General features: G+C 43.5%; 15 protein-coding genes and 1 long non-coding RNA gene across 26 annotated transcripts; 7 read left to right on the forward strand and 9 right to left on the reverse strand.

The window, feature by feature from the left end:
- The first annotated feature begins 10618 nt into the window (after positions 1 to 10618).
- Positions 10619 to 22762, forward strand: LOC135792823 (uncharacterized). Its single transcript, XM_065303584.1, has 6 exons — positions 10619 to 11517; positions 16213 to 16354; positions 16473 to 16684; positions 16755 to 16888; positions 21405 to 21689; positions 21858 to 22762. Exons 1-6 carry the CDS (start codon positions 11118 to 11120, stop codon positions 22053 to 22055), a joined length of 1371 nt encoding a protein of 456 aa, XP_065159656.1. The 5' UTR covers positions 10619 to 11117; the 3' UTR covers positions 22056 to 22762.
- A 27600-nt stretch (positions 22763 to 50362) lies between these two features.
- On the reverse strand, positions 50363 to 58477 carry spz3 (Spaetzle domain-containing protein 3). The gene is made up of 5 exons (XM_065317461.1): positions 57707 to 58477; positions 51602 to 51726; positions 51287 to 51550; positions 51104 to 51229; positions 50363 to 51042 (listed from the first exon to the last, which is right to left on the reverse strand). The coding sequence occupies exons 1-5, from the start codon at positions 58088 to 58090 to the stop codon at positions 50883 to 50885; spliced, it is 1059 nt and encodes a 352-aa protein (XP_065173533.1). The 5' UTR covers positions 58091 to 58477; the 3' UTR covers positions 50363 to 50882.
- Positions 53406 to 61317, forward strand: LOC135803775 (uncharacterized). Of its 2 annotated transcripts, none has more exons than XM_065317471.1 (5): positions 53406 to 53674; positions 60173 to 60276; positions 60340 to 60470; positions 60572 to 60695; positions 60989 to 61317. In XM_065317471.1, the coding sequence occupies exons 1-5, from the start codon at positions 53626 to 53628 to the stop codon at positions 61307 to 61309; spliced, it is 729 nt and encodes a 242-aa protein (XP_065173543.1). In that variant the 5' UTR covers positions 53406 to 53625; the 3' UTR covers positions 61310 to 61317. The 2 variants fall into 2 exon arrangements, with proteins under 2 accessions (XP_065173543.1, XP_065173550.1); XM_065317478.1 differs by lacking the exon at positions 60572 to 60695 and adding an exon at positions 60808 to 60925.
- Positions 61318 to 61486: 169 nt separating this feature from the next.
- On the reverse strand, positions 61487 to 64094 carry LOC135803757 (sphingomyelin phosphodiesterase-like). The gene is made up of 7 exons (XM_065317449.1): positions 64047 to 64094; positions 63526 to 63982; positions 63269 to 63465; positions 62824 to 63201; positions 62398 to 62765; positions 62002 to 62344; positions 61487 to 61941 (listed from the first exon to the last, which is right to left on the reverse strand). The coding sequence occupies exons 2-7, from the start codon at positions 63689 to 63691 to the stop codon at positions 61591 to 61593; spliced, it is 1803 nt and encodes a 600-aa protein (XP_065173521.1). The 5' UTR covers positions 63692 to 63982; positions 64047 to 64094; the 3' UTR covers positions 61487 to 61590.
- Positions 64095 to 64662: 568 nt separating this feature from the next.
- On the forward strand, positions 64663 to 65686 carry LOC135803957 (uncharacterized). Its single transcript, XR_010550931.1, has 3 exons — positions 64663 to 64833; positions 64894 to 65212; positions 65273 to 65686. It is a non-coding gene; the product is annotated as an uncharacterized lncRNA (long non-coding RNA).
- Positions 65687 to 66703: 1017 nt separating this feature from the next.
- LOC135797170 (uncharacterized) lies at positions 66704 to 68191 on the forward strand. The gene is made up of 4 exons (XM_065309393.1): positions 66704 to 67256; positions 67307 to 67532; positions 67704 to 67841; positions 67903 to 68191. Exons 1-4 carry the CDS (start codon positions 67099 to 67101, stop codon positions 68077 to 68079), a joined length of 699 nt encoding a protein of 232 aa, XP_065165465.1. The 5' UTR covers positions 66704 to 67098; the 3' UTR covers positions 68080 to 68191.
- A 1292-nt stretch (positions 68192 to 69483) lies between these two features.
- Npl4 (nuclear protein localization 4) lies at positions 69484 to 80312 on the forward strand. Its single transcript, XM_065309309.1, has 6 exons — positions 69484 to 69767; positions 69900 to 70178; positions 70252 to 71071; positions 71197 to 71357; positions 78940 to 79358; positions 79462 to 80312. The coding sequence occupies exons 1-6, from the start codon at positions 69747 to 69749 to the stop codon at positions 79598 to 79600; spliced, it is 1839 nt and encodes a 612-aa protein (XP_065165381.1). The 5' UTR covers positions 69484 to 69746; the 3' UTR covers positions 79601 to 80312.
- LOC135797117 (uncharacterized) lies at positions 71538 to 78620 on the reverse strand. Of its 3 annotated transcripts, none has more exons than XM_065309319.1 (2): positions 77596 to 78620; positions 71538 to 76727 (listed from the first exon to the last, which is right to left on the reverse strand). In XM_065309319.1, the coding sequence occupies exon 2, from the start codon at positions 76661 to 76663 to the stop codon at positions 75005 to 75007; it is 1659 nt and encodes a 552-aa protein (XP_065165391.1). In that variant the 5' UTR covers positions 76664 to 76727; positions 77596 to 78620; the 3' UTR covers positions 71538 to 75004. The 3 variants fall into 3 exon arrangements, with proteins under 3 accessions (XP_065165391.1, XP_065165398.1, XP_065165407.1); XM_065309326.1 differs by lacking the exon at positions 77596 to 78620 and adding an exon at positions 76893 to 77248; XM_065309335.1 differs by lacking the exon at positions 77596 to 78620 and adding an exon at positions 76889 to 77248.
- A 1030-nt stretch (positions 80313 to 81342) lies between the features above and the next one.
- Amun (protein amun) lies at positions 81343 to 90090 on the reverse strand. The gene is made up of 5 exons (XM_065309380.1): positions 89961 to 90090; positions 85939 to 86249; positions 84950 to 85206; positions 84610 to 84864; positions 81343 to 84541 (listed from the first exon to the last, which is right to left on the reverse strand). Exons 2-5 carry the CDS (start codon positions 86085 to 86087, stop codon positions 84210 to 84212), a joined length of 993 nt encoding a protein of 330 aa, XP_065165452.1. The 5' UTR covers positions 86088 to 86249; positions 89961 to 90090; the 3' UTR covers positions 81343 to 84209.
- Positions 90091 to 90346: 256 nt separating this feature from the next.
- LOC135797097 (katanin-interacting protein-like) lies at positions 90347 to 94264 on the reverse strand. Its single transcript, XM_065309297.1, is given in 13 exon segments — positions 90347 to 90569; positions 90630 to 90763; positions 90823 to 91064; positions 91124 to 91504; positions 91656 to 91688; positions 91691 to 92012; positions 92091 to 92237; positions 92294 to 92431; positions 92485 to 92682; positions 92747 to 93363; positions 93428 to 93681; positions 93746 to 93865; positions 93923 to 94264. Coding segments are annotated over 13 exon segments (2790 nt in total). The 5' UTR covers positions 94009 to 94264; the 3' UTR covers positions 90347 to 90451.
- A 297-nt stretch (positions 94265 to 94561) lies between these two features.
- LOC135797143 (monocyte to macrophage differentiation factor 2) lies at positions 94562 to 99408 on the reverse strand. Of its 3 annotated transcripts, none has more exons than XM_065309366.1 (5): positions 99002 to 99408; positions 98470 to 98548; positions 97897 to 98142; positions 97573 to 97825; positions 94562 to 97498 (listed from the first exon to the last, which is right to left on the reverse strand). In XM_065309366.1, the coding sequence occupies exons 2-5, from the start codon at positions 98544 to 98546 to the stop codon at positions 97253 to 97255; spliced, it is 822 nt and encodes a 273-aa protein (XP_065165438.1). In that variant the 5' UTR covers positions 98547 to 98548; positions 99002 to 99408; the 3' UTR covers positions 94562 to 97252. The 3 variants fall into 3 exon arrangements, with proteins under 3 accessions (XP_065165438.1, XP_065165443.1, XP_065165430.1); XM_065309371.1 differs by lacking the exon at positions 99002 to 99408 and adding an exon at positions 98910 to 98996; XM_065309358.1 differs by lacking the exon at positions 99002 to 99408 and having other exon boundaries at positions 98470 to 98865.
- A 200-nt stretch (positions 99409 to 99608) lies between these two features.
- On the reverse strand, positions 99609 to 100533 carry LOC135797181 (uncharacterized). 2 transcript variants are annotated; one of them, XM_065309424.1, is made up of 3 exons: positions 100375 to 100533; positions 100026 to 100149; positions 99609 to 99960 (listed from the first exon to the last, which is right to left on the reverse strand). In XM_065309424.1, exons 2-3 carry the CDS (start codon positions 100125 to 100127, stop codon positions 99760 to 99762), a joined length of 303 nt encoding a protein of 100 aa, XP_065165496.1. In that variant the 5' UTR covers positions 100128 to 100149; positions 100375 to 100533; the 3' UTR covers positions 99609 to 99759. The 2 variants fall into 2 exon arrangements, with proteins under 2 accessions (XP_065165496.1, XP_065165487.1); XM_065309415.1 differs by having other exon boundaries at positions 100026 to 100198; positions 100375 to 100468.
- A 242-nt stretch (positions 100534 to 100775) lies between these two features.
- U2af50 (U2 small nuclear riboprotein auxiliary factor 50) lies at positions 100776 to 104310 on the forward strand. Its single transcript, XM_065309347.1, has 6 exons — positions 100776 to 100981; positions 101057 to 101162; positions 101237 to 101652; positions 102026 to 102186; positions 103506 to 103628; positions 103694 to 104310. Exons 1-6 carry the CDS (start codon positions 100963 to 100965, stop codon positions 104141 to 104143), a joined length of 1275 nt encoding a protein of 424 aa, XP_065165419.1. The 5' UTR covers positions 100776 to 100962; the 3' UTR covers positions 104144 to 104310.
- Positions 104311 to 104526: 216 nt separating this feature from the next.
- On the reverse strand, positions 104527 to 109215 carry Sec31 (secretory 31). Of its 3 annotated transcripts, none has more exons than XM_065309270.1 (10): positions 109105 to 109215; positions 107879 to 109051; positions 107635 to 107815; positions 107361 to 107578; positions 106899 to 107298; positions 105803 to 106842; positions 105664 to 105729; positions 105070 to 105477; positions 104937 to 105008; positions 104527 to 104878 (listed from the first exon to the last, which is right to left on the reverse strand). In XM_065309270.1, exons 2-10 carry the CDS (start codon positions 109040 to 109042, stop codon positions 104690 to 104692), a joined length of 3738 nt encoding a protein of 1245 aa, XP_065165342.1. In that variant the 5' UTR covers positions 109043 to 109051; positions 109105 to 109215; the 3' UTR covers positions 104527 to 104689. The 3 variants fall into 3 exon arrangements, with proteins under 3 accessions (XP_065165342.1, XP_065165352.1, XP_065165359.1); XM_065309280.1 differs by having other exon boundaries at positions 107879 to 109048; positions 109105 to 109187; XM_065309287.1 differs by lacking the exons at positions 105664 to 105729; positions 109105 to 109215 and having other exon boundaries at positions 107879 to 109042.
- LOC135797177 (uncharacterized) lies at positions 109169 to 117936 on the forward strand. Of its 3 annotated transcripts, XM_065309403.1 has the most exons (7): positions 113293 to 113419; positions 113804 to 114031; positions 115239 to 115283; positions 115396 to 115447; positions 116732 to 116767; positions 117515 to 117557; positions 117627 to 117936. In XM_065309403.1, exons 2-7 carry the CDS (start codon positions 113949 to 113951, stop codon positions 117746 to 117748), a joined length of 381 nt encoding a protein of 126 aa, XP_065165475.1. In that variant the 5' UTR covers positions 113293 to 113419; positions 113804 to 113948; the 3' UTR covers positions 117749 to 117936. The 3 variants fall into 3 exon arrangements, 2 of the variants coding, with proteins under 2 accessions (XP_065165475.1, XP_065165472.1); XR_010549480.1 differs by lacking the exons at positions 116732 to 116767; positions 117515 to 117557; positions 117627 to 117936 and adding exons at positions 109169 to 109304; positions 115560 to 115792 and having other exon boundaries at positions 113211 to 113419; XM_065309400.1 differs by having other exon boundaries at positions 117515 to 117936.
- Positions 109306 to 113393, reverse strand: tous (testes of unusual size). Its single transcript, XM_065309258.1, has 6 exons — positions 113137 to 113393; positions 112811 to 113084; positions 111679 to 112755; positions 111237 to 111623; positions 110581 to 111180; positions 109306 to 110518 (listed from the first exon to the last, which is right to left on the reverse strand). Exons 1-6 carry the CDS (start codon positions 113391 to 113393, stop codon positions 109352 to 109354), a joined length of 3762 nt encoding a protein of 1253 aa, XP_065165330.1. The 3' UTR covers positions 109306 to 109351.
- Positions 117937 to 125017: the final 7081 nt, after the last annotated feature.

Consider the following 125017-nt stretch of genomic DNA (forward strand, 5'->3'; position numbering starts at 1 on the left):
ACACTTATCGACGATGGAGTTGCACGAGCTTCTTTCGAGCGTGGAGTTTGGCGCATCGCGACGCCGCCACCTCCGCCGCCGATTGATTTTCGAAGGTGCCAGCGACGGAAAACGTGCGCCCGGTACGGAAAGTTCGGCGCATCGCTGGAACCGAAATGGAAAGCGATCCGAAAGTTTTGGTGGACGGTAATTTGTTCAATTCTTAATGCGTTGTCGGCGGCAATTACCACCAAACAGCATCACTTCGGAAGTGTCAAGAGTGATCAGCATCAAAACAACTTCTAATAGTTTTTATTACTCATTAACTATGTAACAGGCTGTCCAATAAAAAATAAACTCTTTCTCCGAGGCGTACGGCAAACTCTTAATAAAATTTTGCGCCCGACTTGAAGTGATGTTGTAGCAGTTGATATTTTTCGTGTTTGCTGCTGGAGGAATGTCGTGTTCAATTTGTTCCAACACGTCCCAGACAATAACAAAAATCAATGTCACCTAAGTGACACAATTCCCAAGTCTGCTGCACCTTGCTGCTTTAAAAACAACCGAAAACAATTAATATTTCAAGGCAGCGCACAATATTTGCCGCCGCCCGACGCCCGGCCGCACTTCGCACGCGGAGAAAATGAACTCGAAAGCAAAAGATTCGATTGCGGACGGGCCGGCTACAAATAAAGACGAGATAAGTGGTTCGCAAATTCCCCGCGGGGAATCAATAGAAACGATAGACGCGTAAAAAAGTGCGCCGGGTGCGCCGACGAGTGTCGGAACCGAAGTGGCCAACAAAGGAGGAGCGAGAAACGGGCGCAGCGCTGAAGAAAAAAAAAAAGAGCTGCGGCGGCAGCAAAGAGATGAGCGAATGAATGAGGAGCCGATAAACGGCCGAAACGGAGAGTGAAAATTGCGAGCGCCAATTATACGATTAACACTTACAAATCGCGTGAGAGCGGCGGCGGGCGAGCGCGGTGTGGATTAATTAATAACATCCGCCGCGCTTTCCAATTCGGACTTTTAATAATTAAGGAGATTACGGCAGGTTTTCACGTTTTTTGAACTAAAGATATTCGAGGCTCTCGGCGAGCAGTGGGCGGCGCCCCGAGTGAATTTTAAGCAATTTTAAAGAATGAAAAAGTGGCCTCCTGAATAATTAAAATCGCCTCGAGAAATTACAAATTACGAAACACCCTCGCCGACGGCCGCTCGTAAATCTTACAGTTGCGTGCGTAAGCAAACGGATACACTCCTCCGCAGATACATGGTATCACACGTGGTACCACTGCATCACGTAGGAACACCCAGTAATACAGGCAGTCATAAAAATTTTTCAAATTTTATTTTATCCCAAACTGAACGTAAATAATCTTAAATCAAATATTGCATCCGCTACAATTTCTAACTTTGTTTTCCAACAGGATTATCAGCTTGAATAAATAATTTTACAGAGGTTTGTAGTGTGCTTTTTGTAAACACCAAATATAACAATCTATACACTAGATGGATACACGCGTGGCGGCGGCTGGGGCGGCCAGGCGCGGGTGAAAGTGAATGAACTATGGGCGCGATGTACAAGGGGTGTCTTTGAGTTATGGTACCCCGAGGACCTGATGCAGTTACTTCTTCGTCTTCTTGCCAGCACACAAACACCCACCCGCACACACACACACACACACGACGCCGCCCCGCACGCCCGTCATACGCGCGCGGCGACGACTTACGAGCGCGGCGTTTCTTCATATTGCTTCGCCGTTCGAACAATTAGATAGAGCCGCCCGGCGCGCCAACACTGAATCACGAAGTTGCAAATGCAAGGTGCAACAACAGCAGCCGCAGCGCGCGCCGGCAAGAAGAGTGCAGGTCGGAATGAATTATTGCGCGTAGATGAATTATGCAGGGGCTTATTATATCGCGGTCGTTGTTTATGCGCGTAAATGTGCCGCTTGTGTTTGGAATTCTGAATGCTGCTAGCTTTACGAGTCTATTTTCCTCTCCGGCTGTGTTTCATCGAGGATAGTAAACGGTAAAATTCGATAATTACAGTTTTAATAATCATAAAAGCATGGCTCAACCACTTAGGTTGCAAGAATATTAAATTGTGAATGATTAGAAGGCAATTGAACAAATTTGAAATAGTTTTATTGTTCTTACCTTTCTTTGTTTTACAAGTTGAGTACGTTCGTTGAGTACGAAAATTTATATCACTAATCAACGTTACATAGTAGTATATTAAGCATCAAGTGACAAAACGGGGACTTTACTCACAAGATTCATTAAGCAATCGAGTGTTTAACAACGTTTAGCCGCATGATGCTTACGCTATTTTTTCTACTCCTACTCAAGTTCCACGCTGATGTTTTTGTATTTGAACATTTTTATTTTAAAGCAATTTACATGATCTTGTGCTGCACCGTAGAAAAATGCGCAGGCGCAAGCTCCACCTCGTGACTAAAGTCCGTGACTAAAGTCCTTTAATCACTGTTTTGGCTGTCCGTGTTTAAAATACCACGTTTTATGTCTCAAAACCGTGAAAAAACCACCGCTTTAAAGGAGAAACTTGAAAGAATAATTAAAAAAACAACAACGATGCACTAACCCTACTCGAGCGTAGTTATATTATATAAACAATATTTCCTTTGATGCGAAAGCGCGTGGAAGGATGAAAAACATGCAAAGCGTGCGGCAGCGCCCGCCGCCCCCGCGCGACACATTGCTGACGCTGATAAACGCAACGTGTAAGCGGTACGGGTAATTAACGCGCTGATTGTGCGCGCACCGCTGGAGACGGCGCAACAAAAGTGGGCGGAAAACGAACGGCATGCTCGCGACGTTCAGACAAAAGACGCTGGGGAATATTTTACACGGCGTGCAAACACAAATTGCAATTTTAATATTCGCGCGCGCGCGAGCTACCGTAATAAACTACGCGGAAATGTAGCGCGGAACAAAAGCGAAGGCGGGCGATGCACCGACATAATTGGACGACACGACGAAATATGCGTGATGCAGAAGGAAGCGGAAAAGGAAACATTTGATGCAATGAAGAACGGCCGGCGCAAGATTGAAGGATGAGAAAGAAAGTTGGCGACGTATAATGTCCGTGTGGGTGCACTGGTTAATTGTGTGCGCAGCATCCAGCAAACATGTGTTTTTAGGCTTTTGTCTTGTTGTACCATTGTACACATTGACACCGATACAGGCGCAATGCGCAGACCGCCCCTGGGAGAGTATTTCCACCCTCGCGGGTGTGTGTGTGTGTGTGTGTGGTGGGTGAGCGGGCGAGAGTAGTGCCGGGGGGCAGCGCGGCGGAGTCAGAAAGCCTGAAAGCTATTTGGTTTTATTGCCCATGGGAGTAATCGGGTTCTTCTTTGTTTCGCCCTTCAATTTTCCCCACACGTGTGTGTTTATATATTCATTCCGGCCGAAACCAGAATGCGCACTTTTTCGCAATCTTTCATTTCTCGATCCAATAACGAGTTCTTGCAATAGTGGCAAAGGTGCGCTTTGTTGAATTTGCGCGAATGCAACGGAATGGGTGCATCGTTTTTCAGCGCGAGTAAAAACCCCCCTCGAAAGCCTGTATATAATATACGCGGGTACGTGATGTGACGTGGTGTATTTTGGTGGCGTTTTCCGCATCGCGCTGTTTTCTCGGCAACCACTTCAATTCGTAGTTTGGTTCGTGTCGGCTGAAAGCAATGCAGGACAGCAAACTATCCGACATCCGTCTATTGTAGCGTCGTGCGGCATGCGCCCCCCAGGCCGCCGCAGCGCCCGCGCCGGCAGCCAGCCGTATTCTTGGCCGTTTAGTATTCAGCGACAATAAAACTTGATAGAGATTTTCATCTCTGAACCCGACCTCGCGCGCCCGGTGCACTCACACCCCCATTCGAAATTTCCATCCGACACAGTCGCACTTTCGCTCTCGCTTCTGCGCGGATAGTTCTTTGTTCGTCATTATGTATTTGGCATTCCCTTTGACACGCTCTACGCTACTCAGTCATACGTCGCAGCCAGTAGTTCGCAGTTCTATATACGTATATATATACTCTTATTTTCCCATATTCCCTTATCCCGTTATCCTCGTGCCGGTTGTCCTAGGACCGCCGTCGAGCGCGCCGGGCGAGATTAGCAATTTCGACGTTTTAACATTGCGACATTTCGCCCGTTTAAGTCCCGCTTACTGGCTGCGCCTCGCCACTTGATATTCATTTTGGAATCAACAACCGACATCGACGTCGGCCCGCCGCCCCGCTGGCGTGCGCCCGACATCGACAACATTGAGAGATCATCAAAATTCCGACCAACCGCAGGAATGAGCAAACATTTTGTCGTAAAACACTGCTATCGCAATATGATCTTTGACGTTCGGGAATTTCATTTTCACTTGGCGCACAAATTTGCAATTATATCTATTCAAATATTTCAGTTGCGGGGCACAGATATTTCATTTGAAGGCCTCTAATTAAAGATTTGCCGGCATCACGCGGCGGCCGCCTTGCGCTTTTGTAGTCGCCTTGGCGGCCACTTTTGTATTTTCACAAAGCTTCGGACGCGGACGATTTAATGCTTTCGGGCGAAATTTGTTGGAAAATTCGATACCGACTGCCGTAGCTTTCCAGAAGCGCGCAGTTATCCCGTGTTAATATAACGTCGAAATTATATTATAGGTAAAGGCATAGAGAAGCAATATATTTAAAAATCTGTCAAATAACTTTTCTTCCCAGAACGTCACGTCTCGTCTAACTGTACCATCTACTCGCCGGCGATGCTATTTCAGCTCGCACTGCAAAAGGTTTGCGCTAGTTGCGCTCCCGCCGCCGCTGGGTGTGAGTGTCGGAGGATGAAAAAGAACACGATGGGCACGGCAGAACGACGTGTATTCGTTACCGTTGCCATAGACCCGTGCGCATTCGTTCCGAAGACATGTCTAAGCGTGACAGATTTATTATTTTCAATTTTTAGTCGAAAATATTATGTTCCACTCCGCCTCCTTATATCTCCTCTCCAGCATCCCCTCGCCTCTTTGCGTGTGCAAAGTATTGAACATCTTTCCCACTCGGCCGACGCGCACGTTTCTTCAGCACGAAGTGTTTAGTACCTTTGTGATGTCGAAATTTAATATATTACAGCAATATTAGACAAAATTTTGCGCAAATTTTTGCTCCTACGCGCAATTATTTCGCGCCGGGCAGGATCTTCAATTTTCCAGCGATCGGTTTTCTTTGTTTTCGGCGCTTTGCGAGAAAAAATGCGTCGCTTTAAGAAACCCTAGTCTTTAAGTGTGCCGGCGGACGCTTCATGCTCGCATTACTGTGTCCACACACATAGCGCGCCCATCAACTTATACGAAGAACACGAGAATCGTCTTTAAACGTCCAAATGTCCACAAAGCCGCGCCGCCGCCACCATCCTCCTCCGCACACTCTCGCGGCGCGCACTTGAAACTTCTCTATTTCTACTTCGATTTCAACAATTCCGGACTGCTCTATTTCTATTCCCATTTCGCTGCCCAATTCCTATTCCTATTTCAATCCCCCCGGTTTAGCGTTACCCGCCGCGCCCTATCCTCCGCCGCGCTATATCTATCCATCTTTTATCAGCTTCCACTTCTGGCGTTGCGCCGCCGGTCGCGCGTCGTCAAACGAATCGCATCCTTCGATTCCTGGTCCTTATCCCTATCTGGCCGGCCACTTTTCGCTCCGGCGTCCGCCCGCGCCGATCCCGTGATACTCGACGCCGCACGGCATCCCCGCGCCCGCCACGGCTTTACGTAACGCGACGTAAGTCAATGTTACGCGACGCTCGACTTTCGGATTCGCCCGTCGAGCCGAGGTATCATCGACGTCCTTGACAATATATTGCTATCTTTCGTTTATCCTTTCGAGTATCGCTCGGACGATCGGAGAATTGCACTCGGCGGCGTGGTCCTTCGAGCATATGCCGGTGACATCGGCCGATAAAAATCGACTTTGTTATTAAGCCGCAGGATGCCCAGACCGGAAAACAATCAACTTATTAAGAACAATATTAACCATCCAAACAATAATTCGACTTTGAAACGTTCAGGTAAGCGCATTACTTCAGCATTGCTTATCTTGCAAAGCCTATCAAGTCCAGGTCGTGGAGTATTTCAGCTCGAAAACTAATTATTTATTGAACAATTTAATAATGTTGAAAGCTATTTTAAAAAATAAAGTTGTAAGGAATGTCTAGAAATTGCGCAACGTATACTTTGGCTTCGCCTCTGTCGGAAATACGTTGAAATACACAAATCTGCTTGATCTTGACTTTTTAATTTCTCCACTGCTTTGATAAGATCCATCCTCGGAAATATCGCAATCTCCATCTGCACGCGCAGCCTTTTGTTAATATTTAATAATTTTTATTAGGATATGACGCAGACGGAAGCGCGCACAGAAAAAAAACTCATAAACGTCGTCGAACATCATGAGTAATAAGGAAGTCGAGACTAACACCGGTCATAAACGAAGGAAGAATGCGCGAAGCAAGACGCAGAGATGTGAAAGTATTGAAGCCGCCCGTTGAAGAACGCGAGCGTAGCGATGCAAAAGCCAATAAGAATGTGCAGGAAGCGTAAACTAATTTGATTAAAATTAATATTAAGATGGCAAAGATGCTTTCGGGGCGCGCGTCACTGCGTTGAGCGCGGCGGCCGCGTCTTGGCTGGCGGCTGAATGCACATAAAAGCCTATCCGCCGCCGCCTGCCATCGTACTACGCAGATTATCGCGCATATTAAATCACTAGCAAGTAGTGCGCGCCGAGAAAAAATAAACAAAACCTGTCCAAAGATCTCGTGCTGAATTTTGAGTTCGAAATTCTGACGTGGTAACCGCCCCGCGTGCATTAATTATGATTGATAATATTGATTATTGATGGCTGACTGGGCCAGTCTGGGCGGCGGTTGCAGAATATTCAAAGGTAAGTGCACAAGGGTGAAGGTGCGGTTGGGTCGGGTTGAAATGTAGGTCGCTGTGTGTCCTGCAGTGTGCTCTTGTGGCAAATTTTGAAGAACGCTGTCGCAGCACAATCCGGATGCAGCATAAGCACAAGAGACAGAGGAGATAAAAAGTCGAATCTACCGGTACTCGACGATGATGTTAATGAAATATTTATGCGACGCGGTTTTGCGGGGCCGGCACCGCTCCATTTTATATTCGGCGCACATTGCGCCGGTTATTTGCTTGTGCGCCCACTCCCCACAACAGCACAAGTTCGTTTGCATGTCCTCTTGCAGTTGCCGCGGCTAATGCTGCGCGCTACGGATGCCGGCAAGAAGCGGCTGGCTTTCGATGCACGTAGCATTAAGCAGGGCGCGGCGGCGGCGGCGGCGGCAGCGGCCAAAGAGCGCGCAAAGAAACAAGAAAACAGCCGGGTGGTTTATGGCTCAGTCGGCCGGAAATATAATGAAAATATAACGAAGCTGTTACGTTGCCCGCGCCGCGCCGTCCATATGCTCGTTGATATTCAAGCCGAGAAAGGCGCAGCCGTGGCGGCGGTGGTGGCGACGACGGCGTAACGAAGCGCGGACGCCGAGTGCACAAACGTAAGAGGCAGGCGCCGGGCCTGTTTGGTTTGATTATATTGTTCACGGCGGCGAAAAATATGCGCGCGAACTAAATAAGCAAATAAGCGCCGCGGGGCATGCGAGAGATGGCCGCGCCCGCCACCGCCACAGCCTCAACGCGCAACTTCTTAAAACGTCCACGCCACTTTACGCATTACTTATTCAACCAACTATCCTCAGAACGCGCTCGGAGTTAATTAAAGTCAAATTAAATTAATTTCCTTTCCGAAATTGGTCGTTTAAACAACACACACATCCATCTATTAATCATTAAAATTCTGCAGAATAAAAACAATAAAGAACATAGTGGATTGCAAAGTTTTCCATCAAAACGTTGATATTTACGCCTTGTAATTGAAGCGTATTGGAGTTTTGCGGAGGCGGCGCACGCCCGGTGTCAAAGCTGTCGGGAAGACAGACTCGCCGACGCAGCAACAAGCCAAGATGACAAACAACCGAAGTTCTTTGCCATCCGCAGCGCTTTTATTCTGTTATTAAACGAAGAAAAACATCAATACGGAGAAGATCAACATAAACAATAAAAACCAGAAGCAAGCTGCACACCACGCGATCAAATTGCAATGCGCGCGTATTTATTTGAAAACAATAGACACAAAGATTGCGCTCGCGCTGCATACGGACGCAAATTAAATAACGAGACAAGCTGTTGTACAATACTGCCGTCGCCGGCAGTAAAACATAAAGCCAGCGAGCGAGGTTTTTTGCTAACGACCCACAACTGCCAGCGAACATGACAGCGCAGTGCTCAACTAATCATCCCTGCTTACAGATTTAAAGTCACTTTCTTTCGAGATGTCAGTATTTAATACTATTAATGTAAATGATTAAATTGCGGTTTGTTTGTTTTTTTTATTGCTCGTGGCGAATCAGGAGAGCAATCATGTTTTCCGAATGGATAAAAATAGTTGATGGGATTTCAAGCGAATAAAAAAGATTCGGGAATGGAAGCCGAATTAAAATCTGTTTTTATTATTTCAGATGACAATTTCCGGACGGAAACATAAAAGCGAGCGACGGCGTGCCCCGCAGGAATCGACCCTGAAGTCCGAGGGCGCGCTGTAAAACGAAACCGTAACTCTATCCTTTCTTACGCCGGGGACGCCGGCGAGCGAACTAATCGCGTTGATACGCGCCGTAAGTCGTTGTAGCGGAATTTAGAAAATACATAAACACAACAAGTACGCCCGGATTAAATAAATACTTACAGCAAAGCCCCGCCTTGCGCACGCGTTCGAATTAATGCCCGGGGAGGCGCAGGCAGGCCGGCGGCGTCGCGCGAGCTACTGAATTAATCAAATTACGCAAAATAAATAAATAAATACCTGCCGCCTAAATATGACCCGCGCGTGCGGCGGATTCGGCGCCAACTTCGAGTAAAAGCGGAATTAATTTGTTTTCACGAGCTAAACTCGGTCGTCCGGCAGGACGCAGGTGCCGATCGTCGAGGTGTATTCGCCAAATTCTTGCCGGCCCGTAAATCCTTTGATGATTGCGAAATTAGTTTTCGATTGTAAATGAAATGGAAATTCTGAATTTAACTGCACTATAATTCTGAATATGCACGCGAAAATTGCGCAGATGTAATCACAATAATTCAAATGGGATTTTCGTTTCGCGGAGAGAGAGAGGCCATACAATGTGTTTCGGCTGGTCATTGCATGACGAGGACTAAATGATACAAATCATATAGAATCGTGCATGCCGGATCATCCCCTCGACTCTGGTGCGCCGATCGGTTATTAGTCGTGTCACAATCGCGCCGAATTCGCGCGTCAGCGTGTTCATCCGGCCGGGCACACACACTGAGCGTATGATTGTGTGCGCACACACGCGCACGATGATTGTTTCTTGTTATCTATTTATATGTCTATGGGGGTGGCGGCGGCGGCAAGCCGCCCAACACAATTAACCGCGGCCCGCGCCGCAATTTCCAGGGCGACGCGCGCGCAAGAATAAAGCCGCACGCTGTAAGTGCAGGTCCACTCGGGCAAACATCAATTGACTGTGTGCGACTGTATGCGGCGTATGTTAATTATCAGCGACTAATAGAATATGTCATTTCGAGACACGCGCATAAAGGCGGGCAGCGTAATTACTGTTTTATTGCTCTTGCTTCAACTGATGGTGTTGCACTCCAGCTACTAAAAGTACAATCGCTAATTTACCTGCCAACGTAACTAAATAGATAAGTTTTACAGTCTTTTACAAAAGAATAAACAAAGAATTAAAATAAAAACACATTATTACCTTTAATATGGCAATTTTAGATTTTTTTTTAACTTTTTCCACGGTTTTTAAACACAAAAAGTGCTATTTTGAACACGAACCGCACTTTAGTCATGGATGTTATGCACGGGGCGGAGCTTGCGATTGCGCATTTGTCTACGGTGCAGTCAAACAAGTCAAAGCAGGCGCTGCTACACTCGCTCTCAATCAGTCTCGTGATTAAAATCCTCGTTTAGCTACTTGATACTTAATATACTATCACAAAATTTCTGTGTTTGTTTTGTATATTTTAATATTATTCAACATCCTGGTTGATTATCCTGCTGACTGTTTTTCTAAAATTTAAATATTCAATAGGAATAGAGCCACATTAGTAATGCTCGGTTTAAGATACTAATATTATGCAGAATTTAATCAGTTTCTATTTGATTACAAAATGTATTAATCCAAACCGTTAATTACCGATAAGTTATTAATATATTGATACAGTGGTGTACGGTGTCCGCCGAAAACATGCAATATGTATGCATAAATGGCCCACAATCACTATATTAAAATTTATTTACAAATATGCTGTTGAACTTTGCCTAATCGCGAATTATACTTCATGATTTATCAGCGGATATTAATATGTATGTTTGCTAAACTCTTATCATATCAGAATTAAATTGATAAATTGGTAATAATATCATATTTCCTCTGTGAAAGCAAATTTGCAATAATAAAATATAATAACATTAAAGAAATGCCGGTATTTACGCGTTGACATTTGCGAAATTCAACTGCAAGTCGGCGCGATATCGGAGCCGGCTGCAGCGAGCAGATAGAAGCGAGAGCGGCGGCGGCGGATAGTCGTGAAAACGGGCCGGATCGTGGCGCTGCGGCGCTCGCCGACGGTGGTCGCAAGCCAGCCGCGTTCGCTACCGCCGTCATTCCGCACCGGCAACGGCCACGGCCAGCATCCAGCCGCCGCGAGACTCTCCGCCGCCGTCGCGTGCCCGCAGATCGCGCGAAGACCGCCGCCGGGCGAAAACGTCGCGCGCGCCGCGAAGAAGGGTCACGCCCCTTTTATCCTCACCGCGTTGCAACCGCGACAGGCGCACCGATTCAAAACCGCGTCGCTTATCACAAAAAAAAAAATAAACATAAATTTGATGTTACTTTAAGCGCATTTGAAACTCAGCGACAACTTGTATTACAACACCAGATTTACAATGAGCGACGCGCGTCGCGCGTGTTCAACGGTGGGCAAGTAAGCGCGACGTGTGGAGAACAACGCCGGCCGGGAAATGCGCTCGTTTCCGAATGCCGTGACGGAAGCCGCGCGCGAGATTACCGCCGAAACTATCGCCGCGCTGCGAGAGGAAACGCGCGTCGACGGCGCGCCTCAGCGGAAAAACTTCGCGAAGCAACAACTCCGATTTGCGATGCAGGCGGGCGACGAGCACAACAAATGCCGCACCACGCGTTGTGCGGCGACCCGACGCCGAAAAGTTATGACCCGCCAGCAAGGTGAAGCGGTGGCGCATGATGACGGCGGGCGGATGGACGAAGGCGACGCGTTCGCGAAAGTGGCGGCGAAGAAAAAGAGTTGCCGAGAAAGGAGGAGTGGATTCGTGTTGTTGGAAAGTTTACCCGTTATTAGGGCCATCAGATGGGCCATTAGTTTTGCACTCGTGATTGATTCAGGTACGTCCTTTGAATATCTATTCCAAAACTCATCCCAACACCCCCGCAACCTGCGAATGTTTCTATTGCGGACAAAATCGACATCGGCGAAAAACGCAGCGTTTTAAAGTTTCTTTGTGACAAAAATTAATTATAACTAAAATTAATGACCAAGTAAGATACAAAAGGCGTAAAAAGTTTGACTGTTTAATTAAGGCAGCGCAGAAATTTGCCCTTTGCAAAGTCCGCGCATACAAAAAACCTAGTTTATTTTAGCTTGTGTGCTGTGCAAATCCAGACAAGTCAAAGACTCAAAGAAAAAATATTTGATTAAAGAAGAATCTCTCGGACGGCATGAATCTACTTCAAAAGATTGTTTTTTAATGAAGATCTCTTCCTCGTACATTTTTCAGCGTTTCCGTTCATTATTTTCATTCGGGATAATTCACAGCGAAAACGTAAATTGATTTTTAACAAATCAACAAATAGTCATCGAACAACTGTTATTTGCACAAATTGAAAATAAACAATAGTTCATATAGTGTCCAACGTTATAAATATAATGAAAAGGTGCTCGTAAAATATTTAAACATGAAAAATTGAAATTGTGTCTGATGGCGCCATCAGCTAAACGAATATACAGCCGGGCAGCAACATTAATAAAATGCATTAAAAAATGTACCATTAGTCAAGGATTTTATGTGTTTGCGTTTTGGGCGTGTAGCGGCGCCCGCCCGCCCACGCTTTTTGTTTCATTTCGTTTGTTTACGCGCGCATTTATGCTTCCTAGACGCATAAAACGGCTGCGTTTTGATATTCCACTTTATTTGAATAAATTTTCATGATTCTATTAATTATTAGTGCCTCGAGAGTGCTTCCAGAAACGAATAAATACGTATTAATTAAAGTTATAAAGCCGGCGTTATTTATTTAGGCGGGGGGCGGCGGCGGCGGCGGCGGTGGCATGCAGGTCTCACCGGACGCGGATAAATCTCACAACTTTGCACCACGCCGGCGTGCGGAAAATTTGAATTTACTATCGCGATGTAAGTGTACGAACAACTAGTTTACTCAATCATTTCGAGGTTGGGAGAAATGAGGCGGCCGAAGCAATATGCATCTCACTGACGGCGGTGTCAGCTTGTATTTATTTTGGATGCTGTTTGTTTTCCGTTCGCCGGGAAATCCGTCCGCGCATTACGTCTTCCACCTTCGCGTTTCAATATATCGCATCGGTTTGCAAACTTTCGGCCCCTTCGAATCCGGCGGCGGCGGCGGTTGTTAAACCGCCTGCTTATGCATTATGCGCGGTGTAACGTTTAAACGTTTGTGTACAGCGCGATATGATTTATTGCCGCGCGAGCTCGAAGTACGGCCGTAATACGTAATACTTTTTATGCTCATGGCTGCTGCCGCTGCCGCCACCGCCGCCCCCCTCGGGTTGCGCTCATCGCCAGCCGGCCGCGCGCGCTCGCTATCATTTTTATTCCGGCTTACTTGCGACGAATGCCCGCTTATTCCCGCATATTTGCGCGCCGCCGCCGCCGAGCGTTCCGCTGCGTTGCCGCGCATGCTGTCATTTTTTGCGCCCGAAAATATCGCCAAAGTACATAAACTATGCGTGCGACTGCAAAACTACTAACAACTCTAACAACTGTTATTAATAACCTTCAAACCGCACTCCGGCGCCAATTTTTCATTTTTATTTCGAGCGTGCTGCGTTATCGCGCGTGCTGCAAACGTTTTTGACTATCAGCCGCCCCCTCACACCCCGTCGAACATTTCCGCTTGTTTGCGCGTAAAAGTTGCGATTGCCATCTAGTCCCGTCGCAAATGATTTCTCACCTGTCGGAAATGTTTGATTAAATTCAAGCGTACAATAATAGCCTAATAAGATGCTACCACAGCTCCGCGCCGCCCCCCCCCCATCCTGAATCAGACTAATATAGCGCGCAAAGAATACACAATCATAAAACACACAGCAATTTCAACTCATGCGAGAAAGTTCCGAAAGTGTAAGGAACGCATAAAAGGCATGTGTATGCGCGGAGGCGGCGAAGGCAACGAGGCGCTGGTGGCGAACGCCGGGGAAAATAAAGCGGAAAGAATTGTGGATAAAGTTTTGCTAATCATAACCCCATAAAACGCGACCCAAACGCCCATTCCTCATCTTTCTATTGCCTCTCTTTTCATTTCTTTTTAACTATTTCCCATCCACACGTAGGCGACCTCTCCTCCCCGTCAGCGGCGGTGGCGGTATCGTTCCGACCCCCGATCGACTGCGATTTCTTCTGTATATTTCATCGCTGGCGTTCGGTCGCTGTGGAATCTTTTTTCGCCGTTTTTCTCGCTTTATCGCCCCGTCGATGGCAATTCGCGTCGTTTTTGTCTTCTTCTTGCGGCCGGCGCAGGCGGCGCGGGTGGTACGCGCGTTTTCTTATTTCTTATTCGCATAAGTCCGAGCGAACCGCTCGAAAATGTAACTGGTATCCATGCGATTTCGACGATTTACTGTATTTGGTTGGGGCGATAGGGGCATTTTTATGTCTTTCGGTTGTGATTTCTTCGCGGCGGCGAGCCGAGAGGAATAGTGTTACGAGCGCGGCGGGCGTCCTCCGCCGTCTCCGCATGTGTGCCTCTTTTTTGAATAACTGCCATGCGCGTGATTGCGTTATAGTTAGTGGGGCGGCGAAATCTCGACATCGAAGTCGAGATTTTGATTCCACCACGGCGCGCGGTGATTTATTCATAATATTGTTGTGGTTTGTGGACCATTGTATGGACGCAGTGCACAATGCGCTACAACAATAGACGCGAATACTCAACGAGCCCATAGAAACAGGTACAATATGCCTCATATTGTGAACCAATTAATTTGGTCTGTTTGTTTCTTTGCTCTGTACATCATCGAGCACGTTGTTATTGGTTCTTTCAAAGCCTGTATGTTTGCTGTCACAAAAATGCATTCTAATTGGACACAAACAAAAAAAAAAACACATCAACTCGTGCACGCCGTGATGCGCAAATCGAAAGGAAATTGAAATGGAAATGAAAATATAAATCTATGAAACTAAAATGAAAGCCTCGAATCTTTATAATCGCGCTCGTCCTCCGCGCCGAACGGAAGCGAAAGACACAAAGATGCAATAAACTACAGAAAATAATATTTAAATTACGTGCGCTCGAATGCAATTCCTCAAAAATGCTCCTCAAACGGCGAACAATGCCCGGGCGAAAAACTGAATGTTTTATGCGTTTGGCGTGCGCCGATGCGTGAAGATTTGATTTGCTTAATGATCATAAATTATTTTGATTTATATCGCGCGACGATTTCCACGGCTTCCTCACTGGGCATAATCTTATTCTTTATTTTGCCCATTTCCGTTCTTTATTTTCTGATGGCAATCCAAGAGGAATGCCGCGCCACGCCGGCGGAATTCCAATAAGAAATAATTTTCACATCATTTCGACATTTCGCCGAGCGTCGTCCTACAAAAGCCATGAAATATTTTAATTACATTTGTGCTTGCTTCTTGAATCGAACACATGTTCCGCACTTTTCTACGCCGCGAGAGATGAGCGAACGGGTTCAAATCCGGCGGCGTAATTACGAGAGTTCGTTTCGTTTCGATTCGAGATAATTTGATCATTCAGATGAAGTGAAACATCCCATCGCGCTCCAATGAAACTCGCGTGTGCGAATTTTTTTCGCAACGTGTCGCGAAACCAATAACGTTTGATATGCTGCGTGGCAGTTTGGCACCGTGACTGACTGATTTGATGTGCGTGTAAGGCAGTCTGTAATAAATTTCTGGAAAAAAATTCTGCATAAAAATTAATGACGCGCCGCGCGCGCTGATTTCAGATTGGATGGGATCAATGTAAATTACGCGTTCGTGAAAAATCGCCGACTTTTAAAATACTAGTAATTCATGTGTCACGACATTGAAGTTGCAAAAAGTCAAAGATTCAATAATTAAATCGATAATATAAAAAAGAAAAAGAAAAGTAAAATGAAGAAAAAAATTATTTTTTCTTAATAAATATTAATAAAAATTAGATACACTAGAGTGCCTGGGCTGTAAAATCTAATTTTTCATTGTTCGACTTGAATTACTTATATATTGCTCTTGAACTTTATCCCATCCATCGAATAATTATTACAAACGGTTTATTCGCAACGGTACGTAACTTTTATGAACTTTTTCGGCGTTTCCCTGCAGATTTCTCTCATTTTTAAGGATACCAACCTTCCCCCGCCTCTCCTGAATGGTGACACGCGTTGGTGATGCCTCTGTGGTGACACCGATGATGTTTGCGTAAAATTCATTCGAGCGTAAAAGTTGCAAGCGCCGCAACTAAAAATTTCGCTTCTATCGGCGGGGCGGCATCGGCATCGCTCACAACCGCCTCGTACCCATATCATAGGCGTATCATATTACGCCGTAGCCGACGACCGTGTCGCGTTTTATCGGTGACACTTTTTGTGCTTCTGCCTATCAAAACCGGCGTACATCGACTCTCCGGTTACGTGCGCGAGAATTCATTATTCAGCTTAGGTCCGCTTTGAAAATGTTTGTTGTGACAGCCTACGGGCGAGGATTTAAAATCGCAAGCCTCCTCAACATCCAATTATTGTTTTGTCCGTCGATTTAAGAGTAGTGCGATCGTTCGGAGACATGTCACAAACGGTTCAAATGCTTGCTTTTTGTTTAGCTTGTGGCCTGCGGCTGACGAACATGACAGCGCCGTTGGTCGCCGATACGCGCAGCGACATGCACATGGATTGTCATTTCGACATGGGCGCTGAGCTGCTCTACGCCGTCAAGTGGTATAAGGACGATCAGGAGTTTTTCAGGTGAGTGGCGTCCCGCGATGCGGAGATTACGGTCCGAGGGCGATCGATCGATCGACCTACGACATCCCTGCGTTTTCGAAAGCTCGGCTGGCTTATATTGTTGCGTCGTTACTTACAGATTCCAGCCCCACCAGCAGCCGCATACGATCATGTATCCGGTGGCGGGCGTGCACATGCAGACCTCGGCGACGCAGTGCGACGAGACGCGATGCAAGCTGCGGCTGACGAATCTCACCCGCGAGCACAGCGGCGGCGCCTACCGCTGCGAGGTGTCCACCGAAGCGCCGGCCTTCCGACTTGCCTCGGAGACCCACAGCGTCACCGTTGCAAGTATGTGCGCCACACTATTTTCACGCCAAACGCACGCATTACGATGTTTACGCTTCTGTTTTGCGTGCAGCGCTGCCGCTGGACCTACCTCGCATCACCGGCTTGGTGGACACGTATGCGGTGGACGACATGTTAACCCTCGAATGCGTTTCGGGCGCCGGCGATCCCACGCCGCAGCTCACCTGGTACATCAACAACCAGCCGGTGAGTTTGCACGCGCTCAGCCGCGTAACTAGTTATTAATTAATCAATTATTCAATAATACGCTGATGTGGAGACTGCGTTTTCGTTAAGTCATGCGCGGACTGCCGATGAGCGAGGTTTTAGCTCACCAGGTGTTATTAAATCAAAGAGCAAGCGGCGTAAAATGAAGAATTGTGTAAAGTTAATTTTGAAGTTGGTTTCCACGAATTGATCCGGTAAACAATTCTGAGTAAAATTTATACATTAGCTGAGAGAGCTTTAAGCAGCGTGTGGTGAAGCCCTGATAACGTTCCACGTTATAATTAATAATTAATTAATTAGCAAACGATTAGTAAATGAACGCGTACTGCAACAATGCACTCGGCATTCCCGTCACAAACGAGTGCGTCCTCGACACACGACGCATCCACTTCCACCCGGAAGCCCGGGACGACGCACACAATTCCCGCCGTTCGGCCGCCAGGCAAATTTTCGCTTTTCACCATGAAACGCGTGCATCTCTCGCACTACTTACCACGTGAGAGGTAACAACACGCTCGCAGGTATTAAGCGCACTGCCGTTATTGCAGGCGTTAATGTGAGCGCGGGCGGGCCAGGCCGGAGGAAAGCCCGCGCCGCGTTATTATCTGGCCTGATAGATAATAAATAACGACGCCGGCGGCGACGAGGACACGCCGGTAATCCGAATTGATCGGTGCGCGCGGCGAAATTTGATCGATATTGTTATATACGCGCGCACGTAAAAGGCGCACGTACTTGCATAATGTATGGCGGGCAAGGGGTACGTAACCCCGAAGATCAACATCAGCATCGACAGCGGCGAAACAACGCCGAGATGAATGGGGATCAGGGCCGCATTCTATCAGGTAGCGACTCATCCTCCCTGGGTCATTACACTGAATACCATATTATACCATGTTCGTATTAAACACTACACTAATCAACAGTCTATCAAATCCTGTAAGGAACTACAAGTATTCCAATCAACTGACAGCAGATTTTTTTTTGAGTATCTGCAACCAATTGTACACATATTGCGATAGCTGTAAATTATAACCTCAAAATATGGTGTAAAAGTTTGGTTATGTTATGCCAGCGCTTGATTTCTGCTCGTCGGGACCAAAAGACTCGGTAGGCGAATTTCGGTGAACACTTTATGCTTTGTCTCACGCCTATGCCGCCCTCATCTCTCCATTGTGCGGCGTGGTGTATTGAGTAACTGATCCGGGGAGCAATTAATAATTTCGGAAAGGTGTATTAATAAATGCTGCATTTCCTAGCAACCGCCACTCCGAGGCGCCGCTCCGCAGGCGTCCGTGAGAGCGCGAACTAATTAATTAGTAATAAGTTAGTCGAGCGGCATGCCCCGCGAGAATACGCGGAGATGCGCGCCTTGTGCGCCTTCATTGTCCATACAGTGATTGATTGATTGATTCGATCGATTGAATACCGCCGTAATGCGCCGCGCGCTGCGCCGTAATCAAGCCATTAATTAAGCAATCATAAAAATTGATAATGAGATTTTGTTTTGTTTGGCGCGCGCACATTTTACGAATTTAATTTGTCGACTCTCCTTGCCGGAGCAAAATTGCAATCTGCTTTTTTTCCCGTCGCCAGACAGCGGCGCGCAAATGAATCTCAATGAATATTCATCACAATAAAAAAGAAACGACGCACCAATTTAAACTGTGTCACTTCTTCGGGGGTTCGAGAGGGATATTCAAATTGGGAGTCGCAAAAAAAAACTTTATTATTACTACTACTCCTCGGTTTGTTTCTGTAATTTTCTTTGAGACGTTTAACGTGCAGCGCCACCGTGCAAAGCAGCATATTTCCTCTCATTATTTTCATTTGTATTTAAATTTAAATTTTCCATTCGATAAACTCGATTAATTCGATTCGTACTCGTAGTTATTTCGAGTGCCCCGTTCGATTTCGAGCGCGTTGCTTCGAAATGCAAATCGAATCGATTACATTCGAAGCGAGGAGCGCAAAAAACTCGTGAATTATTTAGCGAAATTTTCCATTTTTGGGAGCAAGACACGACGAGCGGGGCTGGCTTGCATCGGAATTGCGAGATGAGGCGGCGTGCGTGGAACGTGCCTCGGTACGCGCCGAGCTAATTATACACACGACGCGAAACAACTAATTAGCATGAAATATGTGTGCTAATATCGCGCGCTCGCAATGCGAAGGCATTCAGATGTGATTACGGCAAATCTGTGAGATCTGTGAAAAAGGGTCGCACGCGCTCGCACGTTGAAAGGCGTGAGGCAACTAAAAGCGCTAGTGTATAATTTGTAACAGAATAGAGCGCGCGCGCGGGGGCGCAGCGTGAATGGATCATTTTCGAATCATGCGCGTCATTAACTCGTCACTGTTATGCGACGATGGCGTTTAGAAGTCACGCAAATTGCCAATTGCCACCGCAAACACATTCGGCATTCATAATTTCGAAGCCGCGCATTCACAGCATTCATCGGCATTCAACGATTCCGGCAGCCAGATTGAAGCTGGAATAAAAGCGGGCGGCATAAAGAATCGAGCGCATTAGAATAAAGCGCGCACGACGGACGACATGCTACAGTCGCAACTGAATAAGAAAATATCGAAGTCGGACGCATCGAATATGAATGAATGAAGAGAGAGAAGATAAAAGACGCGGTGGTGGTGGTGGTGGCGGGCCAGTGTGATTGAATTGTGCAATTTACGCGCCCGATTTGTACCATTCGCGTGTCTATGATTCGGATCATTTTTCATATCTGCGCCGGCGACTTGAGTGCATCGTAGTTTAGAGTCGCGCGATGGATTTCCGCGCGCAAGAAGTTTTCTTCCAGCCCGCAACACGCGTAACTTCTTAACAGCGCGACTTATAAAGTTATGAATAAGTTACGTACGGATGAATAATAAAATGAAGCGGCGCAGAGAAGATATTTATCATTTTTCGTCATTGCGATGCGGCGTCGAGCCGCAGCCGCGCATCGGCTGTCAATCGATCATGTCGCGCGGCGGCGGCGAATAAGTCGATGAAAGTTTAAGTTTCGGCCGGGATTTCCTGCCTATTGATCATATTATTTCGTCGTTTATCTTGCTTTTCAAATGGATAAATAAATACGTCCAGGCGCGCGCGGCGAAATAAAACGCGCGGCGGCGGAAATATAAATTCGTTTTCGTAAAAGTTTCGCTTTTTATGACTTCCGAGTACACACAGCGAGCGAGCGCGCCCCCGGGGGCCGGCAACTATGTGCACGAGCGATTACTCTGCTTTCTTCGAACGCGACTGCTCTTCTGCATAGCGAGCGAACGCGATCGTGGGAACGCGCCGGGAGTTTGAGGTGAATATTAATTAACAGGTGAAATTGATGGTCGAGGCGACACCGCAGCCTGCGAACTCGACGACTGAAGAATGTTGCAAACTTCGCGGCAGTCAAATAAAAACAAGTCATGCATGAATAAATTCGGCTGTAAATTGTCAGAATGTTCAAACAGCGATGGCAACGAAAGGAAACCACAAAACGTCGTCGACGGCGGGTGATACGCAACAATAACGTAAGTATATGAAATTTAATTGAGAGTTATCTGAAAAATGGTGGTATGTGATTTCTATGTGCAAGATCGAATTAAAATCGCCAACTTTGTTATTTCATCGCCACGTTGTAGCCCAGCATGATGGAAAATTGAAAAAGTCATACCACCGTTCTCCACTTAGCTCTGCAATTAAAAACTTTCCCATTGAATATCACACCTGACAGTTTTCTCTCGCTTCAGGTAATCTGAGTGGTCGGGGTTGCGCGCACAAGTGGAGAACAAGTGGTGGACTTAGCAATTTGCGCCATCACGAAGAAGAAACCTTCGACGGTCGACGTGAGCAACGAGACTAGTGCGTGTGCTCCTTCCGCGCGTGTGTCTGTCCTTGATGTTGAAGAATCGATGTACATAAATTTACAAAGTGTTCCTTTATTTCCTCGAAAACCGAGCGCGCAGAAACGAAAAAAGAAACACACACACACACACACACACGCCGAAAGCGACTACGAAAAGAGAAAACACTGTAAAAGTTAACGGTCATATTATATTTTCTTTCTAGGAGTATCTTTTGGTATTCTCGCTGCCTGCGCCCGCCTCCAGCGTGTTGCGAGCACGCATTTATGCTCGAAAATACAACTCGAGATGGATGTAATTCAAGATAGCAATCTTTTGCGATGTTTCTATTGAATCGCGTGCAACCATTCTTTATTTATAGGTATTTTAAATAATCGTAAAGACATCTAGCAGCGGAGAAATAAAATAAAGCTCGAATTATATTTCCCGGTCGTTCGCGTCGGAAGTATCGACGACGGGAAAGGAGGTCGTGCAATGCGCGCGATTCGCCGGATCGCGGCTACAACATGTTTCTCTGTTCGAGTCGAAGTGTAATTGCCAACTAAATAAATCGTTCGCGCTCAGGTGTTGTGTTATTCTGCGAAGTGCATGTGTATCAGTAGTATGAACGGTTTGTTTGCTTGGTATCTTGCAGGCGCCCGCGGAGATACTCGGCGAGGCGTCCACGACGCAAGTAAACGAAAAATCATCGCGAGGTGATCACAACGGTATCGAGCATAACGTAGATGGCAGCACCAATCAGAGGAGCACCATTGTGTTGGCGAAACGAACGCAACCACTACGAATGCGTATCGAGAGAAGACACCTTCAAGGCGCTGGGGCGATGATGGTGCAGTGCGCCAGTACACTGCCGGCGATGCCAATGGTCCAGCCGCAGACTGTCGGGCACACGGTGATCATTCGATCGCGCACCGCGCAGGTAAGTGTAGATTTTTTTCGTCAAATTTGTGCGCTTGGCATGCAAAGTGTTGTGCGATTGGTGGGCGAAACGTGCCTTGGCATGGATTGCGCGCCGCGTCGACTTCGGCTGCTTGCTTGCTTGCTTTTAATTATAAACTGCCTAAATCTCGACTGCTTGTTGGCGTAGGTAAACAACGAGAAGCTCCATTGGCCCGATTATGCGTCGTCGTCGTCGTCGTCGTCGGCGGCGCGTTTCACTTTCGGCGCGCACGCACGCCGCAGCGCGTCGCGAAGTTATTTAACTAGTTACTTAAGTTGCCGAAACTTTCAAATCCTCGCCATTAACTTACTATTACTCATGTACTATCACTACGACAACAACTAATATGCGGCCGTCTAAACGTGTACGAGTAGTAAATCTATTAATCCAAGTAGCGCCACAGCTCTCCTATAACTTATAAGATATTTACTTCTTTCCATACGTACGTACATGATAAATGCATAATTTATTGGAGATTTTCGAGGAAAAACGCGGCGACCGCAATTAATGTGTAAATTATTAGTTTTGGAGACAAGCCCGCCTAATACTTCACACAATTTCACCAACAGCATTATGAATACCGAGATTGACAAGGACGTAAATGATGCAAATAAGAAGAAAGGTGAAAAAAATAACAGACAGCTTTAAAATTCAGAATTTCCATATTATTATTATTATTCTATGTTAGTATGTAATTGTAATGTTAAAATCTAAGTATTTGTCCGAGGTAACATACGTTTTGTGTAACACCCAGCCCTGAAACCCACCCCCACACACACACACACTGCATGTGGCACCCAACTGAAATTAATAACCATGTAGAAAATAATTCAGTTTGATTGAAAATGAACTGATAAATTTGATTATAAACTTTGCACACCGCCGAAATGTATAATGGAAAATTGTAAAACAAGCGCGCGAACGATTTTATTCGAATTCGATTCGCAAAACACAATTATATTAAACAAACAAATAAGCAAATATGCAAATGCAGTTTGAAAGTTTTAATTTGTAAATAAACGAATAAATAAATATGAACGTCAACAGAATAATGTAAACGTAGAGGATCTAATGGAGTACGATGCCAACCGCATCGGCCACACATACACACATACACACCTTCATAGTCTCACACACACACACACACCCACACACATCCGCCGCCCCCGGCAGCGTGAGCGCGCTGGAACTCATTATGCCGCAACCGATTTGTGTGAAATGTTTCGCAAACATTTGATTAATTAAGCACTCGTTTATCAGTAATTCTAATGTAATTGGTTTCGAGCGCCAAGAACCGCGCGCGCGACAGCCACGAGATCTAATAAAATGTAGTGCGTTCGACGCTGGAGGAAGAAAATTACGCGTACACTGAATACACGCCGGGGCTGTGTATTGAAATGTTGGCGCGCGCGGGCAGAATTGTGTATTGCCGATAAGGTAATCAATTTTCGAGCAATTTCCGATCGAGGCGGGCGGCGCGCGCGATGCTGCCCGCCGGCAATTTCACGCATCAAGCTGTTGTCCGCCGCCTCTGACGCCGGACGAGTTACATGCGCCGCGCCCCCGACGGCACGCCGCACGTGTTGTCGTTGTTGTTCGCTGCGGCAATAAATAACGCAACGCCCGATCGCCTGATAAAGAAATAACGCTTGATGAAAAAAAGCGCGGAAAAAAAACCGACAACGCATAATGGAATTGTAACGGCGAGATCGACAGCGGCGGTTGTTACACACGCCCTGCAGCGATAATAATTCCAAATCGCGTTGCGATCTAGCAACTAACCAAATCGATGTGTTTGATTTTAGGCGAAAAAATGCCGTCAAAAGGTAAGTAATACGTTTTCCTTTTACAATATGAACCCCAACAGCTTTAACTTTTTTAATATTTACGAATAAAAATATTTCAACACAGAGCGTGTGCCGATATGCATGGTTCGGTCCGACAGGGGTGAATTTTACCATGAGGAACAGCGCGAAACATCTGTTTTGTTTTGCTGAGGGGAAACTATGGCGCGCATTGTACACAATAAGACATCTTGAAAGCGGGAAAACGAAGAAAAACAACTTCTGCACATTCTCACATTCTTCACATCCATTATCAAGTAAACTTCATATTAGTTTCGCCCCTGCCGCACGCTTGCCCGGCGCCTTCACGTCCCCTCGGCCCATATTAGTCTTTGTCTTTGCCTTTGTGCTTTACAGCGCGATGTTTGCGTTTACGTCCCGGATCCTTTATGCGCACGTTTCAACAACTATTATATGTTTCACTTTATCTGTTTATAGTACATTATTTCTGCATTTCTCGGACGCGCTGCGTCGCCAGCAGTGATCACGTGAGAAATAAGTGCGAACTCATATGAGCAGAGTCGTGATGGCAATGGTCTACTGGCTAGTGGCTCATAAGTTAATATTAAAAGACTAACTAATAATACCGAGTGTTTGCGCAACAGCGCAATATTCAACTGAGACATGCTTTTGCTCGTATAGAGAGTTGGCGCGCAATTTACGCCCGGCACTTGGTAGGGAAATTACAAATTACAAATTGCACTCCCAAATGCAGGAGACAATTGCGCTCTGGTACGATTCGCGCGCAATTAATTCCGGCTTGCTAAATGCGCCAATACACACGCACGCGTTTTCGGTAACTAGCGGTGTGGCGTAGCGGGAATGCACGCCGCGCGCGCTCCCGTATGACTCGAAAGTCTGCCCGGCTGGCACTTAGAGGCCGAGTACGAGTGAACCGAAGTCGAAAGGACTTCTTGCGAGCCGCGAGCGCCTGTTTTATGAGTATGAGTATCAACTAACTGTTGTTTGTTACACTTAATGTCGTTAGTGTCGACAGTGTTGCTATTACTTTGTGTCTGCGTCGTGCTGCTCCCGGCCAGCCATTACTCTTTAGTATCCTCGTATATGAGCGCGTCCTCCTTAGTTTTTAGTCGACGGGTTTTATATTAGCAGACGAAAATGGACTCATATGAGATGAAGTTTGACCCGGGAGTGTATCAAAACCAACCAAATCAGATAAATCACAAAAAGCACATTACTACACTTAATTATTTCTCCTTTTTTAATAAAAAAAACATGTTTGATTTATGATACAGACCGGAATTCAACAGATATATTTTATTAGTTTTTGGTTTTACTAGTTAAAACATAAACTAGTTCAAAATATGAGCAAATTTTAATTTAAGTGAAAATTGTGGTAAAAATTATAGAGATGTGTGACAATATAGTGACGTAAATATAATGTTGGTTTTCAGCGCGCTCGTGAAACACACTAATTTGGTTCGGCCGCCCAATGCCGCCGTCCTCGTATCAGACAGGGCCTTTCAAGAGCTGCGCTACTCCTGTTAGCGCACAGGGACGCTGTAGCAGTGTATGCCTTCATGAAGTAATTTACTTCGTTATTATCAATGAGCCCGGGTCCGGTTCGGCCGTATAACGTTTTAGATGGATGGCACCTCACTATGTTAGAGAATGGCACTTCCGAAAGCAGAGCCGTGGGCGTCAAATTGAAATCAAGTTACGCATTTTTCTACTGCTATATAAAACATAGTGCGGATGCGCCGGGATACTATGCCGAAATATGACGCACTTAAAAAAGCTCTCAAAACGTAAAAGGCTCGAATAAACACGGGTTTAATTAACGGCGGAGTCCTGGCCTGTAATGTAAGGACATTGTAAATGCGCGCATCGGGAGCGGCGACGTTACACGCCCGACTTCTGACGACGCGCGCGTAGGGGGTGGATGCGCCCGGCGAGCAAACGGACCCATTAGAAACCGCACTACGACTATAAATTCACTTACACGCGGACGGGCGGACGTTTCTTTGGGCGAAAATGAGAGCGCGCCGCCGATGGGGGCATATTAGGACGGCGGCGAGGACGTTCGGCGAGTCGCGTCACCATACACCAGACTGAAATATATCACACAACCCTTTTATGAAACGGGATGTGCGCGTATTAAACTTACACGGCGAGCGTGTGTGCAGCGGCGGCGGCGGCGGTGGCGGCGGCGGAGCATAGATTCGGAAGACATTCGATATGAGCACTAAACACAGTGTTCAAAACAGTGAAAACAAGTGCGCCGCGCGCGCGCCACCGTTGTATATAAACGCAATATATTCCGCGAGTATGTTTATGTCTATTTCCATTCGAACGTAGCGCCGTTGGGAGCGGCGGCGGCTTGCAAGGAGGCAGCGTAAAGACACTTAGAAGCGAATATATGCCGTCCGTATATCATGCGCGCTCGCGCTTCTCCTCGTATATAAATAAAGCGAACTTAGCGCAGATATAAACATCGCAATGCATTTAAAACCCGTTGGCCTGGCGGCAGCGACCGACCATCCGACACGTACACCGCCGCCTGAGCGTGTGTACGTGCCGTATTTATGAATAAGGTCGAGTGTAATGTCCAATATATAATATGATGCGAACGAGACGGCTGCGAAAATTGTGAGAATTGTGAAAATTCTACAATTGTAAATAACCGACGAAATGTACTAAAAACGAACGGGCGCTGCGAAAAAAGGTCCGTACGACACGCGACCAGGGACGGACGCGACCGTAGCAATAAAATAAATAAGGCGTAGGGCAAGACAATGCGCTACAACAGGAAGAAGCCCAACAAGAAAACAACGCCGCGGCGACCGCAATGAAACAAAATGTACGTAAACGTATACACCGAAAGCTCATTATATAGAAAATTATAAAGATAATAAAATTTATAATTATAATACAACGCATTCTCATAAAACGGCTGCGCTTCTTTTATTTCGCGCATTTTTTCACTCCGCGACTCGGGCCAACTATTTTATTAAAACCGTCTTTTCATAATACGTGCGCTACATTTTTATTCGCTTTTAAGTGCATTATGTGCGTTTGCAGGAAGCAAAAAATATTTTAATTAAACTTTTGACATTCCACTACTCGAGGTCTAATGCCTCAATAATTTTCCAACCATTTTTCCGCCCGCAATACCAGATTTATATAAGCGCGCACCTGCTTAAAAAATCAAATCATTTTTGCGTGTATGCTTTTTATTACAAAATAAAATATAAAACCAGTGATGCGCTCGTTTCGAATTTGTTTATTAGCAGGTGCAACTATTGGATATTTGTACGGCTGAAAATTGGCATTAATACCTCACTCTCTCACCGAACGAAAATAAATGATATAAAAGTTGGCGCGTTGATAACTAACTCTGAATGATTTAATTAAATCATTACTCCAAACATCAATAAATTAATACGACGAAAAATTATTTATTCATCACGGCAATCGAATTTCAATTAAATCATTATTACCGTTTATTTGCGTCCGGCTAAACTGAATTCAAAGGAGCGTCGCGATTCATAATTAATAAATAGAAGCGTAATATTTAATGGGGAACACGCGCACGCCCGGCCCATTGTGCCTGGAAGCATCCTATAAATTAATTAGCGTAATATTACTGCTGTTTGTTTACAGCGGGCAGAAGAAACAGATTTGCGCGCAAATTCGTTGTGAAATGCAAGTGAAAAATTGATGCGATATTAAGTACGAAGTGTTAATTAATTTCGTGGGTGTTTAAAATCGCGAGAGCATGAATTATGTCGTTACATAATGCTACATATGTAAAAGTCGATGTTTTGATAGAGTGTATCCTTTGCAAAATGCAAATTAACGTTGGTGGAGGCGCCGCGGGCGCTGTGGTAGCGACTAGTTTGATTTCGTCGACGACAATGCCGGTGCATAAAATCCATTCGGCCGCGGGTGCATATGCACACATCCACTTACGGGACGACGCGATGAATATAAACGACCGGCGAAATAAAACTATATAGTACACGACAGCGCGCTTCCAGTTTTATTCCGTTTCGCTTCCGTCGGCGCCCGCCAACTTCAGCGCGGTGTGTGACTTTCGTTTTCCGCGCGTTTTGCTCATTTTCCCACTTGTGCGTTTCTCAGGTACAAAGCCGGCGCGGATTATTAGACGCGCATGCAATCCGAGCACGCGGACTTGATCCACTTTCCGCGAAGCGACCGTTTCGGTTATTAAATTAAATTAAATCACCGAGTGGATTATACAACTTGGCAACAACCACGCAACAAACACTCGATTGACATGCGCAAAAAAATGCAAATTGTGCACCACTAGAAAATGATTTCCGGGTGGAAAAAAGCCGACTTGATATTCAAACCGCAGTGAACACTGAAAGTGATACCATTAATGAAACCAAAACGCAGCGCGACAAACCGCGGCGTTGAAGCGGCAGGCACCGAGGGCCGCACGCCTCGCCAAACAGCATTAACACCGTTAATGCCCATTGTCCTTATTGTCCTTTTCATTTTGCGTACGCACTCGGACACAAAGCCTCTCATGCACTCACGGCCGCGTAATAATATTAATATCCATATCCTCTCGCGCGCGGTATTTTTTCCACGCGCTTAACATGTGAGGTTGCTAAGTTTGCGGCGGTAGTAAATATTCTACGTGGAAAATAAACGCCGAGGATATTTTTTGTGGCCGGTTTTAATTTGCGGGAATTATCCTGTTTTTTTTCCTGTGTGCAGCGCTGCGAGGTTTTAAGCGATATATAAATTGTAATTAAACCGCAGCTTTAACATGTACGCCGCGCGTTGTTCAACTCGTGGATATTATAATTTATATTCAGTCTAATCATATCGATAGATTGCAATTAGGCGCTACAATTAATTCAATCAACTCAATAAATCCGAACCGATCGCGTTATGTACCTATATTCGTTATTGTTTGGTGCGCGTAATATTTAATAGGTGATTTATTAATTTGCATGTTACACAATTGCTCACGGTATGCAATCATTTATTAGTTATTAGTTTTGTTAATACCGCTCGATTGCATTCAACTTAATTGTAATAAAAGTGATATAAACAATTTTCACGCGTGTTTTGCGGTTGAAATAATTAAAATCATTTAAAATACACATTTTAACAAATGGTGATTGTTCTTCGCATTTATGTAGTTTTATTATTTAATGCATAAAAATATTTTTGTAAATACGCAAAGAGTTTAATTAAACTTTTTTGCGTCGGTTTTGAGCCGTTGTAAAGCTGTGTGCACAAATATTATTTGGATTATTGCGCAAAGCGATGACGCTTTGTGTTCGTTTGTTTAACACACGCGGGCCCGAAATTAATCATAATCAAACCGCATTAGAATCGATTTTTCACACGCTTTCATAATTTATGTGCGTTTTTATTCGGCGAGCCGCTGGTCGAATGCGTCGGGGATAAACACTTTTGCGCGACGTATCCGGCATGTACATGTACTCGCCGGTAATAAACGACGTGACAAAATGCAAATAAATCAAAACGATCAAGGAGGAAATATGTACCTATGTGTACACTCGCGAACGAAATAAATATCAATCTGACCTTTATAAATCAGGCGGGTCCAATTTCAGCGGCGCTATCGGATCACTCCTTGTCTATTAGATTAATTGCTCCCCAGCGTTGTGCTCCGCTGGTAATAAACGTCAACGTGTTAGTTATAATTCGTTTAATCAAGCTAATTAACGTTATGATTAAAAACGCAATTTACGAGCGTCTCTTTAAAAAAATAATAACAACGTCACATGATGCGTTTGATGTGATTGTTTTCCTCAATAAAAGTAAGGGGAATTACATTACGACATTTATTACGCATTCAATTTACGCAAGTGTAATACTTATGACGGCAAACCAGGACGAGGATGATAGACACATATTATTCCCCGCGCGAAGCGAATAAAATCACAAACAAACCAAAAAACGCGAGCGGTTTGAAACTGATGCATAAACCGACACAAAACAGGGATGAGGAAAAAATGCAGGCGATGGAGGAAAAAAGCCGGCGAGTGGTCGTGTTCACCCCCGGGTCGCGCCGGAAAAGCGGGAAAACCAAGCAAGCAGAAAATGTATGTATAAAGAGCGCGCGAGCGCTGGCGGAGGTGCCGGGCAGCATCCCCGCATCCTGGCATCCGAACATCGGCGACGTCGTTTCGACGGGGGCGGCGTCAGCATCGTGGGAACGAAAGAAACGAACGCTTGTTACGTCTTGTTTTATTGTTATTGCGGCTCTTTATGCGCCGCGTTACGTTACGGTTATGATTATGCTTTTCCGGCGCGCGCGGCCCGCCCGACACGAATACATTCCGGCAGTGGCAACGACGACGATGGTAGTGCTTGCTTGCACAGAGCGGCGGCGGTCTGTTGCATACGCGCTGCGGCTACATGTTCGTGTATCCGCACGCTGTAATAGATGCAACAGCAGGCCACCGCCGCGCGAGCAATTGCGTCGATGTAATAATGTATAAAGCGGCGGCGCATGGATGCAATAAAATGGTTCGGCCGCCACGCCGAAAAAGACCACCATGGAATGCCGCACGGGGATAATGCCACCACCAGGCTGGCATGTTAGCAGATGAAGAGGCGAATCGTTTTTGTCCAACCGGCGTTAAACTGGAGGCGGTGACAGCAGCGACTTGATGTGGAAATTTGTAAAGCGCACTAACTTCAGACGCAAATTCATCGGCGAATGGGTGTGCGGCGGCCTGTTTGTTGTTGCGCATATTGCGAGCACCGGCTTACGTCATCAAAGACATGCCAAGAAATTAAGAAACGATCGAGTTCACAACTCAAGGCAAGTATATTAAATTCCCTCTGTCGAAGTTGCACGCAGATAACTCCTCTGCTTGAGTTTGGCCCTCAGCCAATTTAATATTTGAGGAATTGTTGTTACAAAAACAATTTTAATTTAATTTTATCCACGTCTACCCTATTAAACAAAATATAATACTGTTGATTGAACAATAATGATGGCAAACAATATCAAGTAAATTACATTTATAAATATTTGTTTTATATTTTATTATTGTTTCCTAGTATTTTCAGTTATAGAAATTATTTCTGACTTAAGATGTGATTATTATCTTAACAATTAGTTTTACAACAAAATATTATTAAGATAAATTGTTCAAATTTAGTGTTCTGAAATAAAAAAATCAAACTGAATTTTTTTTCCACAAAAAATCAAAAACTAGGATGAATAAAAGCAATTTTTAAAGTTTAAAACATGATATCCTATAGAGAATCTTATAAGAATCAAGAATCAGGAAACAGTTGCTATGTAGCTCTTTTAGTTCTCTAAATATTTGAAAATTTTAATTGATTTCGACTCCAAAATTTTTTGAAAACCTATAAATGCCAACTTTTTCAAATAAGAACTCTTAAATTAATAAATAAAACGAGTTGTTATGTAAGCAGGTACAATATGAATTGCATGCCGGATGCTGGCATATTCTTAATAGTTTTATTAAATGTTAACAAGCTAATTTTAATTAAAGTTCACTCGCAAGATCCGACTCATCGAAATTGCATTCCAGCACGCGACGGCTGGAGTGTGTTATTACAGTTGTTGCATCTGGTTGCAGCGGAATTGGAATTGCATCGGATTGCCGCCTCCTGGGCGCGCGCGCGGCCCCCCAACTGCGTTTGGCAACAATCTCGACGACATTGTCGGTGACAAGTTTATTGTAACGAACACGATGATGTGTGTTTCGGTAACGAAGGCGGCGAGCGAGCGAGCGCGCGCGTCGTGCGGCGGTCGCCGACGCGGGCGGCTGACGGTTGGTGGTGTAACGATTGTGTTTGTTGGTTTTGATGGATGTTTTGTAGTATGAACACGTGCGCCGCTGGGGTTAAACCGATTTACCGTGAGTCCCGGATATTAAGCGTTTGCCGCGCCCCGACGGCCCATCCACCTGCCTATTTAAGAGCCCCTGCCACCCCCGGCTCCCCATTGCAGGACAATGCCAAAGAGGATGAGCGCTTCGTGGTCCATCGTCGTTGTTGTTGGATAGCGTGCCCGCGTAGACGCTGCACTTTTCTCTCTTTTACGCAAAGACCACGACGCTGGTGGCGGTAACAACGGCGATGGTGGAGGTAACGAAGGTGGATGATACGTGTAAAAACGGCGCGAAGAATAAATGATGCCGCTTTTTCGTGTCAACAGTGAACAAAAAATGGAAAGCATTAGGGATTAGAGGGTGAATGTCAGACGGTAGCGAATGACACGGAAGCGGGGGCGGCAAAGAAGACTACCGCAAATCTAATGGCCCCGCCGCCCGCACAGCCGACGCCGTGTGCATACATTATTAGTTTAAAGGGTTTAAAATGCTTTTAGAAAGAACAAACAAGCGGAGATCCGAGCAAATAGCATAAAAGTGCGAGACTGACGAGTGGATCAATTCCTCGGCGAAAATATGAGTCGCAGGTTGCAGCGCGGGGGCAGCGAGAGCGTGGCGAAGCAATAAATAAGAAGAAAATGAAACACATTCCAATCTGCACGCTTTATGCCTTTGCGCAGCTAATAGGAATTTGGCGCTTATTGTTCACGATCGAAGGGATACAATCAACGCGCGTCATCGGCAGACGCGGCGATGAGACCAGGCGGGGGTGGGCGGCAAATGCCCGGAGTGCTTCAGATGTTTTCCGTTGAATTTTGAATGAATTTCACGACGCACCCGCCTAGTGCTAATCTCCGGCGCTTTCGTTCGCCGGCAGTCGACAGAAGTGGCACTAAATATTGCCAAGGAGCGGCCGCCGTCACCGGCGTCATTGTCGGCGTGTGACGCTGAATAAAATCGAGGGATATTGCTTCGTGTTCGCCGACACGACGCTTACACGTCTTCTTTTTGTTCACCCGCCCGCGTGCGTATTTCCCGGCCGGTCGATGCGCCGCGATACGCGCGCGCTTAATATTCCTTAATCATTCGCAAAGTTGTCGCGCATGTTTGCCGTCGCTGCGTCTTTGCGTGCGGCCGTGATTACTCCGCTTGTGCCGGCGCATCGCTTAGGTGGACTCTTTTCGTTGCCTTCCGCCTACCTCCCACCCGCCGCCCGGTTTAGTTCGCGCTTGGTTTGTTAGTTCGCGCTCGCCGAAAATCCCGGCGATGATGCGGTGCTGCGCTCCGTGTGCGGAGGTAGTTTCCCGCACGGCGTGCCCGCATCCTTGCGCTTATTTGTTAGTCGCGCGCTTGTTTGAACGACGGAAACGTGTTTAAACGCGAACGAAAACGCGCACAGCAAAATGAGCGTCGAAGCGCCGAGGAATAAGAAACGAATCATGAATGAGAATAACCATAACGAGGCTGTGCATTGCGCACAACGCGTTCCATCCGCTCACTCCGCTGTTCTCCAACAGGGGATGAAAAGAAACGAGCGCGCTGAAGTTCCCCGTAAGTTGCGTAAGTACGTACGTGTGTATCTAGTTTCAATCTGTTTCAATTTGTTTGCTCGTGCATTAGGCGCGGAGTGATGACGACGACGACGACGACGACGACGACGACGACGCCCTGCGGAGCAAAACAGAGAATGACACTGCGTGCAAATAATTACATAGAGCTCGAAAGAAATCGCGACGGAATTGGATTTGAAAATAATTACGTCTGCTGTGTCTGGCGGCGTCGATACGAATAAAATCAAATTGCGCGTGACGCGCTGATGTCATGGATAAAACGCCGAAATGAAAGTAAATGCATCGCGCGTAATGCGTGTATGAAAAATCACATAAAGCATATAAAGTGGGCTGGATGTGGCCGCCGCCGCTGGGAGGAAATAACCATCATCGCGAACGAATATACTCGAACTGGCGGCCCACCGAAATGCGAATCTATAAAATCATAAACGAACCGGATGCTCGTGCGGGAGCGCCGCAAAAAACAATAGGAAATAAAAATATTCAGCGCAGATAATGTGGGGGATAAAGGAATAGAAGAAGAAATAATGCTAATAATAGATAAAATAAGCGCGAGCAACGCTGGGCGGGGCGCGCCGAAAGCACCGAAAGCTCGAGCGTCGAGAGGAATGAATGGTGCGAAACGAAAACATAAAAAAACCTAATGTTATTTGAGGTCATAAGAACGGAAGGAGCTAAACGATACGGAACGGATCGCGCACGCCGCTCGTGCTCGGCGTGTATTAGCCAAAGAGGAGAAGCTTGTAAGCGAAACGATGACAATTGCCCAAATGGAAAATGGTGCGCATGAATTACCTTCCTCGCTCGCCGGCGATAAGAAATATGCTCGCCATTATATTCGAGTTGATCAATTTTTTCTCTGCATTCGCACACGGACAACTTATTCACTTCACTCAAAACCTAAACGCAACGTGCTCCCATCACCATTCGACACTCATTTTTAATTGTATTGATTTAACAGCACAATTATTTATATTTGTACATAGGCAAATGTTTGAACTGTGGGACAGGGAGATAAAATAATGAAAAAGCTAATCATGTAAAGAACTCAGGTTTCTAGCAGCTGCAGTGGCGCACACAACGCACCCGACTACGAAAAGAGACAATAATTATAAGCAAACAATAATTGTTTACGTTACTCTCTGTTATTATAACAACTGTGTGCATTGTTGTTGTTACTGCATGCAGCCCCAACCAAATATATTTAATTGTTAGTTAACATTTAACGTTTTTCTTTTTTTTTTTGGAAAGGTATTGAGTGAATGGCTAGAGAAAAAAAAAACATGATTCGTTTAAATATTGTTCATTGGCAAGCATTTGAAGAGATTTGCCTGTCAGAACTGACTCGGAGTCGTTATATAAACGCGCCGCGTAACACGACGAAGCTTTATTATAAAAGCGCGCCCCGCAGCGCGCAGGTGAAGCTCGCGTAATCCCGATAATTACTATCGACGTCAGAATGCGTCTGTTGCAAGGCGGCACATCGTTCATTGGCGCGTTGCTAGCTGCAATTTCAATAACTCCAATAATTACCAATTCGATCGCGTCCGCAAACAACAACAGCACGCACGACGTAACCGAAACGAAGCCGGCGAACGAAATTGGATATGAATATTTCAACATTTGTGTGGAAATCTCGCCGCCCTTCGTGGAGCACGCACATCAAGGCTCCGATATCAAATTGATAAATGTGATAATTGACCGGCTGATGCAGCGCGCCGCCCCGACGTCGACGGTTCGCGCGCGAGTGCGCGTCCTCACTGTGGACATCCTCGCAGGGATCAATCACTGCGACATTATGTTTCCGAATGTTTGGGACAACGCGACCACAGCGAGTGTGGCGGCGGAGCTAATTGGCAGTGATTTTTATCATGTCGAGAGCATACTGCTCTGTGCCGCCAAGCAGCGTAATAAGGACGACTGGCGAAAGTTGCGCACGATTACAACCACCCAGATGACGATGGGTGTGCCTTTTGTGCTCTACGTTGCCATCACTTATTACATCGGCGGGAAGATGATACATGCGGATAAATTTCAAAATCTCGATGTGAGTGTCTTATTTCGGCTTAGCGCGCAAAGTTTCCCGAGGGCCCGCACCACAGAGCGCAAACTTTGTGTGTTAATCTTTTTTATTTGCCAGCCCACGCGCCTAGTATTAAATAACACAAGAAATTGAATATGAATGCTTCTTCACGCCTCGAACTTTTGGCCCCACGGCGTTTTCTTCATCTTTTTCTAGCCGGAAGCCCACTGAGAGTAAACATCTAACTTTTTTATATTTTTTTGTGGTACAGGTGATGGTGTGGTCTTATTTTCGTGTGCTAAGTAGTGTACCCAATGATGAACAACATCAGCCTAAGCAACGTGCACTACGCTTTCTATACACCGGCTGGCTGATTTTCTGCTTCATTCAGTCCGTTAATTACAACACGTTGATCCTGCGCGTGTTCAAGAAGGAGCTGTATTCACCACGGATACTCAATATCCAGCAGGCGGAGCGCCAGCATGTGGATTTGTACACTCTGAGCGCGTTCCATCGATCAATGATGTATCCCCGAGTGTTTGATTGCGGTAGCATCCAGGAATGTCTCGGACTTCTCAAACTCACCGAACAGACTGACCGTCCACACTCGCAACCAACCACTGACAACGACAATGACGACAACAATGCCGGCCACGCTCGATCTCTAAAACACAAAAGCACAAATCGAAATCAAGATGATCTCATGATAGCCCTACCCGCCACTGTCATGGAATACTATCGAGGTAACTTCATGGTGTTAGGTGAGTCGACTATCTTCTGCTTTGAGCACGCCAATGCGGTGTACAAACGCCAGATCTTTGTCAAGCGGCAATATCGTGGCGCAAACAATAACATCACACGGCTATGGAAAATGTCAGTTCTGAACAAACTCCTCATTCACATCAATCGCTCCGGGGTGTATAAATACTGGCTGCAGAAATATACCAGGTCTAGCTTACAGATCCAACACAGTTTTCATCAGGCATCCGGTCCAGGAAACAACGGCGATAATGAAACCCACCCGAATAAAACGCAAAGTGGCAACACGTTTACCCGGACGATAAAATCGTTCGTGGGAAATCTGTTCCGGAATAAACCCGTCACGCCGAACGGGCATCCGATCGGTGTGCTGATGCCCAAGGACTTCATCGTCATGTACGCCTACCTGCTGATCGGCGTTGTGTGCTCGACGATCGGCTTCGTCGGCGAGCACGTTTATTATTACTATAAGCACAACAAGCGCTACTCGTTCGCGCGCTAATTATCTATTCGTTAGGGCGTAAACAACGTAATTACCAATTTGTAATTAATTGACGTCTACTAACTCCACAATAGATTGCGCAATATGTGCGCATTGTGCTTCAGGGTGTGAGATTTTCCTCGCAACGGACGCCGGAACGCCTTCGTGTGTCAATTATTGTTTGTGCTTTCATTCTGTTGTTATTAATTTACGGCAGTTTGCTTAAAATATTAAATTGCGTCATCGAAATTAATTGATATTATTAGCACAAATCACTGTTTTATGATGTCACGTCAAAAGTGTTGCTAAACAGCGCGTTAATTGTTTACTCATTAAACTTTCGTGTTAACTGTAACCGAGTAAGTTTGAGGAAATTATTTTGTCGACACGGGTAATAGGGACTTGTGAACATCAAAATCAAATATTTACACGCGCGCGCACGATACAAATCATCAATTCGGGAAAAATGCCGTGTTTGCATTCGCAACCATGAATAGATTGATTTTTTTGCGTTTAAAGACCAATGTTACACATTGTAAAATGGCTGTATTACAAATTCATAAAGTTATGAACTTGAGCTTGGAAATTATTTATTCAACTGAAGGAAATCAATACCACTTTAAAATGAATATGTTTACCATCACAATGGTTTCTATTTTTATTGCGATCAACGTGTTGATGTTTCTCACATATATCATTTCATAAGCAAAGCATGGTCTTTATCAAACTTTTATTTATTTCACCCGCTGTCTATAATAAACTAGCTCCCCGAGAAAACCAACAATGGAGATACCAATCCCAACCAGCCACATGTAAAACAAAAGCCTTACCATTCCCAATTCGAGCGGTTTGTACTCCGTATCCGAGGCTGCCCGGCTGTGCAAACCTCTTACGACATTTCGAAATATGTTCTCGGCCCACTTGGGTATAATTCCACTTTCCTTGACATTCATGATCTGGCGATCGAGTTTCTTTAGCAGCGGAAAGTTGCGATTGACATGGAACAAAATCGGCGACAAATTAATGGGCTCCTTGAAGCAATAAATCAGCGATGCGCCTTCGGGGTCCAGATAGTTGTTCATGCGGTACTCGAGGTAGGTCTTCTGGATGCACATGGCCGCCGTCCGATCGAAGGACACATTCCGCAAACACACATCCGAGTTAATGCACGGCTCTATCCTTTGTTGGATGAGATATTGAATACGGTCTTCGTGCGGATCGTAGGGTCCTTCAAAATATCGCATGTAGTGAGGCAAAAATAGAATTCTGTAATTGGAGTTGATCAGGTCTTCTTGGGTAGCTACTTGTTTCTCGTAACCTGGTTTGTACATAATGGATATCAGTTTGGACTGAAAGTAAATGTTGATGAAAAAACAGTAGAGCAGCCAGCACATGTACAACCATCTCGCTCGCTCACCATGAGGAACACGTGGTATTGACAGCGAACAAAGTGATGCCATACAGTTCACATACACTTTACTCAAAGGTAGCTCAGGGTTGTACTTGCGTCCATAGTAATACATTACCGGGACAATAATAATGTACATGGCGAACAAAGCCACAAATATGTCAGCCATCTCAAACCATCTTTTGTATTGCGGTCGTCGGAGGGCCACCGGGACACAGAACCCATCCGAGTCGTGAAAGTAGGACACGGTGGCGTGGAAATATTTATAGCGGACCTTTGTAGTGATCGTGGAAGACAACACCATATCTACGTCCTGAACCTGTAGGGCTTTCCAATTGTTGACGGTGGAGTCGTTCAGGAAATTATCGCTCCAGCCATCGGGCGAGTCGGAGTACTCGAGGGACACGTTCAGCTGACGAGCGATCGTCGTAATCAGCTGGATGTCCAGTCCAGAAGTGAAATTTAAAGAACCCGGCGGACTGTCGACGTCCACAAACGGCGCCCACGCTGATAAACGCACTCGCATCCGGTCGACTTTCGGTGGACACAGACGCCCATCACTGAAGTACTCTCTGAGATGCTCTTTGCTCTGAAAGTTTACCGCCGACGCAGTAATCTTACTCGGATGCTCTAAGCAAGAATTCCAATAATAGTACGCGAAGTAATTCTCCTCGAGCATATGAATTAGTCTTTGATGTCCAGGGAGGTGATGCGTGGCATGCGGCAGGAATCGATCCGCTCTGATCACGATGAACTCGTAGATGTATTCGGACGCTGAGCGAAAGAATCGCTCGAAACCCGGGCGGGCGGTCTCATTTTTCACCGCCGGATCGTCTATGGACCACAGGAAGATGAAGGTCTGTCGATCGGGATTTAATATCAGTTGGGCAGCGTGTAATTGTTTCACGAACCCGTCGAACTTCTCCACGTCCTCCACGTTGATGAGATAAATGTCGTTGTAAAAGTGGAAGTCGTTCATGTAGACGGGCTCATATCCGCGCGAGTAATCGCTCTGCACGAACGTGACGCCGAACTCCATCAGGCGTTCGTGCTGAGCCTGCGACAACATCAGCATTCCGGAGAAGACGCTCACGACGCTCGCGCCCGTGAACTGCACCGCAAACTTCACCAGACAGGACATAAGAAAAAAGGCGAAATTCTCCCGGTATTCCAGCCAGCCGATCAGCGTGTCCCTCAGCGCAGCGCCGGTGAAATTCGCGCTCATTTTCACTGTGTCGGACGGCGCAATTTTAATTGATCCATCTGTTTGCACCGGCCGTTTTCCAAAAACTCCAATTAACATAACAATTCCATTTTTAACAGCGCTTCCAATTCGATGCCACACCGAAATTAATTTTCAATGTTGTCCAACTATTCGCTGATGTGTTTGCGCATTGGATTCGGGCATGAGTGACGTGTTTAAATCTCGCCGAAATTGATTAAACGCTGAACCGGATTTAAATAATTAAACATATTTTTCGGAGCGTGAGCGAGGCCGGGTTCAAACCGAACTTTTAAATCGAACTATCGCAGCTAATTCACCATTGCCGTATCAACCATATCAACAGCGTTTGACAATGCGCTTGAAAGCGGCACACGAGCAGGTGCTATTATTTAATTATTCATTTATTAGTCAACTGATTATGGTGGACACGCAGACAATGCTCGGAATATCACTGGAACAGACTTACTTAATACATGAAATCATTGCTACATGCGATATGTGGGGGCGGCAGGCGCTGGGAAATGAATTCCGCACGTTATGATTGATTGATAACGCGTCGTGTTCGGGCGCCCAAAACAAACAATCCGTAATGGAATAAATAAAAATCCACACGTTTTTCGCCGCCCCTCGTTGCCGGCAGCACGCCGCTCGCTTGCTTCTGCTTCCACCGCACCGCACCACACCGCACCGCGCTTCCTTGTTCGAATAATATTTGGTTTGCTTAACGGTTTGTTGAAATAGGCGATGCGGCTCGAGTTGTTTACGTGATTTTCAGGTTTAGATCAATTACCGGCCATTATAACGGGGGTCGCATGGAGGCATTCGTGGAGCGTGACAATATAAGCGAATAATTGCTGGTGTGTTTGTCCGCGGAGCGTGTTCCTTTTTATTGCGATAACAGAGGCGCCGCACGTAGGAAGCGGAGACAAGCGGGCCCGCTTGGAATTTATTGTTCGGAAAGGAAAACATTTGCATCGCGCTTTTGTTGCAGCTGATTGTTTTCGAGCGCGTTGATTTTTTTTTTGTTGACCGCCCCCGCGACGTATTGTCGTACGGCGCGGAGGTAATGCAGTTTCGGGCACGCACTCATGCCATTGTGCGCCGCCCTCCGCGCAACAATAAATAAAGCATCGCGCGCGCGCGTTGGAACAATGACGGAACGCTCGATGGTGGAAAAATTGCAAACGCGCGCGTGCCGCACTAATGGATTTTTCCATTAAACGGAACGAAAGTGCAGCGAACAATACCTGGGCGGGCGCGTTGTGAAACCGCCGAAAGGAAAGAAATTAATAAAAGCGGCATTCAAAGGCCGCGAAGAAAAATCGGCGAAAACAATACGCGCAGTGGCCGCCGCCGCGAAGAAAAACAATAGCATTGGGACGAAATTTAAAAATTAAAATAAGAAATACGGAGAGCGCGCCGAATTGACTAGTGCAAGACAATGGGCCAGGCGCGCGGGCAATAAAAGCGCGCGGAATAAAAACACGCCGCCGAAGGAAATAAATCGGAAAGGGCGCGCCGGGAGGCGTAAAACACACACAAAACAAGTTTTGAAAACAATAACAAACCAATTATGCGTGGCAGGTCGGGAAGTTTTGGATGAAATTTAAATTACGCTCGGGTTGCGTTACATCTATCAATAACAAACATTATGCTAATGACAAGCAGACGGAAAAATTTATATGACGCACAATACCAACTCAAAACTCAATAGGTAGGTATGTGTGTAATATGTAGCAATAAAAGTTCAGGTCGTGCTATTACCTCGCCTACCTTGTTTTTCACCCACTCGCGGGTGACAAGCAGCAACAAGGGAAATTTTTATGTCCGAATTGCCGCTGCTGCTGCTTATTTCGGTTCGATCGGGAAATTGCATTCGTCGCTTTCGCGGATCTGTGGATGCACATGTTGCAGGCGCGCCAGCCACACACTCAGCGTTTTTAAATCCACAAGCAAATAAATGTAAAGCCACACTGCAGCTGCAGCCGATCTTTATTGCAAACACTGAATAAACAAATTGAAAACAAGTTCAAACTTAGCCGGAGCTGTTTTATTTCATCAACGTATTGATTTCGTTCGGTTAGCGATATGATTCGGGCGGATTTAAAGTCGGAAACGTATCGAAATATTGGATTTAGCGGTGTCCGAGTGGGAATTTCAAGTTTCTAAATGCAGCGGCGAGATGGGAGTTTAGCGCTGGGCGGGCGAAGTAGTTACGGCCGGCAGGATGGGTCGCCGCCACCGCTCGCCTTGCACTAAGTGGTAAAAGAAACGAATCAGTAGCGAGCGAAACAACGAAGAAACGCGCAATGAATTTGTTGCAATTTGTCTGCAAGTATGCGGCGCGCAGCGGAAATAGGAAATGGACTCTCCACATGCGATGCGCGCATTTCACATCCTGCACGTCTCGGATTTTCTACTTCGTGTTTTCCTATTGCGCATCACTCCGGCAGACTTTCTTATTTCGCGCCGGCGGCGGCTCAGTCTCTGTGGGGGCGCGCAAACTTCGCCGCAAACTCCGGCGAGCCTTCAAACGCAATGACAACAAATAAGTAAAGCACGTAAACGGAATCGAATTCGTGGCGGCGGCGGCGGCGGCGGCAGACGGAGGTCGCGATTACGCTGCTCCCGGCCGAAATCACAAGACGGCGGCGGTGGCGCTGCCTATGCAGGAATGCGAAAAATGCACGCCGACCGAAATTAAAACCGAGGCGAAACAAAACGCGGCGCGGCGATGAAGTGAGTGGCAAAAAGCGCGAGCACGCTGGCGGCGGCGGCGAGCGTCAGTCGCTGGCTGGCGCACGAGACGAAATTAAAGAAAATTGGAACGGATGGTACGGAGCGCTCCGCCAACAGGATGCACTCAAATGTACAGCAACCGGATACCCGAGCGAATCGAGCGCGGTCCGAGTACCCGCGCGCGGGGGGCGGGCGGGTAGAAAAAGTATTATAAAAGGATATAACCGCATACATACGCAAACAAGACAGCGCAAAAAGGCCGGTGTCGCGGTGGCGGCGGCGTACACGGACATGTTTCAGAATAATCCACTCGAAAATCCACTCCTTCCATTATTGTTTTCCGTTTTGCTCGTTTTTTTGCCTCTCGGTCGCAGCGTTGACTTTTTGCCGGCGTGGGGCTGCTAAGCCGCGCGACGTGCGGATATTATTCGACCTCGTTTACCCAACAGCGCAACTGCGTCCCGCGAAATTACTTGAGCAGTCCGCGCGCGCGAAAATAAATAAACTGCGGCTGCGCACTCGCACAGGCAAGATGCACCCACCAATGTCGCCGCCGCCGGTATTTTCATGAATATCCAAGGACCTCGTACAGACGCCGACGAACGTGTATAATTTAAATTTAATTTAATTTAATCATGACCCACGATAATACTACTTCCCTTCAGTGTCAGCGAGTCGAACACGACGGCCGCCCCCGAATAGCGGCGGTCCTAGTCTCCTCCACCTAGGGTTAAGAAGCCAGGCCAAGGAAATTCGACCGTCTCAATGGCATTAAGCTGAAACGGTCGCGGCTGCCTGAAAAGCTCTACTTTTCCTGTTCATGTTACTCTACTTGTCTCTTCAACCCCCGGGGTTGGTCTCCTACTCTCCACCTCGCTTCTCAATTCGTGTCTCAATGGATTAGTTTTTCATATCCAATAACTCCGGCGTAAAAGGTTGTTTAATTGCTGTTTGCTGCGCGAAACATTTTCATTTAGTCGAGGTTAGGGTCTGTTTGCTCGGCGCGCTAATAAACCTCCGCCATCCCGATGTTTGTGCATTCATCAGAATGGAATCGTGTGTCTTTATCTATCCGCACTTATCCTTGCACTTATCCGAACGACTTCGCTCGCCCCTCTTATCCTTCAATTAAGCTGCGCGACGGTCCCCACATTATTTGCTTCTGCTTCTTTCAGCGCGCCGCTTCCACCTCATTCCGCCCATCCATCCATCTTTATATTCAATGTATTCTTAAGCACACGTTTCAACCATATCTTTATCCTCGCGCACACGGCGCTAGAGCGACAGCCGCGGTGCTAACCGATGGAATAAATCCATCTCGGTCGCGATGTCGCCCCGACTGGAGAGCGCGATTTCGAGCGATCCGTTGCGATTGCTAAGCAGAGGGGTTTAAATTGTCTCCTCGGCCCGAAGAAACGCTGCCACCCTGGATGTGGATGTATATGTGTGTGTTAGGGTGTGTGTGGTGAATTGGAAGCAACGGCAGTCGGGCAATTGCGCCCCAACTCCAAGCAGCAGTAGATGTAGCAGCAATTGAAGCTGCCGCCGCCGCCGCCGCCGCCGCCATCGCCCCGAATGCGGTGGTCGTATTTGGATGAATGTTGACTAAGTATGTAGATTCCCCGCCGATCCGTCGCTGCCTGCGAAGAGGAAACTTCGCCGAACACCGCCTCCCGCGCTCCAGCGCTGATTACGCGATAAAGTTATCCGTTTTATTCTGCTCGCTGTGTTTTATTTCGCCGCCGCGCGCTCGCTCGCTCCACTTTTGTGTCTCCGCGCGTTGCGTGTTTTTATTTACACACGGTGCGGCGCCGCATCGGAAACTTTCCTGTGAGCAAACACTGATGGCGGTGTTTCGCTACAGCTCCAGACTCAACGCAACATACAATAATTGTATACTATTAAATAACCTGCAAAAAACTAGCATGTCACAATAATATTTCAGAATTTCACGTTTTTTTATAATGAACACTCTTCAGGAAACCAACCTAAACATTTTTTTACGTTACCATGGAAAACAATTATTGTTTATCGATAAACAAAACAAAAATTCGAAATGTCAGTCAGCATGTCATTAAAAGTAAAACGTGTCAATTCAAACATGGAAAATCCAAACCAGGATAATAAAAAAGTTAAAACCGATGAAAACGCTGAGAAAAGCCCATCAGAAGAACCTAACAACACCCATTTGAACAAGAAGAAAGATGGTGAACCTAGAACAACAAGAGAAGAAGCTGGATCTAGTCAAGCAAAGCAGAAAAATGATACAGAGTCCAACCAGTACGAAGAAAACGCTAAAGGCTCCGCAGAAGAAGAGCCGCCGATGAATCGACCAGAACCATTGAGTTCGGAAGAAATGTACGATTTCATCGATGAGTTGATTGAACATTTCGGTTTCAAGGAGCAGCTGGAAAAGCAAAAATCCGAAGAATAGAATTTTAATTTTACCTTTTTCATATTGTTTTTGTTTTCTCTACACATTTATACTTGTAAATATACATGGAACCCATCTTGTACACACCAAAATATAACCTGACTTATTTTATGACATATAACCTCAGATATCTTTGATTATTAAAGTTGAAAAAATCGGTCGGTTATCGATAAAGAAGAAAACTATGATATTAAATACGGCAGACGGCCGCCAGGGGGCTTGAAGAAATTTATACCGAACACAAGAATATAAAAGACACGCACAAAGAATGTGTGCAAGCGGAGTAATAAAAGAACGCGGCGCATGGTTGATAAAACGAGCAAACGAACTACCGGCTGGTGGGTAATTAATTAAAAAGCTTTTCATGATGTTGTTCTCGCCGCTTCCATCGACCTGCAGCCGTTTTTCCCAAGCCGCGCGCGCGCTCGTCCGTGTTTTCGTGTTGCTACCACCACACATACAGCATTTATAAAAATATTTCGCTGATAAATGGGAATAATTAATAGCGTATCAATTATTCCCTGCAGACCAGCGCAAAACAGACCGAAGAAGTGCTATCCTCGTAGCGATGATGTTTTTCTGGTTTTTAAGCGTCAGTAATAAAGTGTAAAGATTAACAGCGAACATTTTAGATGATTCTGAAACTTTGTATGTTTTTGATGATTAAAGGTTGATTTTATTAATATTTTCGGAGATTGCCGAAAGTGGATTTTTTGTACATTTGTAATATCCTTATATTCGCAGGAGCGATCCTGCTCGTCGGAGCGTTTCAGGCGTATCGCCGGCACGCCAATTTCGTCATGGCTTGTTTCGCCCCGGCTGGGCTTTGTACATTCCTGCGAGCGCACATAGGCGTCCTGCAATATATCCGCACACACAGCGCGCAGGCCGTGCTCGTAGAGTTTTGCATATTGATTGGCAATTTTTCAAGCGCGATTTCTCAAACGTTGGCGGCGGCGATACGAAAATTTGATCGGTCCGTGGGCCGCGCGCGCCACATCCTGTTACCTTCCCGGCTCCGGCGCGCGTAAGTGTTTCGCGCACAAAGCGATGAAGACTCCGGCCCGGAAGGAAAATGAAAACGAACGCGATGCCAAGAGTGAAGGTAGTAAAAATGATTGTAATAAAAAAGGAGGGCGCGCGCGCGCGTCGAAATCAAATAGAACGCAATGAGAAAAATTTGGCAAGACGGACGGACGGAGCGTAACAAGAAGGCGGCGGCGGCCCGAAGCGGGCAATAAAGGAACATAGGGAGCGAAGGGGTCTTATAAAATTTACATTTAAATAGATAGGAAGCGACCATACGACCGACCGATGGATGGCTCGACGGATTGATGACGAACGAAGATCGCTCTCGCTGGCGGTGGCCGTCGAAGCATTTATGAAATTAATGAGAAAAAAATACCGAATATAATGGATGAAATCGGTCGGCGCGCGCGCTTTTAGAAAATTAATCTTAAAATCAGAACGCCACGCAAGCGTGAAACTGAAAGGAGAAGCTGACGAACGCGTCCGGCAATTAAAACTAATTACGCAAATGAAAGAAAAAAAAAAGTTTAATGAACCGCAGTTTCTCGATAGTTCCGCGCGCGGCGCCGCGGCCGGTAATTGTCGGATGTCGTTAGCGTTTTTCGAATTTCCAATTTGTTCGCCCACCACCACCGCCGACGTTTTTCATTACCAAATCTGCGCGACGTTTGCTTTCGTTCGCAGGTATTCGCCTCCGGGCGTGTGTAGAGCAGCGAAAGAGCTCCGCGAGGCGTTTGACTTTTCAATAAAATGCAAATGCAATGAGAATAAATTAATAATTAAACGCTCCGCGCGCAGACTCCACCGCGCGCAAACTTTGCAAGTCGGCGGGGAAAATCACAAAGTTAAAAGGTCTGTTTTGTTTACGTTTCGTCGAAAATTTTTCGCGGCTCCTTTGCCGTGCTTTGTTTACTTTTTATTAAGTCTAAGCGGTCGTGTTGTAATGTTGTAGAACTCAACGACGGAATAAACAAACTTTGCGCGCGCACCTCATTGTGTCTTTGGCGGAGTATTAAAAACGAAACTTCCGCGCCGAACAAAAACGAAACAAGTGCCGCGGCAGAGAGGCGGCGAGCCAGCACCGCGCCGCCAACCGGTGGTATTAAGGTAGCGTGCGCGCGCGCGCGCCGTTATGAATTTATAAAATCCAATTATGTCGTTTTGTCATGGTTCGGATCGTTTCCGGTGGTGGTTTTTTTTTTTTGCGCGCTCTGCGTGCTCGACAGCTTTGGCTGTCCGCCGCGATGATGTCCTTACGCATGCTTAAACCCGGCACAGTTTCCTACTTACTCAATTTGCCCGCTCCGCTATTCTGTTTGCTGCATGCGTCGCGCTGTTTTAAGTTCTGTAATCAGTCTGCGGCGCGCTTTTTTTCGCAATTAGCGTCGGCAGTAGACTAACTTTTTCCAGCAGCACCCGACGTGCGAAAACGTAAATATATAGTGTGCTAAAAGCTAAATAAAAATGCTGTGCAAAGAACCGTACTGATTGTTACGAAATAAGTCAGTTATTTATTAAACATATAATATTTCAATTGGACTAACAAAACGATTTGCCAATTTGAAGGGGGTTAAGCTAGCAGCGCGTGGAAAATGATTCGCTGATGAAATTTATGATTCATGAAATATTTCGCGTTTCATTGCGCGTGCTCCTTTGCGTGTTGAGTATCGCGCTGGGCGGCGAACGACGCAACAAGAGCAATGTGAAAATCGAGTAATCGAACAAATCCAATGATCGCCCGTTTCGTTTCATTTCGATTTGATTGACTAACAAACCGTGAAATGGCAACGAACCGGCCGCCGAATATCGAAATTCTTGACGTGCGTCGTAAACGCCACCTCGGCCGCTGTAAATTAATAAAAATTTCGCCGCGGCAAATATGATTGGGGACCCGGGCAGCCGCCGTCGATATGTTACGCCACGATGCGATTACGAGGCAGCAGAGGCACTTGCCGCCGCACGTAACAGGCTTTCATCTCGTCGTCGTGCGCGCTGCTATTAGCGCATGAATGAAAGACATCGGTGGCAATTCCAGCCGTGAGCCGGCCGGTGGTGACATCCACGCAGACATAAAAAAGATCGAAAATTCGTCGCGACACGTCATCAGGCGGTTACGTTTCGTTTGTTCGCGCGAGCTCGCAAATACGATTTTTTCTCGCGCGCGCCTCTCTCACCGTCTTCCACACTTGGGTATTGAACTGTTTGCGGCGGCTGCTGGCGGGTCGGCGGCAGTATCGAAATTGGAAATTTTCTACGCTGCCACATCGGCACATAATCCGATGACGACGGGGCGGGAACGCGGAACGCGGCGGTGGCAACTGACAGATTGACTGAGCGGCTGAACAGTGTGCAACGCATGCTGGCGGTGGCGGCGGCAGCGGCAGCGGCGGTGGAGCGTTGACTCGTATTCACCGCGCTCTCGCACCTCGCTGGCACCGCCGCCGGAGCCGATGATGAAAGACGACACGAGTCGGGTTAGCCATAATAAAAAGCGGCGGCGAAAAGAGCGACATGGGACCGCGCGACGGATTTGCCTCGTCCCTTGTTTAAGGGTAAGGGCAACCCTTTTTGCGGCGACAAAGACATGGAAAAAACCTCGTTCGCCGTCGAGATCTAATTGATATTAGTAGGTGCGGGCCGCAATAAAATATCATTGAGCACGCCGGCTTACATAATCATCATAATCCAGCAGCAGCGCAAGGACGAAAAGGATAACGAGGATTATGAGTGCTGAACGCGCGTTTTCCGCCGTGGCGCCGCACCGAAACGCCGATAATTAGTGCAAAAAGAGCTGATTAAAACTTAACCCGAATGCGGCGGCGGCGGCGGCGACGACGTGTGATAATATAGTGGGAAAGAAGGCAGCCGGCCCTGGAGTGCAGGGGGCGGGCGGGCGCGCTGGTGAACACGCGCCAGAAAGCTAGAAACGACGGAGAAAGATAAAGGTCCACATTTTGCGGTCGCCGCTGCCGGCCGGGTGGGGCGCGAACGTTTAAAAGCACCCCGCCGCCCACACACGCCCGCCGGGCGCCGGCGAAAGAACGCACCCGTAGGACACACGCGAGATAGATACGCGGAGCGTATATCGACTGCGACGGATCGTTTTCCGTATTAGGAGTGCTATCTACTCAATGCCGGAAACAGGAAATGGACCATGGACAGATAAAATTGCCAACCGGCTCATGCGGAGCGGCAGCGGCGGCGGCGGCGTAGCAACGCAACCCCCATGTGTGTGTAGGTGTGTGTGTGTGTGTGTCCTATCTGCGCGGAACACATGTACGCCGGGGATTTACCTATACACGCGACACGGTTACGGATTGCCAAAAAAGCACTTCGCATATACGTAACCGGCGCTTTTATCTTTATCTGCCGAATAAACGTACCAAAGTAGTAAAATAATGAAACGGGATAATAATAAAAAGGAGGAGGACGGGCTGCGGGCGCGCACGTACGTCGCCATAAAAACTTTAAAATCGACTAGTTCGGCGTGAGCTAAACGACGCCGCCGCCATCCGCGTATTGACATTGTACGAGCGCAAAAGCGATTCGATTATAAGTCCGTCGACGCCGTTTGCGCGCACCCAATTTGAACTTCATAAATTGACATGTATTCCTCAGATTACTGCTTGTTCGATCTTCAATCCGCCCGCCGACTCTATTACGGAATATGCTTGCACGGTTTAAAATAACATTACGCTCAAATTCACTTTTCCGCTTGCGTCTGTTTGTTTTCCGATACGCTCCGATTTCATTATACACAAACGTGGATAATGCGTTTCCACCTCACCTTTTAGCATGTGTGTGTTAATTGAGTTTTTGCACCTGGCGGTTGTCAAGAGAGTCGAAAAAAGTTTGCGTACGCGTCGACAAAGTCGCTAAATAAGCAATTTATATCGCATAAAATTGGCGTGCGTTTCTCTCAGTGGCGGGCGGGTTGTGTGATCCGAGATTTATGAAATTATGAAATAAATGTTGAAACTACGAGCAAAAACATATTATCGACGTCGTAAAACAATATAGTGGCGATTTTTTCGGGATTTAATGCCGGCCGTCTGCCGCCGGGGGGGGTGGGCGGCTGCGGGGTGCACGCGGTGGTGGTGCGGCTCGACGATGGGATATCGAACATCCATCCCGGCTATCATCCATGCACGTATCCGCGCCGAATGGCTGTATATTTATGGCGAGCGAATTTTACGAGACGGCCGCGCCGTCAGCCGCCTCCGAAACCGCCTCCGCCTCCGTGGGGGGCTAGCGCGCGTGTTGTTCCTTTTTTTACGATCGCGCACCATAAATACATAAATAAATTTTATATATGGGATTTATGCGCGACGCATAATGCCGGCGCCGGGTCAATTGCATTTGCTTTTTTCGATTAACAGATATTATCACCTCGTTCTGGGGAGCCCGGATAATCGACGATGCTCAATTTGGGCACTGGAAAACTCAATCCTTTTTATTGCGTCGAATGTGTGTAGTATTTCGTGATACCAGACGCTATAAACTAGAATTTCAAATGGGCACCATACAAGTGGCACTACGAGTACTTAAAAAAATAAACACGGCTATGATTATACTTCAGGTTAGTTAATTACTTTTTAGTTGATTATACTCTTCTTTAATCTGTTGAATATTTATTTGGCGACGCACGGCATTTTATATGGTCTGGTGCTGCACCGTAGGCAAATGCGCAGGCGCAAGCTCCGCCCCGTAAATAATGCCCGTGACTAAAGTATGCATTTTTCGCGAAATTTCATTTTTTCTACACTTGTACGCAATGTTTACAGAAACTATTCTCCTATGGCTTTATTATACATTTACTTTGCTAAAATCAATAAAACGGTTTGTTTTTAGATACCAGTTAAATAAATATCGTTATTATAAAATTCCAGGTAAAAGCAAAATACTCGTACAATATAATTAGATAAATGTATCTTTGAAACACTGTTCATTCCATTGTCAACAAGCAGAAATTCGCGAAAATATGTTTTTCGAACGAATTTACAGCCATTTCACGAAAAGAAATTAAATTATATGTAGATTATCTTATGTAACAAAGTTGTCCGTAAAATTCACATGATATTCAATTCAAATAAAACCCTCGACTCTCTTCCGGGAACCTCTCAGCGTTTCCTAATCTGATATTTCCGATGCAAAGCAACTCTGTGCTGTCCTCTTCAGTAATCTGGAAGAACAAAATATTGATCGATGCCAGCCCGGTGTGACCTAACAGGAATAACAGGAAATTCGCAGTCGCAGGATATTAGGGGGATCACCGGTCTAGAGGTCGCTACGTGATTTTAGTGAAAAATTTCTACATTTATTCGATATTCATAGAGCATACATTTAAAAACCTAATGAAAGTAAACTTAACGTAGATATGGCTTATTTAATGGTATTTGTTATCGGCCCTGCCGTTTCTATATCAAACAGGAAATGGTAACATGCGGTGACGCGTTGAATTCTTATCAAAATCTTAGCCTAGAAATCAATCTTAACTTACAAACAAAAACGCTGCTTCTGTTTCTTGTCCGCAACAATCATCTTGCTGATAATATTGCATAAATATTACACTAGATGCACTAGCTGCACGAAATGATCGATTCTCTTCATTTGGCAGTTGTCGATTGGAATGCGCATGCGCACTAGTGCATAAAATAAATAACGCGATAAAAGTTGCATAGATTTCCTTTTATATATCAGCGTTTTCTTCCTATATTTCCATTAGATTATTCATTATACTCGTGGTATTGATGAACTTGATTTGGCACTGTGCTCTCGAAATACTTTCATAGTTTTTTTTTGACAAAGATCCCGTCTAGATGGGATTGCAGCGGCATACGCAGCACGATGGGAAGAGGAACCAGTCCATGAAGATGCCCTTGCAGTCATTGTCGGGGTCGTAGGCCAACAGGCGATGCCATTTGTACTTTTGCTCGCAGCCACAATCACCCGAACAACGATTTGTCCTGCCCTTACTGAAATCAATCAATTTTTACTTTAATTTATTCCAAACAAAAAAAGGAAAAAAAAACTTACGCGCAAACTTCTTGATGTATAGCTTGTTCGAAATGTTGAGTATTGACAACTGCACGTATTTTTCCTGCGGAGTTAGATGCCCAGTACGGTGTCACAATCTCCACTTTACTTTCACAAGCATCAATTCTAAACAAAAATGAGTTTTATTCACTGTTATGCACAATGTTATAAATATTTAGTTACCGTCCGGTGTCAGAGGTGGAATTTCGATTGTTTTGTCGTGGTGGCCGTTGGTTGCCGAAGAATGCCTGCGCGCCCGGAATCGTGTGAATATCCGGCACTCCCGGTGGAAGATTCGCCTGTCGTTTACTCTTCCGGGACGTAGTGGATCCGTAATCCGTGGGCGGCGCCGGCCCCGGCGTGTATTCCGGCGGCTCCATCGTAAACTCACCGTACATGCGTTTCATCAACGCTTTGTTTTCATCAATGAACGATTCAATTCGCTCTCTACGACAGATTTTTTTATACAAATGCACAAAATTATTTTTTATCACTTACAAAGGATAGGAATTGCCAGCGGATGGGCAAAATAACTGCTGATAACGTTTTATACATGGCACACCACGAATGAACTCCCCGCGGAGCTCCAGCCCCAGTGCGACTGATAACGCCGTCCAGAGAATCTGCAATAAGCACAACCAGCGTAACGCAGCCATCTTTTCGGATGATGATGATGCGGATGAGTACAAGTGCGTGAATGCGATGTTAACTAAAGTGTGCGAATTAACACGAGTGTTCCTTCTATTTAAATCGAAAATATCACACAAACCACTTTGCGCGCGACGATAAAAATAGCACGCCGATTAAAAACCGCATCGATCGGTCGTGATATCCGATGATGTCGATTCATTTCACGTATTTACATACCGAATGTTTAATGAACAAATCAGCGCGCAATAAAAATCGCATGTGATGCCTCACAATTGCTTCCAAACACCGCTTGGCCAGTATAATTAAAACACGTATTTGTTCGAGTGACTGTTTAGGAATTCCCTTTTTCATCGAACCGTCGAGATGGCGAGAGATCTCGGTTCCGGATGAGCGATCCCGGTGCCGATCCAATGGGAAACAAAAAGCCTCACAATTGTTCACGCCGTCTTACGAATCGAGCGAGGAAAAAAAACACACGGATCTAAACTTCCAGTGTGTAAATCGCGCCTGCTCCATTACTAAATTAATTCCAGCATGAGTAACAAAACTCAAATAAGAATTTGTAAATTTATTATCGAATATCGTGAATGTGTGGCCGATAATGCGGAAATCGCTAAGTTGTTTTCACATCGTGATTTAATTTTTATGTAAATATCGCGAGCGACATGATGAATTGCGGCCTCCGACATCGAAATCAATTTATAATCAGATGTATGTGTATCGCACGCGCCCAAATTTGTTGATTGTTTATTGCTTTAAAAGTGTAAATAGAAATTTAAATCGAATGTGACAGTCGCGGTTGTTTGTGCACCGTCGCACGTGAACTTCGCGTCGCCGGGCAAAGGCCTTGACGCACCCTTAAGTCCGGGTATGATGTCTGATGGTATGACTTCCGGAAAGCGCGACTACCAAGACAACAATCGGTTTATAGGAAGTTTAATACAGATGATTGGAATGCACGTTTATTAATTTAATTCGGGCGCCGCCTGCGGTCGCGAAATTTATTTATTTCCCGAAACTCGTGTCGTAAATTCCGATTATTGTCAGTGGCTTTTAAGATACCACCGAATATTTCTATATATTTCTACACAGACCCATAAATTCCGGCTAAATTTCTGCAGGCGAGTCATCGTTCGACATTATAAAACTGCTTTCGATGTTAATTGCGTGCTGAAGCAACTCTTAATTAACCAGACAAGTTGTTTGTAATCACCAGGATGACACACCGCACAAGATTCGTCTTTCTTTGCGCCCCCCGTTCACATTCTAATCAATATTTAGCAACACTTTTCTACTGAGATGAACACAGCAGCGCGCTGGAAACCTGCACGACGCGTCGCGCATTCGTAACTAACTTTGCTAATTTATGAACGCGTGTTAAAAACATACAAACGGCGAAAGATGGTGTGATGGCAGATGAAAGATGAGATGATTTCTACGCTGACTTCCAACCGCCGCGGCGTCGGTTTATCATCGTTTACGAATGTCTTTCATTATTATTCACGCGCATCCACCGAATGTGGCTGCATGCAGAAAAGTTTACGTAATGCGCGAAATTCACGCATAGCCACTTCATGCATCGCTTTGTATTCGCGTACGGAATATAAATAAATTCACGCTCGGCTACAGCTGATGCTACTCTAATCGCAGTTGTGTTATATCATGAGTGCCATGAGCGTGGAGCAACATCCGAGATGGAAGCGATCGTCGCGAAGGTCGCGAACAAGTTGTGTTTGTAGCTGATGTGCTTTTCTTGCGCACGCGAATACGCGAACGAAACGAAATTGAGAGTTGTGCGAATCGAGACCGAAATCGGATTACTTGCACAAATGGACTGTGGTGAAGAACTAAAGAAATCATGTCTAGGCTAGATGAGCAATTACCGACACGAACACTACTCTTCCTTCAATGGTCGAATCGGTAATTGATGATCACATTACACACACACACACACATCTTGCCTACATCTTGATCATCGGCAAATGCCAAAACGAGATCGAAAGTGCGCGCGTAGGCTTTTATGTCGAGCTGCTCTGCTCTGCGGTGGAAAATCGGCGTGAGTCACTCGCGAGACATAAATTACGAGCTTGCTTCCTACTTAAATCCGCAGACAGAAGCACTCTTGGAAAGACCGCCATGCCGCGTATGTTGTGTAAACAAATGAATACGTTTGGCTGCGTTGTTTGATGTTGGCGTTCGTTCGCGTGAATTGATTCGACATCGATTGAGTAACAACAACGCTCATGCACTTAGCGCACACGTGCATTACCGTCGACGCTTTCAATTAAGCCGCGCTAGAAATAGACGCTGAATCGATGCTGACATTTTCAATTAGTTCATTGGCGTGAGAAAATACGGCGTTTCTTTCACTCGGGCGTGACTAACAAAATGTGCGCATTCGCACATTTGCACATTAATGTTTATTGCCTCTGGAAATACCTATTTAGTTGATAGTTTTCACCTAACACGTGATTCATGGAAAGTCATGGAAAGACTTTTTTATATTCGTGTGTAAATATTAGATGTAAAAAGGATTTTTTGACATACGCAGCAGGTAAAAATAGTTATTTTGTACTTTTTTTTGCGAAACTATTAAAATTTCGTAATATTTTAATTAATAAAGATGTAATTTTATAGTCTATTGTTTTTTAACGATCAAAATTTAATTCTCTGCGTGATTAAATGACCTATTTTACACACGCAATAAATATTATTTGCTCGATTCCTCATCGAAATCACGCATTGTGTGGTAAAATTGAATAAAAATGAAACCACAAGACACGGGACATCCAGCTGCGAGATCTGATCGGCGACCGTCGACCGTCCAACCGATGAAAAGACGAAGGTTATGCGCGCCGAACCCGATTCCATTCAAAAAGGTGAAAGGACCTTCTAACTGCTCACTTCATTTTTACAATTTACAAATACGCACACACACACACGTACACATCTGATACAAACAGCGAGCAAACCCATTCGAGTCGGTAGCAAATAAGCGCTGAACGAACCAAAAACAAAAAACACATCAAACGCGAAATTCGCGCAAATCTAGATTTGGTTTTACTTTGAGCGTATAAATAATAACAACATAAAGTTTTACATAAAAAAGATAAAAATTGAAAAAAATGCATTTCTAAGCTATAATTAATACACCTCGCATAATGCGCCATGAAAAAGTCGTAAACCATCAGAAAATATTCACAACATTCAAAATCCGAACGTTGGAAGGTTTTAATTTGTACGTTTAATTGTAATTCTTGATTGTGTCTGGTCGGCGTGTGTATGTTTATTGTGCGCGGTTTGCGCAATGCTCTTCAACGCGCGCCTTCAACAATAAACATTCATTCATCGTTAAGCCTTAACGGGCGAAACGTAATAAGTAATAACGCCGGTGTTTGATAGAATCGTAGTCAGTCTGATTAGCGAATTGGGTCGACGGCGACGATAAATCGCTCTCGCGCGTTGGTTCGCGGGCGCGCATTCTTCCGATATGACATTTTCGTAATCGCCGCCCGTTATTAATACATCTGTTGCAATTACGCCGCTCGCGATATTTCAATATGGCATTAAATAAAGCCGCGAATTGAAACAATATCAATTTACGGTGTGTTATTAATTCGATACGCTTGAACGCTCACTAACGAGTCGCGGTCATGTGATATTGCCTGCAAGAAACTTCTATTATACCATACTATAAAATAAAACGTTTTAGAACTCTCGTGCGTATTTATTTTGTATTTGGGATAAACAGTAGTCTTTTTCGCACGGTTAGCGAGACAAACTTTAACGTGGTACATAAATTAAAGTTTTTTAAAAGTTGTAGATGCGCACAAAAAATAGTATATTAAGTATCAAGTGGCTAAACGGGAGTTTTAGTCACGAGATTGATTAAGAGCGAGCGTTAAATCAACCGATGGTTTAATATTTTTGTATTTTAATGGTTTTGTGCTGCACCGTAGACAAATACGCAGGCGTAAGTTCCACCCCGTGACTAAAGTACAACCTTGGTTGTCCGTGTTTAAATTACCACTTTTTGTGTTTCAAAATCGTGGATAAACGGACGATTTAAAAGTGGAAGTAGAAAAATTTTAGAAAAAATAATTACAAGGTGTGTGGATAATGAATTACTGTTTCATGCGTGTAAAAACTAAGTCAACACATCTACACCTTCAAAAATGTCAATTATAACTGATATAAAAGAATAAAATCATCAAACTATTGACCTTAAATTAAAGTTTATTTAATTGGACATCAAACAATTCTAAAACTGCTTCGCTTAGAAGTCTGGACAGTTTAATAACACTTTCAAAACATCTATAAAATCATTATAACTGCGATTACAGAATGTGCACAAAAATTTCAATTTACGAAGGTAGAAATGCCTGACATAAATGCAGAAACATCTAAAATGATTATAATCGCTTGCCTAATTTCGCAATCACGTATATCGCTGGCAAAATTGCAAGTCTTGTCGCTTGTTTCGGTGTTTGTCTCCGTATAATACATAATAGCTGGTGTGGAAAGCGCTTAAACGCGCAATTACGACCATTATTGCTCTATGAACTGTTTATTGCGAACGCAGGTCGACAACAAGAGCATAAATTTGCGGTATTATGCACTGGGTACGACTTTAATGCACCGGCCGCGTCCAATTTGTGTCGCATGTTCACTGGTGGAATGGTCGCCAATCTAAACTTCAACTTCGCCTCAAGACCTAAAGACTTGCCAAGTGGAGAGACGTCGAAGCACGCCACGATACGATACCAATAGTTAATAACCGCTCGCAGACATGTACAAGCCCATTAATAAATAAATAAGTATGATTAAGACCGTATTGGCACTTATAATACCAACGCTGCAAATCGAAGCAATTAAACGCTTATTAAGAGTTTTTAATTAATTACACAAACGTGTTATTTTCTACACGCAGAAAATATTGACATATTTTTACTCTATCGATGGATTCAATTGAATTCGCATGATTCTAATCGTTTTGTTGTTTTTAATTTGCGCACAGGTAAAAATCTAGAAGAAAAAAAAAGTGCGATTCACGTCGATCGGCTGATGGATTATGCAAAGATGATGTCGATAATAATTGTGGACCTGTAGTCATGCCTAATTGCGCATTGCTTGCGCGGTGAATCATTGAACCAGTCGCGCTGACGGATTGCACACCGTGCATTAATCGCACACAATCATAATAATCATCGATAATTAACATAACTTTTATACGAGGTTATTAAACTTTCTGTGTGTGCAAAATAACTCTGCAAAGGTTTTTTGGTCACCTCATCAGAAACTTGCATTTTCGTTGCAAAAATCAAAAATTTTCGATTTTTTACCAAATTCATCATAAAAGTTGAAGAAACTTTGCTTACATAACACGGCATAAATATTTATTAACAATTGAATTCGTTACTCTGCGCACGTCACGATGAAAGAGACATGTCGCTTAATGCAGGCCGACGCAAAGCAAGACACGCGCTGCTTGCTGATGGCGGCGATTGCCGCGCGCTCCTAAGACACATTCGGAATTTCAACAAAAAAAAAGCTGCGATCCGCGCGACTCACAATGGAATTATTATTACACGGGGAGCGCGCATAAGCGGCGTAATACATGAACATGAGCAGCGAGCGCAAGAACCGCGCAAGCGGCGCCCATACCCTTGAGATTTATCGCAATTGCATGGAATAAAATTGAATTGAATGAAAGCTTGCGCAGCGTTCACAAAAATGTACTCACGAACGAGCACAAGAACTGTTCGAACGCGGCGAACAATGAAAAAACAAAGCATTTAATTTGGTCGGAAGGCAAATGAAATTATTTTATTTTATAATTAAAATTTGCTTGCATGCATTAATTTGGTGTTGTAATACGAGTACATGCATCATGCATGATGATAGTATAAGTATAAGTAATGCTTAACTGGCGTGGTAATGATGGTAACTTACAGGAATTTGTACAAAAGTGCCATTGTTGAGCTGCGGATAGGAATAGAGCGGCACTACCGGAACGCTGCCGTTTTTGAGATAAATGGGCCCTTGAATGGGGGTGACGGCGGGCTGATGCTGCTGGCGGCCACCATTAGCGGCGGGCGCACCATCATCATAGTAGTCGTAGTCAATCACGGCGTGCAATTGCGCCTTGGAGCCGCCGCCTTGGACGCGCGTGTAATGCGGCGTCGCGGGCGGCGGATATGTCGCCTCCTCAGCGTCGAAGGGTGTCTGCGGCCGTGGGTAACTATACGCGGCTGGCAGCGGTGGCGGCGGCTGCACGTACGCGGTCGCCGCCGGCGGCTGGTAGAGGTTCGACGCGGTGTAGTTCAGCAACGCCATCGCATGTCACGAACTCTTCTCGCACGCACTCTCTCGCGACACTGTCGCGTTCACCGTCCGCGCGCACTTTGCATTCGCGGATGTGTGCTGATGAACTTCGATGAACCGAACGAAAACTGCTTGAATCGCGGAAAAAATTATTTTTTTAACAAAAAGCGCACAATTCGGCAATAATTTTTTGTTTCGTTGTTTAAATTTCAATTCCGTACGTGGCTTGACCGTGTTCGTAGTCTACCGCACCGCACGCGCAGAAATATTGCCGGCGATTTCTGGCGACGGTCCAGTTTTAATAGCGTTCGACCTTCGTGCGAGAAATGCAAAGAGAACGAAATCCAAGTCGCGCGCACGACAAGACATAACACGGCGCGAACCTTAGCCGCGCACACACGTACTGGCAGCAGACATTAGCGATTGAACAACCAACACCCACGACACACCGACGGCCGACGCCAGGTCGCGATCACTCTCAATCGCACTGTCCACTCAAGTCACACACAATCGCGATCTTGATCTGTAACACGTATGCTCACGTCCGGCGTATGCTTTTGTCTCTTCGTGCGCTACTGTGGTGGTATTGGGCGAGCGTTAAACAATGCGCGCGCGCGCGCTGAAGAATGAGGAAGCGCGAGGAGGAAATAGAGCCTGTGATCCTTGCGTACTGGAGTTTTTGCGCGTTTTCGTTGTTTGTGCTCGGCAACAACTTGAGGTCGGCGGGCACAATCGAATTAAGAGAAGAAAAACCACACACACACAGCGCGCGCACGAAATGTCAAACGAATCGCGATTCGCTCCAACAGATCCACCAATTCCACGCGATCACACACAAATTCAACCACTTAACCACATTTTAATTACCTTCTCGCCTTGTACTAAATATCTCTCTAATTAGCACCGATTAAAGCGTCTTTTTACACATCACACTTGCACTTGTTACACATCAATCTTTCTGCGCGAAACAACGCTTTCACTTTTAATTTCGGCGGGCGATCAGGTGTGTGTGCATTCACGCGCGCGTTCGGCAGCCTCCTGACGTGTGACGTCCGCCGCCGCGAAGAAGAATCACGCGCGCTTCTCCTTCTTAACACACTTTTCTTTGTCCAGACGCGCGAGTACGCGCATCAAAGAGACAAAACCATCGCTGAAGGAGACTGCGGCTGGCCCATGATGACATGATTACATTCGTGCGGTTGTTGAACGACGCCGAGCAACAAAAGTCGACTCTTGTTGAAATGCGCTGATTTATTGATGCGAGCTAATAACTGAAGTTGGGTACCTACGACATATTCAGTTGCGAGTGAAAACGAGAGTTGCTACTTTTGATATTTGTTTATCGATGTTACGTCGTGACCTGATCGAACTTCTGACAACTTTCTTATAAAAGGAAGAAGATTTCATGCATAGCTCATATGCCACCAAGACTTTCTATTTTTTTTATGTATTATATTAACAAATTAACTTATTCCATTGTTGAACACTAAAAACAACAAAATTTCGACCTTTCAACCCTTGCTTTCGTTGAATATTGATTCCTGTTTTTAAAAAAATTATGTTTTGCATTTTTATAGAAAACTGCGTCGAATAAAGTATATTTTTCTGTAAAAACCAAAGAAATGTGTTAAACTTGTACGTTGAACGATGTTCTATTTGTTTTTTATGTTTTTATTTCTACTGTTGATGAATAACCGTCGTTGGTTGACTAAATTTATTCATTCAATAAGCATTGTTACTTTTTGCGACTTTTTGCCAACATCACTGCAATCCCAACGGAATCGAAAGCAATTCACGTCGTGTACCATTGCGTTCCAGTGCGCAATCAAGTGTTAAACGCGAATCGAGAATGAGCACGCGGAAATCTGAAACGGTTGCACTGGCGGATGAAGAAACACGCGGCGCGCACAAAAGAAATTTCGGCTAGAAAGCGGAATGCGTCTAGAAATGCGGCGTTTCGACAACGGTAGCGATGCAAAAACGTTTTTTGCACCAGCTTGCGGTTATCTGCGGCTGGTTTCGTCGTACCGCTATACAAACGCTTCGAAAATCACCACCGCCCGATTTACTATAAAAGATAATTGCGCCATGCAGTGGACATTCAGTTCTTCGACTTCTTCGCAGCATCGCAGCACAACTGTCTCGGCTTCTTAGCTACGATGATCCGCATTACTTTAACAACGTTGCTCTGCTTGCAGGTAATCATCAGACCTACCATCAAATGACAGTGCAATAAAAGTGAATTTTATTTTGTTCTCTAGGCTACCAAACATCTAGCTGCTCAACAAAGTGGTGATACTGCTCATCAAGGACCAGCGCATTTATTGGATGACCCAATCAGTGCTGAAACAGGATTTGCTAGCGCTGTTCAAGCAGGATCGAAATATTTCCAGTAAGTTTACTTTTACAACCAAATTTAAAAGAAAAAGTCAAAAACATAAAAAGTTAATGCATGAATTTCATTCAATAATAATAAGTCATTTAAACATATAGAGATTTATACATGGCTCAGGAATCACCTGAAGAATTAGAGTTTGGTCATGTGCGGGAAACACCACATGACTGGGAACAACGCTACGAAAAGATGAACCTGAGGAATTTAAAGCGACAGGGAAAGGTTCCACTTTTCTCAATAATAATAAACACAATTTTGTGTGGATTTACGGACTTGTTGCTTACTATTTGCCACTAAGAGCTACTAATTTTCATTTTCTCTGTGTGACTAACAGATATGCGCATGTACCCGAGAAAGATCACTACGAGATTGGGCACAAGCGAGGCAACGAGCATCATTTCATTGAACGTCACGAAAAAGCACATCCGCATGCAGGCGAATTCAAAACCAAAGTAGCACATTACTCAAAACCTTAAAAAACCATAATAATAAATAATATCTTTGTGTGATCAAAGGTAAGATGGGGTGACAAACACGGAGGGTACGGCGAACACTACTGGGACTACAACCATGATGGTCATCATGATGGTGACGGTGAAGAATCCCAACATGAACCGCAATATGCCGAACCAGAGATTCCACTTGCCCCAATCACTTCCTCTTCCTCTCAGAACAGCAGATACAAACGTGGACATCTGGTTGATTCAGATGTAGAATTCATCGGTGGTGAAGAAGGACGTAAAAAGGCCGCGCTCAGCGGGCCACATGGTGGAAACTATCGTAGACATCCACGCGTTGAACGAATTCGCCGACAGTTCGGTGACGAAGACTACTAAACTCTGTTTAAACTGTTTAAACTTCTGTTTTTCACTTGCTGCACACGCAGGGGCCAAATTTGTTGATTTTTGTTTTGAGAATCTACTCCACACTTGCATGATGATGCACATTGTTATCTAGTTTTAGATTGTATCAAATTTACTTATTACTTTTTTAATGAAAAACTAAATAAAATATTTGTTGACGAAAGCACCAAACAATTTATTTCATACAACGGGTACAACAACCGCATTAGGTGATATTTGTTTGATGGTAGGTGTGTTTGCTTGGTGGATATTTACTATTTCTTTGCATGTTCTTTATACTCCATCTGTTTCTGCAGCTGGTCACAGTAGGATGTATCCGAGTTGACTGTGTTGACAATATTACACACCAGCTTGGTTTGACAGTCCTTATCGCATCCGTTTGCCAGTGAAGGTGTTCCGTAGCGTACGGAATTTTGGTAGTACAGTTCCCTCAATTCGGCGTCCCTGGCTAGGCGTTTTGTTAGCAGATGCATGCTTTCTGGTGAGGCATCTTGCAGATCATATTCACTTCGAAGAGAGTATTGTTTCTGCCAGCGGGGACGTTCCCTCCAGTTACGGTTGGCTTCAGTTAGGTTTACCATATATGTTTCAAAATCAAAAATTTCCTGTTTGGGACCATAAAATTTTTAAATACAAATTTTTGATTGAATAAAATTTTAACTTACAAAATTGGTGGGATCCACAGTGTAAATTTTATAATTCGGATTGACGTCACTATAAGGTGTTAGACTACCTCCATTATGTGCAACTGAGATTGGTTTACCATCAAAAGCGTAATACAGATTAAACTCATCAATATGTGTGTGGCCATTGAAGATTCCACCGATAACATTGTGATATCTACGAATGATCAACCGGAGCTGCTCGGCCCATGAACTGGCCATTTCTGTACCTGCAGTGACATGACTCAGAATGTGGACTACCTCGTTGTTATCCTCGGCTTTCTGGAGTTCATCGCTGAGCCACTGCAGCTGGCCATAAGGGTCTTGATCATCGAGAACTAGCCAACTTAAAAAATAGATTCGGTGAGTGTTATTTTTAATTAATTTAAAGAACCTTACAAATTGTAATAGTATCCAATATTGCTGTTGATAGCAATAACTCTGAAACCTTCCTTGGGACTAACTGAATAGTATCCTCCTTTGCGCACTGTTTCCAAAGCTTCTGCAGGTAGGAAATCCTTCCAGAATTCAGCTGTGGCGTTAAATAACCATTGAATTGAAAATTTGCCTTTGTTCATGTATTCCGGTGGGTAGAGATTACAAGGGTGTACCTCATGATTACCCAAAATGGGAAATACTTTGGTAGGGCCAAAAGCATCTTTAAACATCCTCCAAAAGTGATAAATGTCTCTTAAATTCATGGTTTTTGAAGTTGCCCATAATTTATGGTAGATAATATCACCAGTAAAGTAGATATAATCAAATTTCTATAAAAAAAAACACAACAAAATTGAATTGAAAAAAGTAGTTGATTAATATAGCTACTTCATTTTTTGAAATATGGTCAAATGTGTCCTCAATGAAATAATCCGGAACATCACAATCCCGATAATCAGTCCAATATCCAGCCCGGTCAGCTGCATTGTCAGCTCTTCCACTGCTTGACATACAACACAAATGCTCCATGCATTTGGCATTACTCCCCGGTTTGTAGGTAGGATCAAAGTGAACGTCGGTAATCTGCAGGAAACGCAATTGCGCACCATCTTTGAAACTCGATGCACGTTTCGGTTTCGGTGAATCCGTGTTGATACTGATTGAATATTCAGGTTTCTGAACGTCTGTACACGAATAGGGTTGGAATAATATTGGACAAATCATTCTAGTATCATTTAGATTATTGATCAAATATAGAACAGTATCCTGAAAATATATAAAAATATTTTATATGAATTTTGAGTTTTTAAATTGCTAATTTTAGAAAACTTACAGAATAAACATTTACTAATCCATTACATTCATAAGCAGACATCAAATTTGCTGATTGAAGTACCGAGCATGCACCACGAAGCAATATATCCATATAACGTCGGTTAAATTTTAAATACGAGCGTTTATCGTTGATGATTTCGGTGACTAAAGTACAGGCTGTGCAATGCAAGCCATTATCCAGCATACTTTTCAAATCTACGCGTAAAATAAATCATATTTTATAAATTCTGCTTGTTTTCAAAGAGAATTACTCACCTAAAAGTCGAAAATCTTCTTGTAACATGTCACCGATCAAAGACTTCAACTCCAACGCAGCTTTCTCGTAGTATCCCGACTTGAGTTGCAATGCATCGTTGGAATGCAAACTCAAAATCATCAATAAACCTCCAAGGAGGTAACCACAACCAAATCTCCACCGCATTATTATTAATTTAATTAAATTTAAAAAAAAAACTTCAGTAGTGTTCAAAATTAAAACCCGAATTGAACCAAATTGTTTGCTTTACACCTCGAGCGATAATCAGCGTAATGTACTCGTAAATTATTTTTCTCCTCGGTAATAATCAAAATTGCTGTTATCGCACGATGAATCTTCTTGCGACATTCACCTGGGTGCCATATTTAAATGTGAATATTTACCTTCGAGTGCGCGAGCTATAAATTATGGCTAGCTACCCACGAATTTTCGGCTTTGCATTTTTTAAATTTCCCACTGTAAAAATAATAACTATAAATACTATTGTAATTAAGACAAGTAAAATTTGGCTGATATATACAGTTGATTTTTGTCTGGTACAAGTATTGGATATGCATTTAAATGATTTATTGGTGGTGAAACGCTTGTTTTTTAAATGGTATTTATAGTTTTTGGCTTGGGAAACGTATTGAGAAAGGAATACAGAAAATTCATGGAAAAATATGTTTTATTGCAAAATCTCATCGGGTACACTTTGTATTTAAGTAAATTCCTCTTTAATTGGGTCATGATAAGTTCGTAATAATACTTGTTTTGGTGTAATTGCTGTTAAACGCAAATTTTGAACTAGAATTTTCTATGATAATTAGTTTCATGTTTAACTATGAAAAAAATTGAAAAAACCTTTGTCTATTTGCCAAAATTCGCACTTTTTTGACTTTAAAACTCATTATTATCAGAAAAATTCATTGCAAAACATTGATTTCGAATGTGTTGTGATGTTTGAAGTCAAAAATGTTCGATTTGCGCATAGAAAGCGGCCGTTTTTGCACCCAGTCTAGACTTTTAGCGTTTTATAACCAATTGCAACCGAAAAAACACATGTTAAGCAAAGATTTGCTTCTCACAATTTGGTCGAATCTATTTTCGCATCAGCGCTGACGTTCCTTCTCGAAACCCAACTCCGATTCGAAGTACACAAATAGATTTTCGACTCGAAGCACACAAGCATCTACCGCGACCATAGTAACAAGTTCACAAGATTTAAAAGAATAGTGAGACAATTCGTGAGAAAAGTTATTATTTAACAACGAATTTAGTACCCACTTAAAATTGTTTTTGACTAGTTTCCTGTCAGTTGTACAGAGGTAAAGATCTAAATTTTTAAAAGTTGCGTAAATATTTAGTTGAATTTACATGTGACGCAGGTAGAAAAAGGTTCAGAGCTTGACTAAAGGGGCGCAAACGTGAGGGTTGGTGGAAGCGCACGTTTTCTACGCACGTCGACCCTTCTTGAATCCAGCGTCCTTCGCCAGGCAATCGACGCCTCCAAGTTTACTACCGTCTTGTCAGTTGAGAAAAAAACAACGCACACAACCTGCGCCTCGCCACGCATCGCCGGTACAGCGACCCGAAGAACCGGCTCGCATCTTCATTGGGGCAAGTGCAAGTGCAGTCGCAACTGCATTGTGCATCGATTTTATTCCGTCATAACCTTCGCACGCCGATTGTGCAACGCGTTCCCGGGTAAGTTGACACAATGTAATCGTCTGCGATTACGCCTGACAGTTTATTTATAAAACACAGATTAGCGTCGGTGTGTTGCATCTGGAAGCTGGGCGGCAGCATGCGGCCGGTTGCGGGCCTAGCCGACACCGTGCGCGAGCAGTGCGTCAACTTCCTCAAGAACTGCCTCTTCGGCATCATCATTGCGGCGATGATTGCGCACTACATGTTCGAGAATCTCACCCTCGACATGACCTACGCCAAGTTTGCGATTTTCTAAACAAGAAAGACAATGCTTCGAACAAATATTTATTTATTGCCGCTCGATTAAATTTCTGCAACCTGCGAAAACCAAAGTGTTAGTATTATAAAGAAAACAAACAAACACACGTCCAAAACTGAAACCAACAAGTGAATTGCTGTGATAACACCACATTTTTTTGTGTAATCATACAGTAAGTTATTTTATGTTAAAATAAATGCTTTAGTAATGTGGTCGGTGTTTTCTTGCGTCAAATGGTCGTGCGCGTCACATAATCAAACAGAAAAACCATAAAATGATAAGAAACTTTATTGTTATTATATTATGTTATTATGTAAATCTGTAGAAGAGTTTTATTTTATTCTGGTTGTGATCAATTCGAGGTTGAAAGCTTCAACCAAATTTGTCCTGTTAAACTAGTATGTAAGGTTGATGAATGCTTCCAAGTTGGAAATTCAATGTCAGAAATTGTTTATTAAGCCATTCAACGCGGCGATAAATGATGATTACAACCTTAAGCAATGCATGTGTGATGCATACTAATTTTGTAATTATTTTTACTTGTTTTACGCGACGTTTAATTATGGCGGTGCATGTTTTCACGTCGGCTTTTTTAAATCAACATTCCTTTAGTATTATCGCTAAAATCAATAATATAAAATTAGAGATTCATATATTATGTGAAAATGTTAGTTTTTATACGCGCATTTTGCGTAATTTTAATTAATTAGCGCAATTTATAAACAGTTATAGGGTTAACGTAGGCAACCACTATTACACCTAAATTATTTTCAAATATAACTTACTTATTTAACTTTCAATTTTCAACCAAGGACAGAAACTTTAAATTGAATTAAATCAAAGAAGAAGTTAATATGTTAATTAAATTTTAGGTCGCTTCGATCAAAAATCCCTAAAAATATCGAAACAAAAGCTGTTTACAAAGTGAAGCTGTGGAAAACTGTCATTCCTGATTTTCACTCCGATCGCTCCGCTTCTCCAGGAGAATGTAAGTACAATCTTAGCAAATTTAAAAGCTAAATCACTCCTAAGTATCAACAATTGTTAATATTACCTTTAATGTTTGCTCTCGGCGCAAAATATTACGTTCAAATATTATTTCGGTTTCATTTTTGCTATTTTTGTCGATCGGTGCAAATTTATTGTCATATTTGTAGTAGACATAGGCAACCAACATTACAATTTTATTTATATACGTAATTTTTTTAACTCGGTCCAAAACAGAAAAAGCAAAAACATCAGTCACTTTCTAAATTAACCAACAATTACTAAGGATTTATAACATAAATGTTATCAATTCTTTTCCTTATCAGCTTATTCTTAAGTTGTCTACACATAAATTCCCTAGAAGTACCCAAACAACAATAATAAATAACAAGGCTGTAATCGGCTGTAAATGTCATTTGTGCTTGCCACCCCAATGTCTCCGCAGTTGCAGAAGGACCCAAGAATATTATCAAATTGAAACCGACATGCATCGCCCATATTATCTCAGCTGCCCTCCCTCGAAAGATCTCATCGTGCAACAAGCACACCAAATCTCGCACGAGTTTCGCTGAGAAGCAGGCGGAGTCCCTACGCCGTCACTACCCCTGACTTGGACGACGAAGAAGCTCAGGTGCAAATGCGTGCCGCCACCAGTATCTTACGCGCTCGCATAAACATCGTGCCTGTGTCGACCACCATGCCCGAGCTAGATACCGATCCGTACATCCAAGGTTTGTGGCCTTACACCATCACTGAGTTTGTGTCTCAGTCAAACCACAATAAAACTCCACTCTGGTAGGTTGTCATTGTAAGGTATTGGTATCAACTTACTCTGGGTTTTATAGCTTTAAGATTATTGCAAAGTTATTGTGCACTACACGCGATTATCATATCGTCTACTTTACAACAAAGGGTACTTTTTCTGAGGAGGCAGTTGTTGACTTGGTGAAGGGTTATGGCAAGAACCCAGAACTTGTTCAACGCCGCGTTAAAGTTTATGATATCCACAAACTTGATGGGTTGATTTCTGCCTACAATGCAATCAAAGTATATCATATTAATATACACAAGGTAAGTCTTCACCATGCACAGCTTATTAAAGTTAATCTTAAGTTAAAAATGTGTTTATTCTTGTAACAAGCATGCTTCCAAAGGATTCAACTTGGTCAGGTAACTTTTTTGCGATTTTAGGCAAAAAGTGTCAGAAAATGATAATTTTGTAAATAATTATTGTTTTAACAGCTTGGCCTGGTGGTAATTGACGGTATACAGGTATTCTTCAAGGATACAGTGGATGATGTGCCCGATTACATGGATATTCCAGTAATGACTAAGTTTTTCCAGAGCATTAAAGTGCTCGCTGTCATTGCCAAGTTTCCTGTACGTCCCTGATACTTACATCCACATTTGAATTAGGTGCAACTGTAGTTCGTGTTTTCAGGTGCTTTGCACTAACGATCTTGCTGTGGAAGTCAAAGGAGGGAACATTTACCTGACTCCCTATCTCGATGAGCGTTATTGCCAGTTTATTGATTTAAGAGTCAGCTTGGACAAAATTATAGGTGAAGATGGTGAAGAAAAGTGGGTGCCTAATATGGTCACTCCTAGAACCAAGTAAATTTGTTTATATTTGCTCCACACCGTGATGGTAACTAACTGGAGATTTTGTTATTGTCTTTTGTAATATACTAATTTTGTTAAATTAAACACTGCCATTTTGCAATGTGTCTTAGTTATGATTGATAGTCAATTTTGTCAGGTGTAATGCATGCTAGGAATCATGATTCATGATTTTTTCGTAATTTTATTGAGTATTGTCGAAGAAATGTTGAGATATTGTCAAAAATTCATTAATGTTGAGCGAAATATATTAGACAAGGGGTCAACAGTGGACTACAAGATTTCAAGTTTTAAAGTCATGCATGCTGTGTTATAATTCACTGTAATTTAAAATGTTTCCAAGCTCACAGTGCTTGTGTAATAGTAGTCATGAAATGCAAGATTAACTAATGTAAAAATGAGAAAATAGATATATTTTTCTACTTTAACCAAAGAAAGAGCTTATATTTCAGCATGGTTACGATGGGCATGAGACAAAAATTGGATGGATATGAATATTATGATGAATTGCCAAATGAATCAAGGAACGATTTGTTTGACATATGCTTTTCAGGTACAAATGGTTGAATTCTTCTTCGTTTTATTAATATATATTCGGATGTTGTGTTTTGTTCACCTGTCGTTCCAAAATCCTAGTCCACTTGCACCTTTTGTGTCAATTTCTGTGGTATTCGCAGATTTTTATCAATTTTTAAACAACAAGCTTTGAGAATTTGTAGAATTAACAAGTTTCTGGAAATATGCGTTTGCATGATTAATATTATTGCTTTTAAATTAATCAGTAACCAAAAGGCATGCCGATTCCGCAAAATTTGGACGAATCTTGAAACAATTTCTGCTTATAATTGCAGTTTTAGCTGTCAATATCAGAAAACTACTTTTTGAAGTTTTGGGGACAAAATCAGTTGAAGTTAAACGTCTTTGACGGCTTCATAGATACATAAGGACGTATGCAGTAAAATTTTAAATATATTTGATTTCAATTGATTGCAAGAGAAGATTCTAACCATTTTACACTCAAAGGGTGATAAATATTTATTCCAATGCTATTAAAACAGAATATTGTTGAATTAACAATAATATTTACATAAGTTCGCAATTTAAGTAGTATTTACCCAGATTTATAGGCAGGAAAAGAAAGAATATGATCATTAGAAGTTAAATCTCATTATTAGTTATATTTTAATAAGACAATCAAATTGTCTTCACCTGCGATGTTAACAAGGTTGCGTAGTAATGTAGTCAAGTTTTGAAGTTCATGAAATGTCAAACAATGTACAATCAATTTGATTTGCTTTGAAGATGTTTAAAAAGTAACCTAACAGGAACCAAACAAAACAATTATCATTTCTTTGTGTTTTTGTTATAGTTATACGTGTTAGACAAGACATTTATTCAAATGAATGTCCCCACGCGCGCGGATTGGTCAAAATCATCTAATTGCACCATGATACGCCAAATTGCAGTCGTTTGAATCATATTCCACAACGTTTTGAAACCCGTTCAAGAACTCGTCCGAAACATCTGTTTCATTTAGGGTCCCCAGGTGATGTCCAACCATCCGTCGCCTGTCGCTCTTTGCACAGGCCCGTAGAGAGACCGCAGTTATTCCACACAAACAACGCGGCAAATGTGAATAAAATCGGCGTCGCGTCGGTGTCTATTATGTCTTCAGAGAAACACATCGTAAGTTCGGCGCCGCGGTGCTCTCCGCCCGGCGTCCATTCCAGTCCTAGCATTTTCCTTTATGTCATTGTCACATAACCTCTACACATCTAGATGACTAGTGCTAAATTTCAACCGCTCTCTGCTTTGCAGACTATACGAATACAATCATCGGAGGGCAACAAACGTATCTTGTTGCCGCAATCAGCCACCACAGAAGAGTTGTATGACCGTGTCCGCTCTAGTTTTCAACTTAACACCCAAGCCTTTCAGTTATGTCTAGAAAAAGATGGCAATTCACAAATCACAAGAACAGTCTCCAGGACCTTGAAACACTTTGGGCTCCACCATGGAGATTTACTATATCTTCAGCCCAAAGATGGTGTTATCCTTTTTGAGGAATTATCCATAACCAATAATCCACCAGCAGCTGTAAGCATGACACACAAATTTAAATTTCAAATCTATATTATGTTCAATTATGATAATTTTACATATATTTTAGGTTTCAATGAATACTGGAGTTGTAGAGGATGAGGTGGACGCGCAGTTGGCGAAGATGGACGGGAAAATCGAACGGAAGCGTGACGAGAAGCTCTGCCGTCACAACACAAATGCACGCTGCTTTCATTGTTCGCCACTGGAACCATACGACGAGACATACTTACGCGAACAGAAAATCAAGCATCTGTCATTTCATAGCTTCCTTCGCAAGATGACATCCGGCGCTGATCAAGGTAAATTCCTCGCTTTGGAAGATCTGAAGTGCGGAATTCGCCCTGGCTGCAAGGAACATCTACCGTGGCCGAAAGGTATTTGCTCGAAGTGCCAACCGAATGCTGTCACACTCAATCGGCAAGTGTATCGGCACGTAGACAACGTACAGTTCGAAAATGCGCGTCTCGTCGAACGCTTTCTAAGCTACTGGCGCTTGACTAGCCATCAGCGCGTAGGGCTGCTGTATGGCAAATACGAAGTGCATGCCGATGTGCCTCTTGGCATCAGAACTGTGGTATCAGCCATCTACGAACCACCGCAGGAAAGCACACGCGATTCGATACGACTACTGAAAGACGACCGAGAAGATTTTGTCAAGCAACTTGCGGATGGACTTGGTTTGCAACCAGTCGGATGGATTTTCACCGATTTGATCGCCGAGGATGTTCAGAAAGGCACTGTAAAACATACACGTCATGTGGATACTTATTTCCTTTCCGCGCAGGAGTGTTACATGGCTGGGCATTACCAGACCATGCATCCCAATCCGTGCAAGTACTCTTCCAGCGGAACATTTGGTTCTAAATTCGTTACAGTTTGTGTTACCGGTAAGTTAATTATTTTATTTTATTTTTCTGGGGTAGTTGAGATAAATTTTGTGTAAAAATGCTGAGATTAGTATTTTTTTTATTGTTTTCCTTGTCGAAAATCTGCAATTTTCGTTTGTTTACAGGTGACAAGACAAATCAGATCCATATGGAAGGCTACCAGGTGTCAAATCAATGCATGGCGTTGGTACGCGATGCGTGCTTCATCCCAACTAAAGATGCACCCGAATTGGGCTACATTAAGGAATCCAGTGACAAGCAATATGTGCCGGACGTCTACTATAAGGTAAGTGTATTTCTATTTCTATTCTATCTACTATACTTACTTTGCCACACTCCACAAACGCTGCAAATTGTTGGTGATGTCGTTAATTTTGATTATAATAACTACTGGTTGAAGAAACTTGATCATGCATGTGAGTTTGCTCAGGGGACTGAAGGATGCGAAATGAAATAGTTCATTCAGTAATCTTGTTCTGTTTTTTTATTATTCAAATCGTCATGAATCGTTAGTGTTTTTTATTTGATCTTGGTTTTTGTATGTTTTCATTTTGCAATACACACAGACAAAAATACATTTCTTCAATTTCTACATGACTAGCACGCTATCTAGGGCCTATCGCTTATTTATGTTTTGTTGGTATTGAAACTTTTGCTCAAAAAGACATGAGTCTTGATCGGTTCCGTACAGAAATGTGTTCGCTTTGCGTTCGCCTAGTTTTTCGAAAAAATGTACAAGTGAGTCTTTGATATGTTCCTGTTTACAGTGTTTGAAAATTGTTTTTTCTGTTTATTTCGTGCGCTGTCGTCGTTGTGTCAACGCTTTAATTCGCAGATCTGCGCGCATTCGAGGCCGAAAGTTAGGAACGCAATGCGGCGCTGCTGGAAATGAGAACTGCTTATCGCATTATCGCCGATTCGAACGCGACTTTTATTGGCACATCTATGCGCAATCCTTTCTCGTTCGATCGCAGAATCTCATTCGATGCGTCGTCGATTTTGCAAAAAAGAGTAGAAATTAATCGGCGCGCCAGTTAAATATTCTTTTTATATATTTGTTGCACAAGTTACAATTTACATACATACATTTTGGGTTGTTTTTTTTTCGTAAGATTAACATCGATACATTCATATAGATTAGAAACAGGTACTTGTTGTATTCCTTGGGGTCCGCTCAAACACAGCACGTTGTCGAGAAAAAATCGCCAAAGCTCTCCTTCGGCGAGAGCCAACCGCAGAAGAAGTTTCAAAAGTGTTAATCAAACAGGGAGAGGAGGAGAGTATAAGAGAGGTCGTCGATTCGATTCGTTTCGTTTTGCGTACGTGTTCGTAATTAAATGCTACGCGTCCGTCGAACGGTTGCCGCCTAATGATTGGGCGCCTTCCAATAAAACGCTATCACTAATGAGATTATTTTCGGTTATTATTGGCATCTAAGCGGCGCGAAAAACTCATTAACGCATGGTGTGCTGGCGGAGGGAGCGCGCGCGCGAGTGCTTATTATCGATTTGTCTGCTCTGTTTACGAACGAATTCGAATATTCGATTGGGGGATGACTTCCGGTGCAAGCGACAATCAACTGCGAATGGGGTTCACACGTAAGGCACAAATAAGGGATGGTTGATTCCGCGAACGAAGAAAAGCCATTGGTGTGTACAAGTGTTAGATATTTTTGTATTTTTTTCTGCGAAAGCACATCTCGTATATGAGTTTTCTATTATTATTATTATATCGAGGCGCGCGTTTTTCGTTGAATAGGGTTCGAACTACCTTGATGCCTGCCGCCGCGACCACCGTTGGTTGATTGTCACCAACCCGTGTGGCGATCAATCGATCAATATCGTACAATTTCGATTTGTTTTGTTTTTGGTTTGCACGTTTCGCGATTCCGACGAGTCTTAGAATAAGAACTAAATTCATAGAAAAATACATAATGTATAATTTACGCGTCTCGTATAGGAAAATAAAGTTTCTCAGATGAGTTTCTTTTTTGGTTTCTTCCACTTTCGCATCTTAAAATTAGAACTGTGCAAATCGTGCGCGTGTGTCTCGTGTCTACACAACGAAAAATCGCACGTTAGAATACTGGTTCCGTCAGTTGTGAGAGTGTTCTTTTTTTTGGTATAGGTTCGTTTGTTGATGTATTATCTTTGCTTCACATTTTGATTAAAACCTAAGTTAGTTTAGAATTAGACTAATTATATAAATCTTCGTCGGGTGCTAAATCAACGCGTTCCAATACACATCATTCTATTATTTTCACGCAATAAGTGTTGGAGGATTACATCAAATTTGCTCGCCAGGGTTTTTTGTTCATCTAACAGCGATGAAAAATCGTCATCCTGTGAATGTGTGTATTGTTCGTTTCCAATTGTTTCTAAACTTTGGGTTTTTCGTGTATTTGCTGGTTGTGTGTGCGTACGTGTACAAATTTATTTCGTTCTCTCCCTCAAGCACGAACTTAACATCAACTTTATAACAGCGAATAAAATATATCAACACTAAACAGTAGTAACGCCACGATATAATTTATATTAAATATAGGTCTCTCTATTTGGTGAATCGATTCATCGCTTCTTAGTTCTCAAGTGTGTCACTTCTGACATAAAAAAATAGATTCCGATGCATATTCACACACGTTATTCGTCGCAATCAATCTAAACGTTTTTTTAATATAGTTTTTTTTATTTTTGGTTGCTCATTTTTTTTGTTCGTTGAGGAACTACGATTACGAAGCGTTCGGTTAGTAGTACAGTTTCCTAATAGGCCATTTAGATATTGTTCAACGTTATCGATCGTGTATTGTTTGTTTGTTTTCGCGAACGAATTTCTCTCGCTTGCTGCTTCTTTGGTACAATAAAAATGTGAACGGTTCGCGTGTTTTTTTTTCATCTTCTTGTTTACGTGTTAGTTAAGAATTAATTTTAGAGTCGTCGTGTCGTCGTCCATTTTTTGGAAAAATAGGTACGGTACGTATCTTCTGGTTTGAGACCGAAACGAAATAGTCGTGAACGTGAACGTGTTTCATTTAATATATTTCGCCGGGTGTCGATTTTTCTAAACATTAACAGCGATTGTTTAATAATACTCTAGGCGTCTCTCGCAAACACATACAATTAGTTTTAAAGCGACATGTTCGCGCGGCTCTGCGCCCAAATATTATAGGACGAACGTGTGTCAACGAAAGTGTTACATTCCGCGCTCGCGCCCTCACAGCAAACATTTTAAGCGTAACGTTCGGAAAATTCACTCACAATTAGCAGCCGCTTTGATTCGATACAAGTTGCGCCGCATTTCCGATCTCAAAAAACGCGTTTTGTGTGCTTTGTGGGTTTTTATTTTTTTGCCATTCGGTATCATCCTATAGCTAGATTCGTTATTATATATTTGTTTTTTTACACGAATTAATTTACGATTAAAACACGATTGTTTGCATTTGTGTTTGTCGTTAAGAAAATAGTTTATCATCTTGCAAATGCAAATGCGATGCGATGCGCGCGCTGTAATCACCACTCGAAGTTAATATAGATTCTCTGTCAAAGCTAACAATAATAGACGGTATTAAGATAGCAGTTTTTTGCTCAAAAGCTACACTTATTCATAGAACATTTATCTCATTATCCAATAATTATGTATTTTTTTTAACTTTGTACGTTCAAGTGGTTATCAATTGGTTGTGTTCGATTCGTGTGGCTGTGTAAAAGTTGATTTTTCCGTTTTGTTCTCTCTTAAATAACGAAGCACCGGGCGCTTTTTTGGGGTTTTCGCGTTTCAGTTGTGTGTTTCAGTGAGTTTTTCTCTTTGTATGTCTCGGAAATTCGGTTCGTTAAACATGATAAATTTCGATTTTCGAGCAACGCTACGTTTTCGGTGCGTTTCGGATGTAGTTGTAGTAAAACTTGTGATGTGTAGTGTTTATGCTAATGAAACTCATTATAACTTGCCGCATTTCGCGATGAGAATGCTCTTCGTTGGCTTGCCGGCCGTGTCGCCGTAAGTACTGATCTTCTCCACCAGCTCGATGCCTTCGACGACGTGGCCGAAGATACCGGTGAAGCCGCGCATCTCTTGCAGGATGACGCGGAACTGTGAGCCGACCATGCCGAGGTTGTCGTGGCGTTTCTGCGTCCGTCGCATGCCCACCGTGCCGCGCACAGCGAGCAGTTTCGTATCGTCCGGTAGAAAGAAGGATTCTTCAAACACACTGCGCCCGCCGCGTCCGTTGTTCAACTCGAAGTCCCCCGTGATTACACTCTCACCCTCCCAGCATTGAAAGATGGAACAGCCCTTGTAGCCCATGCCCTGTTCGCCGGTCGCGAGCATACTGAAATTTTTCGCCATCTTGGGCGCTACGTCCGCGCGCACTTCGATGACCACACGACCCATGGGCGCACCATTCACTTCGATGTTGAAGTAAAACAGCGGGCAGACGTTCGCGGGCGCGCGTTGTAATGGTACGGGTGAATGATGACTAGATACCAACGCGTCGTAGGATTTCCCACCGGGTGGCAACACCACGTGGTGTTGTTGTGGCATAGGGCTGAGGTAGCTAGTCGCCGACTGATTCGGAGGTGGTTGATGGTATTCGACGTTACCATTCAACTGCTTACTCACCACATGTCGTGAGTACAGTTGCGACATGCAGTAATTCGCCAGGAACAAGATGGGGTTTTGTTGGCCAGCAACGCAACGCCCACCCGTGTACGGCAGCTCCCCGTTTTGTATATTCGCCAGGGCCTGCTTCAACAATTGAAAGTCGAAGACTACCGTCGAGTTGCGAATTAGGTCGTCCAGCTGGCACTGCATGTACATCTCCTGGTACCTTACCTGCAGGCGTTGCTTCTCAGCCCCTAAACTAGCGCATAGACTTTGCACATCCACCAAACTATCGGTTAATGAAAGATTCATGCGGAACTTGCCCAATAGGTCCCTGGTATCGTTCAGTTCCACATGCGTGGCGTTATTGGTGAGATCCGCCTCCACATGTGTCTTTAACGTGATGCACGCCTCGAGAATTTTCAGCAGGAATTCTCGTTGCTGGGCGGCTAGTCGTTGCGTTTCATTGAGAAGTTTACTCATCGACTGTAGTTCATTCTGCAGCTCAACCATGAGCTGCTCCTTGGTATCGTTCTGCGACTTGATCTGGTGACTAGTGTGATCACTGGCGGTGGCGCAGGCCCTGCACAGAGGTACGCAGCAGGTCTGACACCAGAGAGCAAGGGGCATCGCATGAGTGTGGCAGTTCTCCGAGAGTAGCTTTCCAGCGGTCGTCGTCTGCCCGGTGGCCGACTGCACCGACTTCGTGTTGTCGTTGAGCTTCATCGCGTGGTTGTGTTTCATCTGGGTGAAGTTCTTCGAGAGGTATAATATGGCCGTGTAGGTGGGTAGTGTTTCCGCGCCGAGATCCCCGACCTCGGTGCGCTTCCAGCAATGCACGCAGTAGATCTCCTGGCCTTTGCTCAGAGAAGACCGGATGCACTTTAGGCAGAAGTGATGCTTGCAGCTGAGTAGTTTCGGTGTCTGCTCCTGGTCGTTGAAGGACTGCTTGCAGTAGTCGCAGAGGATCAGATCTTCCAATTCGGAGGAATCCATACTTTTCGCTCCGGGCCGCTGGTTGTGTGTTTGATTGAAGTTGCGTTTTGAAGAAATAACACGTCTGGAACATGCAAAAAAAAAGGGGGAGGATGAGTAATGGCACACCATCGGTCGGTCATCATCACAAGCTTCGGAAATCAGAATAAAACAGCGCGCGCGCGCGCCATGAGCGAACATTAGATACGAATATAAACAAACAAAAAACAAAACGTATAAACATACATACACACGCTACATTAACGAGCGCTCTATTGCATAAACTGCGATTTCGAGGTCAGGCGTCGTAGTAGTAAGTAGCGTGCGCCGCGCCAGCGAGTAAATGATGTGCTCCATTCGTGCTCGTCGCCAGCCGAATTTCGCCTGCGTTATCGCGCAGCACTAAAAATACGCGCCGTGATGTTTTCCGCGAGGAGCCGCAGCCGCACGCGGCCGCGCGCATTGTTGCGCACAACAAAAACCGATTCGTGAATCAACGCCGAAAAATGACCGACCGCGCGCTGTGATGTCGAAGTTCAGTATCACTCGCGCGCCGCAAATAAATAAATTGGAGCGCGCGCGCGCGGCAGTGGCAGTGACACTGCGCTCACTGAGGAGGCATTGGGGCACAGTAACAGGTGGCTACTTTCGTGCGATCGCTGCCTCCGCGCGCGCCACCCCCGCCGCTCTCATTAGCGAGAGAGGAGCGCGTCAGTCGGTGCCTTCCGGCGCGCACGGCTTGATTATTTTATCGCGCGCGCGGGCGCCGATCGACAAGTGGTGTTTGGCGGCGCGCCGCGGCGCGCGGAAAACGAAAGCGGCGCGGCGCGTCTTTCCGGGTGCGTGAGGACGCATGCCTGACCCACACGCACCTGGATGCCTTTCCCGCGCGCAACACATTCATTCCGACACAACAACACACGCTAATAGATTTCCAGAATTTCTGGGCTTACCGTGTTTGGCGCTCGTTTCGTCGTCCTGTTCGCTAGGGCTTCGTTCGATTTATTGTTCTAGATCGCTTTTTAATAATAATCCAGGGCTGCTCGTCCACTAGTAAAATCGCTTCCGGGTGTGAATGTATTTAAATATGATTCGTTTTTCGTGTGTAGTTTTCTTCTTAATTTAAACGTGAGATTAGCACAGCCTTTTCGTAGTGTAGTTAGTAAAAATCCGATAAAATATATTTATAATATACGTACTTTTCTTTAAATTTATTTATTTGGTTTATTTGTGGTATTATTTTTTGTTTGCTTCTTGGTCATGTATAAGTGTGTGATCGTTGGGCCTGCGGAGACGTGTAAAGGATTCGCAGGCAGGCGGAAAATCAAGCCAGTCGTTCAGCGGCGCGCTCCTTTCGCGTTCGATTTCAGTTAGATAAGTGTTGTAATTTGTTGTTTACTCGGTCGGTCGCGAGTGCGCTTTTTGTACTCTTCGTTGCGTGATTACAAAACGGCGTGCGGTGACGATTCGCGGTGGTCGGGTGCGGAGGAAAACGAAATGCAAGTCTCGAGGGTCGGAAAATGTGTGTGTCGCGTTGTTCGCTGCGACCACCAGAGCGACGACGACGACGACGATGTGTGAGTGGGTGAGAGTGTAGGCCCGCTAGCGTCGTCCTCCCGGCGTCGTGCGGCGTCCTGGCGGCTGCCTCCAGCTCATCGGTGGTTTACCTGCGGCTGGTGTCGGCTGCGGTGACGACGGCGGCGGCGGCGATGATGATGATGGCTGGACGCGAACGACAGGGAAACGCTGCCCGGCTGGGGAGCTACGTGCGTGGCCGAAATTGCGACAGCATAGCACGACACGAGGGCGGCCGCGCGACCCACGGCGGCGGCGGCGGAGCGGCGGCGTGAACGTAAATAAATGGGTTTTCTGTGTGTGTTTTTTTTTTGCGTTGTTTCTTGGTTGAATGTAAAATCGAATGGTTGCGGTGGCCGCTACACGATGTGCCACATCATGTTGACGACTGAGCGGGCCCGCCGTTCGCGGCGCGCGAGAGGATCGGCGGGCGCGAGGCGGTGGAAGCGCGCGACCTTGGCCGTCACCGGAGGCTGGCCGCGCGCGACGCCCGCGAGCGGGGGCCCGGCTCTCTCGCCACCGGCGCGGGCAATTCAAAACGCAATCAATACCCGCCAGGACCGCCGCGCGCCGCTCCTTCGACCCGCGCACTCCCACGCCGCCGGCAAACGACGACCCACCGACCGCCTCCGCGCGCCTTGGCCACCACGCTCTGCTCGCCGCTCGTCCACATCGATTTTACAGCTTCTTTGATTTTTCCACGCTTCTTTTTGCACTTCCAGGAAAAGGATATGTACGGCAACGAAGTCTCACGACTCGCACGTCCGCTGCCCGTGGAATACCTTCTCTTGGACGTACCTACCTCCACACCGCTAACCCCTCTCAACACTTTCAATCCCATGGAGAAAAAGGAACCCTTTCCGGTCGAAAATCGCCTCATCGATGAACACATCCAGGACTTCAATGCACTGTCACAATATCTTACCCAGTTTCGACCCAATGAATTCCTCGCCGCCATCAGCGACTTCCACCTGCTCTTGTACATCGGCACCATGGATATGCTACCAATGCGCGACCATATGACGGAATTGTTGGCCGCCATCCGCGACAAGGACGCCAATGCGGCCCAAGAATGGTCACGCTCAGAGCCGTGGGCCACACTGGAGCAGCTCATCGCAGCTAGCTCACCTCCAAATTCAAGGTAGTACCTACAAATCAATCAATTCATTCATTCCATTTACTTGTTTTAATAAAAATTCTGCTTTGCCTCGGTGTTTATATTTGTATCTGCGCATTTATTCTAGGCCCGGCAGTGTGGTTGGCAGCAGCGTGGAAGTCGGGGGTAACGGCCCGCAATGGACGTGTCCGTTCTGCACATTTCTCAATCCATCGACGACGCAGAACTGCGACATGTGCAATTTGCCTCGCACCCATCCGCACTAGATAATTTAGATATTACTTTAGCTGGTTTATTATTTGTCAATCACGTTGAAAACTCTTTTCGTTTATGATTGCTTTTACAAATAGTGCAAATATGCTTCCTGGACATCAAAGGTAAACAATTCACGTCGAAATGATTCCAGGCTAATTGATTATTACACAGGTTTAAATCATTTTCACGATTAACATTTATTAATTAATTAAATTAAGATTTTGCGAAGAAACAATTTTAAAGAATTTACTTAAATGAAGCGAAAAGTTTGCAAACACATAACCATTATGGATTAGTTTTTAATTTGTACACACACACACACACGATTACCTAGGATTGTTTATAAATATTTAGAGTAACATTAGAGGCGTCAACTAGATTTTCATATTTTATTCGATAGGATGCGTTGATGCGAGCAATTGTTTTTGAACTCCAATATGCTTATGCCATCGCTAAAGCAACACACCTCAATAAAAAAAAGCAAAATAACCGTATCATGCACAAATTCCAACAACTTTTATACATGCATTATTATTAAACATAATGTAGAGCAGCAACTGGAATTGCTGCCACAATAAGTGTATTGGCAGGAATCGTATGAAGCGCACGTGATAGAACGTGTTTATTCGCAGTGGGGCAGTACTATTTAGCAGGAATTAAGTATGGTGAATTATGAATTATTAATTGTCAATAAAATAATACGCTATTTAATGGTAAATCAAATGCACTTATGTTTAAATTCAACCATTGATAGGTTATGAAAATGACCTCAGTATACGGATCAGCGAACTGAACACAAATTGGCCCGTTATCCTTACTGATTAATTTCGATATACCGCACGGAATTTGATTGTTTAAATTTATTTCCAGCGCTTACAATAGCTAAATATTAGTAATAAACGATAATCCAACATGTTTCACTCAAATATGGCGCGGTTTGTGATAGGGGGCAGCACCTGTCAAACGCGGTCGGTTTCAACGAACTTGTTCACTGTATTTTTGTGCGTCGCGCGTCGATGAAGTGCAACAAAATTCCACGTTTGATTCCAGTCGATTTCCATAGAAATCACAACAAATTAAAGGTAATCACTACTTGATTATGTCTATTACATCGAACAATAACAACACACGTGAATTTAGATAGCAATCACGTAACAATCGGAATTTCTTCGAACTGTTCATACTACCCTTTTCAAATCGCGTTGAGGTAGAGGGCGCCACCGGTTCGGCTAATCAGAATCGCGCAAAAAATTTTATCATGTTGAAGTTCAAATCGCTACGAGCGGGTTTAATAATAAAAACACCGTGTTGTTTACAAAGACGTTTAGTTGTGACTGAAATTACCTGACGCATCGTGTGTGCCAGTAGTTTACACAACAGTGCGTGGTGTGACGGTTGTAAAGTTCTCTGAAAAACTGATTATCGTCGTGTTCTATTGTCTATTGGGTTAGGAATCAGAAAGCGGCTTCAGTTGAATTCAAACAGGCATAAAACCAGAGGTAAAGCATGCAGTTTTAACGCGATGCCTTGTTAGTGAGGATAAGATAGTGTTCTATGTATAAAAACATCAAGTTGGCCGTGTTTTACGCAGAATGAAAGTGAATCCCTGTTCGAACTGTATACTGCAACACAATTTTTCAAATGAATTAATTTCTATCTTCTGATTTTGGTAAGTCATATTTATTTTACTTACGGATTACATGCGCTTGCGTTGCGGGCTGATGATGAAAATAATGTATCGGTGACGACGAGATTAGCCGTGAAAGATTTATATTTATGAAAATATCCTACAAAAAACCTCAAACTCATCTACAAATGATATTTTACAGTAATTGATTATTACAAACGACGAGCATCTTACCACATTTACACATGTAACAAAAGGTACAAACAATATACAAACGAACTCGCATCTGCAGACGTCGCAAACGCACCAATTTTCGCCAAAAAGAGCACAAACAAAATCGGTAATCATACTCGGGGGGGGGTTGTAAAACGGAAAGCACAAGCATTCCTGCGCGCTCCGCTCTCTCGTTCGCGCCACCGCGCCGCCTCTCTCAACACAGGGGGGAGGAGGTAAAATCCTCGTCGGCGTGCCTGTCGTTCTTGTCTCGTTAAGATAAAAATAACACTTCTTCGCTATGTTATCGTAATAGTATTATGTATATCATAAATAAACTAACTAGTTTTGTAAAAGTGTATACATACTACAGTATTATTTCATAAAGGCATTCAGTTATTTGTTTCATTTAATCATCGTCATCGTCAATTTCATTTTGTGGTTTTATTATTTTATTTCATCATCGTCATTTTGTTTTGCTATATTTTTTGTGTTTTCGTTACTTTTTTAATAATAGAATATATAATATACTTTGTTTATATTTATTCATTAAATTATCAGTTGCAATCATTTTTAAATCAAGCGCTTGTTTTGTTTCTTGTCTTATTTCATTTTTTGTTTTGTTTAGTTCAGTGTTTGCAAAAACATGTTCACACCGTCGATCGGCTCCGATTAGGTGCGCGCCTAGTGCGCAGCGCATACAATTCCGACGTACAATCATTCGCCTAGGATAATAGTTAATAGTGAGTTCGTTATCAGTTGCTCGATTAATTAATCATCGATTTAATTACAGTAGTGTGACAAATTACACTTTGCGCACGTGGCACGTTCGTCGTCGACCGCCACTGTGTCTATAGTTTGTTTTTTAGGTTTGTTTTTTGCTTCCATGTTTATTTGTTTTGCAAATGCTGCAGTAGTTTGTTTGATTATTTGTACTCTAAGTATCTAAGCTGTAGGCTATTGTTTTGTGTACAAGTAAACGCAGAAACCAATCGAACTTAAAACCTATGCTTGGTGTGTGTCGTTTGTACCGTCAATTCGTTACTTCTTCGGTTTGTTGGTTTGTTTGTCCTGCGTAATTCGCCAGCTGCTAGCTGTGGTTGTGTGTGGTGCTTACTGCTGCTGTTGGTTGTCGCGCGTGTGGTGTGTGTGAGATAAAGGAACGAACGCAAAACGATACCGACGACAAGTCGATGCGAAAAATTGACAATAACCAAGATGCACTTTACATTCGCTTGCAATCTAAGTGCCCAACGTAAACGTAACATAAAGACAGCTATTTACAATACAATCGTCATCGTCATCGCCAATAATTGTGCGACTACTTAACGTGGAATGTACAAATACGCATGATCGGGGGGTTCGAGAGTTAAATCGAATTTGGATAATGCTCGTGTGTATATTGTAGTGTATGTATGTGTGTGTGTGTGTGTGTGCCGCCTCCGGGGGGTTGTAATTCTGTCACCGACCAAACCGCGCCATACGAAAACGTAAATACATTTTTGTTTCCATCATTATCAAATAGAATAGCATTATTAACATAGAATTATTTATGTGAACAGAAAAATAAATTACCTAAATTTACGTTTGCGTGTGTGTGTGTGAATATTATCTATATATAATATATAATCATAATAATTAAATCAAGAATGATATTCCAGTTAATAATAATTTAATTTTCCTTTTGTGTGTCGACTCTTAAAAAAACATGATTATCCTAATCATCTCGTGTGACAATTACAATAAATTGATACTCGTTTATAAAAAAACACTTCAAGTAAATATTGGTAACTGGTGTAGTTTTTGATAAATAAGTATTATTCCATCATTTGCAATTCTATTTCAATTTTTTTTTTCAATCAGTAAGTCGCTACCGGTCTCTCATAGGAAACGAATTCGAAACACGTGTAGGCGGCGCGCGGCGAGCGCAATAAATAGCATAAAATTGGGGGTTCAATAATCTCAGTGTTTTTTTTTTCGGAAGTGCGCCCGCCGAGAGCACAATCACGTACGTAAAACAAAATATACTAAAATTAAACAATTGGCAAATTACATCATCATCATCATGCTGTTCGCTACGCCCGAAACAGATCAATCCGTCAATCAGCGCCGTCCGCCGTCATTAATTCCACCCATAAAAATCGTATAAAAATACCTATTTATCAAAATACTTTTTGAACGTCTTGCATATGCTTTTCTCTAAGAAAGATTGTGTGTATCCAATTGATAGCAGTATAAAAATAAGAATAATAAAAGCAATTTCTCCGTGAAACGACACAAGTTAGTTCTAGACAATGTTTTTTCTTTGCGCTTTCGCTTGATTTTCGAAGCCTTGACGTTTTGTAGTAAAATTCCTTGAATAGCGCCCTCTCGAAAAGGGTTGTTCTTACAAAGTTTTTCTGGTTGTGGTTGTTGGTGTGTAGCGCGCGCGCGTTCTGACAAGTCAGTTGCAATCGGCACTATTATTATCATCTATCTGTTGCGAAGTCACTTCGAGACACACATAGCAAATCCAAAATGCATGCATTACTTGTTTGTGACAGTTGTGATTAAAATTGAATTGAATTTCTTGTGCGTTGTTGCAAGTGACTTGTAGGATGAGGCCTCCCACATTCACATCTCTCTCTCTGATAGCTAAATTGTTTTCTCTTCATTTTGGTTGAATGTGTGTATGTGTCTGTGTGTGTATGTGTGTTGGTTTTAACTTACTTAAGAAATATAAAGAAATCAATAAGAATAAACCTTACAACTTAAAACAGTTATGGAATAGATCGTAGTTGTCACTTATCACCTATATCATCTTTAAGTCTCTTGCATGACGGATCGTCCGAGTTGGAGTCGTCGTCGAGGGGTCGCTTGTTAAATTCGACGGTCGCCGAATCGTTCGTCGACTCCGAGACGATGCTGTCGTTCGTCTCTTCGTTGGCGATGATCGGCGTCGACGGCTTGTCCATGCTGTCCTCGGTGAATGAGGTGGTATCCTCGTCGAGGACGACGCTGGTCTTGCCATTCAGCGGGCCCTGGTTGCTCTCGTCGGACGTGGTCGCGTCCAGCGAGTCGCCGTTCTGGTGGACGACGGGCGGGATAGAGTTGCCATTTTCCAGACCCACTGCTACAATATTGCGTTAGTTTCAAGGCGACTAATTTCGATTTGTGATCAGTTTAAAAGTGAACACTTACTAGAGAGCAATTCAGGTTGCATGTCCGTGACGATAAAATGCGTCCAGATGGCCAGCTCAACCTTGTGCGGCGACCAGAGGTCCGTCGAGTCTGACGGTTTGGATTTGTTAAGTCGTTCGACGGCGCTTTGAATATGATTTACAAATTTGAGGTATTCCTTGGTAGTGTAGTCGATCCCTTCGATCTCTGGAATTGCCATGAGGCACTCGTCGGCCATGAAAGGCGCGCTTTCGGGACTTGCCGCTGCCAGCAACGCTGCAATTTTCAAATTGTTAGTTAGTTGAGTTCAAAATTGGTTTAGTTGAGTTGGGTATTTTGTCTTTGGGCGCGCGGCGCTCACCTGAAGCCATGGTTGTTCCAACGCCTTTGAGATTGGAGAGGGCAGTGATGGCCTGTTCAAGATTGGGCAATTTTCTGAACGCCTTTTTGGTCTCCGTGACGACGGCTCGCGGGGTGTTCACTTTGACTAAGTAGGACAGCTGCGGGTAAAATTTACCGCGTGTTTGTTTCCATTTCATCGTTTGCACCAGCTCCTCGTGCACCATATGAGCATCCTTGCCTCTGCTCTTGATTCTCTTTGGTAACTCATTTTGATACCTGCGTTAGGCAAAGCGTGTGTTATTTTATTTGCTTTGCATTTGTTTTCCTTTAATTTTTAAATCCGCGAACGCAAGCATGAATAAAACGTGAACTGAGCGGCGAGCTAGAATGCTCTTGATAGTTTAGTACCTATTCCCCCACTCGAGCGCTTCAATTAGAGTGATAATAATAGTTGAAATGGTTAAAAAGCGATCACTCGCGCGGTTTTTCAAAAATTCGTCTGTTTACTAAATTTCGCCGGTCGGCAGCGGCGGTTCGCGCACACTTTTGAATTGCGGCTCGAATATTTCCACAGCGCTCGCTTTGTTTGAGCAGGCACCATTTTGTGTGTGTGCCGAGTTTGCGAGTCGACTCTTATGTAAAAACTCGTTTCGACGCACTGCACACGACGAAACCGTGGAAATTTTTCATCCCCGGTGTCGGCAATCGCAAAATGCGGGTGCAAAACGCACACGCGATCGCCGGCGACGAAGGTTTGCGTCATGGCATCAACAGCCATTGCGTTTCGCGAACGTCGCAAACGAACAAACACACCGTCCGCGGAAAAATGAAACCGGACGAAAATCCGTGCACTTGTCACCGATATCACGTGACGCCCGTGATTTTAATGACCGCACCGCCAAGATATCGCGAGGGTGGCCGGGCTGCACTCAGCGTGCGACTCTCCGATATGCAGCAAGCGCCCGATGGGGAGTTCAATGACACAAAATTTTCAAGAAAATCACTCACCAAGTGTCGAGCTTGACGAGCTCGTCCGGCTTCTTCGTTTTCCTCTCGGCCTTCAGGCGTAGCGCCTGCGGATACAGCTTGAGAACTTGCTCGAATTGCGTGCTGGTGCCGTGAGTGAAGAATGTTGCTGTCTCTTTGGCAGAGGCCATGGCGAATCACTAACTGGCAACTGTTTCGCTGGCGTGCTCCGCGGCTACTAGGCTCGTTCGCAGTTCGGCCGCTCGGCGGCAGCAGCAGCGCGCCCTCGATGGTTTCCCCTAGCGCACGTCGGTCGGTCCGCCGCGTCGTTGTTGTCGCGCCGCCCGGAGAATCTGGAAGAAAAGCGCGCTCGTTCAGCCGGCGATTCGGCGAGTGGGTTTTCCTCGCGGCGGCGACCGGCAAACGGCGCCCGCCGCGCGAAAAACACGGCCTGCGCTCGCCGCTTACGCCGGCGGTTGTAGCGGCGAAGACGCGACAACGCCGCGCGCGCGCCGCGTTTCCTGTTATCGCTCCGCCGACCGACCGGCGAGTCGGGCGCGCGCGCGATGCTTTTTACGCGCTTACGTGCCCGCCGCGCCAGGCAATCAACGAAATTATCGTCCGTGTCCGTACCTGTTATGCAGGACAGGATGCGCCGGCAGTGTCGGCGGTCGCGCTGCCGATCGAGCATGTGAAAGCGACCTTTTCGTCGTGCGCTAGAACCGCGAGCGAGGAGCAGGCAGTGCGTTTGGAAGTCGCAAATCCCTCGCGTTTTCGCTCTCCACGTCAGGTCTACTATTAGGGCGCTCCGGCCAAGATTTGAATATGCACATCCATTTTTCTCGCGCCCAGCATTGATTTTACATTACTAGGCGCACGCCAGCGGCATTGGAAATCTGCCGCTGCGCCGCGTGTGATTTTATTTTATTTTTATTAATTCATTCGCATTAGTCATTTTCACGGAACGCTCGAGCGCGAAACGGTGAAACCGGCGATGAATCAAGAACGAAACGCGCCGAGCGAGCCAAACGACGTCCTTGTTACACTTCGCTGCGGTTTTCTATTCGATTCTTTCGCGCCGGCGTGTGTTTTTTTCGCTTCCTTCGCTTTCGCGAAACTTTTTACTGCATCGGTGCGCGCTACATTTCAATTTTTAATTCGGAACTTTGAATGCGCGCGCGCCCGCAACGCAGAAAAAAACAACACATCGGACTGCACAAGCAGTCGTAGTAGTTGATGTTTTAATTAACGACTCGACTCGAATTGCCCACCGATGACGTCAGGCATTACTTAAGTTCGCTGAGCGAGCGAGAGTCGCACGAGGGATGAATAAGCGATTTATTATTGAAGCAAACGTTGCAAACCGGCGCGGGCCGAGGGACAAACACCCAGGCGGCATCGCAGGCACATCGTGTTCATCTGCATATTGCATTTGTCAAGTCGGATTATGCGCCTGCATGCGGAGGGCCAAACCCTCCGTCCGTGTGCACAACTCGGGTTACTTTCTGCCGGCGCGCGCAAACGTGCGATCACAAAGGGTACCCTAGGTACCCTTGGTACCACCCCACAGCAGCGGTCACAATGCCGGGGCGTACATTCGGAGAATGTCATCGAAATGGAAAAATACATTGCTACTCCGAAGGGCGCTGCAACCGTGCACTCCTAGCACAAAAGAAGGTATAAGCAAACCGCTCGTAAAATTTCGTCAAATTTCATGGTCAAGATTTTCGACACGATGAGAGATTTCAGTTTGCGCCAAATTCGCAGACGTGTATCGATTGGTCCGCGCCAGCGGATTTAATTTGTCACGACGTCGATAATTCGATTGCGCCGATTAATTTCGGCACACGAAAAAGACCGTCGTTTCGATTTCCGGCGGGGAGGATCTCGCGCGCGCGCTGCATGGAAATGCGCGTTTTACGTTTTCCCATGCAGCCGACAAACAACTCGCACGCGGTCACATGCACATAAAATGCGCGCGATGAACAGAACAGGCGAATGAACAGCTTGCATGCGAAGCCGGTGTACGTTTACGATGCGGTCGAGGCAAAATGTTGATGTTACCGCCTGTGTAACTGTTATGCGACGCATTCGTATTGACGCTGGAATTTTTGGTTCAAATCTTTAAACAACGAAAAACTTTCTGATTTCAAATTGTACGTGAATTGAATTAGATTTTATTTTGAGTATTTTTAGTGAATGTAATTCAAGTACAATTATAAATAAATATCACTACGGATTTTCTATTAGATATTTTGATATTATTAGCGTTTTGAATAAAATTTTGTATAAAAAAAATTTTGAGTGAAATATGCGACAATTCGAAACCGCTGCGCAATGTTAGAGAAAACATCGAATGTTGAAACGAACGCTTCACAGCGCAACGCCACGATATTACCGTCGACGTTGAGTTGCGCGTTGCCTGGCGCGGCCTGGCAGCTACGTGCGGTGTGGCTGTACGGTTTCGTTTCGTTCCGCACGTATCGGTCGGGTCTAGCAGCCAGCAAGCAGCCTTGTGCGCCGCTGCGCCTCGCATGCGGGCAACGCCGACCCGAGGACCGACGTTGTGGATGTATGAGAACAGCCGGCGAGGCAGGCAGCGGCCGACGCAACGGCCCGAGCGTGTGCTACAGCTACACAACATGCGCGTTGGTCGCGTCGCTCTCTCTACAATCGGCTCGCCTACTGATATACTCAGCTGCCGCTGGGTAGCATTTTGTATAGCTCGTACACATTGCAGCGCGCAACTTGATCTTAACGCCAAAAATTCGCCCGCGGAGCTTTTATTCCCCTGCTTTTATCACGAAAGAAGAAGAAGAAAAAAGGACACGGCCGCCACCGTCGGTGACACACGTTATCGACATTGCCTGCTTACGTCGGCATTGCATAAAAATAAAACACATCAACGACGCCCGTTGTGCGCGCTCGTTGCTGACGCTCAACGCTCGTTATGTTACGATATTATATCTGGAATTGACGGGCTGACCGTGCACGCAGTTTGTATCGCGCAACACACGCGCGGCCGCGATGGAAAACCGTCAAGTGAAATGAAGCCCCCGATGACTCGCGCTCTCGTCGCTTGGGCCAAGGTCTAATGTTAACCGAGCGAGAGCGCCGCTCACCGCGTAACGAGCGTCAATTTTTGCGCGCAAGCGAAAGTTTCGAATGGCCTCCCCGCCGACACAACGCAACTCGCTTTCAAAAACGCTTTTCAGCGCTTTCCACATTAAAAACACATTTGCATATAGCCATGCATGCACGTTTGCTAATTGTACTTTGGTGTGGACTCGCCGGTCGCAATTTCCGAATTTTGTCGCGGGTGCGCACCGACGCCGATCGGTGCCACACACCATTGTGTTGGCAGACTTCGCGGCGCCTTTTGCGCGCTCCACTTCGCCGTGGCACATAATCTGTTTGGATTCAATTTAAGCCTAATTAAAATTTTGACGCAAGCGCGAATTGAATCAAAACTCTAATTGCGCATTGTCTCACAGCATATATATTTCATTCTATACCATCGCTGTGTCTTCTCACATGAAAGCAATTGTAACAATACCAAAATTTCGAAAAATAACAATAAAAAATGAGTCATGCATGTGTCAGTACTTCAAATAAAAACGCATGCATTATTATCATCATTAGTATACTCCCTGGGGAGTAATCATAATCATAATCAGCTTCTAGTCGTGTGTAGAAGATGGTTTCGCGAGTAATAAAATTTAACAACGTAAAAGAATCGAATAAATAATGAAGAAAATCAGTTGAAATATAAAAAAAGAATCACGCGGCGCGCGCCGCCATTCGCGATTCAAACGTGAGCGCACACAGCGAACGCGCGATATTATTATATTATTTGACTTGACAAGCACGTGTGTTTTCGCGGAGCACATGTAAACTTCTCACGTACACACCGCCGAAATAATCTCTCATCCATGCGTCGGCTGCACTGCTGCCGCCGCACGACGACGACACACACGCACGCCGACGCGCGCACCAACCCACAGATACAACATGCACAGACACACACACACACACACGGAGCCTAGCCCGCGCCTTGCACTTACCAATGCCGAAAGTGTTGGCAATGTGGCTCGCTCGATTTAAATCCTTATATCACGAATCACAACCACTTTATTATTCAGCGGCGTGCGGCTGCTGCGTACGCCGGAGCGGATATAGCATACGATATAGGAGCGCGCTGCGCGGACGGTAGTGCATGGGGAACGGCCGATGACGAAAGTAGCGTTCGGGGAATATTTCAGCTTGCAAACGGTATTGCTATCGACATCTCGTCGTCTGCACTGGTACTAGGTAACTTTAAACTTGACACTATTCGCCATCTCTCGGATAAGTTTAGAACTATTTTATAGGACAGTGCAGGTTTTTATTTGTTTTCACGTATCACGATATTTAAAAACAGGGTAGGTTTAAAATATAAACGCAAAGTATGTACAATGTAACAATTACTACTTATTAAGTATAGCTTACAGGTAGGATTAACAAGTTTGTGTCGTAAGCGTAGGCTACAACTAAATGTTGCGGGGTTCTGAAGGCCTCATTGGCTTTGTGAGGTGCGAGTGAAGGGGCTTACTGCTGTAAAGGGTCGTAGAGCTGGATCGGCACTGGGTTCGCTACCACTGGTCGCTGTCCTGATTGCCACATTACTATTAGGTCTACAAGAACAAACAAAAACAGTATATTCCTGAAACGTTTAACTTAAAAGTAAATATTACTTGATCAAGGTGTTTGATTCATTCTCTACGACTTTGAGATCATCTGTAAAAGCTACGCTTCGATGTTTGCATTTGTCCCTTGGGCTATATTTATCCAGGATTCCGTTGTATATGAGTAGATCATCCAGTAATATCTGTAAATATTTTAGTGGAAACATTTGTTTGCAGTTGTTGTGGTTTTTAATTGACTTACACCGAATTCTTTGATACCACGGCTGGGATTCTTTGAATAGTTCCAAAATTCAATCACAGAGACCATCACGGGTTGGTCTAGGACCACGTAAATCCTGTTTAAAGATTTTGGTATAACAGGCGCTAGCCATGAGTGTAACCCGTCGTCGTTATCATTGACGTTGTCTATTAACTTGTCAGGCGTTCGGATATCACCAGATACATCTGGTAACACATTGATACTTTCCGGGTATGCACAAATATCTACAACACCCTTTTTTAATAACCATCTTGGTTTAATATTTCATGTTTATGATACTTACTACTTTCATCCAGTACCAATTTGCGACCCTTGTGGTCATATATTACTAATCCGTTCAGTCCACAATAGTATTGATCCCCCCATGTGGAGTACACCACAATTTCCAAAACAAAACCCTCGGGAAGCAAGGGACACTCATGCGCGTTGCTCGAGATGATGAAACTCGGTGTGCGCTCGACTTTGTGCACCAAAGAGTTGCTATCGCCGAGGAGGATCTCCTGCACAAAGTCGTAGTTGACGTTACCAGGCGCCCTCCGTAATAGGAACACCGCATCTTTTGTCAGGGGGTTGGACACCGGTCGGTCATCGAGGAGAATTTTAAGTCGGGAAACTCCCGCGTAGGTCATTTCCAGATTGGAGTTATAGTTCCATATTCGTAGACCTAATAGGTAATCAAATCAGTAAATTCAGGTAGGTCACGTATTGAGTGAAGAATGTAGGACAAGGGTTCAGAGAAAACATTTTAAAACAGAAAATGTGAAGTCCTGCTACAAGCAAATCATGAATCTGAGCAGGGTACCATCAGTACATACCTGCAATATAGATGAATCTGTCAAATTCAATGTGATCTTCATATGTTCCCCGTATTTGCACTGTGTGAGCCACATATTATTCCGATCAGTCGTCACATTTTCCTCTGCAAACAGTCTCCGTTGTAGCATTCGATCAGTTGGTGTGTCACATTGAATATAGTCTTCCTTAATAGGCACTGGCAGCTCCCCGGCTTCTATAATCTCTATCCCTGTAAGACCTATCACATCCGCAAAACCCCAGTTGGAAATCAAGACAATATCCAGTTTTTTGCAACCCAACAGTATCTGTTCCCCAGATTCATCTTCAACATAATCTGACCTGAAAGGAGATCTTCCCGTATGCGGCCTTATTCCATTCTACAACGCACAAAAACATGGTTTCAAGGATGTTTATTTTATAAATAACCACGAGTATATTGATATTGATTGACTTACGCTTGTTGTAAGCGCCGACGTCAAAGGTCTTTCTTCTGTTATTGAGGGGGTGTTTATTTTATTGTTTGCCGATGTTAATGTGGGATATGCGTGGTCGTTCTGGGATATAGCTTCGAGAATATCTTCATTTACGGTAAACAGTATGGTCTGCAAAGGAAAAATAAATGTTTTTTGTTGTATATTAGTTTAGTTGAAATATTTACATCGCCGAATGCATCAACGCCTCCTATAATCCCACCACAAGCTTTCGCTATTTCTCCAACGAAGATTTTTTGCCCATCAAGCTCCATTACTACATCTTTCGCACCTCTATAGCTGTGAATCCGAGATTTATTGTAATTCTATAAAAAAATCATTAGGTTTACTCGAAGTGTACTAAAATTATCTAAATTACCCAAAACCGCATCATTGAAATAACATTAGGTTCCTTGAATTCAATATTTATAACATGATTCTCGCCCAGTGTGAATGGCGCTAACCATAGATGAACATCGTCCTGGGTGCGATTCACTCCATCTAATAAATTCGTCACCACACGCGGATCATTACAACATTCCGGAAGGACATTCACATCACTTGGACTTGCCGTAATCTACAATCGAATTTGCACATGATTAATTAATTAAACTTGTTGGTTTAGTATTTTTGTGACATACTTTCGCTACTTGGATAATTTTCCCGTCCTCGCCGAATAATTCAATTCCGTTGAGGCCCACGTAATATTTATCACCCCAGGTGGTCAAAATAGTCACTTTTAGGTGTTTTCCCGCTGGCAGTTCAGGGATAATGAAAACTTCATCGGTGGATTTTCGTCGGAACTTGCCCTGTTTTTTCTTGCTAGAAATCTGCTCGTTTTCCAGTAATAGTTCGTTAATTATCTGCTGACGCAGTTCATTTTCTCGCGCAACTTTCAATTTGTAGTCGTTGAGTCGGCAAGAGTTTAGGCTTTCTTCACTACCGTGAAAATCTTTGCTTTGCTTTTCTAGTGTCCTAGCGCTGTAGCCCATGAAAATATTTTCGGTTGATTTTGACTTGCTGATCGTGTTGAAATTATTAATAGTTTTCGAGAGCACATTGTCTGATAACATATTGACGGGTTCTGTGGCTTTGCGAATTTTTGAATAGACATATTGAGGCATATACGTTGACATTTCACTTCGGCTTCTTAGGTTTGGCACATCCGGATCACATATTGACGGGCTGTACGCGCTCTCCGACGAGGAATTTGTTGAATTCGTTGGTGATATCGGTGAAAGCGTTGGATCAAATTGATCTGATTCCATAATAGTTTATTATAATAATTTGAGCAAAAGATGACTTAACTTGACTTAACTTACCACTTAATCGTTTGCGTTCAGTGACATTGTAGATTTTGGCACTATCAAGGCGTCCCTTGTGGCTCTGTTGAAACTTACTAAGACTCTTCCACGATTTCTCCAGCTTATCATCGCTCCAATTCGGCATTGTACGTTTACCCTGTAAATCCTGATTCTCGACGCGTGGCACATTCACTTCCGCATTCTTCTGCGGTTTTCCGCGTTCCTGCTGGTGTTGCGCTCGCCTTCCAAATCGCGCGGATGAATTCGGACGTCTGCGAATTAATAAATTCACTCACTGCCGAAATTCATCGATTTTTTCCACCGCGGGTTACTTACGACAATATTAAACTCTCCGAGTTTGGCAAATCTAATCCGTGCGGTGTTTCGCCGAAGGTCAGCAAACTTGAACGCCGACTAGTTGACTCCGAACGATCGTCATCTGTATCCGTCGGTGTACTATATGCAATTTAATTCAATAAATGTTCAATTAAACCGTGGGTGGTTATTACGTACTTATCTCGAATTTCATTCAACCACTGCGGCACGTCCAGCGTCCTGCCTTGACATTGAGACGGCGATCGTCCTTCCATTTCGTCCATTTTTGGCAATGAAAATATTTCGCGCACAACTAAAACACCACCGCATGCATTATAATTTATGGAAAGTTAGACGTAGGTACACCCCGCACACCATTGACGTGGTGTGGTGTACAAACGCGACAAGCGGGTCTAGGATAATAATTACGGTGTCATGGTTAAACAGAAGGAGGACTTCGCGGGCGTAGAGGCTCGCGTCGAATAACAACGTCGTGTTTGCGTTGCAAACGGACGTCCGGTCGCCATGGAAATCGCCTGGCGGGTGTGTGTCCGCCGATACAAACAGGACACACCATTTCATAGCAATTCCCCCTGGAGGAGTGTCCTTTGTTTGCGCACATTATTAGATACTTTCATTATTAATTAATCATTCGAGGAGGGAGAGAATTGCGTCGGGTTCCGCGGACAGCTCTCGCCTGCTTGGCTTCAACTTGAACTTCCCATCCCAATACCCTTTTTGCTTTGATAGCGCATACATATGGCGGCGCTCTCACAAAACTCTGCCTGTGGATGAGCGCGTCTTCAATTATGAACGAGGTTATCAATAAGTAAACGGTTATTGTTATGCTCTATATTCATGTAATGTTTGGTCTATTCGGTTCACATTTACAGTATCAATTCACATATAAGATTCCTGAAAATATTACACGTATATTACAATAATCTCGTAACCTAATCTCAAAAAATAGATATTAGACATTTTGATTTATATCTTTGACCATGAATGTGTTGCTCAACGCACGCAGACGTCTCGTAAACAATTCCTATCAGTGACAATCGGGTTGCAGAGACGAGCCACATTCTCGCATTTGGCACCAATTGACATGTTCACCTCTAAATTCATGCCAAACGTTCCCAGCAGTGTATACACGTATTGATTGATTGTACAATACATAATTGAGATTACACCGACAATTGGGTACAATTAATTTCTCCAAGTGTAATTGATTTTTCCCCTCCGCCTTCGTCGCCGAGTCCGAATATTTTCGGACACGCGGAAAGCGGAAAAAATAATCAATCAGCGCTTTTGTATCTCTTTTGTATAAGGTAATGATTGTGTACATCAAATAGAAATCGAGCATAATTTGTTACAGTTTACATTAATTCATCAATACTAATACGTAAATCATCGACGTCATCGACGCATTCAATGGATACAAACGGCGGTTGACAATTTGATTAAACACTTTTTCTTTTTCTGCTTTTGCTTCCAACCGCACATCGCACAAATATAAAATATATTTATTTACACATACATTGTGGCTAATAACAGTGGTACTCTATAAACATCCACAGTTACGCGTAAAATTTCCCATCCTCATCATCAGTTTGTATAAGTGAAACATCGAATAACAAATAAATGTTCTTTCGCATCCGCACAATTACAAAAGGAGTAAATCTGCGACAAGTGCATTTATAGACATTTATACGCATACAGTTGCGAGCTAATCAGTAAATATATTCGTAAATTAGTTTCACAGTTTTCATTGAAATCACAATTTTGACGCACTCACCGTACTAGCGTACTACTACCAGAGTATTACTAGTAGAGTGAAGTGATCATTCATAACATGTTTGACGAGAGTTGAATTAATCTTAGTCGTACTCTTTTTGCAGCTGGTAATGTCTAGACATGTACCAATATATTTATCAAAGTGTTGGATAAATATACAGTAGAGTATTATATTCGTCCGCAATCGGTGCAATCGCGTGACCAACCGATATTAAATAACAAATTACGCAAAAAAATCACGCCGAGATTAATTCCCTTTTCGTGTTGGTTGTACTAAAACGTGTACACATAACAATTATATAACATTTTGTTAGGTTCATCTATCATCTTCATGAAAATTTTATTCACTACGTGTCTAACTGTCTACGTGGTAACCCTCTGGAAGCGCAGCCGTTCACGAAACGCGATCCCAATCGAAATCTTGACCTTTAAAACTCTCGCTGATAAGCGGATTGGGACGCTAGTTCCGTGAGCGGTCGCAGTTCATATATTTGTATGGCATCTGGTTGTCTTGGAAGTGCTAATTGTCATGATGAATGCTTTCTTCCGCTGAGAGAGAAGAGAGAGCATGAAATTGTATTCTTGGCGTGTGTGTGTGAGTTTTCCGGAAGCTTTCAACTACAGAAGGCTATGAATTTTATCGGTTGTAATGGAAGCGCTAAACTATTTGTACTTGTAACTGAATTTTTTGGGCATACCGACACGAAACACAATTGTTTCATTATTCTTGAGCTGCGCAATAATTAGAAACGTGCTGTTTTGTTCCCGAGTGATGATGATACAAGTTGCTGATATCAGTTTATCATATTGTTGTCTAGCTATCGGCGACATCGATAGTGAAACAGAAACGCGGCAGACGTCGGTTGGTCTCAAGCGCAACAACGTCACACGTTATTAAAACGCTGCTAATTAGTCATTATCGATATCAATATTTTCGCTCGCTTTAAATAACAACAAACTCTGCATTGTGTGTGTGTGTGTTCTTTTTATAACTTGCACGTTCGCGATTCGTACGTTGGTGTTTTTTTACGACGCTTTTGTTTCGCGTGCGGTTTGCCGTACGTCATTGGCACCCGATCTGTTTAATATCGTGTCGCAATTATTACCTACGCATTCGGCCTACCAATCATTACAAGTTCGCTTCCTTGCGAACTGTATGACTACTTACTTAATGCGTGTGTACTCTGTACTCTCCACTCATAATTATTGGATTGATTAGTTAGTTTTTTTCTTGTTTTTATCGTGTAAACGTAGTGTAAATTTCTTCATTAAAAATTTTCATCATCACAGATTCTAATGTATATTAATACAGGTAGATTTCAAAAGGTTTTGCGATCGCAAGTGTACGTGGATATTTGTAAATATCGATTAAAAATGCCAGACTAACGACAACTGAATGTAAATTAACGTAAATACTCGTAAAAAATATAAATATTAAAATTATATGCTTATTACTTTGGTATGTTTGGCTGTAGTATACAACTGTTTTTGTTTTATAAAAACAAAACGGACGTAATGAATATGTGTAGAAAAAAATGGCGCGTTTGATTCAATACTTAGTTTGACACATTCGTTCCGAGTGTTTTTTTTTTTTGGTTTTATCTCATTTAGATTTGTTTCGGCGATCCACCTCACTTCAATATTGTTTGTAAAAAACCTGATATAAACATACACATATGTAAAGAGTAATGAGTAAAAGGTTTTGCGGTCCCTTGCGTTTTTCTCATTTTCGTTCTACAACTCCTGGCGTGCAACGCTCGGGTCATAATCGCCAACCACCCCGGCGCCTCCACCGGTCTCACCCGGCAGTTTATAGAGATGTGTGAGTATTGCGTAATAGTGCACCGTGGCGCCGGCGATCACGAAGACGTGCCAAATGGCGTGCGCGCACGAGATGCGCCCGTCCGCCTTGAAGAAAAACACGCCGAACGTGTAGAAGATCCCACCGAGCTTCAACTCGAACATCGCCGACGAGTCCACCTAGATATGGCAATGCCGCCGCAATGAAGCAAAAGCTCTTTTTTTTTTGTAACAAACGTCTACAAAGCGCTCACCTCGGAGAAGATGGCCACGGCGGGCATGATGCCGATGAAGAGATACAAGCACGTCTCTAGGCACTTGTACTGCTCGTGGAAGGTCTGCTGGTAGACGATGCCCAGGAGGGCGAAGATCCAGATGAGCCAACGCATTGAGATCGCCCAGCCGCCATGCGGTATGTGGCAGAGCATCAGCCAGGGGAAGTAGGAGCCGGCGATGAAGATGTAGATCATCGCTCTATCACATCGATGGAGGCAATCTTTCAAGTGCCTGCAAACACAATCAGACCAGTTTAGTCTCCAATCTGATAACGCATCACACTCGTAGTTTCAGTGCTATACCCGTTTTGATTTCGGAAAAACACGCAGTGGAAGCATGTGGATATCGAAAACAAGAAGACCAGCGTCGCGCCGTAGATCAACGCGGCGAAGAGCTGCATGAAGGACTCGGAGCGCCAGCATAATTCATACGTGCCTAGGATGCAGGGTAAAATTGCAATTCCATGGGTGACGATGTTGGCTAGGTGCTCAATTTCGGTGGGGCAATATGCCTCGTTCGGTTTTGGCTTTCCATTTTTCCATTTCAAACTAAAAAAAAAAAAGGTAATTATATGTATCATCAAAACTATTCCGACAGGAATAATCAATTTGTCGAACCGACTAATATTGAAATATTTGAAAACGTGCGCGATATGCATGTAAATATGTACTCAACACAGACAAAAACGCTCATCAACTTAATATTTCGATAGATTTATAAAACAGGAAATTTACGAGCGATATAAATCTCTGTATGTGGTTTGTAAACTAACGTTACATTTTGCTAACATTGAAGTTTATTACATGCAACAAAAAAAAAACAGTTGAAAGTGTTTTTATTAGTGTACAAAAAAAGTTTTCGAATATTTCACTTACTTTTTGAGATCGACGCAGGGAATAATTCGTTTGGAGAGTTCTAGGCATTGCTGTACAATGCTGGTGTTATCTATCATGCCTGTAAATTGAATAATCCGAATTAGAATTGAAGCGAAGCCAAATGAGTTGGTGCTGCGTGCGACCGGGGGACTCGCCAGCGAGTGAGCGCACCGCCAAATGAAAACCGAATTATATTTTATATCAGCGGCGCGTATGGCGAGAGCTCCATGACCACCGCGCTCGTCGCTCATGTTTATACGTTCGAGATTGGCGTCGGGTGCACAGTTCAGCTTCTCAATTCAGCGGATTCAGCGCGTGGGCAATCGAGCGCGTGAGAACATTCCAGCATCAGCGAATCTTACAAGACCCACCCATGAATTTTTGCACACATTGCCAATTGCACAAAAAAAACAACTTATTTCTTTCAAAATGTACATCACCTATTTAATATAATATGAGAATAATCAACTTGGTCCATATTAAAGGTGTGCATCGCAACCGTCATGGAAATGTGTAAAAATACGCTACTCACCAGGAGAGTGTTTTGTAGGAACTGTCAAACGCGTAATGGTTGTTTGTTGACGATTGTCATGTGCACATTGCTGACTTGGCGCAAGCGTACGAGAATCTCACAACTCAGGTTGTTTCGTAACATGCGCGATTGCAGCGATAATCAGCTACTTCCTGTTTGACGAAACGGATCTTGCCCTCGGCGTGGCGTTGTCGATTGTTTCCCACCGACGATGGCTGGTCTACGGCTGCAATAACTCTGTTAACACTGGAACAACCGAATCGCACACTGTGCATAATTTAGCTTCGAAGGTATACAACGTGTAGAATATTTCGTTGATCCCCATTCACTGTGTGCTGCGAAGTTGCCTAACTTTCCTTCGAGGTAACCAGCTACTCGTACGCAACAATGTTGCAACGGTTATCTCTCGAGCTGGCTTACATACAAACTCACCGCACGTGTTTCCAGTTTCTACCTGCTCTATTATCGGATTATTAAGCTGCGCAGTTCTACAGGCGGGAATTATTTAGTATACCTGCTGCCATTAGGCAATCGACTACCTAAATAAAATATTCATCGTCGGATTTTCGAGACGCGTCCAAGGTCAAGGGTAATTAAAAATTGAGACTGTGTTTCATTCGGTTTTATTTCAGTTTCGAGTTCTCGCTAGTACACTATTATTGTCTAGGAGTATATATTTCAGGGAATCAATTGCTATCACGAATGAGAAAATCATAGAAAACTTTTTTTTGGTTGGTAATAAGTTGCGTTGGCACCAATTAAGCGAAGTATGATTCCAGTTTGCCGGATTCGTAGAGTTGTTTGACGTCACTGCCGCCCCCGAGGCATTCGCCCTTCACGAACACTCTCGGCACGGTACGCGCCCCGGTAATTTCGCCTAGGATCGCTTGGACTTCGTCGGCGTCCGCCCGATTGTCCAATTCTACCGCCGTGTATTTCTGTTGCAATTTATCGAAGACCTGTGGATTAGAATAGTGTTGATTTGTTTGTTTTTTTAACACTTGTTGTATGTGTGTTGACAAACCTCTTTGGCCATTTTGCAATAAGGGCAGTAGGTCTTCGAGAAAATGACGACCGTGTCGCTGTTAATCAGGTCCTTGACCATGATGGCTTTTGGTGACGCCATGTTACCGGAGGGTCCTTTCGAACTGAAAACGCCCATGATCTCTATCTTTTCGTTTTCTAATACTCCACAATCTATGAGTGATAACGATACAAAACGGATGAGTAGGGAAAATTAGAGGATATCGTGTATTGGCCATGACGCAACCTGAATTTTATGAAAAATCGCTATTTCTAAGCGAAACACAGGTAAATAGTACTTTGGTAATAATAATTCGTGGAATATGAGTGGGTTTTAATTGATTACTTACAAATTTATGTGATATTAAGCGCCGCGTGGAGTGACCCTAGGCAGTCTGACTGATTTGTTGCGGCTGACAGGAATACGGTTTTTGCGATATTTACGAAAGTGAAAATTTTTAACAGGCTTGCAAGCAACAAAATAAAATCCCTACATTTGTTATTTTTATTGAATGTGTTACTAATGGCAATTAATGATTGCTAAGTAACTGTAACAAGCTGAGATTGTTTGTTTTATTTAATTCGCGTAATTGTAACCTATCAAATAAGTGATTTGTGGGGCGGTTTGTTGTTTGCACGAAGAATTGGTGCGATTTAAAAAGAGGTCTGACAGTTTCGCACGCGCAGGGCGTACCAACTGTATTTTGGGCGGCGTGTATCGTGAGCTGCGCGCGCACATAACCAGGCATACAACCACCATTTTATTCCATTTAGTACACTCGCACGCGACGCTTCTGCAGCTAGCTACACTAGCGGCGTTTGCGGTCTTGTGTGTTGCGTTTTTGTCATTTTCTTGCGTGGTCTAGCGAAAAGACGCCGTTCGCTAGTGTTTATTGTCATCGACAGTGATTTAAAGCATTAAACTGACGTCCACTTCCATGGGCGAGGAATCCAAAGGTAAGCGTGCGGTATTCTCGTGTGCGCACACTTCACGCCGAATGCTTACGACGGTTGCGTATGATTCTTTCGCAGACAACGACCGGGATCGCAAACGCCGCTCCAGGTCTAGGGAACACAGACGCCGATCCCGATCGAGGAGTCGCGAACGCCGGGAGCGTCCCAGAAGGAGCCGATCTGGGTAAGTGATAAAATTACCGCGTATTTTGTTATCTATAGTCACTAACAAATCACTGTTGCTTGCTATGAATGTAGCTCAAGACACAAACCAGTCGGACATTCAAGACGAAGGAAACCAAGTCTTTACTGGGATGTGCCGCCCCCGGGTTTCGAACATATTACGCCGCTGCAGTACAAAGCGATGCAAGCGGCGGGCCAGATCCCGGCAAACATCGTCGCCGACACGCCGCAGGCGGCCGTTCCTGTTGTAGGTTCAACGATAACGCGGCAGGCGCGTCGCTTGTATGTAGGCAACATACCGTTCGGCGTCACTGAGGAGGAGATGATGGAGTTCTTCAACCAGCAGATGCATCTGAGTGGACTGGCACAAGCGGCGGGCAATCCTGTGCTTGCGTGTCAGATTAATCTGGATAAAAATTTTGCGTTTTTGGAGTTTAGGTCTATTGATGAGACTACACAGGCAATGGCTTTTGATGGAATTAATTTTAAAGGTACGTGAAAACTCATGACTACTCATTTATTTTTCATAGTTGATAAGATTTGTTTTTATAAACACCATTATTTTGAGTATAAAGTCATTATGCTTGTTTACTTTAACAATACCGGTTGGACAAACAAATATTTTCTTAAAATTTGCTTATGCCAGCACATTTACTGTTTATTATGCTAAATACTTCAGAAAACATTGTGTTGTGGTACATTTAATGATAATGAATCTGTAATAGTTTGCGAATCGTTGATTTATCATGCATGCAAATGATTTTAAAGTTTTAAAACTTCTGTCTTGGTTATAACTATTGATTTTGATTGTTTAACATATTTTGAAGTTTCCGAGTGAAACACTGATGTCTTCTTTGGTTACAGGTCAAAGTTTAAAGATTCGCAGGCCGCACGATTACCAGCCGATGCCCGGAATGGCGGAGAGTGCACTATCAGTGCCGGCGGGCGTGATTAGCACCGTCGTGCCAGATTCACCTCATAAGATATTTATAGGGGGTTTACCAAATTATTTGAACGAGGACCAGGTACGTCAAGGCGTCGCGCCGGTAACGGCATACTCGTATTTTAGCGTCATTAAAAATCGGTGCAAGAAAATCTCGCGAATTGGTTGAGAGTACGTTTTGTGAACACAGAAGGTCGTAAAGGCGAGATTGACTAGCTAAACGATTACGAAATGGAGATTGGAAGCAGAGAGCGAACACTTTAAATACAAGTAAAACACGCGCGCGAGATTTCAGGGTTTCTTTTACAGCCGAAAATCAAGAGCGAGAGAGAGAGAGAGTGAGAGAGTTTGTTCATTGAATGCGTTTCCAGGTTCTTGTTGAAGCTTTTCAGGTTTAATTCACAGCACGCATCACTTTAAAGCCAAATACCAAACATGCAAACAAACAAAAAAGGGCGTTGAAAATAAAGTCAGAGCTTAAAAACCGAATGCTGAACGATTTTATAGAGGCTAACAGGAAAATATCTTTTCAGCCTCCCTTGTTTCGTTTCTTTACTATTATTTTGATTTATTTTTACATTTTAGAATCAAGCGAGACACACGCAAGATATGCGCAATTGCAGCCGCAACGATTTAAATTTGTTCAAAGTACTTTTCAGCACATTTACTTACAGCAAACCGAATTGCAAAATTTTCATACGCGCGAAGTGCGGCGTCTGATTTCAGGTGGTTGCGCGGCGACCTGCGGCTCACACCTAATCATTCTCTTGCTTTATTTAGGGTCATCTGATTCCTTACAGTTATCCGAGTTATGTTTACCCGATCAGTCGTTGTTTCATTTGATCGCTGCTGCATTCGATTTGGTTTTGGTTTTTATGATTTCCTACTTACTGCTCTCTCTATTTTTTTAATTTATTTTTTATTTTTATTATTTTTACAATGAATTAAACCTGTGCGTAATTTATTGATGTAAAACTTTGCTTGTTTGCCCTATAGCTAGGGTGTGGGTCTCGGTCCCTACTAATACGAAAACGAAACGGGTCGAAACTGACTGCCAATATTCGTGTAAACAGATCACCTGTGGACGCAGGCAAGTTACAAACAAAAAACAGCTCAAATCAAAGCAATACAGTTTTCAGTGTACAAAAAAGCCGACAAACAGCGTGTCGATCCGAGCCATGTGCGAGCAGCATCGCCCGCGTATTCACTTCATGTCACATTAATTCAAGTCAGAGGGGAATCGAAATTTGTTATCTCAGATATATTGATTTTTTTATTCAAAAAAACTAGACGAAAATGCAGTCATAGTAAATTGTGTCAACCGAACACATCATGTTCATGTTAAGTTAGAGTAGCTGGGGGAAGAACGCGCGCTTATCACTGATGCAATTGTTTCTGTAGGTTAAGGAGCTGTTAATGTCTTTCGGACAACTACGTGCTTTCAACTTGGTTAAGGATTCCGCCACCGGGCTCAGTAAAGGTTATGCTTTCGCTGAGTACATTGATATAACCATGACGGATCAGGTACGCAGCACTATTCCACAACCAATAAACATACTTTACTAAATTTTTGAATTTTCTTTCAACAGGCGATTGCAGGATTGAACGGTATGCAACTGGGTGACAAGAAGTTGATCGTCCAACGTGCCTCAGTCGGCGCGAAGAATAACACTATCGTACCGAGCGTACAAATCCAGGTACCTGGCCTCAGTCTAGTAGGCGCCTCTGGCCCTGCTACTGAAGTACTGTGCCTGTTGAATATGGTAACGCCCGACGAGCTCAAGGACGAGGAAGAGTACGAGGATATTCTGGAAGACATCAAGGAGGAATGCAATAAGTACGGCGTAGTACGCAGCATAGAAATCCCGCGGCCGATTGAGGGTGTCGAGGTGCCCGGCTGCGGCAAGGTGTTCGTTGAATTCAACAGCGTGCTGGATTGCCAGAAGGCGCAGCAGACTCTCACCGGACGTAAGTTCTCCAACAGGGTCGTGGTCACGTCCTACTTCGATCCAGATAAGTACCATCGGCGCGAGTTTTAAGCGCGAGCTCGTCGCGTATTACGAATTTGTGTGTGCGCGGGATTATTTTTAATTTGTAATGTGTTTAGCTAACTAGCGTGTCTTTTGTGTAGTCCTGACGAGCGATGAATTATTAAATTGCGGTCAACTAAGTACATGTGGCTGGAAAATTAAAAGTTTCTTTCAAATTTCAAGTAGTAATTACGCAAACCTTGGAATTCAACTAGGCGGATAAGAATTATTATTTGTAAATATATACGTATATGTATATATATATATACATAAAAGTATAGCTGGCAAGTTCACGGGTTTCATAAAAATTTTGGTTTCGTATTGATTAGATTTCTGTCACCTATATTTCATTTAAAAATACTGAAGAGTTTATAAAATCATATTCAAGAAAATTTATATGTATATATATATATTTATGTATATTACTTTAATTAATTGCGACAAATTAATTTTTCATCATGTTTTCTTCATCAATACAATAATTGTTTAATTAATATAATGTTTAATTTGTTAGAAATCATGTAAATACGACGAGGCGCGTTGATTGTGGTGTGTTTACCTCAGGTAGACTTGTAATTGCAGTGCGCACTGCAGTAGCACCTTCAGTCCGGGCATAAACGCGGCGATTTGCGCAAAGTCGGGCCCCGAAACCAACTGGGTGTGCATTGCTAGTCCGCCGGGGTAGTCACCGTGCTGTATCTGTTGCACCATTTGATGCAGGCCGGCCAGCGCATTCGCAGAAAGCTAAAAATGACAAATGTTACAAATGGTACAAATTTCACGAGCACACAAATAGTTTTACCTTGTGTTCTCGTAATAAGTCATAGAGCGTGTCTAGCTTTCTTCCGACGTCTTCAATTTTTCTCTTCGTTTGCTAAAGTATAATTTCAATGTAACTGGATTGTTAGATAAATGATAGATTTAATTAATATTACCGGATTATTTGCCGCTCTGCCACATTGCATCCGCAATTCATCGAATACCGTCTGCATGTGAATGTGTTCCTCTGGGATAGGAGGTTTGGGCACAGGCTCGGCGGCCTCCTGAGGAGCAGTTTCTACCTTAGCGGGCTGCTGCGCCAACTGTGAATGCATAATCGGTTGTGTATTAAAGTTGCCAAACTGCTGCGGGTGTGTTTGTGGCTGGAACATATTGGGTTCCATGCCTGGCTGCGGCATCATGGGCACACTTGGTTGGCTCATGTAAGGGTTGTAGGCCTGTGTAGGCGCCGGCGGTTGTGTGGGGTCCATGTAACCGTTAGACGTTGGCTGGAGTGGTGTGACGGGCGCTGTGCCGAATATCGGGTGTGTTATCGGGTTTTGTGGGACTTCTGGCTTAGCCAACTGAATGGAAAGAATAATTTAACGATTAACAAACAGGTCGCGCGCTTGGTGTGTGGTTTAAATCCGTACTAATAAATCCCACATCAAATCAAATACTCCCTCGTACTGTCGTAGGGTACCGGGGTTGAAACTGTTTTTTGTTTTGTCAAATTTTGCAACCTCACACGCCACACAATAAAAAAATACCTCTGTGCTTTTCTTCCACAACCGCATGCCGGAATGTTCCGCATACATTTTGTTCTCCCCATATAACTATCTCAATATATAACAAATGATTTGTAGAATTGAAACTAATAACGAATCATGTAATGTGGTAGATACATACCGATTGTTTCGCTGCCTTGTGCAGAACCGGCGGATCATTCCAACCGGGAGCAGCCGTGGGCGGTAGCGCGTTCATTGCCGACGACGTTGGCGGCATTGGCATCTCAGGCTGCGGAGTTGGCTGAGGCACAAATGGCGTCGCATACGGCGTTGCCTGCGGCTGCGGCATCATCATGTTCGGCGACGGGGACATCATGCTCACCTGCGGTGCCGGAATCATCGGAGGTTGGAAGGATGGCGTCCCGTAAGTGCTTCCATTATTGAAGCTGTTATTACGCATCGGCGAGCCATATCCTCCGCTTTGCACCGATGGATCCACAACATATTTATTCTTCGGTAGACCCGTGGGTCCAACGCTGATCGGACGCGGTGGTTGCGCATTCATAGGCGGCAATATGGGTGGACCAGGCGACGGCGGTGACTGGTTAAAGCTATTAATCGGATTTTGCCACGGCTGAGCAGGCGGTTGTTGCCACGGAGCGGCGGCCGATTGCGTCTGCGAGAGTCCTTGAGCCTGCCATCCAGGTTGCGCATTGGTGGCTTGTTGCTGCCATGGTTGCGTAACGGGAGGCACTGCATTTGGCACCACAGCGGGCCGGAACGCCGAGGTGATGGAAGAGCGGTGAGTGTTTTGGCGACTACGTGGTTGAACTGGCGCGTATGCAGCGGGTTTGTGACCCAGAGCGATGTATAAACGCTCGCGCAAATCCGCGACGTTTGGGTCCTTCGAAGAACCCAAATAGGACAACGCAGTACTCAAATTTCCCTGGGATGCTAGGATTAGAGCGTAGTTGGATAGAAGATCGGCCAGGCGGCCGGTGACATGCACTTGCTTTCCTTGGCGTTCAACCGACTTCTGCAGGAATGTGACGAGTTCGACCAAGTCTTGCAGATCGTCGTTGGAGCTGTTAGCATTCGTTGTCCAGGACGTCACCAGTTTATCAAAACTACCAGCGCATATATAACAAAGTTGCGCTTCTTGCAGCAATTTCGTGTTTGAACGAGCTGAACTTTCTTGTTCCAGACGAGTTCCCATCATTTCTTTTGAAACAAGGAAATAATTAGCAACAAAATAACAAGAAATTCAATGCACTTACCGCAAAGCACTGGCAGATCATCATCTGAAGAATGAGTCAAACTGGCTGCAAGAGCCTCGCGCCAACTTTCAATCTCGCAATTGTTGATCACCGACACCCAGTCCTCCCTAATCAAAGCTGAGATCAGAGAAGACACATAGCCCTCGCACTGCTCTAAATATTTAGCTTGAGTGCGTGCACATAGCTCTGGTCCCCCGGTCATGGCGATAATGATAGCATCCGCGTAGCGCTTCGCCTTGATGCACAAATCCGCGGCTGCTTCAACGTTGTTGAGCAATAACGCTTGCGCTATCAAACCGTCGGAATCATCACCAGTATGGATGCGGTAGGGTTTTAATACTTTTGGCTCCGATTGCTGCTGTTGAGTTCTGATTTGATCGAACCCGTCGTTGGTGTCGATCTATATATTCATGCATGCATTAACTTTATGTGTTCAAATAGTAAGGAAAGTGGCAAAATTACCCGATTGGCAGTCATGAATTGTTGGTTCAGCTGATTGAGAGCGTCCTCCTCTTTGGGAAGCATATGCGGTGCTAGTTTAGCATTGACGTCTTCGATCTTATAACCCAGTAGATTAAGAAATTCAGTTCTTGGGTTCGGCTCAAAGTTCGCCTTTAAGAAATGCCACACGTAGCGCGTATGCTGATCGATGGAAGCGTCCGCTTTGTTACGGCAATAATCTTTAAACAACGTCAACTATATTACTGCATTTCCGAAGATAATATAAGATAGTTACCTGTGAAATTTCCGTACTCTAATGCTTGTTCCAGTTCAGTACTTTTGCGGACCAGCTCCGATTCGGTAACAACTTGGCTAATATAAACTTGTCGTGGGACGAGCGGGGCCTGCCCGTTTACAGCAGCCTGTTGTGATGGCGTGGATTTATCATGATCGAAACTGATAAGTTTACCGCCGAACTAGAATTTAATAAGATGTGAAGTTAAAATGTAGTTTTAAAAGCGAGTGCAGTTGGTACTTACACCGAAAGAAGCTCCAACTGGTTTCTTTAACCATTTTGGCGCTTTCGACAAATCCACACTTAAGTTGGCAGTGGGTTGTTGAACCGGTGCCTGCACATAATCCCCTGCATCCATTCCCGGAAAACTGTCAGCAATCTTATTCGTGGTTTGGATTTGCTGCGCTTTTCCGCCCAGCAATGAATAAACCGAAACGTGCCCGTCGAAACAAGGCGTCGCAATCAAAGCGGGATTTTTCGGACACCATGCGATATCGAAGCTCCATTGATTAGTAGTTCCAACCTCGGAAAGAATTTCACCTCCTTGTTGATTAGAATTAGGATTCCAACATAAGAGGCGGTTGTCTTTACCGCCGGAAACCAGTAAGTCAGGGTCTTGTGCACACCATGCCATTGACAATACACCGCGTTGATGATTCTCCAAAGTTTTCAGTGGTGATGTGGCGAAACGCAAGTCCCAAAGTTGAATCACCGGCGCTTGGTCCTCCTCAGACGCCAGACACAACTGCGTGGCAACTTCCGGATGCCACGCGACCACCTTCCAACGAATGCGCGATACTGTATCGGTAAGTTTGATGATTGTTTCGTTTTTCCTCAAATCCCACACGACACATTTCGACGAAAACGTGGACGCTAGGATGTGTTGAACTTGACGATTCCATTGAATACTAAGCACATCTTCAAATGGTTGTGATTTAGCACCGGGTGTCATTGGTGCTGATAAGTTGTTCAGGTCCCAGATGAAAATCTCTGATGAGACAGAACCAGATGCCAGCAGGTAGTTCTGAAAGGGGTTGAAGTCAATTGAGTGCACAGCACCTGTGTGCTTGTCCTGCTTTGACACCAGTCCAGGCTCACCCTGCAGCATCTTATTGGCGTTGTATATCTGCATAATACCGGCATCGCAACCGCCGACGATTGTGCCTGCATCACTACCATAATTGCTCCATGCAAGCTTGTGAAATCTGTGTTCACTGATGGTGCTTGCTTTGGTCTCCACTTCAGTTCCTGGCTCATCTAGATTTAGGGCGAAGATCTCCAGCGAGGCGTTCGTCTCAAACGAGGCATCGAGTTGTTGGCCAGCGGTGCCAGCGGCTAAGTAGATGGGGGACACGTTCGCCGGCGACCAGGCGATATTCGCCGTACGTTCCAAATCTTTCACTTTCATTTTACACTACTAACAGAGATATTTGTAGGTGTCGGATGGAAGTTGATGAACACCTGCGTTACCTAATTTCCAGTGGTGCACGTCCGGATCAAATGAATCGCATTTATTTATTTTTTGGTGCCGCTCGTCGTTCACTCATAAACACAAATAACAAAGTGACAAGTCGACACTTCCAACGTGGCTCATACCTACTGTGACGGTTTTCCTGTGCATTCGGTTGCCTATCTCGATAGATTATCTACTTCGGAATATATCAGTCAAGGTAAGATAACACTCGTAAATTTTATTCATCATTCATTTATCGTACATTTAATATAACGGTTTGGGAATGTGCGTGTCCAAAATATTTGTAATCTTTGCCCGCAATCGAGCGTTTTCTGCGTGTAAAATCTCCATAGATTTCTGATCATCTTCAATGATACCGACGTATTCCTGCCGGATTTCATCTTTCGTTGCAAGCGCTTTCTCTAGAAGCATTGACGGTTTGCCCGCTGGTATCGCGTTAGATTTGCATCCCAACAACGCTGACATTCGTTTGTTATCTTTGCGCTCCACCTTGAGACTCTTGCGCAGATTGTTTGTTTCGTTGATCAGTTGTGAATTCTGTTCGACTAGCCGCAGGTTCTCGCCGGTGTATGATTTTGACTTCGTAACTTGTGCTCTGAGTGCTTTTACTGATCTTTCGAGGAAATCACGTTGCCGCATGAATTCTTTCTTCGCCTCAGCATCTTCAGCGTGAGTAATAGCAAAATCTTTATCGGCATTATGTTTGTGATACATTTCACGTACGGCTTTTTGCATCTTTGGTATATCTTGAATCATACCAGAAGCGAAATGAATTTCGGTTTTGATGCGTTTCAAATTCGCCTTTGCCGCGCGATTCCTGACCACTTCACGCTTTGTTTCGTTATCAGCCGCGCGTAACTTTTCACGCATTTTCGTCAACTGCAGCTCAAGACTCTGGATGATTTTCTGTAGATTTTCGAGTTCTGTAAGCATGTCTGTTATTTGTTCGGTCTGCTCTGCAATAGTACGGTCACGAGGTTCAATTTGTGCTTTGAGCTCATCAATTTTAAACTCTAGAATAAACTTGAGTTTTTCCAGTTCTAGATTTTTGTCTTTTAATTCGGAAATACGCTTTTCTTTATCTTGAATAGTCAAGTCTCGCTCGGCAATTTCGTTTTTCAGATCATTTATGGTCTGTTCCAAGCCAAAAATAACCGTTCGAAGTTTATGTTGTTCGATTTCATGCGTGTGCAAGGTGTGCATCAAATCGTCGATGCTTTTCTGCGAAATCTGCAGTTTTTTCTTTGAAGATTGCGTCTCGCCACGTAAGCGGACATTTAAATCTTGTTCATCGCGAAGTTCTTTCTCAAACTCGGCTTTGATTTCGTAGATTTCCCGATCTGCATCGTCTTCTATCTGCTCCTTCGTTGTCTCTGCTTCTTTTGCCATTAGTGCAACTTTTGTTCGGAGCTAATATAAAATTTAAAAATATTAGATGCTGTAAAACAGCTGTACATTTTTATTTTACTTACCTCTTCAACTAAACCAGTTTTGTTTCGCAGCTGAACATCATAAGTATGAGTGATTGTTTTCTCCGACACGCGTTTTGCCTCAGCAAGTTCCTCTAGTTCTTTATCGTAAGTCATTCTCATTTTACATAGTCTTTCTTCAAGCAGCATATACTTATCGTACTCCACAATAAGTTTTTCGATATAACTCGCTTCTAGTTTCTGTACATACGCGTCATTTTGATTACTCATTTTAGCAATCTCCATGTTAATGTTACTCATTTCGATGTTATGCTCCAACTCGAGATTTTCATTCTTTTCCTTCAGCTCGTCGATGGACTGTTGGAAGCGAGTGCGCATATCAGTCATGATCGCGGTGTGCGCGCCCACAGTTTGTCGCATTTGATACGAATGCTCCGTTTGCATCTCGTTGATTCGCACTTGCAATTCCTTGATTTGTGCCAGTTTATCCAGGAGGTCCGATCGTTTGATCATCACTTCTGTGGACGGCACAAATTCCTTATCGAGTCGAACCATTCGTGAATCGGCACCCGCAATCCGCCATATGCAAATACAACTCGGAGACGCAGTAATCACCCATTTATCGTCGTAAGTTATTTGCATCTGCAAAATTATTATATTTAGATATATCATTATTAGTTGTGATTAGGTTTATATACCGCTGAAATTTTCTTGTTGTGAATGGAGTACTCATTTGTACATGAAGTGTCACTGATCGGAATCAGTAAAGAGTATACTGTGCCATTATTGCCAGCTGTGAACATCATAGCGTCTGAGTTTGCCATTGCCATACATTCCAATGAATTTGAAGTGATTTTAAGCTCATTGTAAACATTGGAATTGACTATTTCGCGCACTCGACCATCAGATCCAACAGCAAAGTTGGATTTGCCATCGTTAGTAATGGCTAAACCAGAAAACTGACACACTTTTATGATAGTTTCGCAAATTCGTCTTGTTGTTGAAATTTGCCACTCGTAAACTGCTCCCTCAGTGCCACACGAGGAGAGTTTGTAATCATCATGTGCCCAGGAGATAGAAGTCACCTGAAATTTGACTTTTAGCATGTTTTGCTTAAATTTGATAGTCAAACCTGTATACAATTCCGTTGTGTCCCTTTAAATTAAACATGTGCTCATAACTGACACTCGAATAAACTTGAATCATATTGCCATTCACCGCAGCGAACAAATGCCCCAATTTACTGTACTTCACCAGCTTGCAGCCTCTGATTGGATACTCACGATCACTCACAAAGTCGTTCATCATTATCTTTAGAACGCGGAGTTTATCCGAAAAGCCCACCACCGTAAAATACCCTGTTGGATGTAGATCGCATGTTAGGATGTCTTCTTGATATCTTTTCAATAACTCAATAGTTTCATTTTCGTAATTCCAAATTCTTAGCGTCCGGTCAAAGCAACCAGCAGTCATAAAGATTGGCTTCCATGTACAGACGGCAACAGAACAAATAGGTCCATGATGCAAGGGTAGACCATGGACGCTCATTGTAACATCGCCCTCGGTACCAAGCAATTTTCCAACGTAAATTTGCGTTTCGTTGCATGTTACAAGAATTCGATTTTCCGATGGTGGAATCGCAATTGAGTTGACTTCATTGTAATATTCATGAATGAATTCTTCTTGATCTTCTTTGATGTCATCATCCAGCCGGACAATGTTATTGTCCGGAATTCGAAAGATTACCTTTCGCACGTATTTATGTGCGGTGACCTTTTCGAAATACTGCAGCGCGCCTCGCTGGAAGCAGAAAACAAAGCCACGTGCGAAGTTGGTGAGATGTGATATGGAATTGTTGTCATTTTCTGCAACTGAAGTTGTGGGTGCTGTCTCTGTTGTCGGTTCTGGAGGTACAATTGTAGCGCTTCCAAAAAATCCCGACTCTTTTGAATCATTGCTGTCTTTCAGGATCAAAGCAATGGTATCAATAGCGTGGTAAACGCGTTTCAATTCGCCATTTTCAAAATACATTAGTTTTCCGTGAGTGGTACCGGCGAGCAGACGGTCTTGTGTTATCCAACAGGCTGAAGCAATGTTGAGATTTTCGGCTTTATTGAATCCGAATTGGCGCCAAATACCCTCGGCGCATGAAAGGCTACGAAAGAGCCCATTGCCTACTAGTACTAGCAGGTTTGAATCGGTAGGATTGGGGCAAATCTATTACAATTAAATTATGAGAAAAAGTGAATAGATAAGTTTATTCATTTCTTACCTGAATAACAGATCCGGTGTTATTACTGTTATTAGCTCTAGTTATCGAATCTAATTTGATTTTGTCAATTTTAAAGATGATCATCAACCAATCTGGGTCTCCCACGACAAAAATTAAACACTTCGAGTCGCAGGTGAAGGAGACTGCTTCAACGCGCTTGGCAGAAATATCTCGTTCAGTTGGCATATAAATTTGCTTACGTTTTTTATAAGAAACCGGATCGTATAAAGTCACCGATACCTTATCGCCAACATCACAAATAGCCAAATGTTTTCTGCACAAGCAAAAATTATAAATCGTATTCATTCATAAATCATTTCACTTACTTGTTAGGACTAAGCGCAATCAGGTTGATATTTGCTCCTTTTTCGGGTAATCGAATGTATTTCTGCTTTTTCAGTGTGGTGTTATGAAAGGCCAGGACTGCACCAGCGGGATAAATAAGCTCGTCATCGCTTAAAAACTGCACGTTGCCCTTGACCGCAGTATTCAATCCAAGGAGCAGCCTGGGAACGAGGACAGGCGGAGTGGTTATCACCGGCAAGCTCTCCTTTATTGTGATTTTCACCGGTTCCGCGGCCATTTTATTAGATGATGGTGAATGTACTGGTAAGGAAGCAATGATTGTAGAAATAAGTAGAAATCGGTAGAGAGAAATAAAATGTGTAAACGTTTCGGCAGTGCCAATCGTCAAAATCTATATGTGAAAAATGAAATTTAGTTTCTATAACGACGAAATGTTTGATCGATGCGAGTGTTTTTGCGCCGGCGGGAAGAAGGGTATCTGCGCAACCGAAACCTGCTCGGGATTTTTCTTTTAATAATTTAAAAAGTACAGTTTGAGTTGATAGGGATAAAAAATTAAATTCATAAAGGTAATAGTAATTTATTAGATAAAGTTAACATGGTTTAGATTACTCGAAAATATTACTGATTATTATTATTATTATGTTTGTTTCGAAGGGAAATTATCTCTAATAAATCTTCTTTCAGTTCATCGCCATCATCCTCAAGGAATTTGTCTAGGCTCTCCAACAACGAGGCTAAATTTTCTTCGTATGGACCATTATTGTCCGGAATATTATTATTCAGTGGTTCGTCCTCTTCTGGGTCCATCAAACGTCCGATTGCTTCGTAAATGGCTTCTTCAATGTCAGGTCGTCCGGGATTTGCCGTAGAAGTTAGGAACGGGCTATTTAATTGTGTCTCCGGTGGATTAGTGTAAGTAAGATTATGCATGTAGTCTTCAGGATCTTCGATTATCTCAATTTCAGTTGATTCAGTATCGTCTGACGGTGAGCTCTTTTCACATACCTCCGATTTAACCGATTTTTGGCACCGGCGTTTGCTCGCTCTCTTCTTTCGGCCAGTCTTGTGTGAAACTTTTGTCTCATTGCAACATGGACAGTTGCTATAGAACCTTGACTTTGTGGCTCTTCTCTTTGTACTTCTTTTTAGATTACTGCCCACCATTTCCCGTTCGATTGCGTCTGGGAAAGTATTCTCCGAGACGTTTACCAAGATCGGTTTTCGCGGCCGCGTTTTACGTATCTTTCTAGTTGCGCCAGTATTTTCTGGTTTATTCGTAGCGAAGGGTAACGGACTATTGACAAAATCGAGCTCTGATTTAGTCAAATCAATGATATCGATGGAGATTATGTCGGGTGGATGGACTGTTATTAGGTCAATTATTTCTTCTTTTTCCCAATCTGAGATAGTTGACAGTGTATCAAAGTTTGTATTTTCCATTTTGTTCCCGAAAAACAATGAAAATTGGGCAGGGTGTTTAGTTGAGCAGGACTGCTTTTCAAATGAATTCAAACTTGGTGTTTGCATATTTATATCTACAATTTGTTTTTTTAAATTGTTTGGGTGAAAAAACAAAAGTAAACAATCTGACGAAAGTAAAGTAGCCTATGAAAATAAATTCTGACCAATAAGCAATTAACACGTTTTCTTTGGTGCATCCATGGCCACCTTATTGGGAAACGTACGCTACGGGTGGCTAGTGTGTGCAACCTTTATTTTATTTTGATCTAGTTGGCCTCGCTTTACTTTGTTTTGAAAAGGTTAAAAGTTGCAGACTTTTCGGGGTTTGCGGGTGATTTGCGGAATAGGCTGGGGCCCACTGCCAATAAGAATTCTTGCTTATAAATGTATTTTCACTGAGAGAGTTTTAAAGTTTATATTATCACCACAATTCAAGAATTTTTGCGCTATCTTAATATGCAACCGACATTGAAATGACGTAAAACGATATCCATGATAATGCGCAATTACCACAGCAAGTGTGAGAATTATTCTTGCATCAGATTATAGGTATTGAATTTTTTTATCATTTTCATTAATAACTTTAGTGATAAGCTCAATAATTAGCAACAAAAATTGCATTTTTGTGTTTCGAATGACTAATTTTGCTTGTTTTAAGGGTTTTGCACCTCAATCCGACATCACAGGACAACTACTTACTATTGTAAGTATGGAAATTCTTTATCATTTTCATAAATAACTTTTGTCATTAGCTCATTAATTAGCAACGAAAATTGCATGTTTGTGATTTGGAGGACTCATTTTTCTTGTTTTAGGAGTGTTACTCTTCAACATGACGTCCTAGGAAGACCATTCGTGCATCAGATTGTAAGTATTAAATTTCTTTATTATTTTCATAAATACCTTTAGTGACTAACTCAAGAAAGAAGAACAAAAATTGCATTTTTGTGTTTCGAAGAACTAATTTCCCTTGTTTTAGGGATTTTACGCTTGAACCCAATATTGTAGAAGAACCATTCTTGCATCAGATTATAAGTATTTCTCTATCAGTTTCAATAATAACTTCTGAGATTAGCTAATGAATTAGCGACAAAATGTGCATTTTTGTGTTGCAAATGACTAATTTCTGCTCGTTTTGGTGATTTTACTCTTTCAACCCGACGTTGTTCCTATATATCTCTTTTAGTTTACGAGATACTCGTATAATATATAAAATGGGCAAAAATTGAAAAATGACACTCTTTAGCACTTTTAGTAGCGGTTTTCAACCTTTTACTGTATGAAATGTAATTATTTTTATATTTATAATTTGTTTAGAAGATATTCGTTGTCGAAAATTGTCGATAAAAACTATCAATTAATAATATAATAATAATTATAATAATGTTATAATAAGATTTATTCATTTTCAATAAGTATATCTTGTTGACTTCTATATTTGAAGTTTTGAGTTATGTATAAACATTGCTACATATTTGTTTAGATAGGGTGGTGCATGCGCACTCTCGTGTACGTGTGATACACGGACACGGCCACTTAAGTGCGTGACCACTCACTGACACATAGGCAATCGCTCACTGCCTCATATGTACGCCACACTTTTTGAAACGCTTTGTATTTTCTGGAGGTACAATAAAGTATTCTCAGGTAGCGCAACGATGCATGTTTTAACTAAAAATATTCCTGCGAGTGAAAGTCGACGTGCACAGTTGTGATGCCGGCACGCAGTTTTTAATTCGTGCGGCAGATAAGAATACTGCGTCGAGTATTCGTGTTTCTCATTGTAAATTTGGTATATTCCGTTATATTTTATTGAATTAAGTGTTAATTGCCGTGTTTGGTCATTCGGTAAATATTTATCGCGTATGTTATCTTCGGAATTCAATATTTTGTGTGTTTATTACATTTTCGTGGATTTCTGATCGGTTGACGCCTGCCGACAGACTTTGTGTGTGATTATAAATAATATTTTGGAGATGTGCGAACCATTTTTGACTTCTGCACAACTCGTTGGCTCAATGTGTTACCTGGTACGAATACTAATTTAAATAATTATGGAGAACAAGACGAAATGTATGATTAAATTTGGGTCCCGCCGGAACTCATTCTCCGAAATTGTGTAACTAATGTTTTATTTCATCTTTATTTCAGTATTTACTCACATTTGATTGTGTGTTCGATACACTGGTAAGTAAAATTTTTCGTCATTTATAGTATCTGTTTTCCTGATTTCTTGCAATTAGAAAATTGATATCTTTTGCGGAAATCTTTGCTTCAATAAAACTCAAATCATAAATCATAATTTCATGATTTAAATTTTAGTTCACTAGAATGAACTAAATCATAAAATAGAATTGCATTAGTTTTGAAGACAGTTCTATTATCAGCGTTAGTCTATAAACAACTTTCTTATCGCATTCCCCGTGCGAGATGCTACGCGTTAGATTCTTGTCGCGATGTCGCATGCAGCACATTTTGGTTTAGTTCTTATCACAGGCCATCGACACGCCGCCTTCTTTGCGCATCTATAGCAATTCGCGCACAAGGTCGCGTGGCATCGACGCGCTGATTTTGCGCATCTATTGCTTTTACCTGCCGGGTTTATGCAGCAGGCACAGGGTCCTATTGTGAATTGTCGCATCTTTGCGTGCGCAGTTTCGGCATGCTCTATTGATGGCTTGCAGCTAGTTTCGTGCTGGTCTCTGCCGTATCCAGACGTATATCGCGCAACGCGTTTCGTTTTATCAGACTTGTATTTTCAAAATTTGCATTATATTCGGTCATCAATCGACTTAGTCGTAATATGCATCTGCAGTGTTTTCCTAATACGTAATTGTGCGTTTAATTTGCATAAATGATTTTTTTGCTTGCTTTTAATCTTATCATATTGTATGAAATGTTTTTGTTTTAACTTATGCTTTCTTTTAATTACAGTACCTACTTGCCGTATTCTTGCAATCCGAGGAGCGCTGCATTGGTAAGTTTATAATTAAATTATATTATTCGGTTAAATATTTTATCACATTTCACCTGCGTCTTGCAATAGCCCACGAATTAGGGGGGCCGTATAAATTTCACATAATGGTTATATGGAAACCGGATCATATTGCGGAAAGCCTTTGTAAAATGGGTTTAGCTAGCTTTTATAGAGAATTGTCCATAGATTAAGACTCTGCGATTCGTTCCTTTTATCTCTTTTACTCTACGAGATATTCGCAATTAATATAAATTGTCAAAAATTGAAAAATGTCCATTTTAGCACTTTCCTTCGCGATTATAGACCTGCTACCCTATTAAATTAAATTATTTTATATTATCTGATAGAGAATTTTCCAATCTTCCAGGTTCAATTTTAGTTCAGAAGATATTCGCCATTGAAAATCGTCGATAAAAATTATCAAGCAATCCCTTGGCAATTTTTTCTTAAAATTACTATTTCATCTCTCAGATTTCCGTTTTTACGAGATATTTGCGATTGAATAAAATGGCCAAAAATTGAAAAATGTCACTTTTAGCACTTTTAGTCGCGTTTTTCGACTTTTTACTTTAGGAAATATAATTATTTTATATTTTTATCAAATAGAGAATTTTCCAGTCTGTCATAATCAGTGATTCATTGGTTGCTATCGCTTTTAGTTTAAGAGATATTAATTATTGAAAATCGTCGATAAAAAGTGTCGGGGGTGCTTGAGACTTGACGTCCTTGGCAATATTTTCTTAAGATTCAGTATCTCCCTGTATTGAAACTTATTGCAAAAAATTCCGAAACGCGAGTTATATTGAAAGTTGCGTGTGTGTGCCGTAGAACTCGTTGCGCTTCTCGTGAAATGTTTGTATTTTTCGGGTTTACGCGCGATCTAGGCAGTTCACTAACTTCAGCGCGGTGTTTAGAGATGCGGAATTAAATTCTCCATCGGGTGATATTTGTTTGTAGCAGGAATTCGACCTGCAACCCGTGAGAATTCGCATGAAAGGGCGCGTTTGTTGCGTATGCACTTAAACGCACCTACCGGTAGAAACCATCATGTACGCATGCGCTGCACACTTTACTTTGCTTACGCGCTGAACCTTGTCATCAGTCCTTGGCTCCGGCAGTGTTAGTTGTGCAGTCTTAGCGCAGGTCCGTAGTATTACATCGCGGGTTTTTAAAGTGCAATATTCAATTAACAATCGACTGCAGATAAGCACAATTGAGTTATGATTAATTGTGTTTGTAATTTTCATAAATGCGCACATTTACTGTCTTCTTGTGAGTTTCATCAGTCGGATATTACGTTTCTAGATACAACATTTGTTAAAGACTATTGTAATGAGAAAATTTACATAGTAAATAATATATTATTACCATATTATATCTTATTTTTGTAATCTTTATATTTTGGTGCCATAAAATTTTAGTTAATTTAGCGAATTAAGAATGAATTAAAGTCAGAAATCACAGCGCATCTGATTTGTGTTTGATTTTAGATATCAAGGAGTTGATCGTGACGTCGGTGTACAATCGTGCCCGCATTCAATTGTGAGCTATATCTTTTCCTTGTTTAGACGATCGTGCGATGTTGATCGGTACACACGTGTTTTGTTCACAAGTCGATCTTCGTAACTAGTTTGCGCGTTTCTTGGGATTTTATAATGTTTTACAATGTGCGCACGTTTTTGCCGTCGGCCGTCGGATATCTTACGTCGGCTAAAAAGTCCGTCCCAGTGGTTTTATTTGCGTAATGATATTTATTTGTGAAAATAAACACTGTTTGTCCCCGTGTGGAATACTTTAATGTAGAAAGTGCACGTAGGTAACTGCAACATTAACATTCGATGAATTAAACAATTAGTGAGGTAACGAGGTAACCGTTGAATAAATAAATACTCTGAAAATAATTCAAATTTAACAAATAATTTTAAAATTCAACATGTACTCTTGTGATTGTATGAGTTGCAATAAACTATACTTTTAATATTACATTTGCTAGTATATTTGTCTATGTTTCCTTTTTGTCGTTTTCAGAATTAGATTTAGAAACCACATTTGATAGTACGTGTTTGAAATGCGAATAACAGAGTACATAAATGTTGTTGTTTTTAAAAAGGTAACAAAAACAACAACATTTATACCTGAAACGAATATGCTTTGATATGAGAGCTCGGTGGCTCAGCTGGCATGTGCGTATGCTAGCATGCTAGAGATTCGTGGTTCATGGTTCGAATCTCAGTTGTAGAAAGCAGTTTTATTAAATAATAAGAAATTTAAGAAATGTGGGTTGCATACCACAAAAATATAGATTCGAATGTTAGAAATAAGTTGAAGAGCAGAGTACGGAGCAACAATAGGAATAAGTAGAAGATGGTGGTAGAGCAAGTCGAGAGAGCAGCAGAAGAGAGAATGGGAGAAGTAAGAAGAGAAGAGAGAGTACAGGAAGAGAAGAGAAGTAAGGGTGACGGAATACAGGAAGAAAAGAGAATAGGGGTGACGGAATTTTCACATTTTCTGGCGCGTGTCGTTAGATCGTCTACTGCTTCGATGTGTCCATTGCTCCCGGCCCATCCTACAGCTACGATGTCTCTGCGCTTCATCCCCGAAATTATCAGGCATATCAACAATTTTTATGGTGGGGGATCACCCCCAGAGAGAGGGAACTCCTTATAAGGACATCCTTTTAAGGACTTGTAAAAATATTTCTAATTTTTAAGTCGCCTCAAGAGAGGGGACACTTAAAAATATTCTTACATGTTCTAACCTGTAGCTGAAATGAAAGATGGAGTACACAAATCATACAGGATACCTTAACAATTTTTATAGTGGGGATCATCCCCTGAGAGAGGGAACGCTCTTAGAGACCTGTTCCTGAAATGATAGAAGGGGTACACAAATCAAAGAAGTCAATATATCTTACTATTTATTTATTAACATATTTTATTTTAAAACATATTAACATAGATTTATATTTTACAAGTGAACAGAATATGTCGCCATATTGAAACAGGACTTACGACCGGCACAGCCGCGCATATGCCATCAAGTATTTCATAAAGTTATACCGGAATAATAAAATTAGTAAATAGCCAATTTTCTAGGTGATTGAAAATGGAAACTAATATACAGGGTGTTACAAAAGGAAACTTTAAAGTGCAAACAAAAAACTCTCGACACTACAAACGCCGCTCGTTTTCACTCGACGATCAGGGAAACTAATATACAGGGTGTTCCAGAAAAAATTCAAAGTGCAAACGGGAAAATACTAAAAACGACAGCTAAAGCAAAATTTTCACGGACACAAAGAAAAACATATATACAGGGTGTTCTAGAAAGAAAATTCCATGTTCAAAACTGAGAACACACAAAACTGACTAAAGGTAATTTTCTACGTGCTGATAGGAAAACTAATTTACAGGGTGTTACTAAAAGAAAATTTTAGAAACTACAAAGGGAGTCAATATTCACAATATGAAGAGGGAAATTTACAAATTAACAACAATATTTTAATATAAAAACAAAGATTTTGCCCGAAAAACATCGGAAAATTGAGCAAAGAGGTGCTACAAAAATAAAACACATACATTTTAAGATATGGTGAATATATATATTTAATAAATATTTATTAATATTTATTAATTGATGGTAGCATCAACTGTATAAGGTAACCGACGGGTGAAACACCATCATAAATTGATAGAATATCCAGCGGAAAACATCTAAATCAATAGACGGCAAGCGACGGCGCGTAGCAACACAATGGTTAAAGACGATAAAAATAACTATTTCTTTGTAAATATTAAGATATAGGTACTGAGACTGTGAAAACGAAAAACTATTCACCGTTCAACAAGAATTTATTAATTTAATGATTAAAAATGTTTACGTGATCCTCGAAAACATGACCGAAGCGACGACCGACGGCAAAGTAAGCGTGGTCGACCACATGCATATTATCATTTTAATAATGCTCAGATAATTTTAAAACGCGTGCTTGTAATAATTAAATGAAGCATGTTATTTTCGGAAACGCGACTAAACAGAATTCTGATAAAAATGCTACCACGTGTTTGTAATCTACAAAATTAATATCCCTCAAATTGAATAATCAATTTAAGTTAAACCGCCTTAACTTTCCGAGAAAAATTTTAATTATCCACCCACCTGTGCATTTATGAGGAGATTTTCTATCCTGTAATATATTTTATCAACTGAAAACTCGCACAGGGATTAACGGACACTTATTTCTCACTTAAGAAGACTCTAACCGCCATAAATCATTAAACAAATCAAGCACACATGCCCATTGCACACATTTTGCCGATGGCCGAAAGAATACAGGACGATTAATCCGATTAAAACCTCAAAACGCGTGGCGATTAGAGAGACACGCTCGCGGACCACGCGGTGAAACTACTGCCGTGTGCGATGCGCTTAGCCGGGTACAAGGCAGGTATGTCAGCCAAACATATAAAAAGTTGTTTATACCCAAACGAACTGATAAACACGTAGTTGAGAATACGAAACTAAAAATTCACAATGTTAAAATACACATACACGAAAATTACTTTTACTTTCAATATTCCTCGGCATGCGAAAAGAATAAGTTATTTAAATTGGAAATTTAAGAAAAGAAATTTTAATTCATAAAAAAAAATAGGCAAGGATGGGTACTTGATAATTTATTTTCACGATTTTCGATAGTGAATATCTTCTAAACTAAAAGAGATAGCAACTAGAAAATGGAAGATTATGGAAGATTGAAAAATTCTCAATCAAAAAATTTTATGCAAATTTTCGCATTTTCTGGTTGCAGGTCGAATTCCTGCAAGAATTCCGTAGTTCTAAACACCGCGCTAAAGTTAGTAAGCCTCCTAGTTCGCGCGAAAACCCGAAAAAATACAAACATTTCACGAGAAAGGGTGAGAAATTCACTCTTTTATGCGAATTTTCCCGAATTGCAGGTCGAATTCCTGCAACAAACAAATACCACCCGATGGAGAATTTAATTCCGCATCTCTAAACACCACGCTGAAGTTAGTGAGCCGCCTAGATCGCGCGTAAACCCGAAAAAATACAAACATTTCATGAGAAAGGATAAAAAATTCACCATTTTATGCAAATTTTTGTATGTTGCAGAACGAATTCCTGCAACAAACAAATACCACCCGACGGAGAATTTAATTTCGCATCTTTATACACCGCGTTGAAATTCGTGAGCAGCCTAGATCGCACGCAAACCCGAAAAAATTCAAACATTTCACGAGAACGGGGTGAAAAATTCACCCTCTAATGCGCATTTTTGCGGGTTGCAGGTCGAATTCCTGCATCAAATAAATGCAAGCCGATGGAGAATTTAATTCCGCATCTGCAAACATCGGGCTGAAGTTAGTGGGCCACCTAGATCGCGCACAAACCCGAAAAAATACAAACATTTCACGATAACGGGTGAAAAATTCACACTTTTATGCGAATTATCGCAGGTTGCAGGTCGAATTCCTGCCACAAACAAATACCACCCGACGGAGAATTTAATTTCGCATCTCTAAACATCGCTTTGAAATTAGTGAGCCGCCTAGATCGTACGCAAACCCAAAAAAAAAAAAATCACGAGAACGGGGTTAAAAATTCACCCTTTTATGCAAATTTTCGCGAGTTGCAGATCGAATTCCTACAACACACAAATAAAGCCGATGGAGAATTTAATTTCGCATCCCTAAACACCGCGCTGAAGTTAGTGGGCCACCTAGATCGCGCACAAACCCGAAAAAATACAAACATTTCACGATAAAGGGTGAAAAATTCACACTTTTATGCGAATTATTATCGTAGGTTGCAGGTCGAATTCCTGCAACACACAAATACCACCCGACGGAGAATTTAATTCCGCATCTCTAAACACCGCGCTGAAGTTAGTGAGCCGCCTAGATCGCGCGTAAACCCGAAAAAATACAATCATTTCACGAGAAAGAGTGAAAAATTCACCCTTTAATGCGAATTTTCTCGGGTTCCTACGGTGCCCTGAACACGAGTCACTTTTACCGCTAGCCTCGTAAGGTGCCCTGAATCGAGTCACTTCTACCGCTAACCAATACTACCCGACGGAGAATTTAATTCTGTATCTCTAGACGAGGCAGTTAGTGTCCGAATTGCATTTAACAGTTTACCTGAGATCAAAATTAAACTAAGATGCAGCAACATGCGGCGTGAGGTGCTGGCAACGACGACACACGGCAATGCAATAAGAATGTGTATATTGCGTTCAAACAAACAGAATTCTCGTGTCGAAGGTTCACGCTTGCTGATAAATAAATTCGAATTGCGTAATTCTGATTTCTTATGCTAACAGATTGCCAGATTTTAAATCAAATATTTAAGTGATATTTAATTTGAACATGCATCGTATTTCGTTGATAATAAAAATGTATTCGATTTAATATAAAATTGTTAGTTATATTCATGAAAGAATTGAAGAATATAATTTACGATGCTAATATAATAAACAGCAACGGTGTGTTTTGATTCCACGAAATAAAGATTCGATACCTGCAGGTAAACAAACTTAAGTCTTGCGCGAAATCGCGTGATCCACACGGACACGGTGTGCACTCACTACCACCAACAAGCAATATTTAATGCAAAACCGTACATCGTAGCGCCATCTAACCTTTGAAAATATTTATCAACTTACAAATATTCAAAACACATTTATCAAATATGCAACAAGGTTGATATTGCAATGAAATCGAAAACAACGAAAGTCATACCCGAAACAAACCAGTATTTTTGTAAAGTACTGAAACAGAAAAACGACGCGTGTTAGAATTGCCACTATGCTGCGCACTTGTTAAGTCGGACATAATTCCGATCATAGCGAAAATATACACTTCTGCTAAGAGCAAACGTAGATAACACATATTCGAACTTGTCAGTTTTATACGTATATCTAACTTCAATGCTCAATATCAGCGGCGTAGCGTGCCTTGTCGGGGCCCCGTATAAAATTTTTTTGGAGGCCCTTATATGGAGGTAAAGGTTTTTCTTTACACACTTTGGGGGCCCCCGTGGCCCCGTATAATTGATACGACAAATACGGCGGTAGCTACGCCCCTGCTCAATATCAAAATAATTCATTGGCCAATGGAGCACTTACGCACAAATAAAGGCACCACTTTTATGATTCGCATGATTCCTGGAACCCACAGTCGCCCGGCCCTTAGCACAGTTTTTATCAAAATATGAATGCGGAGAATGCGGAATCTCAACACCAAGTTTACGAAATGTTAAAAAGCTGCAAATTTGGAGAGTGAAATGTGATTAGACTACTTGTAGTTAGAGAACTACACGCAGGTAAAAACGCGTTAAAAAAATATTTATATACAAGCACGCGTTTGAATCGAGCATTAACTAGAATATTCTAGAAGTCGGAGAAAATAAAACTCACAACATGACCCGAGTCGTCTCTA

The sequence above is a fragment of the Atheta coriaria genome, unplaced genomic scaffold (assembly GCF_025399875.1).
Source record: "Atheta coriaria isolate IRGN ID8LTWV9N9 unplaced genomic scaffold, Caltech_Dcor_3.1 hic_scaffold_1_pilon, whole genome shotgun sequence".
NCBI classification, from domain to species: Eukaryota; Metazoa; Arthropoda; class Insecta; order Coleoptera; family Staphylinidae; genus Dalotia; species Dalotia coriaria.

Bases quoted from the DNA above. Each gene is read 5' to 3' on its own strand.
- spz3 (XM_065317461.1), bottom strand. From the start codon at position 58,090: ATGGCGTTGCTGAACTACACCGCGTCGAACCTCTACCAGCCGCCGGCG. The intron at 51,727-57,706 runs GTAAGTTACCAT...TGCTTATTGCAG, and splicing joins GCACTTTTGTACAAATTCCT to ATTCTCTGGACGGCGTTATC. The intron at 51,551-51,601 runs GTAAGTGATAAA...AATCTGTCGTAG, and splicing joins GCTGGCAATTCCTATCCTTT to AGAGCGAATTGAATCGTTCA.
- U2af50 (XM_065309347.1), top strand. The intron at 101,163-101,236 runs GTAAGTGATAAA...CTATGAATGTAG, and splicing joins CCCAGAAGGAGCCGATCTGG to CTCAAGACACAAACCAGTCG. The intron at 101,653-102,025 runs GTACGTGAAAAC...CTTTGGTTACAG, and splicing joins TGATGGAATTAATTTTAAAG to GTCAAAGTTTAAAGATTCGC.
- LOC135797181 (XM_065309415.1), bottom strand. From the start codon at position 100,163: ATGGGCGTTTTCAGTTCGAAAGGACCCTCCGGTAACATGGCGTCACCA. The intron at 99,961-100,025 runs GTTTGTCAACAC...TCTAATCCACAG, and splicing joins ATTGCAAAATGGCCAAAGAG to GTCTTCGATAAATTGCAACA.
- Amun (XM_065309380.1), bottom strand. From the start codon at position 86,087: ATGGCCTCTGCCAAAGAGACAGCAACATTCTTCACTCACGGCACCAGC. The intron at 85,207-85,938 runs GTGAGTGATTTT...TGCCTAACGCAG, and splicing joins CTCGTCAAGCTCGACACTTG to GTATCAAAATGAGTTACCAA. The intron at 84,542-84,609 runs GTAAGTGTTCAC...GCAATATTGTAG, and splicing joins GCAACCTGAATTGCTCTCTA to CAGTGGGTCTGGAAAATGGC.
- Sec31 (XM_065309270.1), bottom strand. From the start codon at position 109,042: ATGAAAGTGAAAGATTTGGAACGTACGGCGAATATCGCCTGGTCGCCG. The intron at 105,730-105,802 runs GTATGTATCTAC...ATATTGAGATAG, and splicing joins ACAAGGCAGCGAAACAATCG to TTATATGGGGAGAACAAAAT. The intron at 105,478-105,663 runs GTATTTTTTTAT...CTTTCCATTCAG, and splicing joins TGTGGAAGAAAAGCACAGAG to TTGGCTAAGCCAGAAGTCCC.
- LOC135792823 (XM_065303584.1), top strand. From the start codon at position 11,118: ATGCGCTCGTTTCCGAATGCCGTGACGGAAGCCGCGCGCGAGATTACC. The intron at 16,889-21,404 runs GTGAGTTTGCAC...GGTATCTTGCAG, and splicing joins GGTACATCAACAACCAGCCG to GCGCCCGCGGAGATACTCGG. The intron at 21,690-21,857 runs GTAAGTGTAGAT...TTGTTGGCGTAG, and splicing joins TTCGATCGCGCACCGCGCAG to GTAAACAACGAGAAGCTCCA.
- LOC135803775 (XM_065317471.1), top strand. From the start codon at position 53,626: ATGAGCAATTACCGACACGAACACTACTCTTCCTTCAATGGTCGAATC. The intron at 53,675-60,172 runs GTAATTGATGAT...TGCGCCATGCAG, and splicing joins TTCCTTCAATGGTCGAATCG to TGGACATTCAGTTCTTCGAC. The intron at 60,277-60,339 runs GTAATCATCAGA...TTTGTTCTCTAG, and splicing joins CAACGTTGCTCTGCTTGCAG to GCTACCAAACATCTAGCTGC.
- LOC135797143 (XM_065309358.1), bottom strand. From the start codon at position 98,720: ATGAGCGACGAGCGCGGTGGTCATGGAGCTCTCGCCATACGCGCCGCT. The intron at 98,143-98,469 runs GTAAGTGAAATA...TTTTTTTTTTAG, and splicing joins CCCTGCGTCGATCTCAAAAA to TTTGAAATGGAAAAATGGAA. The intron at 97,826-97,896 runs GTATAGCACTGA...TTGTGTTTGCAG, and splicing joins TTTTTCCGAAATCAAAACGG to GCACTTGAAAGATTGCCTCC.
- tous (XM_065309258.1), bottom strand. From the start codon at position 113,393: ATGGCCGCGGAACCGGTGAAAATCACAATAAAGGAGAGCTTGCCGGTG. The intron at 113,085-113,136 runs GTAAGTGAAATG...TTGCTTGTGCAG, and splicing joins ATTGCGCTTAGTCCTAACAA to AAAACATTTGGCTATTTGTG. The intron at 111,181-111,236 runs GTATATAAACCT...ATAATTTTGCAG, and splicing joins ACAACAAGAAAATTTCAGCG to ATGCAAATAACTTACGACGA.
- LOC135797117 (XM_065309319.1), bottom strand. From the start codon at position 76,663: ATGGATTCCTCCGAATTGGAAGATCTGATCCTCTGCGACTACTGCAAG.
- LOC135803757 (XM_065317449.1), bottom strand. From the start codon at position 63,691: ATGCGGTGGAGATTTGGTTGTGGTTACCTCCTTGGAGGTTTATTGATG. The intron at 62,345-62,397 runs GTAAGGTTCTTT...CTATTTTTTAAG, and splicing joins ATTGGATACTATTACAATTT to TTGGCTAGTTCTCGATGATC. The intron at 61,942-62,001 runs GTAAGTTAAAAT...GGTCCCAAACAG, and splicing joins CTGTGGATCCCACCAATTTT to GAAATTTTTGATTTTGAAAC.
- LOC135797177 (XM_065309400.1), top strand. From the start codon at position 113,949: ATGGCTTCTTCAATGTCAGGTCGTCCGGGATTTGCCGTAGAAGTTAGG. The intron at 114,032-115,238 runs GTAAGTAAGATT...GCTTGTTTTAAG, and splicing joins TGTGTCTCCGGTGGATTAGT to GGTTTTGCACCTCAATCCGA. The intron at 115,448-116,731 runs GTAAGTATTAAA...TCTTTATTTCAG, and splicing joins GACCATTCGTGCATCAGATT to TATTTACTCACATTTGATTG.
- LOC135797170 (XM_065309393.1), top strand. From the start codon at position 67,099: ATGCGTGCCGCCACCAGTATCTTACGCGCTCGCATAAACATCGTGCCT. The intron at 67,257-67,306 runs GTAGGTTGTCAT...TGGGTTTTATAG, and splicing joins CACAATAAAACTCCACTCTG to CTTTAAGATTATTGCAAAGT. The intron at 67,533-67,703 runs GTAAGTCTTCAC...TTGTTTTAACAG, and splicing joins ATCATATTAATATACACAAG to CTTGGCCTGGTGGTAATTGA.
- Npl4 (XM_065309309.1), top strand. From the start codon at position 69,747: ATGTCTTCAGAGAAACACATC. The intron at 69,768-69,899 runs GTAAGTTCGGCG...TCTGCTTTGCAG, and splicing joins TGTCTTCAGAGAAACACATC to ACTATACGAATACAATCATC. The intron at 70,179-70,251 runs GTAAGCATGACA...CATATATTTTAG, and splicing joins CCAATAATCCACCAGCAGCT to GTTTCAATGAATACTGGAGT.